This window comes from Mytilus californianus, unplaced genomic scaffold (genome assembly GCF_021869535.1).
Source record: "Mytilus californianus isolate M0D057914Y unplaced genomic scaffold, xbMytCali1.0.p SCAF_6, whole genome shotgun sequence".
Lineage (NCBI taxonomy): Eukaryota > Metazoa > Mollusca > Bivalvia > Mytilida > Mytilidae > Mytilus > Mytilus californianus.
Genome location: NW_026262712.1, coordinates 16183343 through 16327521, shown reverse-complemented (window position 1 = coordinate 16327521; position 144179 = coordinate 16183343). Strand labels below are relative to the sequence as shown.

Genomic DNA, 144179 nt, shown 5'->3' with positions numbered 1-144179 from the left:
TTAACATCTGATGGATACAGATTTTTCTTTAAGCTAAATTGACATAGATAATAGCTCTAACGACAATTTAGCGGGTCTTTTACTGTTAGAAGATAAAATAAAAACAATAAACAATTGCATTGGTCGATATGTCAGTGTCGTCTGAATTCCCCAGGAAGATAAAGGGAAAAGGCAACCTTTTTTCACGGAGTTACACTTTTCATATTTTACGGAGAAGGGGAAGCAAACAGGAATAAAGACCTCTTTAGAAATTAATGTACATTATAGATACATTTTTAGAATTCAGTTCACAACTGCCCGTTAGTGACACAATTGCATGTAATGGTTACCGGCGAGTTATTTAAATCGATTACTTAACATTAGAATGTTGTGTATTTTACGCTTTAGGAAGAAATTGCTGTTTGAATAAGACGAAGGGTGCCATTGGACCACCTTAACTTTAAATCGAAATCAAAGCATAACCTTTCAAAATGTCAAGTTAATACAACAATATTTATAAATGAAATTAAATGTTAAAATCCTTTCATTGTCAACGTATATTTGTTCTGACCAACAGAGGTTCCCTTAGAAACTTCGTTATAAACAATGCCATAATACCTGTTCCTATTGGAACATATATTCTATACCCTATATTCCGTACGGAACACATTCTTATAAATTATTTCTTCCATTTGAACTTATGAAGGAACTTCTATTTAATGACTTCAACATCCATTCATTCACATAATTAATCCATCGACCTACATTTTGACCGTCGACTTTTTCACATCTGATATAGATCGACACTTGCATTTCAGGTAATTTAATTCATTTAAAGCCAAGGATATAATCAATTCATTAATACCAGGACAAAGGTACGTACTATTTTATGTTATACATTTTGTAAACATTGTAGTAAAATCAAACTAGACATGGTCATAGGTGCTTGAGGACAGGACCCTATGTTGAGCCCCCGTAGTCCCCCTTTATTATCATAGACCCCCGATTTTCTAATATATATCATTTTATTTGTACCATATGTATACCTACTTTAAATATGCATGTTTACCAACATTGTAGAGGGACTACGGGGGATCAACATAGGGTCCTGTCCTCAAGCACCTATGGACGAGGTATCGTACATTTGTAGTAAGAAATACTTACTTTATACATACACCACAGAAAGTTCAACAGCTAATTCCAGATCACAGATAAATATATTACACTTTTCACAAGTCGTTCCCATGATAAAAATATTTAAGATTTTGCTTCCTGTTGTTTCAGAAAGAAATGAAATGCGAAGCATTCTAGGAAATCTATAATTAATCAGGAACGGGCTAGGCCATTTTTTATTTTAAAGAATAATTTTCAATCAGATATATAATGTTTTTGAGAAGGTAAATTCATTTTCTTAGTGTGACTTTCGCAGATGTCGAACTTGAAAAGTTCAATAGTTAATGGACCAGTTTTAACTGTTCTTTTTCATTCCTATTGCCACATAAAGCATTGATTTTCAAGGATTGTTAGAAAACCTACAATTAATCAGAAATGAACAAACAATAATTGTGGAGAAATTACACATCAATGTTTTATACTCGTGGATCTTTTAATCGGAAGACAAATTTTCAGTCACCATGTAATTAGCTATATAAGGTTTACTTTTCCCTTTTTTTAGAAATCATATAAACACTACTTAAAACATATCTTTTCTCCTGGATACATGATAAATTGAATAAACAAACATGTATTTGATTATTCCAAAATGTATTTACAAAGGCGCAATTACCAGTTAACGGTTAGTCGTCCTCCAAAACCGTAACACTACCAGTGTGACTGTCAAACATTTTCGAGAGTCGGAAAACATCAGACCTTCTTAGCTACAATTGAAGCAAGAATGAGATCAAAGATCAAAGTTAAATATATAATTTTCACTGGCGAGACATATAAAAGTTCATGATGTATATTGAATTCAATTCGGGTTTGAACATGTATGAAAATACTCGAAAAAGAAAAACATCAAATATGTGAAACATTTCCGTTTAAAATTAAAGCCCATCCAATGAAATAAAATGGAATTCTCTAAGCGGGTCTGTTTGTAATTTAATTTGTTATATTCCAATCGTAATTTTGTGATGTAAATAGAGGTGCGAATAAGCGAAAGTTAATGTTTTTGGGTTTTTTTTTCTTCTGAAAAGAGAAGCTGAAACGGAGCGAAAGATAAAATCAATAAGAGTATTTATTTTTATAAGACATTTTTTTTTATTCAATAGAATTAATAAGAGCTGGTGACACCTTTCATTTTCTTTCAGATGTAAAAAAAAAAACCCGCAAAATTAAGACATTCTGTTGGATACCGTGAAAATATCTTATTTAAGACCACATCTTCGGAGGAATAAAGATCAATTGGCGATTGTGTAGTTAATTCATTGAGTTCAGAAGGGTCAATGACCCATGCATGGTTTAAATGGTAGTTTACCATACGGAAAGACCATAGTAATTAACACATACAATAAGACAAATTAACATTCGATCTGACAATCATTTGTAGATCAATGCAAATGTATTGAAAAATTATTCATTTAAGTTTACAAATATTAATTTCTGGCGTGAACGGAAAATACTACATAAAATTATTCGACCATACATCCATCATATCGATGATATTTTATTTTATAAATTAACTGCTTACAAAGCTTTGAATTTTTGAAATAATAAGGCTTTTCTACCTCAGGAATAGATTACCTTAGCTGTATTTGGCAAAACTTTTAGGAATTTTTGGTCCTCAATGCTCTTCAACTTCGTACTTTATTTGGCCTTTTTAACTTTTTTTTTATTCGAGCGTCACTGATGAGTCTTTTGTAGACGAAACGCGCGTCTAGCGCAAATACAAAATTTCAATCCTGGTATCTATGATGAGTTTATTATAAATTACATTTAAATGAAAGTCAGACGACGAATAAAGTTAAAATGAATACACTTTATTTCTTTAAATCAAACATGTTTTTCATTATTTTTATAGTATATTAACGTTCAGCTAGATTCAAAACAAACAATAAAGAGCAATTAAAAAGACCGAAACAGCCGTACACACGTCCCATTATCTATGACATAATCTGTATTGACAAAATTTCATTCGTTACGATATACAAACATAAGGAGATGTGGTATGATTGCTAATAAGAGAAATTTCCACGGCACTGAAGTCCATGTTGCGCTGTACGAAAGTTTTGTTTTTGTATTGTATGAAATTAAAGACAAAATTCATCTAAAAATTTAACAACAGCTTGAAAAATAACTCAATGATTTTATATATAAATTGAAACATTTCTAACATTTATCTAAAATGTATTGTACATGTGTACTTCCAAGGTATAAATTGAACCTGCTCGTTCAAACAATGCATATCCTTGTTTCTTGAAATACCATGTAGTGCTTTCCGACATTTATAGTTTAGTAACAATTCCATATAACTTGTTATGAGTAGGTCTATTCTGGGATATGATATTTACAGGTTTATTGTAAGCACATTTCGATACATTTCAAACATATAACGCTTTCTGAGGTCTTCGGTCTGAGTACAGATAGGGAATAACAAAATTAATAAACTTCCAAAAATAAAATCTCAATATATAAACCGCCGATAAACATAAACTCAAACCCTTTGAATGAATTACTGTATAAGTAAAAATCGATATAGAGTTCTGTATAGTAATGTCTTATATTATCTTTATTTTAGTTGTTGCAGAAATGATAGTGACGGCAAAAGAGAAGACAGCACTTTGTGCATGTGGGACAGTCTTAATTATCCTATGCACCATACATGTGATTCCTTCATTACGAAATAATAACGAATCACAATTAAACGAAAAATGCCACACAGCAGACTTACGAAAGAGAGATGATGTTTCACAGATACCACGCCATATTCATCAAATTTATTTTGACATTAACCCAAAGGGTCATGCACATCTACAGAAATACCAATTTGCTCAACAGACCTGGTTTAAATTATGTCCTGACTTCAAATATACTCTCTGGAACCAATCTATGGTTGATGATTTAATCAAAGAACATTACCCAGGTCTTTTCAAATTATACTCTAATCTTCCCGCATGGATTAGTAAAATCAACGTTGGGAAATTCACGATTATTCATCATTTTGGTGGAATTTATGCTGACAATGATATTGAATGTCTTCAAAATGTAAACTCGCTTCTTCTCAACGTCTACGATCAAAATCACCAAGCTATTTTCAAAAGTGGCGATAATTTCGATTTATTTGCAATTGACTTCTTTGCCGCAACCGCCAATCACCCGCTTCTAGCACATGTCATAGCTGGTTTGCCTCATGCAAAAAGAAAGTACTTGCTTCCATATTTGAATAATATGCTCACTACTGGGACAGCTTATTTCAATATACGTTTCAAAAGTTTCGAAAACAAATGTGGGATATCAGCCTTACCTTATAATAATGAATATATTGTACATCACCGAGCGTCATCATGGCACAGCTGGGACGGTAAAATTATATATATTGTATGGTTTAAGCGCGGAGTCCTTATGAAAACAATGTCTTTACTCATTTTTGCTATTATTGTGTACATACTTTATAGGAACAGGAATTCAAGTAAAAGAATCTTGATAAGACAGCAATAATATAGGAAATTAATAAAAAAAATAAACCAATTATATTGACAGTTTTTCTACCAGAAAGGAATATTGATTTAATGAACACTAGAAAGAAATATTGATTAAGTGAATACTGAACACAAGAAAGCTGCACTCGTATCGTTGTTCTTAATCCTGATAGTTGTAGGTGGTTTTCAAAGACTTAAACTTTTAAGGAAAAACCAAGAAAGTCCTTGGCGTCGACAAAACAGTATATACCAGCTGATGTTTTGCCAATAACTGTTAACCAAATTTCGAGAGAGTAATCTTGTGGATTACATAATCCATGGCAGCCCATGTATACAAACAATTACAAATGTAGCTATTCATTGCTTGAAAATGCAAATAACAAAAGCAAACATTTAGAACAATTAAAGAGTATAATTGTTCATTCATTTGAGTAATTATCTGCTTTCTTAATTTTCTTTAGCAACAAATTTATCAACAGAACAGATTCCAAACCCTAAAACCTGACCGAAATATGACCAAACTTCAAACTATTTGCAACAGAATGTACGTCAAGTTTTTCTAGCTGATTTTTTTGTACTGTTGAACATATAAAAAACCGAGAAAGTTAGAAAGAAGGGAATTGTTAATATTGGGTGAAAACCTTAGATTTTGATGAAAAATCGCTGAAACTAGAAAGTCAATAGATCTTATTACGACAACATTAGTGAATCTTTATGGTTATTTAATGAACATTGTCGTTGGGTTCAATGTTCGATGGACACAATGACCAATTTTTTTTTGTCAAAATGCAGTTTTTGTGGAGATAGTGTTCGTAGTGAAAAACATAACATACTGATACGAATTCACATAATGTGAATAGAATGCAATACACATTTTACTGTTCTTTAACAGTCCTATATATCGTAACGTAATAAGCCGTCCCGCGGTGCACTAATTTCACATTCATTTGTACTGGTTAATCACTTTAAACAATATGTAGAACTTACGTTTAAAAATGATTCCTTTGATCATATTGATCTGGTCAAAATGTAGGAAAGTCATATAATAGAACATTGTTTAGTAAAACAAATCATTATGTAAAAATTAATCAAGGTAAAGCGTAAACGTGTATTTTAAATATTTCAATTTTGATGGATTTTTTTGTCAAATTTCTGATTACTTTGGTTTATGTCACCCTAGAAATAAGTATAATTTGAATTACTCTCTATTATTAGTAGCTGTGGTTTTAAATTTTATATATATCGCAAACGAAATATGTTTGAGTTTTGTTTACGGTTACCAGGAACCACAGTGTTTTTTTATAGTAAATATTACCGTAGACCAAATCACGTATAAATAAAGGGATGGACACATATTAATTTATTTATTTGATCAAAACGTTTAAATCACAGTTTCTACAAAGTTGTCACGTAAAGGTAAATTATATTTTCATTTTACTTCATTTAAAAGATTTAGATTTCATTTCAGGAGAATCGCAGGAAAAGCTATAAAATTTTGCTATACATGTGATATTGTTATAGTAATATTTCTCAAAACATACAGCGAAAAATTCCAAATACATTTCAATCCGTTATAATGTTATTCTAAAAATAAAACTGAACATTTTCATACCTTAACTATCATTTTGAATTTTTCAATTTCAACTTTCATCACTTACCACATATGAAAAACAGGTACATTTTAATTTGATATGAAACATCTGATGGATACAGATTTTTCTTCACGCTATATTGACACAGATAATAGCTCTAACGACAATTTCTCGGTCATTTACTGTCAGACAATAAAAAAAACACACATTAATAAACAATTGCATTGGTTGATATGTGTCGTCTTAATTCCTCATTAAGATAAAGGAAATTATCAACTTTTGTCACGGAGTTACACTTTTCATATTTTACGGAAAAGGGAAGCAAACATGGAATAAAGACCTTTTTAGAAATGAATGTACATTTAGATAAATGTTCAGAATACGGTATACAACTGGCCGTTATTGACACAATTGTAATGGTTACCGGCGAGTTATTTAAATCGATTACTTAACATTAGAATGTTGCGTATTTTACGCTTAGGAAGAAATTACTATTTGAATAAGACAAAGAGTGCCATTGGACCAACCTAGCTTTAAATCGAAATCAAAGCATTATCTTTCAAAATGTCAAGTTAATAAAACAATATTTATGTATTTTATGAATGGAATTAAATGTTAAAATCCTTTTATTAGGTCTTTCCACTTTTCAGTGGAAAGACCTCTTGTATTTGTTCTGATTATTATTATTAGGTCTTTCCACTTTTCTGTGGAAAGACCTATTGGTTTTCTTCTGATTATTTTTTTTTTTTTCTTTCGCCAAATTTTGTTCTTGCGATAAATTTTTGTTTCGCAAGATGTCGCTTAGATGTTTGGTATATGATATCGAACAGTTTATGCGCCTTTGAAATTGACCCTGCTTAAGGGAATACTTTTCTTTGTAGGAGTTATCTTCCCGAACACTGTTTTCCTTGTGCATGCATCTCCTCCGTAACCATAAAAGAAAGCGACAAATTTATTTTACCAAATTGCTCGTTATATCCTCAGGATGTTTTGTCCAATTTCGACCGAAGCGATACGTAAACTCCATATGAGAGTTATTTCCCCTTCTGTATTTGACATAAGGGATATATAAATGTATAGCATGAATGGTAAGTGATAGAGACCTTAGGTATATTGATTTGAGTTCCTTGGTTCATTTAAATGAAATTGAGGCTAAGGTCAAAGGTCAAGGTCATATTCTAAATTTTGACTTTTCCTTGTTATTTGATCTCCTCTGTCACTTTTAAAATTACAAATTAAAGAACTAGTGCAAAATGTTTGCTTAATTGTGATTAAGATATGATACGTTTGGTCTGAAACAATCCAATGATATCTTATAGGAGTTATTGTCCCTGAAATGATTCAATTTAAGGTTAATTGATTATTACTCCAACTTGGTACATGATAAAGCCATAGGGTCTTTTGCAAACTGTTGGTTGACATATGACCTTGTAAAAAGTAAACTGGAAGTGACCTTGAGTGAACCGGAAGTAGTATTTTCTGCACTTTTGTCATGGAAAAGTACCTAGAAACCATATATTTTTTGAATGATCATAGGTTAACAAAAAAAGATATCGACAAAAAATTTTTTCTAAATTGTTCGTTACATCCTCAGGAATTTTTGGCTAGTTTTGATCGAAGCGATTCGATGAAATTTTATAGGAGTTATCTACCTTTATGAAATAAATTTGCCGTTATGTTTTTGTTACTCATAAACTGTAGGCTGTATAAACCTATAGTCTTTTTATCTGAGGTCCTTGGATCCTAACTTCTAAAATGAGGTCAAGGTCATGTTCTGAATTTTGTCTTTTGCTTGTTTTTGCATTTTCTCCGATATTTTTAATGTTATATATTAAAGAACAAGTGAAAATTTTTGTTATATTGTGATGAAGATATGATACATTTGGTCTGAGACAATCCAGCGACATCTTATTGGAGTTATTGCCTCTGAAATGTTTTATTTTAAGGTAAATTGATTATTACTTCATATTGGTACATGATAAAGCCATAAGATCTTTTGCAAAATATTGGGTGACATATGACCTTGAAAAATGTCAACCGGAAGTGACCTTGAATGAACCGGAAGTAGTCATTTTTGCACTTATTTCATGTAGAAGTACATAGAAACCATATATTTTTTGACTGGTCATACATTTATCTATCATTTGAGACCTGAAGTGATCTTTTATAACCGGAAGTAGCATATTACCTCTCTTATTACAGGCATAAGTATATATAAACCATATATTTTTGGAATCAGTGTAAATAAAGCTATCATATGAGACCGAAAGTGACATTTTCTAAACCGGAAGTAGCAAATTATCTCCCTTTTTACAAGCAAAAGTATATATAAACCATATTTTTTTGGAATCAGTGTAAATAAAGCTATCATATGAGACCGGAAGTGACATGTTCTAAACCGGAAGTTGACAATTATCTCCCTTATTACAGGCAAAAGTCTATAGAAACCATATGTTTATTGAATCAGTATGAAGAAACCTATGATTGGACACCAATAGTAGCTTTGAGTAAACCAGAATTAGCTTCTCGTCAATTATTTAGAAAATTGATGTGGAAAGACTTTCAATTGTTCTTTGAACAATTGGTTTTTAATTATTATTATTTTTTTCTTCTTCTGCCACTTTTATTTCTTGCGTATAAATTTTGTTTTGCAAGATGTCGCTTAGATGTTTGGTATATGATATCGAACAGTTTATGCGCCTTTGAAATTCACCCTGCGTAACCGAATACTTTTCTTTGTAGGAGTTATCTCCCCAAACACTGTTTTCCTTGTGACTGCATCTCCTCCGTAACCGTATAAGAAAGCAACAAATTTATTTTATAAAATTGCTCGCTATATCCTTCGCATGATTTGTCCAATTTTGACCGAAGCCATACAAACACTCCATATGAGAGTTATTTCCCCTTATGCATTTGATATAAGTGATATGCATTTCTATCTTGTAAACCATAAGTGATAGAGACCTAGGATCTTTTGATTTGAGGTCCTTGGTCAAAAAAAAAAGAAAATAAGGTCAAGGTCAGAGGTCAAGGTCATATTTTAAATTTTGATTTTGGCTTATTTTCAATTCTTTTCAAAAACCGTATAAGATATCAACAACATATTTTTACTAAATTGTAAGTTGCGACATGTCGTAACACATGAATTTCGGTTGAAAGGGTACACTAACATTAAATTGGAGTTTTCTCCCCTCTTATATTAAAAATTAGGCATATAGTGATATAACTCATTAACCATATATAATTAAGACCTATGGTCTTTTGATTTGAAGCCCTTGGTTTATGACCTTGAAATTGAGCTCAAGGTCATAGGTAAATTTGACGTTCTAGATATTGACCTTTGCTTTTACCTCATATGTATACATGATAAAGCCATGGGACTTTTTGCATTACGTTGCAAACCACTTGACCATGGAAAAGCCAACCGGAAGAGACCATGTGTAAACCGGAAGTAGCTATTTTTTGTACTTATTTAATGTAAAGTATATTAAACCATATATTTTTGGAATCAGTATCAAGTAAACTATAAAAAAACCTGAAAGTGACATTTTTCAAACCGGAAGAAACAATTTATCTCCCTTATTTAGAAAAAAAATGTATAGAAACCATATATTTTTGGAATCAGTGTACAATAAGCTATCATTTGACGCTGGATATGATATTTTAAACCGAATTTTAATAGTTCTATATCAAAATAGATCTTTATGGGTGGAAAGACCTTCAATTGTTCTCTGAACAATTGGTTTTTAATTGTCAACGTATATTTGTTCTGACCAACAGAGGTTCCCTTGAAACTTTGTTATAAACAATGCCATAATATCTGTTCCTATTGGAACATATATTCTATACCAAATATTCCGTAAGGAACAAATTCTGTAATATTTGCTCCAGTGAAAATAATATTATAAATCATTCTTTTATTTGGAACTGATGAAGGAACTTCTATTTCATGACTTCAAAATCCATTCTTTCACATACTTAATCCAGCGACCTACATTTTGACCGTCGACTTTTTCACATCTGATATAGATCGCTACTTGTATTTCATGTTATTCAATTCATTTTAAAGCTGAGGATATAATCGATTCATAAATCGATTTCTAAATCGATTCATAAATACCAGGACAAAGGTTAGTACTATGAAATGTTATACATTTTCCAAATATTGTAGTAAAATCGAACTAGACGTAGTCATAGGTGCTTGAGGACAGGACCTTATGTTGAGCCCCCGGAGCCCCTCCCCCTTTATTATCATAAACCCCCGATTTTCTAATATACTTGTATATCATTTATTTGTACCATGTATGTATATCAATATACCATATGTTTACTTTAAATATACATATTTACTGTCAACGTAGAGGAACTACGGGGTCTCAATAAAGGGTCATGTTCTCAAGCACCCAAGTAAAGTGGTAAGACATACTTTCATTATGATAACATTATATAAGTTTTTGCTTCCTGTTGTTTCAGAAAGAAATAATATACGAAGCATTGTAGACAATCTAATTAATCAGGCAATAGATATTGTGGCGAAATTACACTGAATAATGTTATGTGCTTGGCCACTTTTATTTTCAAGAATAATTTTCAATGAGATCTATAATGTTTTTGAGAATGTAAATTCATTTTCCTAGTGTGACTTCCGCAGATGTCGAGCTTGAAGAGTTCCATCGTTAATGGGCCAGTTTTAACTGTTCCTATTGCTACAGTTAATATGTAATTAGCTATATAAGGTTTACTTTTCCTCTTTTGGGAAAGCATATAAACACTACTTTAAATATATCTATTCTTCTGCATACATAATAAATTACATAAACTAAAATGTATTTGATTATTCCAAAAATCCAAAAATGTATTTAAAAGAACGCAATTACCAGTTAACGGCTAGTCGTCCTCCAACTTATATAACCGCAATTGTAACACTACCAGTGTAACTGTCGAACATTCTCGAGAGTCGGAAAATATCAGACCTGCTTAAATATAATCGAAGCAAGAATAAGTTGAAAGATCAAGGTTAAATACATCATATCTCTCACTGGAGAGGCATATAAAAGTTCGTATTGTATATTGAATTTAATTCTGATTTGAACGTGAATGAAATAACTCTGTAAAAAAATAGAATATGTGATAGATTTCTGTTTAAAAATTTAAGTCCAGCCAATGAAATAAAATGGAAATTCTCCAAACAGGTCAGTTTGTAATGCCAATACCCATGTAAAGTAACACTAATTTAATTTGTACTATTCCAATGCTAATTGTGTGATGTTAATAAAAGTGCGAACAAGCGAAAGTTAATGTTTTTTTCTGAAAAAAAGAAGCTTAAACGAAGCGAAAGATAAAATCAATAAGAGCATTTAGTTTTGTAAGATATTTTGTTATTCAACAGATTTAATAAGAGTTGGCGACATATTTCTTTTCCTTTTCAGATGTAAAAACAAAACCGCAAAATTAAGACACTCTGTTGGATGCCGTGAAATTATCTTATTTAAGACCACACCTTCCGAAGAAAAAAAATCAATTGGTGATTTTCTAAATATTTAAATAATTCTAAAAATACATCTGCTGTGTAGTTTATTCATTGAGTTCAGAAGGGTGAATGGCCCATGCATGGTTTAAATGGTTGTCAACCATGTATGAAGGAGCAGTTGATGAACATTAAATCTCTCTATAGTAACACATACATTAAGACGAATAAACATTCGATCTGAAAAACATTTGTAGATCAATCTGAATGTATTTAATAATTATTTATTGAAGTGTACAAATACACATGTCTGGCGTGAAAGGGAAATACTATATACAATTATTCGACCATATATCTATTACATATGATATACTATTTTAAGAATGATATTTAAATGAAAATAAGACGAATAAGGTTAAAATGACTACACTTTATTTCTCTAAATCAAACATGATTTTCATTAGTTCTATAGTATATTACAGTTCAGCTAGGTTCAAAACAATCAATAAAGAACCATTAAGAATTAATCGAAACAGCTCTCTTCATCTATGTCATAATCATCCACAGAATTTCATTCGATATGGTATAAAAAAAAATAAGGAAATGAGGCATGATTGCCAGTAAGACAACTTTCCACGCCGGTACTGGAGTCCATGTTGCAATGTAAGAAAGTTTTTTTAGTATTGCATCAAATCATTATTCTTATGATAAATTACAACTTCACCTAAAAACTTAACAACAGTTTAGAGTATTAAAATAACTCAATGATGTTATAAAGTGCAGCATCTATAACGAATATCTATAATCTGTTTGTATAAATTCAAGCTGCTCATTTAAACAATATATATTCATGCGTCATCCTAGTTTCTTGAGAGACCTTACCGAAATTCATAGTTAATATTCAAAATTTACCAATATTAGTAACATTTTCATGTAACTTGATATGAGTAGGATTATTCTGGGACATAATATTCCCACATATTTCGATACATTTCAAACATATTACGCTTTCCGAGGTCTTCGGTCTGTGTACAAATAGGGAATGACAAAATAAAAAAACTTCTAAAAATAAATATTGATATATAAAACACTGATAAACGAAAACTCAATCCTTTGAATGAATAACTGTATAAGTAAAAATCGATATAGAGTTCTGTATAGAAATGTCTTAAATTATCTTTATTTTAGTTGTTGCAGAAATGATAGTGACGACAAAAGAGAAGACAGCACTTTGTGCATGTGGGACAGTCTTAATTATCCTATGCACCATACATGTGATTCCTTCATTACGAAATAATAACGAATCACAATTAAAAGAAAAATGTCGCGAAACGGACTTACGAATGGGAGATGATGTTTCACAGATTCCACGTCATATTTATTAAATTTATTTTGACATTAACAAAAACGGTCATACACATCTACAGAAATACCAATTTGCTCAACAGACCTGGTTTAAATTATGTCCTGACTTTAAATATACTCTCTGGAACCAGTCTATGGTTGATGATTTAATCAAAGACCACCAAGCTATATTAAAAAGTGGCGATAATTTCGATTTGTTCGCAATTAACTTCTTTGCCGCAACCACCAATCACCCGCTTCTAGCACATGTCATAGCTGGTTTGCCTCATGCAAAATGAAAGTACTTGCTTCCATATTTGAATAATATGCATACTACTGGGACAGCTTATTTCAATATACGTTTCAAAAGTTTCGAAAACAAATGTGGAATATCAGCCTTACCTTATAATAATGAATATATTGTACATCACCGAGCGTCATCATGGCACAGCTGGGACGGTAAAATTATATATATTGTATGGTTCAAGCGCGGAGTCCTAATGAAAACAATGTCTTTACTCATTTTTGCTATTATTGTGTACATACTTTATAGGAACAGGAATTCAAGTAAAATAATCTTGATTAGACAGCAATAATACAGGAAAAAAAATAAAGAATAAACCAAATTTATTGACAGATAGGGATATTGATTGAGTGAATACTATGAACATAAGATAACTGCACTCTTATCGTTGTTCTTAATCTTGATAGTTGTGGGTGGTTTTCAACGACTTAAACTTTTAAGGAAAAACGTAGAGGGTCGTTGGCGTCGACAAAACAGTACATACATGTACCAGCTGATGTTTTGCCAATAACTTTTAACGAAATTTCGAGAGAGTAATTATGTGAATTACATGCATCAATGGCAGCCCATGTATACAAACAATGACAAATGTGGCTATTTATTGCTTAAAAATGCAAATAACGAAAGCAAACATTTTGAACAATTAAAGAGTACCATTGTTCATTAATTTGAACAATTATCTGCTTTTGGAATTTTCTTTAGCAACAACATTATCACTTTTAACAGAAAAGATTTCAAACCCCTAAATCTTAAGCAATCAAATAACAAATACTGCCATATAATACAGTCATTCTATAGCCAAATTATGACCAAACCTCAAACTATTTGCAACAGAATGTACTTCAAGTTTTTCCAGCTGATTTTTGTGTTTTGTTGAACATAAAAAAAATCGAGAAAGTTTGGAAGAAGGGAAATTGTTAATATTGGGTGAAAACCTTGGATTTTGAGGAGAATTGAAATTTCCCATGACTAAAAAACGAAAATAGCAACGTCCTTAATTTTTAATCAAGTCAATAGATCTTATTACAACAATAAATTTATAAAAATATGATGAACTTCAAAGTGCGGGAAATTGGAATATATTTTGATATTGAGGGAGATCAAATAATGATAAATTCGTCAAAATAATTGGTGAGAGATTTTTTTTTACGAAAATTCACTGAAAATAGTAAATTCCTGGTAATTTTCTATATTAACTTAAAATGTAATTTTATCATCAAGTTCAACATATATAACAAAAACGATGATACGACAGAAATGAAGAGTGTCTATTGTTTGTCGGTGTGTGCCTTTCTTGCCCCGGATAGGTCTTTGTCCATGGGTTTCACTTCCTCTTGTCTATCGCTTCGGTTATCTGCCCTTCTTATATGACTACTTAAATATCATTCCTCGTTTATACCAGAGAAATATGAATACATTGTATTATATGTCTCTGTTTATAGGTGTAATAAAACCATTGTTTTTCGCCTATTAGTCTTTGTTAAATTTTCACTTTTTAAAAAACTGTGCAGAATTTATCTTTGATTCAAATAAAGAAATACTTTAACGTTTTATCCTGTCCAGTACTACAGTAAAAGTTTCACGTAACATTTCATTGCATATAAGATAATAACCATCACTGGAAGTTAACCAATCAAATCTTCACCTCTTTTTTTTTCCTGTGTACAAGCATTAGTAACCATGTAACCTCAAGTTTTCAAATTATTCTATAGAAACACCAAATAAAAAAAACAATGGTGCTTTGAAACACCCAAGATATATGTTTATGACTCAGAAATTTGTTACTGCAATGAAATGTAGGATTAATTTCCTGCAACTATCAAATTCAAGGGAATATTTTTTTCCGACCCTTTTTCGTATGCAACCGGATGTGACGTACAATGATTTGGTGGTAATACACCTATACCGATGAAAGATATTTTAATACACCACATAAAAAGTCCAAATAGTCAACCAACTTGCAATAATGATCGAATAACCTTTAAAATGTTCATTAATTTTGTTTTCTTAGGTCTTTTTTATCCCTTACTTTGACTTATTTCTAGGTTTTACCATAAATAGATCTCGAAGTAGTAGAACCAGACAATTATATTTCCTTGACTTCTTATAAAGTTATTAAAAGTGTATTTGTGCCTTACGGTGACCTATAGTCGTTAACTTCTACGTCATTTTGTCTCTGATGGAGAGTTATCTCATTGGCAATCATACCACATCTTTTTATTTTCATATTGACCTTATCTGACGAATGTTTTACTCTTTGTCTAATTTGATGACGAGATTTCAATCATTTAAAAAAAGAGTTTGTTGCAGTCTTGATTTACATTATATACATGTACAAGATATATTCATTATTCCAAAGGCAATACAGCTGATATGTATCAAGTACAATAAATATAATAGCATGTATTACGTAGTACAATTTAGTAATTCATACAATTTAAAGTAATATAGGAGCATAATATTAATAAATACAATTTAAAATCTTGAAGCATGATATACACATCCTTTTTGGTTTATAAGCTCTTCGTCTTTTTAATAAGTTTTGGATTTTCCAATATTTTAGCCTCGAGCACCCCTGACCAGACGTTTATTGTCGAAGTGCGTGAACCTGAAAAATGTCATCTTGGAAATAATAGAAATTTCACTTTGAAATGACACGATTTCAACAAGAGAAATTCCATACCGGCCTTGATATCTTCTTCATTATTTTAGCTGCTAAGCTATCAAATGAACTTTTCGAGATATAACAAAATCTCAGTCGTCTAGCCAATCTCCGGGTGCCTCAATCATCAAAAGGCTGCACTTATAGGTCATAGACTTATTCTATGTAGTCTAAGATCTAAAGGCTACGGACAGCTAGAGGTCACATACTTATTTTGGTTAGTCTAACATAGAAATGCTACCGGCACTTATAGCTACAAGTAACAGACTTATTACATGTAGTTTGACATCTAAATGCTACAGGCTTATTCTATTTAGTCTACATTCATATAACTTATTGAACTTTTTTGTTCGAGCGTCACTGATGAGTCTTTTGTAGACGAAACGCTCGTCTGATGTACAAAATTTTACTCCTGGTATCCATGATGAGTTTATTCATATCCATTTATTGATTTATACATTTCTGCCATAAAATGTACATTTCAATGATTTCTCTCAATCATATTAGACATTTGCGGAAACTAGGTCTATACCTAGGATTACACTTAGACATACGATTACAGTTGACGAAAAACAAAGAATCCTCTCAAAAAAAATTAAGACAACCCAGTTGACATACATATTAAAATGAAATGATTTTTATTTATCATGTAAATAAGTCTTTTCGACGACACACAAATGCAGAAATCAATGGTCACAACAGATGTGAACCGCCACAAAGTCCCCATAACTGTGTTTTTTTAATTCTCCGATGGCATGTTCAACCTCTACGCTATAGTGTGTAATATGCCTATTTAATTTTCTACACTTTCTCTGCACATTCGAGGTTTGTCTTATGTAAGGTGTCAATACTGGATATCTGTTCGGATATATTTTGTCGCCTAGCAAAAACAGCTCAAGGTAATTCTTGTCCTACATTTCTCATCAACATATATTGCTGATGCCTAAGAAATCCGCACTCAATATAACATATCCTGTCGACGTCGTTCAATATAACAACTTGAGTGTGAATGCAGTGACAATGTTTTTGGCCACCCACCTTGTAAGTTCTGCTAATCATCCAAAGAAGGCCAATAAATAAGACGGTTATATGTTTCTTGTAATAGGTATACATGTATGTGTTTCATATTTGGTTGTCGAAACACTAACGTCAAATATTTCAGAAATCATATGATAAGACGGGTACGATTGTAACCATAAAATAAATGAAGAATTCTGTTTCCCGGGGAAAGCTTATGATCCCGACCAGTTCTCTGTCTGAAGAGACCATTAACATCGGCTACAATTTGAAGTAACCTGATTCAGTGATTGTAAAAGATTGGTTTGTTTGGTGGTCAAGCTAGGACTACCAGGGTTAGAATCAGATGACGAATGAAATGTGTGCCATAACATCTGGTAGAGTCTGCATCAGGGCAGGTAATGTTGGCATGGTTAATCTTTGTTCTTCATCCATAACAGGGAAAAATAAAATAAATGCACGAAATACACTTATCATTTATTCATTTTTGCCGTGCGTATTAATAGTTCTATCCACTTTACAAAAGGGGGCGATATATAGTAACCGACTTAAATAGTGTGTGATTATTTTTAACAATAACGTTTAAATCTTGCAAAATAATGTAAACGGTATGTTTTTACTTTTTTTAACGTTAACGATATATGTAGTAAATATCGCGTTGGCGATTTTTTAAAATATCATCTTATAATTTATTCCTAATGAAATATAAAAATGTTTCGTTATAAATGATGTGTCATGTGTTCGATTATGTAATATGTATCTCAAAGATTCGGATCCAATTAATATTCGTGTGCATTCAAATATCTATACAAACAAATAATGTAATATAGTTTTATTTGGTATTATATATCTACTTTATTTCTGAAGAAATATTTAAAAAAAATCATCGTTTTTAAAAAACATTGAAATCCTTGATTTAATTTAAAATGTAATGCATGTATATGTTTGATGCAACTTAAGTTACCTTTATTTTTTTTTTAAAACAAGGAAATGATGCAAAGGGGGTTTTAGAACCCATAAGTCGAAGAAAAAAGACTCCCCCATGGTAAAACAAAAACGACGAAAATACAAACAAAAGTCCATAAAAAACATAGAGTTCATTTATATGATAAATGTTATCGCTTACATTAGTGCCAGGCTGAAGCTAGCGAACAATAACTAGCGAACAATAAGCCAGCGAACAATAAGGCGATATATCTGTATACATTAGTATATAAAATAACCTCTTTCAAGTTTAAAAAATAGTCCTTTCATCATAACTGACGAATAATTCAAAAGGGTATCGGACAATACTGTTGTTCAGTTTATTTTTATTTATTTTTTCGTTATGGGGCTATTTGTTTCCAATATGTATATAGTCCTGAAGAATATGTTAAACATTTTCAATTGAATGATTGCTAATTGTATCAAACCTTTTTGGGTTAGGAATATTACTTTTTTTACCTGCGAGTGAATTGTAATGCATTCTCCTGTTAGCATTGAGTTTGATGTGAATAAAAGAATAGAGATTCGATGTCCTCCGCGTTGCACATATTTTATCTGTCCAAGGGCAACACCGAATTTTATAAATACCTGCTAAAGAATCTATATTTCCAAGAGACATTTCTCTTTTAAAAATAGTTGATCAACACTGATTTTCGAAGTGTCCGAGACATTCCTAATATAAAGATTTGATATAAATTTCATAAAAATCTGACAAGAATTATTCATACAGGCAAAGAAAATGTTATTTTATTTTTGGCAGACATTAAGTTTTCTGTATGATTGTTGGACGGGTGCCACATGTGAAGCAGGATCTGCTTTCCTTTCCGGAGAACACGAGATCATACCCGTTTTTTTATGGGGTTCGTGTTGCTCAGTCTTTAGTTTTCTATGCTGTGTTTTGCATACCGTTGTTTGTCTTTTGGTCTTTTTCGTTTTTTGCAATGGCGTTGTCAGTTTATTTTCGACTTATGAGTATGAATGTCCATTTAGTATCTTTTGCCTCTATTTGGCTTTTCTCAATTTGTTTTTCCAGAAAACAAGACCCACTTAACACAGATACACGATGTACAATACAAAACTCATGGTGTAAAGGAGCAAAGCGATTCGGTTAAATGTTTATGGTTTATATGTTATATGTTAAGTTATTTCTTTGTTTGTCCTTTTTGGTAAATAAAATAAATAAATAAGACTTGTTGTTTTCATAATTTTGAATCAAAATAGTCTAATTAATGACCTTCAGAATAATATAAATGAACTCGAAGAGCTTTTAAACAATTTTGGAACCTGTTTTGCAATAAAAGTTTCATATCTTTCATAATAACTGCGAACCAATTGCATTCAAGATTCTTTGTTTCTTTTTGTTCGGGGTTTTTCTTTTCTTGTAGCTTCAAGATTTATAAGAGCATCACAAATAGTATCGGCATGTTCTGACTTTAGCATTATCATCCGTGGTTATTTCTTCAGCTTTTGCTGTAGCATCACGCCTGCATTTATGCCTCCATTGTCAGGCCCATTATCCATTGTTTGAAGTTCAGGTTCGTCTACTGTTCATACAGGAGTGGGTTGCTTACGATCCTCGTCAAGAGAAAGAGGTTTAATTATTTCATCAGCCATACACAACATACACCAGACAGCAGGTAACCAGAAAGCCGGAACACAAACAGAGAAAGTCTAGGAGGCTCAACAGACTCATTGCAGAATGCCGAGTCTCCGTTGTACTGTTATTGGCGAATTGAGAAGCTATAAAGTCATTGGAACTTTTTCCCCGTCACACACCTAACGCCATAGTAAAAGTTTGTGGTAGTAATTGTTTTTTCAATCGCCGAAAACAACTTTTCAATTAGTACTATAATGATTTAAGTAAAATGTTTACCATAATTTTATTATTTTGACATCGTCCCCATCATTTAAACTATCTTACTCTGACTCGTGTTCGGACTCGAGTCAGAGTCATACACTTATTGTAAATCTCTAGTCGTAGGTGCATGACAATCTCCGCAAATGTCTATTTGTCTTTCATTAAACACCATTAAAAAAAGAATCAAAGGAGCTAAGCTTAGACTGCGTTATCTTTTCAATGTCAAATTAAGCCGTTTCCCTATAAATGGCTCCACAGTCAAATATTTATCTTATCTGAATTGCTAACTTTACGTCAAGTGGCACTTGTTTTAAACATATTCAGGACGAAAACAAACAATTAGATGTGTTATAAAAAACGAGCCAACTTGAATAAAAGCTGATAATTGTTGGACTACATGCATGACTAGAAAGAAGGGTAATTATGTGTGATAAGGACAGAAGTTACTTGTACTAAGCTACTTTAAGAACCCTCCTACAGTTGTTGCAAGGTCAGAAAGACACTTAAATAAAATTTATTTGAGCATCGAAAATAAATAAGTCTTATAAAGAAAAGCCTGAAATCAACTTTACTTTGTCATGTGTAAGTTAGTTTTAGTACAAGTTCGTTATTCAAAAGATGAAAATGTATAGTAAAAATGTATAAAATAAACCCTATCTCATGGACGGATCGTACCCTTTGAAGAGTCCATCAGAGGTTGTACAACTTTAGTAATGTAAAAATATGACAAAGATTTCGGAATGCACCACGATGTTATGGAAATTTTCCACTGGGTACACTTTAGTTCGTGAAAGTTAAAAGATGATGCGTGTTTGAGCATACAATCCGAAAGGATATAAACAGAAATAAAGTGTTTCGCGTTAACTTTGGCTGAGGGAAAAGAAAATCTATTTTAATGCAAAGATTCTATTTATGAGCTGACAATTTGAAGAAAAAATGTTTCTTTTTAAATTATAATCATGCCAATTATGAAGCACTGGGGATGGTGCTTACCTAGTAGTACTTGACAACTAGCCTCGTCCTCAATCATGCTTAACTCTCTAATGCCTCTTCCAATGGATTTAGTTGTTTCTTGTTGCTTTTACTTACATATAACTTTGTATTCTGTGGTACTATATATATTAAATTTCGTTTTTATTTTTGTCGGTAGCGATCTCCTCTACAATTTATAATGCAAAAATTTATGTGTTTCCATTTTAAAGTTCCCTGTTCAGTAATGTATTAGGATTAGAATTGAGAATGGAAACTGGGAATGTGTCAAAGAGACAACAACCCGACCAAAGAGCAGAAAACAGCCCAAGGCCACCAATGGGTTTTCAACGCAATGAGAAAATCACGCATCCGGATAAATGCTTCAGCTGGCCCCTAAACAAAAATGTATACTAGTTCAGCGAAATGGACGCCACACTAAACTCCAAAACATATAAATGAACGAAAATTATAAAAACACATAAGACTAACAAAGGCTTAGGCAGCTAGATGTTCCTGACTTGGAACAGGCGCATAAATGCGACGGGGTTAAACATGTATTGTTAGATTACAACCCTCCCCCTATACCTCTTGTCAATGTGAAATAAATAAATACGCAGTTATACGCACAATAAAACTCAAGTTTAAAAGAAGTCCGAGTCCGATGTTAGAATTGGTAACAGAAGAAACTAAGCAAAATGTCCCACCGTGATCAACATAAATTAACAAAGGACTACCAGCAGTTACTGACATGCCAGCTCCAGACCTCAATTAAACTGATTCAATCAAAGATTATGTCGGCTTCATCATATGAAAATCAAGCACAATCCCTCCCGTTAGGGGTTAAGTATCATGCCACATAAAATATATGAGAAGAACATAACCCGTACCATGCCAACAACTGGTTTTAGAACAAATGTGTTTACTAAGTATTTCCTATGCAAAGATACTATGAGTGAATCAATATTAGTTCCAAAAAATACAATCTTTGATGACTTGACAACAGTATTGTAACTATATATATACCTTCTGGATAAGTCTGTTTAACTATTTGGTGATATCGATTGAGTTATTGATTGATTGGTGTTTAACGCCATATTCAGTACTATTGTGCTATTTCGTGGCGGTCAGTTTTTATTGGTGGAGGAATCCGGAGTGCCCGGAGAGAGTTACCGACCTTCGGTAGGAAAACTGACAATCCTAGTCTATTAAGATTGTAGTCGAGCGCATCTGCCCCGTGCGGGATTCAAACTCACAACCTCAGTTTGAGGTTCCACTACATAGACCACTCGGGCACCGAACCCCCCCCCCCCCCCTTTTTTTTTTTGTGATATCGAAAACCCTGGTGTAATAATTTTTCAGTAATACAGAGATTTCTTTCGTTAAAATCAAATACATTGTTACATAAACAAGCGAATCGAACAAGTTGAGATATATAAAATAAGTTTATTTACGATGTCCACAGGCAATTGTCTGTGATTTTTTTTTTATATCTATAATGTTATATTTAAACAAGTCTAAATTGAAAACAACGTTCAAACTTATGATTGCGTTGGATAAAAACCTCAATTTTTATACGTGTGCATGCAAAACAAATTTCTTGTTAGAGGGGTCTAAATACAGCACAAACAACATTTTCCAAAAGACCAAAAAAGTGAAAAAGTATATTTTAACAAAACGCTTTTGACTAACAGGTCGAACAACAAATGTTCTTAAACCCTGCTGACTGCCATTGGCGATTGCCAAATAAACGGATCACCGATGTAAAAAATGGATCTTAATTATAAATTTAATACTAAACAGAAAACAATAAACTTGCGGAAACGATGGTATACCGCAAACAAAAGGTGCAAAGGTTTTTGTACACCATATCCGGATTTCGACAATTAATGTCTCTTCAGTGATGTTAGGAATCGAAACGGTATTTGGAAAGCCATACAATTTACCTCAATTTAGGATAGACTCTTGAATTTTGAGGAGTCAAAATAAGATGAACGGATCATATAAACCCGAAGGCAAATATTATACAAGCCCAAACGAAAAAATATAAACAAGTCTAAATTGAAAACAACGTTCAAACCTATGATTGCGTTGGATAAAAACCTCAATTTTTATACGTGTGCATGCAAAACAAATTTCTTGTTAGAGGGGTTTAAATACAGCACAAACAACATTTTCCAAAAGACCAAAAAAGTGAAAAAGTATATTTTAACAAAACGCTTTTGACTAACAGGTCGAACAACAAATGTTCTTAAACCCTGCTGACTGCCATTGGCGATTGCCAAATAAACGCCAATGGCAGTCAGCAGGGTTTAAGAACATTTGTTGTTCGACCTGTTAGGCAAAAGCGTTTTGTTAAAATATGTTATATTTAAATATATAGATACTTTATTTTCCTGTTTTTTGTGCAGTTTTTGTTTGTCTTTTTAACTATAAATATAACTCATCAAAGATACCAAGCTTATAATTGTGTACGTCAGACGTCTACTAAAGACTCATCAATGACGCTCGAATCAAAAATTACAATGTCAAATAAAGTACGAAGTTGAAGAGCATTGAGAACCCAAAATTCCGAAAGGTTTTGTCTAATACTAGGCTGGTCCTCTCCCTTACAACATACGGGTATCTCAGATACCTTTGTTGTCACTTATATCTGTCAGAGCCTAACATATAAAGGACAGGGAACCCGTCAAGTCTAATACAGATAAGGTAATCTATTCCTGTGGTAGATAATCCGTAGTATTTGTTTGTCTTTTTGACCTTTTGTCTGTTGGTCAACTGATTTTTCATTTATGTCTTCTTAACTTTTAGCTTTTTGATTGTTTATTTTTTTTATTTTTTTTAAATTTCCGATTTATCATTTCATTAACTATTATGATGATTATTATAAAAGACAGGTGAAAGATACCAAAGGAACATTCAAACTCATAAGTCAAAAACAAACTGACAACGCCATGGCTAAAAAAGAAAAAGACATACAACAGTACATGTACATGTACACAAAACACGACACAGAAAACTGAAGACTGAGCAACACGAACCCCACTAAAAACTGAAATTAATTGATTTGTTATGATTAATGAGAAAATAAAATCATTCAGTTCATTGAAATATATTCAAAACCGCAAAATATTTTAAATACATTAATTATAAAAATACCTTTAATCATGAGAATGAATACCTTTTACGTGTATGCTTCCCTAATAAAATTTTAAACTTGACCGGTTTTGAAGGAATATAAGAAATGTTTTGTTCTCAACTAATCTGTTTTGCAAACTATTTTGAACAGGTTTCAACAGAACAGATGGAACTTTTTCAAAAGAGAATGATCAGAATCGGTTTTGGATTGTTTGTGATTTATTGTATAAACACGATTGTGATCTATTGTATACAAGTACATCTACATTATACATACATTTAAAATTACTTATTATATAATTCTTAATCTAAATATTTTTCTGTTTATCAAAAGCATATTTACACATCTTACGTTTAAACAAATATTTGACCATTTCAAAAAGTTCCTTGAAACTGAGGTGTGTTTTTTAAAGATCAATTGTCATGTATGATACGGGTATTTCCCTTCCATTATTACCACTAGTAAGAGGGGACAATAAAAAAGAAATAAGAAGTACGAAAGACAAACAGAAGATTTGAAAAGTTACATGAGAAGCTTCCATTGTATTAAAATAATATAGCTGAGGTCAGTATAGGGCCGACATCCCTTATTTTTGTCAGGAGTGAACAGACATCAGAACTTTAACGAACTTAAAATACACGTTAAATATTGATTTATTTTTCAAAGCCTTCAATCGTTTATTATTTTATTTGATTCTGTCATTGTTTTCCTTTAATTTTTCTCATGTTTCACTTAACAACCGGGGAGGGGGGAAGGGGGGGGGGGGGGCAGAATATTAAGACCAAGGTGGCTATCTACTCACCAAACGGGGTACTCCTGAACATTATTTATTTATTTCTTAAACGTAGGTTTTATATAAAACTTCTGTATTTGATTATAATTCCTTATAACAAAATGTATCTTGACCTAATTTCTGAGATTGTGTTGTATTGTTATGCTGCTCTTCTTGAAAAAATTACAAATACATAAAGTTTGATATTAGATTGTAATTAATCTTATATATGGAAGCAGAATATGTACGTTAGATTTGATGTAAACTGCATTGATTTAGAATGAAAATTATAATCTACGGATGTAAACATTTTTGTTTTAACTTGACCGTCATAAATACTTCGATCGCCTTATGAAACTCTGTTTTGCACACGGAGCATTTCTGTTCAAGCTTTATACAAAGTGCCACATGCCACAGAATTGCAGAATAATATATCCCTTTATTATTGACGTTTACCTTAACAATGATTTAAACTCAATGAAGGATTATAACTTGATATATTTATCACAGTAGAAAAACTTTCCTTAACTTCAACTTCATCTATTTTAATATTCAGGGGTAAATGAAGGGGTTCATCTATATCAATATGCTTCCGAATGGAGTATAAATGGCAATAAGGTCGATTGGGTCTATATACTGTAGGCCTGAAAAACCTTCAACAACATGCCGGGGATAAATTTTATATCCGGTTTTTTTTCTCAGAAATTTTCGTAAAACATCAAAATATAAATAAGGAAATGTGTTATGATTGCCAATATGACAACTATCCACCAAAGTTCAAATGAAGTGGATGTTAGCAATTATAGGCAACCGTGCGGCCTTCAAAATGAGAAAAACTCATACTGTATAGTCGGCTTTAAAAGGCCCCGACATGAAAAATATGAAACAATTCAATTGATAAAACTAACGGCCTCATGTATAATAAAACAATGATAATGAAACATGAAAAAGGAGTATATTAGATTTCCAGAAAATTTGTGCCTGATTACACAAAAAAGGAGCATACGATTCCCACAAAACATGTGGAGAGTTGTCTCATTGGCAATCATACGACATCCTCTTTTTATGTATCTGGTAACCGAAAGTAAAACTAGAATTGCTATTATCACCCCGTACTGGACATTGCCACAGTAGCAGCAACCATTTTGAACTTACCAAAGTCAAATGGCACATCTAAACATGCCAGAACTTCCATGCCTTTGAATCTCCCACCCTTTTTTTATGTTCCCGTAGAAAAAATGCAATTATCTCGTAAAGTTTGAGATCTATCTAGTGGCTGATCCAGGGGGGTCATGGGGCTGGAATCTCCTCTTTTTGACGATCAATGCTTTTGAATGGGGACATATGGTTGTATTTTATCCTGTACAATTTAATTACACGTTTATCGATTGATTTCAGCTAATGTGTACATATCTTAGCAGGTGTTTGAATCCCGGATGTGTACGTTAATGCAAGTGCAAAAATGTCACTAATATGTTCTCTTAGTATTTCTCTCTTTCTAGGTCAGAACATCAAGCGGGACGCACGTGTTAGTAATTGGTACTCGATTCAGTTTTCATCCATTTAAAGTAGATTTGCGACGATTCGCTTTTTAAAAGTACGATTTTTATCACTTTTAATGAATTTTTTTTTCTTCTAGCATATTCTAGAAGGTGTTAGCAGTACAGATTTGTGTTTGATTGTATGCACATACACTTGATTACAGAACATTTACTCAAATTTACTCGGGTTTGATCTTAACATTTGTAAGAAAATGTTACTTTGACGTTTTATACCATATGAGTCAATATTACACTTTTTACCTTATCTCAATGATAACAACAGCAATCTTATAAATTCCAACGGCAATCATTTCTACGGTTCATACTCTCATTTCAGGGGTGTAGGTTTTGAGGTCGTATCTGTAAAAGGTTAATTAACTATGAATTAATTAAAGATTAATTTTCATTTTTTTTTACATTTGGACTATTTCCATGGCAACGGTGGCCATTTTGAAAGTTCTAAAGATAGATGGCACCACTTCGAATGACGAGTTATATTTCCTGAAAATTTCATTCAATTTGGAACACTTCGATTTTTCACATTATAAACCCTAAATGCACATCTGCACATGGGCATGCACGTTATGATGCAGCTTTATCAATGTTTACCCCCCCCCCCCCCCCCCACCCCAATGTTCGCAAGACATCTCCGAGTTTTAGGTTGGACAAAAAAGTGTTGGTTAACGCAAAAAAATGTATTTCATGAAATTTGCTTTTTGATAAAAAAATAAACTACAAAAATGTCTTATTATCATTCAAATGAATGTTTTGTGTATATTATGTAATTTAACGACGAACGCGAAGTGAAAATAAATATTTATAACGTCGAGCTGGTTTGTGTTATCATCGCCGCCATCTTGTTTACATTGGTTACAAAAAGTAATTCCGTCAATGTAGTCTATTGAAAAATAAATCACTTCAAGAGCAAGTACCGGAAGCCCCCACGACCAATCATATATACGTATTCCCTGTTAGGTAAACATTTTCATGTTTGCTTTTAGCAGTATATCACCAGTACTGTGACTTTTAGATAAAGAGCAGCAATAAACGCGATGTTACGTTGTATTGTTTATCAAATTCGGAATTTTGTGCCATGTATTCAACTTCCGAAGCAAGGTTGTCGGCTCTCCGGACTTTCCCGAAGTCCTGCGTTGATTGCCGAGTATATGAGCTTCAGTCCTTGCTTGGAAGTTGCCATTATTGTGTCACGAATTATTACAATTTCATTATCATTGACAACACAGTTGACATATCATTAGTTTTAGAGTTTTGGTCCTAAAATCGCTACTGTGAGAATGAAAAGAAATTTATGGCAACTTAATTGAATTAGCTTGAACAATAATTTCTACTTTTAAGTGTACAGTAATCACGGTTTTCAATGAATTTGAAAAATTGCTCCCTTTCTTGACGTAACATTTAGCGCAAGTACCAGAATAATGGGGTATTAACTCGGGCTTCACAGTTCCTTACGTTGAGTTCCTTGAGACAGACTCCTACATCCGGAACAAGGAGTCCTTTTAGTGGAGCCCGTTTCCATATCAATAGAACCAGCTATATATAGGAGCTTTATCAGTGAAGACTGGAACAAAAAAAACATTGAAACCCCGAGCTCATATTTGTTAAGCCTTGAGCCCAGCGATAAATCTATGACGGAGTCTGGAACCTTAAGACTAACAGGTTACATGCATTTTCAGAAATTTAGATATATTTGATCTAGCAATACTCTCCTAAGTTAAAAAAAAATCAATTTTAATACATTGAAAGCATTCCGAAAGCGTATATGAAGTTGACAGATTTGACAAGAAAATTTTCCATTTTATTTTAAAAGATTTTTAAACTATCGTGGACTAAATGAACTTTACAAAAGTCAAATATCCTAATCATACTCCACTCATCGAAGCTGCAGATGATATAATGCTTTTGACCTATATTCACTCATCGAATCTGCAGATGATATAATGCTTTTGACCTATATCCACTCATCGAAGCTGCAGATGATATAATGCTTTTGACCTATATCCACTCATCGAAGATGCAGATGATATAATGCTTTTGACCTATATGCACTCATCGAAGCTGCAGATGATATAATGCTTTTGACCTATATCCACTCAACTATATACACTTTGTTCAAATTGTAGTTGTCAGAATGTCGCCCAAATTTTAAAAAATTAAATAAAATGTACTAAATTCTTCCATAGATACAAAGATTTGGTTTGCAAATTTGGCTGTATCTGGAAAAAACTTATTTCGGACGGAATAGCACATCATAAATTTTACGGTGATGTTGTTTATCGAGCCCGGAAATTTATATACGATCCGCGTAAACTTATCAATCCGTTAAATAAACTTATTCTAAAAGGTTACCAATTCAACACTGTAATTAGACCTTTGAATATTGTTTTTATTGGTATAAATATTGATTTTGTTATCAGTAAATTAAAATCATACTAATAGTTTTTTATAGACATATGCACTTTTGTCGATCCTTTATTTTGGCATTGTACAAGGTCATGTTTTTCTTTGACTGTTAATGACGTCTTTACACTAAATTCATTGGATATTGCATGTGTACTGATTGATATTTTAGTCTTAGATACACGATTTTTTTTATAAGTTGTTATTGGCTTTGAACTAGCTGTCAGTAACTGCGAGTACTCTCAGTACTTAGTGTCCTTTTGTTGTTATGGATGAGGGATGGACAAATACCCTGCCACGTCCGGTCTGTGTTTATGTTATATGTCTTTCTACTTTGTATTGATCTGATGAGTTAAGCCTTTGTCAACTGATTTTTATAGTTTGTTCTTATGTTGTGCTGTTACACCACTGTCCCAGGTTATGGGGAGGGTTGAGCGCTGACAAACATGTTTAACCCTGCCACATTCTTTATGTGTCTGTCCCAAGTCAGGAGCCTGTAGTTCAGTGGTTGTCGTTGGTTCATGTCTGTCATAATTGGATTTTTGTTGATTGTTTTGTTATAAACTAGGCCGTTAGTTTTCTCAATTGAATTGTTTCATATTTTTCATGTCGGGGTCTTTTATAGCCGACTATACGGTATGGGATTTTTTCATTGTTGAAGGCCGTACGGTTGCCTATAATTACTTACATCCCCTTTATTTGAACTTTGGTGGATAGTTGTCTCATTGGCAATCATACCTCATCTCCTTATTTTTAAATTGAAAAAAAAATGCCACAAATGTCTATTATTTAAGTCTTTTTGGCATTATATCGGCATAAATATATAGAAATAAAATTAATTAAAATAGCCCTAAAACGCTGTTGTACATTCATGAATTAAAAATTACTATTTCAAATGTAAAATATATAACCCATTTTTCAGTGGGCAATATGTAAAACATAAACACTCCAAGTTCTGAAAGTCTTATCTATATATACACACAAACTAAAGTTATTCGTATTACAATTTATTTGTTGCACCAGACGTCAGTTTAGACAACAATATTTCTCCAACTGTTGACATTAAAGTTTAGATATGATCATCATGACCATGTTATAAAAGGGGATCTTAATATCCTTCAAGACAGAGAGGTTATACACTATCTGGAATTAAGGATGAAAATATCGCCACTACCAAAAATAAATTGGAAATGGTGTTGCTAGGTAACTAAAGATGGTGTTTTTTTATCCTATTGTAAAGTGTGGTTTAAGTGGAGAAATTTACTAAAAATCACTTAATTTCAATAAAAAATTAATACAACACGTTATAAATTTCATGCGTCCGAACCGTTTTTTCTGGATTTACCTTCATCAGAAACGCTCAAAGCCGAATATTTGAAAGCCAAGGATGTATAAGAATCGAAATAGTTAAAGAGCTATCAGACCAAAAAGACGTAACACATCTCTAGCTAAGGGGTTTAATTAAAGGTCACATAAATACGGATTCATTGAGATCGAATTATTCACTTGCAAGTGAATAATTCATCAGCGATGTTTCTTAGCTTTGTTTGACCAAATTGAACCAAACTGGCTGCTAAAAGCGAATTATTGTTCCACTAATTCACTTTCACTTTCATTAATGATTGAACAAAAAAAATCATATTTTAATTTTGTTTAGATCTCGTAGCTAAGAGTCATACTTATGCAAGTTACGGTAAAGTGTTCCGAATGCTTTCTAGCAATTCAATTCGCCAATTGTTTTGCTAGTAGGCACTTGGGGCATTGAGCCTTTTTTTTCAATTCATTTTGGTGTTTAAATATAGTAAATTTAATTTTCTTAACTTTTCAAATTATTTTTAATGAAATAATGTGTTTTTGCTCCTATTCATACGATCTTAGTACAATACCAGTAGACGAAACCCGCTTTTCTTTTATTCTTATGTGGAAAATGAGATTTGCGGGACAGCATGTATTTCTTCCTGTTATTGTACGATAGTAAACATAGGAACAACAACACAACAATTAAGTTATAATAAGTTGAAATTAAAAGAATTAGAAATATAAAATAAAACTGCATGCCCCAAAAACCTGTGGATTCATGTACAGACGAAAGGTCGACATAATAAAGGTGCTTTTAAATTGACTCTAGCGAGTCAAGATAACAGATATACAAAAATTCAGACAATAAGTCGAAGATGAAGGATTTTTGTAAGTAACTTGCGTCTATTTCGGTTCGTAGAACGAGCTCCATGGGAAGGAAGTTCGAATTTATTCGAAAAATACCTATATGGTCTAAACACTTATTTGGTCCGGCCCATTAATAACCATCCGAGTATAGACTCGTATGGTCCGCCCATTCGCGTATGGTCGGACCATAAGAGTATACGCATATGATCATGACCATACTCGTATAGTCCAAATACTCATATGGACCGGGACTTTCATTAAGAATTTAATACGAAAACAGAATTCAGATATTTTAGTTAAAAGTCGTTTAACAGGTAAATGGTGACACTTTTATGAACCTTTGTGCTTAATACCTATCTATCGGTCAAGTTACCATGGAAAATGATTTGATAAAGTTAATAAACTAGAATGCACACGCTGAACTGTCTCGCCATTACAGACCATGATTGTTTTTATGTTGAAAGTCTTTAAGGTAAATTCTTACTACAAGTATCACACAAGTTAAACATTATCAATGCTCCAAATATCAAAATCAGGTCAAGGTCAGATAAACCCTTCCAGACAGACACCTTACAATCATTACATTCACCAAAAATAGTTGACCTATTGCTTATAGTATCCAAGAAACCGACCAAACCAGGAAAACGTAACGTTGACCAATGCACCATGAAAATGAGGTCAATGTCATATGATACATGTACACCTTACAATCATTCCTTGCGCCAAATATAGCTAATATTTTGCTTAAAATATCCAAGAAAGAGACTTAACCAGAAAAACTTAACATTTACAAGTGGACCATGAAAATGCGGACGAGGTGAGATAAACCCTGCCAGACAAACACGTACACCTTACAATCGATCAATATACCAAATATAATTGATTAATGGCTTATAGTATCTGAGATTAGGACCAAACTACGGAAACTTAACATTGACGAACGAACAATGAAATAAGGTCAGAAACAGATGATACCTGTTAGACAGACATGTTACACAGGGCGTAGCTTCATATACGCTAACACGCCATGGCGTGCACTTCATCTGATCACAGACATTTTGAGAAGTGAAAAAAAGCAAACAACAATCAATCAATCCAATTTAACAGCAACTCAAGGCAATCATATTAAGAAATGCAAGCTTTATCGTAACGACTGGGGGATATTTTATAAATAACACATGCTAGTAGCTGAGAGGGTGATAGAGCATATTGTTATCCCAAGAAAATAAATTTAAGAAGATGTGGTATGAGTGCCAAGATTGTTAACACCGGCGAAGCCAAGGTTGACAATGTTTCTTTCGAGGGGTAACAATATTAATCTGCACTATCACTTTTCAGCTATGTGTTAAACGATTTTTAAATTTTAAAATTGAAAGTAAATAACTATGGCGTCATGTACATAAAAACGTTACAGTTACCGTTATGAACTGATAGCGAGTAACTGCTGCGCCATTGAAGTGACAAAAAAGTGCTCCTGGTAAAAGAGGTCTATCCACGAGAAAAGACTTTATCAACTTGCATGGGCAGGTCTCTGAATTAGGTTGTGATTGAAATGCAATTAAGGCACCTGTAGCCAACTGGTCAGTTTTTTATGAAGGTACACGTATATTCAAGACCCCAAAAGATGACCATGACACATCAGATATAGAGATAATATGAGCTGACTTTCCATTACTTACTGCTAATTCTCCTATTTTCAAAAGACCATGATAGGCTAACGAGAAGGCAGCCTTAAACAACTTAACTTCATAACTGGAGGAACAAAAAAAGGGCAGAATTTTAACTATTAATAGTAGTAATTCTTTGGTAATAGGCAATCTTGAATCCCTAATTTTTGGCCTTGACCGGTTAATTCCCTCCAGCATTTTTTTAATAATAAATTTTCGAGTAAAATCTTCAAAGTCATTCATTCTACTGAAAAACTTATCCCTGCTAAATAACACTTAATAGAGGAATGGGAGTAACTTGCTTGAAACAAATATGCTATAAAATTGCACAATTCATACAATGGTATGGGTCATACATTTGATAAACCAAACCATTTTCTGAACTCATTAAAGGCCTTAAAAAGACCTCTTTGATATGTTGTTAAGGTACTTGGGGCAACTGAACTTTCTATAAGGGACCCAATTATATGTTTGAAATTAATGTCAAGAAATCTTCTGGTATCCCTGCTGGGGTAGTTCTGGCTGTTGGAACCAGAGCTCTGAAGCGTGACATCTGAAATCGAGAGATGACATCAGCTACCTTGTTTTTTATCCTTCAATATGCACAGCTTTAAATTGAATATTATTCATCATTGTCAGTAACACAAATGGACGAATCAGTTTCATTATTTGCTTATCTTTTGATGACCTTTTGTTAACAATACTAACCAATGCAAGATTGTCAATATTAAAAAGGATCTTTTTGTTTTTTAGGTTTTCTGCCCATAAATACATGGCAAGCACCACTGGAACCAACTCTAAAAATAAATAAATAGATAAATGAATAAATAATCTTTATTTCAAGAGGATAATCCCATTAGTTAAAACTAATCTTCCTGAGAGTCCTCAAAATAATAATAACATATTTATAAGTACATACAATATTATAATGATATATTATACACAATATACAATTGTATCTAGATAATAATGAAAAAGCATATTAATTTGCACAATTGATGAAAAACTTGTAACATTTTGTTTTAAAAGACACAAGTGTATTACTCATTTTTATTTCATTTGGTAAACTGTTCCATATTTGAGAACCTGAATATGTAAATGTTTTCTTTAAAAAGTTTGTTTTTGGTTTCGGAAGATTTAATAGTTTTTCATCAGCCGAACGTAAATTATAATTCTGATTACCAATAAAATGAAAGTTTTCTTGTAAAGAGTTAGGAACCATATCATTTAATGATTTAAATACAAGTATTGCCTTTTGATATTGAATGCGTTTTTCCACATTTAACCAGTTTAAACTATTAAACAACAAACCGGATGATGTCATTATGTCAGCTTCTACTATAACCCTAGCAGATTTCTTTAATAACTTATTAAATTTATTTATTCCACTTTCATAGCAACTTCCCCATATATTGCAACAATAATCAAACAATGGCAGAATATAAGCACTAAAATAAATAATACGTATATGCATAGGTAAATATTTTCTTATCTTTTGTAATAAATTGATTCTATTTGATATTGTACATGACATTTTATCTATTTGCTCATTCCAATTTAGGTTTTTGTCGATATATAAACCGAGAAGTTTTTCACAATCTACATTCTCTATTTGTTCATCTGAAATTTTGATATCTAAACTGTTCCCAGTTGAATAAAGCCTCTGTTTTGAACCAATAATCATTGATTTACACTTTTTGGCATTTAGTTTCATACAATTTTGCGAACACCAGTTTTCAATTACATGAATATCATTTTGAAGGTTAGCAGTTAACCGAAGTACTTTATAACATTTACTATGTAATGAAGAATCATCTGCATATAAATTTATTAATGAATTTCTATGTTCAGTGGTAAATCATTGATATATAAAATAAATAACAGAGGGCCAAGGATAGACCCTTGTGGTACACCCGTTTTTATGCATTTAGTATTAGACGTGACGTTATTGACCTTAACTTGTTGACTTCGTTCAAACAAGTATGTCTTAAACCAGTCTAGTGTACAGTTTGAAACATTATAATATTCAAGCTTTTTTTAATAAAATAATATGATTAACCAGATCAAAAGCTTTCTTTAAATCTAAAAATATAACTCCGTTTATTTCTTCATTATCTATATTTGCTAACCATTCATCTACTAATTTAGTAAGTGCAGTTGTGCACGAATGTTTAGGTCTGAAACCTAACTGTGTAGTATAAAGAAGGTCATTACTATTTAAATATATATACAAACTATCAGCTATATGTCGTTCTATGATTTTGGAGAGACAAGGCAAAACTGCTATTGGTCTATTATTATCAGGATTACAAGCATCGCCACTTTTAAAAATTGGGCAAACTCTTGCAGTTTTAAATATACTTGGAAATTTACCACATTTGATGCTTAGATTAAATAAATATGTTAAAGCTGGTGCAATGACATCCCTGCACATACTCAAAATATTTGGTCCAACATCATCTAAACCAGTTGCTTTAGACTTGTCAAGTTTTTTTAAATACATTTTTACATCTAAAATACTCATATCTGGTATAATGAATTTTTCACTACCCCTTTGTAACTCTGATTTCACAAATTTGTTGAGTACATCGAAACTTGGACCTTCATCATCATTACATAATTTGTTATCAACTATACCTTCAACAATATTTGTGAAATGCACATTAAATGTATTTGCTATATCAACATCATTTTGAATTACACTATTTTTATATTCCAAATGCGTGATATTATTATGTAATTTTTTGGGATTTAGACTTTTGACATACTTCCAGATAGTTTTACTATCTTTACAATTTGAGATAGCATTTTGGAAATAATTTTTCTTTGCCTGTTCTACTAAAAATGTAACCTTATTACGCCAAATTTTATAATTATATATATCCCCAATTCTATGAAAATAATCTCTTTGGTGTCTAGCGCTATTTATATCAGAAGTCCAACACTCTGGTTGTTGAGTATTTTTCACCCTTTTAATTTTCTTAGGAGCATGCTTGTCTAGGGTGCTCAGAAATAGATTATACCAATAATTAGCTGCTTCATCAACATCTCCAATCGATTCAATGAGATGAAAAGGAGTATTTGTTAAATTTTCAATAAATTTATTTTTATCAAATTGTTTGAATGATCTATATTCTATGGACAAATGCTCCATTTTTGATATTTTTGGGTTAAGTTTTCTTGTTACGCAAACAGGATAATGATCACTGACAGCATAACTAGGCACATTTACTTCTGTAATATGGTCTACATCGGTAGTATAAATATGGTCTATAGTAGTTACACATTTATCTGTTACTCTTGTGGGTTTATGTACAATTTGTTGTAAACGATACAAATTAATACAGTCCTTCCATTTTTGATTTCCGACAACTGTATGATCTATATGTGAATAGTTTATATTGAAATCTCCTAAAAGTATAATTTCTTTATTTTCTGCTGACGCTTTTTCTATTTCTTTTTCAACTGAATCAATCCAAGATTGCAATGAACTCGGTGGACGATAAAAAATGCCTATTAAAATAGAGTTTGTGTTTGGAAAAATAATTTCAATCCATGAAGATTCAATACTACCTATTTCTAAATCGATTCTTCTCTGGTGGCATACACTATTTCGTATGTACGCAATCACACCCAGTGGCGGATTTACCGGGGGGCACAGGGGGCACGTGCCCCCCCAGTCGGGGTCACCAAAAAATTTACTAACATAGTTTTATTGCTAATGTATCTGTTTATGTAGATATCTAGATCTAAAATCAAGACACAGCTTGATTTGACTTCCTAAAGTGGTCGTTAATTAACCCCAGCTTCAACATGCGTGATTTATGACAACTTATCGATGGGTGTGTAAATATTGACACCTTTGTGTAATGTCTATATCCAAAATCATTTATGTAAACTACATGTACATCTACATGCTGATTGGAATTAATACGAATATATTTATTGATTTCCAATACAATATTACAGGATCAAGATCGATTAACAAGAGAAATCTTCTGATCAGGAAAGAAATTACCAACTAAAATCGGTCTGAAAAGAATATGTAAAAATAGATGTTTAGTGTCAGAAATGTTAGTATCGATATGAGATATGTCTTTATTACCAAACACTCACATTGTATACGGTTCCTGGGGAATGCGTCTTTCTCAGAACAGTCTTTTTCGGACTTTATTAAACAACAAACGATTTTTTTCAATGCATACATCATTTTTTAAAACTGAATGTCGTGTTTTTTCCCCTTATTTTTTTATGGAAACCAATGATTTGTCTTTAAAAAAAAACCTTCCCCCTCCACAAAACATGAATGGTCTGTGCCTTTATATATATATACAAGGAATTGTTTAAATATACAATTCCTTGATATATATCATTAATAAAATGATATTGTATTTTTAGAAAACCTATACTCATATTTGAGATAAAGAACAGCAATAAAAGCGCTGTTCCTTTGCTTATTGTGTGTTTTTTTGCTGTGCATGTACTGATTTTGTGTCGTGGATGGATACCCCATATCCTTTCTTTTTCTATTATAGTACAGTTATATGTGTATACACATTTTTTTCTTGTTTTAATTACCATGTATGAGGGTATGAATAGATTACCATGAATGAGGGTATGAATGGTTTACCGTGAATGAGGGTATGAATGGGGTTTACAGATTAGAGAATAATGGTCAAAAAGTAAAGACTAGAAAAAAATGTGCCAAAAAAATATAGAAAACAGATTAAAGGTGTGATGAACTATAACGAATAGAGGACAATTGGCAGCAAATAAAAGAGTAGAAAGAAATGGATCCAAAAATAATGAAAAGATATAGAAATGAAGACCTGACCCCCACCCCCATCCCCCCACCCCCTCAACGACCACCATCATCCCCAATACACGACACCACCACTACCCACACTCGCATATATACATGTCTAAACAAATCTTTAATTTTGGTTTCATGGTGCCCCCCAAACTTCGAGGTTCTGGATCCGCCCCTGACACCTCCGCCATCATTAATAGCGTTTCTATCTTTTCTTTCTATTTTGTAACCTTCAATTTGTAATGTTACGGTACCAATTTCATCATTTAAAAATGTTTCTACCATACCAAATATATCAAATAATTGTTCATATTTTAATAGGAATTTTATTTCTTCAATTTTGGGTTGTAAATGTTGAATATTTAAACAACCTAGTTTAAACCCTTTTTTAAGTAACCAACTTGCTTCATTATTTCTACTTCTATTTACAGAACTATGTGTTTTATTTTGACTTCTATTTCTCTTTTGAGATTTTCCCCAATTAATATTATTAATGTTGTTTAAAACATATTACATGTACATTGTATACTACTACATTGATCACATAACAGATTTAAAATATTATATCTGTTTGAAAAATTAGAACAAGCTAAATGCTTCCTCTGAATATAATCTGACTTACGATCAGAATTTGGTAAATGGAAGTCAAAAAATGGTGCTTTATCTACATTTTTTCAATTTTGCGCATTATTGTTTCCCCACGAGTTACGAGAGTTCATAGTGAGATAATTCCTGTCCTTAACGTTTTTAGTGTTGACTCCTGAACGGTTGAAATTTCTTCTGCTTTCTGTTGTGTTCATGTTACTCCGTGATTGATATCTTGGTTTTATGGGGCTCTTTCTGAAGTTGTTTGTGTAATATTGGTGACCGGAACTTTGGAATCTATTTCTGTTTTGTTGGTTCAAATGATACTGTTGTGGTTTTCCCTTGAATACTTTAATTATTTTATTTACATTTGTCAACAGCTTTATTGTTCCATATCTATTTAGATGAATGCCATCTATAGTGTAAAATGATTTAGCTATATGATCATCCTTGTAGACAAAAGATTCATAATTTGATATAAATTTGACATCATTATGATGACACATTTGTTTTAGGATTGTGTCATATTCAGTGACATCACATAGTATCCTTGGCAATATTCCAGACACAATTGCTCGACAGTTTTGACTTCTTACATAGTTAATAATTTCTTGGTAAATGTCCACAAATTGTTGTACATTCATTTTGCTGCTTGCATCATTGCCCCCGACATGAATTATCATTGTATTGTATGAACTCAGATCCATACTTCTTATGTCATCGTACAAATCTATAACATTTGCTCCTCTGTGAACATGAACATCTATATACTCTTTTAATTTAGATGGGTTTATTCCTTTTAGAACTGAACTTCCTGCAATTAAAACTCTACTTCCTGATAAAGGCAGTTTCAGTTGTGTGTCATACACAGGATTTTGTGGTTCTTTAATTAAATCAGCATTTCTTGGCTGTTCTGTTTCAAAGATAAGCCGTTCTTGTTCATGTATAGGTTCTTGTAATAAATGTTCAAATGTTGTTTTTGGAATTGTAACATGTTAACTTTTTTATCCAAATTTTTATTAACATTTTGAATTTCTACTTCAATATCCTGCATTTTATCCATTGACTATTGATCATGTTGCATGCGCACCTTTGCCAAAGCTGTCATGCGATCATTTAAAGTTTGCATACTACTCGCATTTGACAAATTGCTTTCTTGTATAGATATTTCTAATTCGTCAACTTTGTCTTTTAAATGTGTTACAACAGTAGTTAATTTGTTTAGAGTTGTAATGAAGTCTTGCATATTCAACTGTGGTAATTTGTCACCAATTTCATCTGAACATGTGCTTTTATCATTTGAATTAGTCGGTTTTATATCTTTAATTTTTGCTTGTATATCATCTGGAGTATCTGTATTTGTAGCTACTGACGAAGTTGACGGTTCCCGATCTGTATTCGACGATACATCATCTTTTATTGATTTTATTGTGTTGTTATCGGAACTTGATATTTGAATGGTACATTCAAAATAAAAATAAAAAATACCTCTGTGGAAATAAAATAATGTCTACTATTCCAAATGCATGTCCCAAGTCAGGAGCCTGTAATTCAGTGGTTGTCGTTTGTTGATGTTTATCATATTTATTGTTCGTTCGTTGTTTTATATATATATATAGAAGTCTATAAAAAGGACCAACCAGCAAATTTACTATGTACCGGATCGTCTAGAATAGACGATACTATGCAGATAAAGAAAAAAATATATATATATATAAATCAGCTCGTTAGTTTTCTTGTTTTAAGGTAGATCACAAGTATATACTTTTTGAGATAGAATTTTCTTATACTTTGCCAAAAGGAAGATTTTACTATGCTTTTTTAAAAATATAATAAAAAGTATGGGTCACCGTGCTATTTTCCAAGCTGAGTCGTTGAAATTTGCCCAAATTTGGTTAGATTGTACATGAAAAAACACATTTGTGTGCATAAAAAAATTTCTATGAGATAGAATTTTGAAATAAATTGTAAGAAGATAGGTTTTATAATATGTTTTAAGAAAATAAAAAGAAAAAATGGTGTCACAGAACTTGTTTTCTTGCTACAAGTAAAAATAAAAAAATTTCCTATCAGTCCAGTATATATCTTTTACTAAAAGAGTTATCTCCCCTTAAATGGCTTATTTGGGAAAAAAAAAATGATTCTAAAAACACAAAATTTGATATTTGTTTAAATATTTTTAATAATACAATAAATCACCAAGTTTTCTTTATATAAATAAACAATCTAACTATTAAATTGCAAATCTGTCTCCAAATTTGCACATTTGGGCAAATAACTAGACCATTTTTGTACTGAGATTATACAGTCCAAGATGGCGGTATACCATGAATCTACCTTAAATGTTTTGAATTTGACATTTCGGTGACTTTTATAGCTTATTATGCGGTATTGTTTTTGCTCATTGTTAAAGACCGTATAGTGACATACAGTTCTACGCAATTTTGTCTCTGGTGGAGAGTTATCTCATTGGCAATTATACCACATCCTTTTTTTTATTCCTCGACCGGTCTGTGTTTTTGTTTGATCTTTTTCTTTGTATCGATCTGAAGAGTTAAGCCTTTTCAACTGATTTTCACAGTGGATGACCGTGAGGGCATTCCGGTGTTATGTTGCCGCAGTCATTTCTACCCACGCGACTTGCGTTTTTGACTGATAACCGATTGTACTAAGTATAATTACGCAGATATTATTGAGTGCAAAAATAAAATTCCTTGTCGCTTGTTATAAATTAACTTGGATACTGAAGGACGTTAAAATATCCATATCTACGGATATGGACGTAGATAACGAATTTATCCACGGTCTTAGTCCAAATCTGGCGATCATTAGAGAAATTCGACCACTAAGTGTAACGTGAAAGCAACGTTTTTTTTCATTTTTTAAAAATCTTTTTTTGAAATTTGTGAATTTTACATATTGTTTACGGGGTGTAGGACCCTACAGGTAGTCAAATATAAGACGTTTTTAATCCAGAGACAGAGAAACTGAGATGGGTCGAATTTGACGCTCAATGTTGTGAGAGTTACATCATAGACGGTGTGACGTCAACGTGGGTAGATTGCAAAGCTAGGTCAGTAGTCCCATTCATTGACAATGTGGCAGCTAAGTGATGCATTACTTAAATGAGTGCAAATGATAAGTACATGTAATAAGTTAAAATTGTTAGTGGATTAAATGTTTAATTACAGACTTCATTGATAATCTGCAGAATTCTATATTTCACAAGGAACAACCATGGAACTAAGGAAGACGCGCGTGACGTCCTCCCTGAGTAATGGATAGCAACGTCCGATTCTATGAGTTAACACCCAGGGGCTATGGGTTTTGTAACGACGTGCGTTAACCAATCAAAATCCTAGAAATATACTAAGCCGGGGATAAGTTTTTTTCTCGTTGTTGATGGCCGTGCGGTTGCCTATAATTGCTCAAATCCACTTAATTTGAACTTTGTTGGATAGTTGTCTCCTTGGCATTCATACCACTTGTCTTTATTTTTATTTTTTATTTAGTCTTTAAAAACTGTCAAAAACACAAACATATTCATGCAAACTATATAACAGTTGTAAAGTAAAAAACCATGATTGTGAGAGTGGGTTATGCAATCTCCATGAAAATGAGATGCGAATGAAAGTGCTAATACAATTGACTTATCAAAAGCCGACTATACGGTATGTTTTTTTTTTCATTGTTGAAGGACGTATGGTTGCCTATAATTGCTTACATTCACTTTATTTGAACTTTGATGGAAAGTTGTCTAATTGGCAATCATGCCTAATCTCCTTATATTTATATTATCTACAAATTTCATTGAACATTTAAACTATGAAAAACATTCTGGTAAGTTGCAGTGCCAAAACATATGTGTTGGAAAAAACGTCAATGTCAACACAAGTGCATATCAAACACCATTGACGTACCATTAAATCACAAAATTATACTAATTAACTGTTGACGGCGCCACCATCGACGCCGACGAAAACAAAAAGCCCGCAGAGGCAAGGCAATAACACTGAGTTTATTAATAACATGTATGAATTTTACCACGTTCGATCATATCATTAAATAAAAATTATAAAATATGTATATATTTCAAATTTACAAATATTTCGTGACCTTATCAACTTGTGATTACCATCTACATGCCATAAAGCGTTTGGACCAGAAACTTGGTACGATCTTCTTCGTATCGTTCGGCACCATCGTATTGCTACTCCGGCTTCGTCAACTCTGATGAGGGATTCTGCTACTCTTCGTCTTTGCAAAACGATTCCTTCTGTTTTCAAAATTCCTTGGACCATTCGTTGACCTAACGATCTGTTAAACTGGGTTATCCTCCTTACATGATTATCTAAATCGGTGTCACTAATGACTGCATAACGTCTCCTGAGGAGTATTCTGTATAGTCCCTGAAAATAATTATTTTCTATGTTATTTAGAGTATGTTCGGGATAGTTTACTTAGGTTTCACCGAACATATCAATTCTTTTTATAAGTCTATTCAATTATCGAATATATATATCAGAGTATTTTACATGCAATGGGTAACTCTATAGATACCACTTGCACTAGAGTATCAAAAACAGCTAACCCTTCTGATGCAAATGGGATAGAACCGGTTTTTTCGTTCGGTTAGTGTTGTACAATATTTAGTTTTCTTTCAAATGTTTTGTTATTGCTGTTTGCATGTTTGTCCTTATTTACTTTGGAGATGGTGTTGTCTTTTTTCTTAAGATTTGTTTTATTCCCCCCTTATTATTTAGTTATATAGTCTAAGATATAAGATTGCTTGCTGTATCATAAATTGTTAGAATTGAATTTGATATTTACCTCAATCGACGCTTTATGCTAGATACTGATACATGTAGAAGACTTTCCATACATTTTCTAGAAAATCCAATCTCAACCAAAAATTCCAATTGTTCACGAGAGATGTGGTACCTGGGGTGTCCTATACCGCCATATTGAGATAGCCTTAATCCAATATGTTCTGTTTCCGACCTGTAAATGAGCGATGAATAAATCAAGTATCCAGATCCTTCTCCTCGTTTTACTATTGACAGTTTTTTTTGTGAAGTAGAGTCCTGTGGAGAGTCTATAACAAAACTCTGCATTCCCCGCCTACGACAGTAGAGGGGGCACAATGTTTAGGTATGGGTGTCCGCCCGTTCGTCCTTCTGTTCGCCTCGTATCTGGTTAAAGTTTTGGTTAAAAGTTGGGTAATGTTTTGGTCTTAAGTACTTTTGGTTATAACAACTTCACACTTAATACACATGTATATTTTAAAGTGAACTGTTTAATATCTATATATGAATGCATCGATGAGTTAATGCCACAACCTCGTAACTGAAAATGTGTCACTTTTCAGAAAATGATATACAAAGTTTGAATGCCAATATAAATTTCATTTTACTTCAAAAATGTATCAAATTAACTTTGATTGCGCAAATACTCCTAATGGTTATAATTTTATAATTTGATGCTAATTGGATGGCAGATAACCGATACAAATGCTTTTGAAATGTTTAACGGATACTAGTATATAGGCATTCTATAATGATCAAATTTAATGCAGATGTGTTTGCCATAAGGTCATAGCTAGTGATAACACGAAAAAATGGATCAAATTTAGCAGTTAGAAAAAAATTAAGTAGCTATCCATTAGAATTAAAAATAAAGGTCCAAAGTTTACTATATTTAACAAGACTTCTAAATAATTGTTTAAATCCCTTATTGTATGAGGCTTTCACTCTATCAAAGAATCTAGACTCAGCAGGATGTTACACATGGTTTACGTATATAAAAAACATTGCAAAGGAAGCAAATGTAGATTTTAAACATATTGAGGAGTGTAAGAATCTAAACCAAATAAAAACACTTAAAACTGAATTAAAAGTTAAACTACTTAATCATTATGAAAAATTATATAAACATAAATTTGAGAAAATAGATAATAGCAGTAAACTTCTATTATATAAAACATTAAAACAAAGTAATAAAATAGAAACATATCTGAATTCTAATATATTAGAAAATAGACGTAATATCACTAAATTAAGATTAAGTGATCATAATTTATTTATAGAAAAAGGGAGACACCTAAAAATCCCTAGGGAAAACCGGTTGTGTCAGTCCTGCAATACAATTGAGGATGAAAAACATTTTCTTTTGTATTGCAGGAAAAACGCTTCCGTTAGACCAGTTCTTATTGAAAAATTAACAAAGGCTAAAAATATAGAAAATTTTAATAGCCTCAATGAAAATGAAAAAAAATGATAAATATTCTTTGCCCATCAACACAAAAACAGGTAGAAAGCGTAGGTTCCTTTTTTAAAAAGTCATTGGCACTAAGGATAGGGGACTCATAATTGAATTTTGAACTATTTTCATTAGTTTGTTTAATATGATTATACATGCTTTTTTCTTGTCATTATGTTAATGTTGTTTTTGTCACAAATCGTATAAGTTGGTTTTATGGCAATAAAAGTTTGATTTGATTTGATTTGATAACAGGTATCCGCTCTTAGGTATATCATATTTTAAATTTTGTTTGAAAAGCATCATTGCATTTGCAAGCGATCAGAGATTGTGGAATTTAGAATATGAATAAATATAACTGAATGAATTTTATTTACTTTAAACGTTATATAAATTTAACAATGATATACATACACACAATGTTATAAAGCATTGTTAAGGGAAAAAGATGATGTAAAGCAATACAGTAGATGAAGGAATTATGGAAAATGGATTTAAACTGAAAAATATTATTCAATTCGCAATTTCCTCAACCAATAAGAGATGGTTACAAAATTTCTGAAACATATGTCATTGTCTTCATAATACTTGTTTGACCTTTATAACACATAATACTATCTACACAAAGACCTTGGCTTGATGAATTTATTGTGTGAATTAGTATTCATTGAATCTTAAAGACATAGAAAAGCAATAAAATGTATCGAAATTCCAAAAGAAAATCGTGTGTTATAGCTGTGTTTCACAAAAGAATATACAGTAACCCCAAATAAGATTGAAATCATAATCCAACAATGTTTGTTGGTTTTTCGAAATCGTTAATATCATTTAGCTCGTATGAAAGAAAAAAAAATATTGAATTAGAATTTCCTTTCGGTATATTTCTTTTCCACCAAAGCCAAGTTATCTTGATTGTTTTTTGTTTATATTATATGATTTTCTTTTAGAATAGACTTTAAAACTTACATACTACACTATTTATCACACTATAATATACCATAATATACCAGGACAGATTTACCAAAAAGTATGATAAAATACAAAACACAATTATCTAATAAAGTTTATGTAATGCATACCGCATTCGGTATATGCTAGAAAAGGAGCAAGTCTCAATATAACTTAAGGTTTGATTATATCTGATAATCCTCATATGCATGGACATTGTTAGATGTAGTTTTCCAATAACAGATCAGTGTGTAAGTCTGGGGTGGTGTTCTCGAAGCTATCTTAGGATTAGGACGTGACTGTCCTAAGACCATCTAATGACACGTCTTTGTCTTAAGTCGTGATCTCGAAGCTCTCTTAACTTGGGATATATTGCATTTTTCGTCCTGGTGTTTTTTTGTGTCAGATAGTAATCCTATGTAGAAGCTAAGTTATTGTCTTGGAATAACACCTGACCTCGAGTTAACAGTAAATGCTTAAGCTGGTACAGTCTGTTTAACTTTGCATTATCTTGGACTGTCCCTCCATAAAATTGCTGGACGACCATATCTGGGGTGGTGTTCTCGAAAGTATCATAAGATTCAAATTTAGGATGGATCATCTTTGGACACTCTTATGGTAATGATATATGGTTAAAAAATGCACTAAAGTTGCGATTACAAGACCAATACAAACAGTTGTGGAATACTCAATTACAAGAGTCTACAAAAGCAGTAAATAATATAATTTTTAAGTTAGAATTAAATTTTGAAAAATATTTCGATATCTTGGATTTGCACGAAAGTATTATTTTATGTAGATATAGAACCACAAACCACAGACTCCCAATAGAAACAGGGAGGTGGAATAATATTAATAGAGATGAAAGAAAATGTCATTTTTGTAATATTGGTAGCAATTGGAGACGAATTTCATTATCTGCTAGAATGTCCATTTTTTTAACGACAGTAGAAAATTATACCTTGATAAGTACTATTTTACTCTTGTTAATACACTAAAGTTTAGAAAATTGATGAGCAAATTAAACAAAAAGTCAGATCTAAAAAGATTATGTAAGTTTATAAAGTGTATAAATAAATATGTGGGTCCTTCTGGCTAAAATGTATATTATTTTGAAAACCACTGTATTGTATATATGTTTTGTAAATAGATGCATATTCATGTACATATTTTGCACCCTCTCTGTACCTATGTATCTGCAATGGTTATGAGAATAAAGATATTGCTTAAGTTGTGTCTTGAAGCTATCTCAGACGCATCTTATTTAAGGACGGCCTAAACATATCCTAAATGCGAAATTTCAATTTTTTTAAGTATTTTATTTTATACAACATTTATTAATGACGAAACCAATTAATAAAATTGTTTACAAATTTTATAATTACATGTACATGTATACTATTAAATATAAAAAAGAAGATGTGGTATGATTGCCAATGAGACAACTCTCCACAAGAGACCAAATGACTCAGAAATTAACAACTATAGGTCACTGTACGGCCTTCAACAATGAGCAAAGCCCATACCGCATAGTCAGCTATATAAGGCGCCGAAATGACAAATGTAAAACAATTCAAACGAGAAAACTAAAATTGGATGATATTAAGTCACTAAATTATGTGTTCTAAAATGTGATAAATCCTAAGTTAAGGTAGCTTCGAGAACATGACTTAGGACATATACATGTCATAAGATGGTCTTAATTATATAAAAACTGGAAAACAATTTGTTTTGAAATGAGAATTAAATTTTTAGTGTCATCGTATCGTGAAACACGAAGTTCAAAGTTTAAAAGCCAGCACAATCTCTTTATATACGAGTTAATAACCGATGGTGCGTTTTATTTCATGTTTATCTACACGTAAAAATTGAGCAAAAAGTGAAATTCAAACTTTATTAAGTTTTTGAATGAAGAAAGGATGATCTTAAGACACCTAATTAGGTGTTCGAAAGTTAGGACGAAAAATGCAATATATCTTAAGTTAAGAGAGCTTCGAGAACACGACTTAGGACAAAGTCTTGTCATAAGTTGGTCTTAGGACACGTCCTAATCATAAGATAGCTTCGAGAACACCACCTCTTTGGTGTTTTCTGTAACGGTCATCTTTACGAATCGGGTCATAAAATTTTTGTTTAAAGAATATGTGATTCAGGTCTTTTCAAATCTCCACTATTTCAGCAATGTTATTGTCCTCTTTTAATGTTTCGCACGAATATTTTCAACAGATACAATATAATTGCTGATCTTGTCATAAAAACTCGCGCAATTTTGAAATGAATAAAAAATTCTTAGCTTGAAAATTGTATGTCGAAATAAATGAATGTTCTCGTCTTAAGATTTCCCTTATGTGAATGAAATACACAATAAAGATATTTTGTGTATTCGAAGCGCTTTACTTTCGAAATCCGTGAGTATTTAAATAAATATAATGTTATGATTATGACCAAAAAGGACCGTTAAACCGAAAGGACCAAATATTTCTAAATCGTGCATACATTTAAAGTGCTGTTTTTGTAAAAGTAATACATTTCATAGAAATGTCTTTAAGTTTTCGTTTGCTGTTAGTCTATTATGAGGTGATATTTTGTTTTTTTTCCCCTAAGTTTTGAAATCTTTTAATATATTTATATTATCTTTTATACAATAGAATAAAATTGAGAATGGAAATGGGGAATGTGTCAAAGAGACAACAACCCGACCATAGAACAGACAACAGCAGAAGGTCACCAACAGGTCTTCAATGCAGCGAGAAATTCCCGCACCCGGAGGCGTCCTTCAGCTGGCCCCTAAACAAATATATATACTAGTTCAGTGATAATGAACGCCATACTAAACTCCAAATTGTACACAAGAAACTAAAATTAAAAATAATACAAGACTAACAAAGGCTAGAGGCTCCTGACTTGGGACAGGCGCAAAAATGCGGCGGGGTTAAACATGTTTATGAGATCTCAACCCTCCCCCTATACCTCTAGCCAATGTAGAAAAGTAAACGCATAACAATACGCACATTAAAATTCCGTTCAAGAGAAGTCCGAGTCTGATGTCAGAAGATGTAACCAAAGAAAATAAACAAAATGACAATAATACATAAATAACAACAGACTACTAGCAGTTAACTGACATGCCAGCTCCAGACTTCAATTAAACTGATTGAAAGATTATGTCTTCATCATATGAATATCAGGCACAATCCTTCCCGTTAGGGGTTTAGTATCATACCATTATAACATATATGAGAAGAACATAACCCGTGTCATGCCAACAACTGGTTTTTAAATAGATGTGTTTAGTGCCGATGCAAAGACCCTATAAGTGAATCAATATTAACGCCAAAATATGCAATCTTTAATGACCTGACAACAGTATCGTAACTATATCCCTTCTTAATAAGTCTATTTAAAGGTTTTGTTAGCTTCAGAGGTGAATACTGACATTTTTGTGCTTTATAAAGAATATTTCCATAAAAAATTGGATGTGAAATACCTGAACGTATAAGAAGTCTGCATGTTGAGCTATATTTACGAATGATGTCCTTATACCGACGATAAAATTTAGTAAATGTTTTGACTAGTTTGTGATATCGAAAACCCTGGTGTAATATTTTTTCAGTTATACATAAATTTCTCTCGTTAAAATCTAAAACATTGTTACATACACGAGCGAATCGTACAAGTTGAGATATATAAACACCGTAGGATGGTGACAAGGAAACACATTTTGTTTTGAAAAAACCCCAATTATTTGTTTGAAGTTTTGTATGTTTGAAATCTTATTTGAATACTTCATTTGTAAATTTTAGAAATCATAATTACATTTAAAAAAACACATCTATATAACAGCAAGAAACAAAAACAACGAAATCATGATATTAATGCAAATTAGTTGATTGAAATTATACAAAATATATAATGTTTCTAAACTAGATTTTTTTTTATATAAATATTATGTTTCTTGAATGTTTTGTAACATTGCAAACTCATATTACAGGCATGTATAACAATAACATTGTTATTATATCATGTATATAATGCAAAATAAATTCTTTTAATTATAATATTCAAAATATAAACCAAATTATACATACACCTATCTAACTTATCCGAATATGACAAATTCTATATCAAAAACTATTTAAATCATAACAATTTAATTTACACTATACTATGAGGTCATGCCAGATACACTTAATTGACTTTACGTGCTTGATGACCTGCTGATATTCACTTCATCTTTACAGCTGTAACCCATTATTATCTGATGTTGATGGGGATGTGGTTTAAGGTGTCAAGATAAATCAATTAAAATGTCAAATGCAATAAGCAAGTAATTCGAACTTCTGTGTTATTGCATTCGATTTTGCAAACGATATCAGTGGCGGGTATAGAACTTTTTGTAAGGGGGGGGGGACACTGACTGACCTAAAAGGGGGCGCTCCAGTCATGCTTCAGTGATTCCCTATATAATCAACCAAATTTTTCCCACAAAAGGGAGGGCCTGGGCCACCCAGGGCCACCATCCCCCCCCCCACTGGATGCGCCTATGGATATTTGTTATAAGGAATGCAACAAAACTTATCTATCGTAACCGTGTTGTGGTTTTGGGGCAAGCTATTAAATAAAGAGTATATTACCTGCATTAATTTTACAAAGTAATAAGAGATAAGTCTTTCCTGCTGGCAGACTTTCTATATCAAACTGATAATAGATTGATGAACATGTCAATTAAAATTTTACTGTATATCCAGTTGCTCTAAAAAAAATGTGAAAATATTCTTTAATACCATTACGTTATTTAAAAAATAAAAATCTCAAAACTGCAAAATTTTCAGTTAAGTGGTTGTTGCATTAAACCCTCGATATGACCGATATTTCAAGGTTCACATATGGACACACAAACTTATTTAACAAAGTTTCAGATAAAAAAATCATATCATATCTTATTTTCATCAACAAGTTCTATACTTTTTGTCGTAATATATGTTATTGCATACAAAGGGAATATTGTATGGTAAGGCTTTTTAAATATCGCACCCGTATAAACCCGAGACGCCAATATAGGTCCCGAAAGGTGAGCGTTAATATAGAGTGCATTTTTTTCGCACACGTTTAGATCATTTGTTTCTAACATACGTTTGCAAAGACTGCATAAACTTTGACAAACTATACACTCGCTGATAATGCGTCCTGTTTGTAGTTCGTCTTTTGTTAGTGCAAACGCTGCATTTTTTTTCTAACTTAACATTTAATGAATTATCTAAACATATTTTTCCAACTAAAAAGAGGTTTTATAACTCAAAGCAATGTCTAAAATTATTCAAATTTAGGTATTGCCGTCCTTTCTTTCATTGCTGATATTTTCAATAAAAAGGCTTAATCATCACTATCTTCATACATTCATCTGATGAAGACAATGAACTGACAATAAAATTAAATATGCATAGAGGATCGATGTCCTCTGTGTCTATAACATCTTATACAGAAGCTATTTTCCCGCGTAATAAGTTTAAATCTGGTCCTTTCGTGGCTTACTATGCGTGTATATGTTTTGCTCATTATTTCCGTATATAGTTATTCATGGTTTTTAACTTCTATGTTATTTGTTCTTTGGTGGGGAGTTGTCTCATTTTGGTTATCATACCACATCTTCTTATTTTACATGTTCAGGTATATTTATAAATCTCCTGAAACAAGATTATCTACGTTTCTCATGCAGAACATGTGGACTGATTTAAGGTGTGGATCCTCAAACAGAATTGTCTTATACTTTTCCTAAATGTTGATTTGATCATGCTTTGTTCAAGCTACAAGTCATGCAAAATTGGGAAAGGAGTAGGTCTGGTAAGAGCCGATTTAGGCCTCAAATTTCAGGTTCATTGCTCTTCTCTGTATATTTTTGTGTTAAGATTAAGCTAATGCGGTAACAAATACCGCAAATGCTACATTAATTACCGCAAATGCTACATTAATTACCGCAAATGCTACATTAATTACCGCAAATGCACCAAATGAATATATGAGCCTAATGGTATGTTAGCCGATAGGATTTGCTACGAAATATTACAAGAAGCGCAAAAGCTACAATTATATAGCATTTGCAACATTAAATATAGCATTTGCAATAAATTAGTGCTTTTGCATGAAAAAATTACTTTTGACCCATTTGATAATTTGGTTGATTATGTAGGGAATCACTGATGCATGACTGGAGCGGGCCCCCTCTTTAGCAGTCAGTGCCTATTTGTGTCTTAAAAGGGCTCTGTATCGCTCCCATAGAATTTTTGCATAAAATTGATATTTTGCAATAAGAATAATTATGATTGTTTCTGGGCAATTAAGTCCTTAATAATGTTGAATGCTAATTTTGGCCATGTCAATTGATTGGAAAAAAATAATCCTGATTGTATTTTTTGCTGTTTCAATCTACTGTAGTATCAACAAATAAACTGTTAACACAGATATGTCTCGCCTATCTGTTATTTTGATAATGCTAATATTTGTTGAAATTAAAATAGCAATACTTTAACATGTAAGTTATGCAAATATTCAGTCAATGAACCATGACTGAAGGTACAGGGATAAACAATCTCCATGGAAGTGAGATGTGTCAATGCGAATACAACTGCAAACCAAATACCATTGACTTTTCATAAGTCGTTCCCTTTAAACAAACCTAGTAAACACAAACAGTAACTTGTAAACTAAGCAAAAGTTTCAAAGTCAATAAACCATGACTGAGGGGTAAAGACCAAATATTCTCCATGGAAATGAGATGTACTAATGCTTATACAACTGCAAACCAATTATCACTGACCTATCACTAACAGTTCCCCTTAAACTGACCTAATCACAAACTAATACATGAAAACTAAGCAAAAGTTTCAAAGTCAGTAGATCATGAATGAGGGGAAGGGGCCAAATTATCTCTATAGAAATGAGAAATGCCAATGCTTATACAACTGCATACCAAATATCATTGACCTACCACTAGTGGTTCCCCATAAACTGACCTAATCACAAACTAATACATGTAAACTAAGCAAAGTTTCAAAGTCAATAGACCTTGACTGAGGGAGCGGGGCCAAATTATCTCCATGGTAATGAGATGTGCCAATGCTAATACAACTGCATACCAAATATCATTGGCCTACCACTAGTGGTTCCCCATAAACTGACCTAATCACTAACTAATACATGTAAACTGTGAGTACTCTCAGATCTGTACTTAGTGTCTTTTTGTTGTTTGGATGTACAACTACCCGGCCATGTCCATTGTATTTGTATTTTATCCATCTGATGAGTAAAGCCTCTTTCAACTGATTTTTATAGTTTGTTCTTATATTGTACTGTTACACCACTGTCCCAGGTTAGGGGGAGGGCTGGGATCCTGCTAACATGTTTAACACCGCCATATTCTGTATGTATGTGCCTGTCCCAAATCAGGAGCCTGTTATTCAGTGGTTGTCGTTTGTTTATATGTTACATATTTGTTATTAGTTCATTTTTTGTACATAAATTAGGACGTTAGTTTTCTCGTTTGAATTGTTTTACATAAAAACTTTGAGAAAATAACAAGGATTTTACAAGATTTTCAAATATGGCTTTTTAAACTATATGTTATAAAATTATGAAAAGAAAAGTAGGGCTTAGTGGGCAAAATGTTTAAATGGCACTATACATGGATAAAACCAGAGGATTCTGAATATCTGACAAAAATTCAAAAACAAGAGGAGCGAACATCTGAAATGTCTGGCCTGCTTTAAAAATACTATTTATAATTTATTTTATGATGATAGTTTTGGGTCATGTTCAGATAAACCAAGCCAGAAAGACACCTACAATCATTACAAACACCCGGGGGGAGGGAGGGGGTGGGGAGTGTTACTTCCTATATTTTTAGTGGTACGAGTGTGGATCGAGCAAAACAGGGTCGCTTTTTCATGCCCTGTTGGTTAGAACATATGGTCCCTTTTCATGTCCTGCTGGTTAGAACAGGGTCGCTTTTTCATGCCTTTCTGGTGAGAACAGGGTCTTACAGGGCCTTTTTTTTAAACAAAGCATTTGTCTAGACCAGGATCGCTAATTTAACTGTTTAAGATACAGTCTAGAACCCGGGTCTAGAACAGCATCTATTCTACATTTTCTTGAGCGTGTCTAGAACAGGGTATGTTTTTAAATATTTCTGTTTAGAACAGGGTATATTTTTCAATGTTTTCTGGTTAGAACAGGGTATGATTTGGCAAGTGCTGTCGGTACAGTTATACCAGGAAGGATAGTCAGTAACCCCACCATACCATATCTCCTTATTTTCATATTAACCAGGAAAACAACATTCAGACAAAGAAAATGAGGTCAAGGTCAGATAAAACCTGCCAGACTGACATGTATACCTTACAATCATTCCATACACCAAATAAAGTTAACTTCTGCTTACAGTATCTGGGAAGTAGATCAAAACATGTGACTTTCACCTTGATCAATGAGACTGAGGTCAGGTGAACCCTGTCTGAAGAACATATAGACATTGCAATGACCCATATCAAATCCTATTACTCATCATTGAGAAATTCAAATAAAAAAAAATCTTTTTTTAAGCAGTTGCTGAACCATGAATATAAAATCAAGGACAACAGACATGTGACAGACAGAAACTTCCAAACATATGGCATCTGTCTGTATTAATGGTATGATTAAATCCTCCAAGCCTATCAATTTCTGAAATATAAAGCTTAATACAAATAGCTTCTGCCACCGCCAGATCCTAATGTCTTGCATTCTGAAGTTTTTGTGGCATGCGAGACAAAAACATTTAATACAAATATCCTTAATAACAGAGAATAACCAGAAAAATTTGCATCACATATTATTTTAATACTGAATGGAATTCAAATGTTAAAAGTTTAAAGAGTTAACAAAGACATTCAAAATCACAATATTGCAGAATTTAAGACACTGTTATACACAGTATAAATATATACCGAGATGATAGGTTTTATCTCAAAACATCTAAAATTGAAAGAATTCTACTTCCATTTAAACATTCAAACTTTAAGGCCATTTAAGATTTCAAAATATACCCACTTTTTACACCACCCTTATGTTTATTATCTAGAACTCTGCAATTTTGTTTTCATATTATTTTTTTTTTTTTTTTTTTTAGAGCTCTAGATAATAAAAATATTGGATGTCTAAGGTTAGAGGTATAAGCAAAGACATTGCAAATCTAAGACACTGTTAAGGTGAAATATACAGAGAAGATAGGTTTTGTGTCCAATATCTAATAATAAAAAAATTCAATTAAACATATTAGCTTCAAAGCCATTTTCAATACCCAAGAAAAATGTACAGCTTGAAAAAAACATTTTTTAAAATAAACTAATGAAAGGAAAAAACTTATCCAACACAAATCATTTACTAATAAATATCTCTTGTATTTAATTTTGTAAATATATTGGGGAGGGGGAGAATTCAAAATATAAAATATATAACCACTTTTTACACCACCCTTAATGTTTATTATCTAGAACTCTATTTACAATTTTTTTTTTTTTTACAGAGCTCTAGATAATAAAAATATTGGATGTCTGAGGTTAGAGGTATAAGCAAAGACAATTAAATTAAGAATATTGCAAATTAATGACACTTTTAGAGTGTAATAAATGAAGAAGAATAGGTTTTGTCACCAAATATCTAAAATCAAAACAATTGTACGTCCAATTAAACATTCTGACTTTAAAGTTTTAAATTTCATAAATACATTGGTGAAAAAAAGAAAAATTTAAAATATGCCCACTTTTTACACCACCCTTAATGTTTATTATCTAGAACTGTTTAAATTTTGTTTTCATATTATTTTTTACATTTTTTTTAAACAGAGCTCTAGATAATAAAAATATCAGATGTCTAAGGTTCAACACAAGCCATGAGTTTGGTTGAAGACAAATTTACCGGTTGTAATAATTGTTCTATTTTTCTCCCCACTCATAATCATAAGTGTTCTCCCTCTCCCACTCTGACCATTCTACATCTTTCTCTCTCTCCCACTGACCATATACAATTATGAAATTTCAGTCATATATTTTCATTGCCAAGAATATTTTGTCTCTGAAGTGTTCATTGTTCAACTATGCTGATAATCTGTTAAGCTTGTTATAAGTTCATCAGTTGAGTCAATCTTTCTCTTTCCTTATTCTATGTGGTCTGTTTTTCTTGTGTATTCCTTTCAGATGTTTCCAAGTTCATCAGTAGATGGTTCCAAGTTCATCAGTTCAAAGTTCATCAGTTCAACTGTTCCTCCTCACTACAAACAACAATTTAATTAGTTAATTCAATAGGATAACAAAAATTTCAAAAGAATATGGGAACAGCACTTGAATTTTGAACAAAAAGGTTTTACAGCAATAATGGAGAGCAGTTCAGTATTATTCTGAAAACTTAATGTAACTACCATAGAAATATTTTCCCCGATTTAGGTCCCTCAAACAGGCTTAGATTAAAAATTCTCAAAACAGCGTCGTTTTGTTCTAATTTCAGATATGAATACAAAAAAGTGAGGTATACGGACAAAAACTAAAACTAACCAAAATACATTGACAATTATTTCATTCTTTTGACGTCTGATAATCTTTTCATAAAATTTTCCTATTTGGTCTCTTTATTTAATACAGCTGATACCTCCAGTTGGAGTCATGTTACCATTATTGCACATATAATGTTCAAGTTGACCATAGGGGTCATCTTGACATTGTTATTAAGTATAAACATTTCAGTTCATAGGTGAATACTCTACAGCAACTGTTATGATGAAGAACAACAATAAAAGTAGTTACTTTAATCAACTGGTTATTTCCAGTACATCATGTTCATAAGTTGACTCATGGAGTGAAACAGTTTTTAAGCAGCTCTGTCACATTGCCAACCGAGAAAGATATATTTGTAAACTTCCACATCATTTGGTCTCTGGTGGCGAGTTGTCTCATCGGCAATCAAACCACATCTTCCTTTTATTAGAACATTGTGACATCAGATGGACAGATAATTAATTCGCTAAGGAAGTAAGAATACCAACCTTGTATGAGGTGAGATCCTGCTCCTATGTTTTACTCCCATCAAATAATTTTGCTGGTATGATACTTGTAGCACGATTTGTCGTACATCTGAAACACAGAAAATATGTCTTAGTATTTTGGATCATCTGCATGAACAATATTTATTTATACTTTATACCTTTAAGAATTTTACAGTATTCTGAAAACATTGAGAATACCCTTACAATATTAAAACAACTTGAGCTTATTATTTGGTCCAATACATCTCACATTTACCCCAGTAGTACTTTTTTATCAATCCGATCAAATTTGCAAAACAGAATGACAGAATTACAAGAAACTACTAGGTATTTTGAAAATTGACTTTTTTTTGTTTTGAATATTATTATTAATCCGATCAAATTTGTAAAACAGATTGACACAATTTCAAGAAATTACTAGGTATTTTGAAAATATTTTTGTTTTGTTTTGAATATTAAAAGCATATGCTGGCTTCTATTAGCGTGTTGTACAATGGTTCCAATTCCATATTAATTCAGGTGATTGTATGCATCACAATCAACCCACAAGATTCTTTAAGGTAAACACTTACCATTAATTTATCAGAATATTCTTCATAAGTCTAATATCAATATTGTGATGGATCCTTGATATGAGATGTCCAGCATAAATTTTAAGAATTTCTCCTTTCAGGTTGAACATTGAAATCTGGAATAAAAATAATTCATTTTTATGAATTGGCAGTCACATACTTCACATAAAATAATCATTTAAATCAAAACTATTTAATTAAGATTTTTGTATGTTTTTTTTTTTAAATTTTATAATAAGAAGATAATCAAACTAATTGATTTCATTTGGTCACTGCTATATAGATTTATCCATTGTCAATCCTACCACATCATCTTAATGTCATAGCTAATATGACATTACTGTTAAATACATTTGTTTTCCCTTTTCTATCAATATTATCTATGGCTGTTATTACCCTCCATCAGTGTTATTCAATAAATGATTGTAACAAGATTCTCATTTTGGAAAGAATTCCCTCAGTTTTAACTTGCAGTAAGATGTATGCTTGGTACAGTTGCTACTTTTAAGCTTTTTTCAAGTGCTCACTTGTATTTTTCTTTCACAATTTGATAAACTATTTCCCCTTGTTAGCATTCAATTATTATTTTTTTACTTTGTAAAAAAGTTCTGGCTGATTTTACAAATAACCAACAAATCAAAATAACATGCTGCCTTACAATAGATTCTAATGAAATATTAAGCTATTATTTTTATAGGCATTTTCAATGTTTTCAACTGAGGAAATATCAATGTCTTCATCTAAGGAAATGAATTGTCAAAAAGTATTTATTGGCAGTTTTGATACAACTTTTCTTTTCGATACTAAGTATCTTATCAAGTCATACAAATTTCATAATTCTTCATGTTCAACAATCAAAAAGAAAACCAGAAAAAATTACAAAACATTATCAAAAATATATTAGCAACTAAAAATTTACCTTCCATAAATTTAAATATTCAAGAAGCATCATAAATCAGGAACAAGAAAATCATAAAATAAATCCACACTAACAGGTTTGGCCTTATAATTCAAAATTTAAATTCTGTGCAAATAATACACTTTTTACAGACTTAAACTATATCAATACCTTGTGTTTTTCTTGAGAAAACGTCAGAATATGTAATGAACTGGAAATCTAATCAACTATGTGTTCTGGATAATTTCATTGCAAAAGGAAACGCTGTCTGTCTTCTGAACACTTCATTGCAACTTAGGAACATCTGTTTGTGCTATAGAACATCTGTCTTCTCTATAGAACATTATGTAGGAACGTGTCTTCACTATAAGACATTATGTAGGAACATGTCTTCACTATAGAACAATATGTAGGAACATGTCTTCTCTATAGAACATTATGTAGGAACATGTCTTCACTATAGAACATTATGTAGGAACATGTCTTCACTATAGAACATTATGTAGGAACATGTCTTCACTATAGAACAATATGTAGGAACGTGTCTTCACTATAGAACATTATGTAGGAACATGTCTTCACTATAGAACATTATGTAGGAATACTTCTTCACTATACAACATTATGTATGAACATGTCTTCACTATACAACATTATGTAGGAACATGTTTTCACTATAGAACATCTGTCTTCATTAATGTTATTATACAAGTACATAATTTTATTTTAATAGCTATTTAACTTTTAGCATGAGTGTGCCAGTTGTCCGACTGTACATAATCCACCAATCTCATAGGAAACCTTTTAGTATTTCTGTCTTTCGTCTCTTTAGATATCATTGAAAACTTTTGTTGGATCTTTCTCGATATAAAAAAGTCAGTTTCTACACAGAGCTATATTCTATTGTCCTCAATTGCCATGACAATCATTGAAGACTGAATATAGACATCTCAAATAAACACAGTTCTAAAGTTTCACAATTTTCGAAGACTTCACAATAAACATTTTTACAAATTATACAGTGCACTATTCATAATAATAAACAAAATTTTAAATATGCCTGCTTTTTACAACATCCTCAATGTTTATTATCTAGAACTCTGTTTACAAACAATTTTGTTTTCATATTATTTTTTGGTATTTTCTTTTTTTTACAGAGCTCTAAATAATAAAAATATCAGATTTTAAAGGTTAGAGGCAAAGACATTCTAAATCAGAATATTGCAAAATTTAAATGTTAGTTGATTTTCTCAATTTGTTGAAGTCCATACAGTAACCTATTTGACATCAACATCATTTGGTCTCTGCCAACTGAGAGGAGGATATGTGATATCTTTAGAAGACTTTAAGGTGGGGGTCATAAAAAATAATACAATAATCCCACCTTTTACACCACCCTCAATGTTTATTATCTAGAACTCTGTTTACAAACTGTTTTGTTTTCATATCATTTTTTGGTATTTTCATTTTTTATATTTTTTTTTTATATTTTTTTACAGAGCTCTAGATAATAAAAATATCAGATGTTTAAGGTTACAGGTATTAACAAAGTCATTCTAATTCAGAATATTGCAAAATTTTAATGTTGGTTGATTTTCTCATTGTTGAAGTCCATACAGTAACCTATTTTACATCAACATCATTTGGTCTCTGTATGTAGGATAGTAATGTCTCACATCTCTTCTTTTCATAACAAATCAATTTGTAGGTTCTATAAAGTGGGCCGATGATGAAGGTAAGGGAAATTTTGACTGCCAACTGAGAGGAGGATATGTTGGCCAGAAATTAAGCCTTGCAACAGGCCACCTACTGACCCCTCAAAGACTTGTGGCAAGGGTTCTTTAACATGCAGAGTGGCACTGTCCCTACACATAGGAACTATATACTTTTTAAATTGCCATTCCAATTTTTTGTTTGTTTTAAAAATGATAATTTTAGAAGACTTTAAGGCAGGGTCATAAAAAATATTACAATAATCCCACCTTTTACACCACCCTCAATGTTTATTATCTAGAACTCTCTTTACAAACAGTTTTGTTTTCATATCATTTTTTGGTATTTTCATTTTTTATATTTTTTTTTTATATTTTTTTACAGAGCTCTAGATAATAAAAATATCAGATGTTTAAGGTAACAGGTATTAACAAAGTCATTTTAATTCAGAATATTGCAAAATTTTAATGTTAGTTGATTTTCTCAATTTGTTGAAGTCCATACAGTAACCTATTTTACATCAACATCATTTGGTCTCTGTAGGATAGTTGTCTGGCATCTCTTCATTTCATAACAAATCAATTTGTAGGTTCTATAAAGTGGGCCGATGACGAAGGTAAGGGAAATTTTGACTGCCAACTGAGAGGAGGATATGTTGGCCAGAAATTAAGCCTTGCAACAGGCCACCTACTGACCCCTCAAAGACTTGTGGCAAGGGTTCTTTAACATGCAGAGTGGCACTGTCCCTACACATAGGAACTATATACTTTTTAAATTGCCATTCCAATTTTTTGTTTGTTTTAAAAATGATAACTTTAGAAGACTTTAAGGCGGGGGTCATAAAAAATATTACAATAATCCCACCTTTTACACCACCCTCAATGTTTATTATCTAGAACTCTGTTAACAAACAGTTTTGTTTTCATATCATTTTTTGGTATTTTCATTTTTTATATTTTTTTTTTATATTTTTTTACAGAGCTCTAGATAATAAAAATATCAGATGTTTAAGGTTACAGGTATTAACAAAGTCATTCTAATTCAGAATATTGCAAAATTTTAATGTTAGTTGATTTTCTCATTGTTGAAGTCCATACAGTAACCTATTTTACATCAACATCATTTGGTCTCTGTAGGATAGTTGTCTCGCATCTCTTCATTTCATAACAAATCAATTTGTAGGTTCTATCAAGTGGGCCGATGACGAAGGTAAGGGAAATTTTGACTGCCAACTGAGAAGACGATATGTTGGCCAGAAATTAAGCCTTGCAACAGGCCACCTACTGACCCTCAAAGACTTGTGGCAAGGGTTCTTTAACATGCAGAGTGGCACTGTCCCTACACATAGGAACTATATACTTTTTAAATTGCCATTCCAATTTTTTGTTTGTTTTAAAAATGATAACTTTAGAAGACTTTAAGGCGGAGGTCATAAAAAATATTACAATAATCCCACCTTTTACACCACCCTCAATGTTTATTATCTAGAACTCTCTTTACAAACAGTTTTGTTTTCATATCATTTTTTGGTATTTTCATTTTTTATATTTTTTTTTTATATTTTTTTACAGAGTTTTGTTTTCATATCATTTTTTGGTATTTTCATTTTTTATATTTTTTTTTTATATTTTTTTACAGAGCTCTAGATAATAAAAATATCAGATGTTTAAGGTTACAGGTATTAACAAAGTCATTCTAATTCAGAATATTGCAAAATTTTAATGTTAGTTGATTTTCTCAATTTGTTGAAGTCCATACAGTAACCTATTTTACATCAACATCATTTGGTCTCTGTAGGATAGTTGTCTGGCATCTCTTCATTTCATAACAAATCAATTTGTAGGTTCTATAAAGTGGGCCGATGACGAAGGTAAGGGAAATTTTGACTGCCAACTGAGAGGAGGATATGTTGGCCAGAAATTAAGCCTTGCAACAGGCCACCTACTGACCCCTCAAAGACTTGTGGCAAGGGTTCTTTAACATGCAGAGTGGCACTGTCCCTACACATAGGAACTATATACTTTTTAAATTGCCATTCCAATTTTTTGTTTGTTTTAAAAATGATAACTTTAGAAGACTTTAAGGCGGGGGTCATAAAAAATATTACAATAATCCCACCTTTTACACCACCCTCAATGTTTATTATCTAGAACTCTGTTAACAAACAGTTTTGTTTTCATATCATTTTTTGGTATTTTCATTTTTTATATTTTTTTTTTATATTTTTTTACAGAGCTCTAGATAATAAAAATATCAGATGTTTAAGGTTACAGGTATTAACAAAGTCATTCTAATTCAGAATATTGCAAAATTTTAATGTTAGTTGATTTTCTCATTGTTGAAGTCCATACAGTAACCTATTTTACATCAACATCATTTGGTCTCTGTAGGATAGTTGTCTCGCATCTCTTCATTTCATAACAAATCAATTTGTAGGTTCTATAAAGTGGGCCGATGACGAAGGTAAGGGAAATTTTGACTGCCAACTGAGAAGATATGTTGGCCAGAAATTAAGCCTTGCAACAGGCCACCTACTGACCCTCAAAGACTTGTGGCAAGGGTTCTTTAACATGCAGAGTGGCACTGTCCCTACACATAGGAACTATATACTTTTTAAATTGCCATTCCAATTTTTTGTTTGTTTTAAAAATGATAATTTTAGAAGACTTTAAGGCGGGGTCATAAAAAATATTACAATAATCCCACCTTTTACACCACCCTCAATGTTTATTATCTAGAACTCTCTTTACAAACAGTTTTGTTTTCATATCATTTTTTGGTATTTTCATTTTTTATATTTTTTTTTTATATTTTTTTACAGAGCTCTAGATAATAAAAATATCAGATGTTTAAGGTTACAGGTATTAACAAAGTCGTTCTAATTCAGAATATTGCAAAATTTTAATGTTAGTTGATTTTCTCAATTTGTTGAAGTCCATACAGTAACCTATTTTACATCAACATCATTTGGTCTCTGTAGGATAGTTGTCTGGCATCTCTTCATTTCATAACAAATCAATTTGTAGGTTCTATAAAGTGGGCCGATGACGAAGGTAAGGGAAATTTTGACTGCCAACTGAGAAGACGATATGTTGGCCACAAATTAAGCCTTGCAACAGGCCACCTACTGACCCTCAAAGACTTGTGGCAAGGGTTCTTTAACATGCAGAGTGGCACTGTCCCTACACATAGGAACTATATACTTTTTAAATTGCCATTCCAATTTTTTGTTTGTTTTAAAAATGATAACTTTAGAAGACTTTAAGGCGGAGGTCATAAAAAATATTACAATAATCCCACCTTTTACACCACCCTCAATGTTTATTATCTAGAACTCTCTTTACAAACAGTTTTGTTTTCATATCATTTTTTGGTATTTTCATTTTTTATATTTTTTTTTTATATTTTTTTACAGAGTTTTGTTTTCATATCATTTTTTGGTATTTTCATTTTTTATATTTTTTTTTTATATTTTTTTACAGAGCTCTAGATAATAAAAATATCAGATGTTTAAGGTTACAGGTATTAACAAAGTCATTCTAATTCAGAATATTGCAAAATTTTAATGTTAGTTGATTTTCTCAATTTGTTGAAGTCCATACAGTAACCTATTTTACATCAACATCATTTGGTCTCTGTAGGACAGTAATGTCTCACATCTCTTCTTTTCATAACAAATCAATTTGTAGGTTCTATAAAGTGGGCCGATGATGAAGGTAAGGGAAATTTTGACTCCCAACTGAGAGAACGATATGTTGGGCAGAAATTAAGCCTTGCAACAGGCCACCTACTGACCCCTCAAAGACTTGTGGCAAGGGTTCTTTAACATGCAGAGTGGCACTGTCCCTACACATAGGAACTATATACTTTTTAAATTGCCATTCCAATTTTTTGTTTGTTTTAAAAATGATAACTTTAGAAGACTTTAAGGCGGGGGTCATAAAAAATATTACAATAATCCCACCTTTTACACCACCCTCAATGTTTATTATCTAGAACTCTGTTAACAAACAGTTTTGTTTTCATATCATTTTTTGGTATTTTCATTTTTTATATTTTTTTTTTATATTTTTTTACAGAGCTCTAGATAATAAAAATATCAGATGTTTAAGGTTACAGGTATTAACAAAGTCATTCTAATTCAGAATATTGCAAAATTTTAATGTTAGTTGATTTTCTCATTGTTGAAGTCCATACAGTAACCTATTTTACATCAACATCATTTGGTCTCTGTAGGATAGTTGTCTCGCATCTCTTCATTTCATAACAAATCAATTTGTAGGTTCTATAAAGTGGGCCGATGACGAAGGTAAGGGAAATTTTGACTGCCAACTGAGAAGACGATATGTTGGCCAGAAATTAAGCCTTGCAACAGGCCACCTACTGACCCTCAAAGACTTGTGGCAAGGGTTCTTTAACATGCAGAGTGGCACTGTCCCTACACATAGGAACTATATACTTTTTAAATTGCCATTCCAATTTTTTTTTTGTTTTAAAAATGATAATTTTAGAAGACTTTAAGGCGGGGTCATAAAAAATATTACAATAATCCCACCTTTTACACCACCCTCAATGTTTATTATCTAGAACTCTCTTTACAAACAGTTTTGTTTTCATATCATTTTTTGGTATTTTCATTTTTTATATTTTTTTTTTATATTTTTTTACAGAGCTCTAGATAATAAAAATATCAGATGTTTAAGGTTACAGGTATTAACAAAGTCGTTCTAATTCAGAATATTGCAAAATTTTAATGTTAGTTGATTTTCTCAATTTGTTGAAGTCCATACAGTAACCTATTTTACATCAACATCATTTGGTCTCTGTAGGATAGTTGTCTGGCATCTCTTCATTTCATAACAAATCAATTTGTAGGTTCTATAAAGTGGGCCGATGACGAAGGTAAGGGAAATTTTGACTGCCAACTGAGAAGACGATATGTTGGCCAGAAATTAAGCCTTGCAACAGGCCACCTACTGACCCTCAAAGACTTGTGGCAAGAATTCTTTAACATGCAGAGTGGCACTGTCCCTACACATAGGAACTATATACTTTTTAAATTGCCATTCCAATTTTTTGTTTGTTTTAAAAATGATAATTTTAGAAGACTTTAAGGCGGAGGTCATAAAAAATATTACAATAATCCCACCTTTTACACCACCCTCAATGTTTATTATCTAGAACTCTCTTTACAAACAGTTTTGTTTTCATATCATTTTTTGGTATTTTCATTTTTTATATTTTTCTTTTATATTTTTTTACAGAGTTTTGTTTTCATATCATTTTTTGGTATTTTCATTTTTTATATTTTTTTTTTATATTTTTTTACAGAGCTCTAGATAATAAAAATATCAGATGTTTAAGGTTACAGGTATTAACAAAGTCATTCTAATTCAGAATATTGCAAAATTTTAATGTTAGTTGATTTTCTCAATTTGTTGAAGTCCATACAGTAACCTATTTTACATCAACATCATTTGGTCTCTGTAGGACAGTAATGTCTCACATCTCTTCTTTTCATAACAAATCAATTTGTAGGTTCTATAAAGTGGGCCGATGATGAAGGTAAGGGAAATTTTGACTCCCAACTGAGAGAACGATATGTTGGGCAGAAATTAAGCCTTGCAACAGGCCACCTACTGACCCCTCAAAGACTTGTGGCAAGGGTTCTTTAACATGCAGAGTGGCACTGTCCCTACACATAGGAACTATATACTTTTTAAATTGCCATTCCAATTTTTTGTTTGTTTTAAAAATGATAATTTTAGAAGACTTTAAGGCGGGGTCATAAAAAATATTACAATAATCCCACCTTTTACACCACCCTCAATGTTTATTATCTAGAACTCTCTTTACAAACAGTTTTGTTTTCATATCATTTTTTGGTATTTTCATTTTTTATATTTTTTTTTTATATTTTTTTACAGAGCTCTAGATAATAAAAATATCAGATGTTTAAGGTTACAGGTATTAACAAAGTCGTTCTAATTCAGAATATTGCAAAATTTTAATGTTAGTTGATTTTCTCAATTTGTTGAAGTCCATACAGTAACCTATTTTACATCAACATCATTTGGTCTCTGTAGGATAGTTGTCTGGCATCTCTTCATTTCATAACAAATCAATTTGTAGGTTCTATAAAGTGGGCCGATGACGAAGGTAAGGGAAATTTTGACTGCCAACTGAGAGGAGGATATGTTGGCCAGAAATTAAGCCTTGCAACAGGCCACCTACTGACCCCTCAAAGACTTGTGGCAAGGGTTCTTTAACATGCAGAGTGGCACTGTCCCTACACATAGGAACTATATACTTTTTAAATTGCCATTCCAATTTTTTGTTTGTTTTAAAAATGATAACTTTAGAAGACTTTAAGGCGGGGGTCATAAAAAATCTAGAACTCTGTTAACAAACAGTTTTGTTTTCATATCATTTTTTGGTATTTTCATTTTTTATATTTTTTTTTTATATTTTTTTACAGAGCTCTAGATAATAAAAATATCAGATGTTTAAGGTTACAGGTATTAACAAAGTCGTTCTAATTCAGAATATTGCAAAATTTTAATGTTAGTTGATTTTCTCATTGTTGAAGTCCATACAGTAACCTATTTTACATCAACATCATTTGGTCTCTGTATGTAGGATAGTAATGTCTCACATCTCTTTTTTTCATAACAAATCAATTTGTAGGTTCTATAAAGTGGGCCGATGATGAAGGTAAGGGAAATTTTGACTCCCAACTGAGAGGATATGTTGGCCAGAAATTAAGCCTTGCAACAGGCCACCTACTGACCCCTCAAAGACTTGTGGCAAGAATTCTTTAACATGCAGAGTGGCACTGTCCCTACACATAGGAACTATATACTTTTTAAATTGCCATTCCAATTTTTTGTTTGTTTTAAAAATGATAATTTTAGAAGACTTTAAGGCGGGGTCATAAAAAATATTACAATAATCCCACCTTTTACACCACCCTCAATGTTTATTATCTAGAACTCTGTTTACAAACAGTTTTGTTTTCATATCATTTTTTGGTATTTTCATTTTTTATATTTTTTTTTTTTATTTTTTTACAGAGCTCTAGATAATAAAAATATCAGATGTTTAAGGTTACAGGTATTAACAAAGTCGTTCTAATTCAGAATATTGCAAAATTTTAATGTTAGTTGATTTTCTCAATTTGTTGAAGTCCATACAGTAACCTATTTTACATCAACATCATTTGGTCTCTGTAGGATAGTTGTCTGGCATCTCTTCATTTCATAACAAATCAATTTGTAGGTTTTATAAAGTGGGCCGATGACGAAGGTAAGGGAAATTTTGACTGCCAACTGAGAAGACGATATGTTGGCCAGAAATTAAGCCTTGCAACAGGCCACCTACTGACCCCTCAAAGACTTGTGGCAAGGGTTCTTTAACATGCAGAGTGGTACTGTCCCTACACATAGGAACTATATACTTTTTAAATTGCCATTCCAATTTTTTGTTTGTTTTAAAAATGATAACTTTAGAAGACTTTAAGGCGGAGGTCATAAAAAATATTACAATAATCCCACCTTTTACACCACCCTCAATGTTTATTATCTAGAACTCTCTTTACAAACAGTTTTGTTTTCATATCATTTTTTGGTATTTTCATTTTTTATATTTTTTTTTTATATTTTTTTACAGAGTTTTGTTTTCATATCATTTTTTGGTATTTTCATTTTTTATATTTTTTTACAGAGCTCTAGATAATAAAAATATCAGATGTTTAAGGTTACAGGTATTAACAAAGTCATTCTAATTCAGAATATTGCAAAATTTTAATGTTAGTTGATTTTCTCAATTTGTTGAAGTCCATACAGTAACCTATTTTACATCAACATCATTTGGTCTCTGTAGGACAGTAATGTCTCACATCTCTTCTTTTCATAACAAATCAATTTGTAGGTTCTATAAAGTGGGCCGATGATGAAGGTAAGGGAAATTTTGACTCCCAACTGAGAGAACGATATGTTGGGCAGAAATTAAGCCTTGCAACAGGCCACCTACTGACCCCTCAAAGACTTGTGGCAAGGGTTCTTTAACATGCAGAGTGGCACTGTCCCTACACATAGGAACTATATACTTTTTAAATTACCATTCCAATTTTTTGTTTGTTTTAAAAATGATAACTTTAGAAGACTTTAAGGCGGGGGTCATAAAAAATATTACAATAATCCCACCTTTTACACCACCCTCAATGTTTATTATCTAGAACTCTGTTAACAAACAGTTTTGTTTTCATATCATTTTTTGGTATTTTCATTTTTTATATTTTTTTTTTATATTTTTTTACAGAGCTCTAGATAATAAAAATATCAGATGTTTAAGGTTACAGGTATTAACAAAGTCATTCTAATTCAGAATATTGCAAAATTTTAATGTTAGTTGATTTTCTCATTGTTGAAGTCCATACAGTAACCTATTTTACATCAACATCATTTGGTCTCTGTAGGATAGTTGTCTGGCATCTCTTCATTTCATAACAAATCAATTTGTAGGTTCTATAAAGTGGGCCGATGACGAAGGTAAGGGAAATTTTGACTGCCAACTGAGAGGAGGATATGTTGGCCAGAAATTAAGCCTTGCAACAGGCCACCTACTGACCCCTCAAAGACTTGTGGCAAGGGTTCTTTAACATGCAGAGTGGCACTGTCCCTACACATAGGAACTATATACTTTTTAAATTGCCATTCCAATTTTTTGTTTGTTTTAAAAATGATAACTTTAGAAGACTTTAAGGCGGGGGTCATAAAAAATATTACAATAATCCCACCTTTTACACCACCCTCAATGTTTATTATCTAGAACTCTGTTAACAAACAGTTTTGTTTTCATATCATTTTTTGGTATTTTCATTTTTTATATTTTTTTTTTATATTTTTTTACAGAGCTCTAGATAATAAAAATATCAGATGTTTAAGGTTACAGGTATTAACAAAGTCATTCTAATTCAGAATATTGCAAAATTTTAATGTTAGTTGATTTTCTCATTGTTGAAGTCCATACAGTAACCTATTTTACATCAACATCATTTGGTCTCTGTATGTAGGATAGTAATGTCTCACATCTCTTCTTTTCATAACAAATCAATTTGTAGGTTCTATAAAGTGGGCCGATGATGAAGGTAAGGGAAATTTTGACTGCCAACTGAGAGGATATGTTGGCCAGAAATTAAGCCTTGCAACAGGCCACCTACTGACCCCTCAAAGACTTGTGGCAAGAATTCTTTAACATGCAGAGTGGCACTGTCCCTACACATAGGAACTATATACTTTTTAAATTGCCATTCCAATTTTTTGTTTGTTTTAAAAATGATAATTTTAGAAGACTTTAAGGCGGGGTCATAAAAAATATTACAATAATCCCACCTTTTACACCACCCTCAATGTTTATTATCTAGAACTCTGTTTACAAACAGTTTTGTTTTCATATCATTTTTTGGTATTTTCATTTTTTATATATTTTTTTTTAATTTTTTTACAGAGCTCTAGATAATAAAAATATCAGATGTTTAAGGTTACAGGTATTAACAAAGTCGTTCTAATTCAGAATATTGCAAAATTTTAATGTTAGTTGATTTTCTCAATTTGTTGAAGTCCATACAGTAACCTTTTTTACATCAACATCATTTGGTCTCTGTAGGATAGTTGTCTGGCATCTCTTCATTTCATAACAAATCAATTTGTAGGTTTTATAAAGTGGGCCGATGACGAAGGTAAGGGAAATTTTGACTGCCAACTGAGAGGAGGATATGTTGGCCAGAAATTAAGCCTTGCAACAGGCCACCTACTGACCCCTCAAAGACTTGTGGCAAGGGTTCTTTAACATGCAGAGTGGCACTGTCCCTACACATAGGAACTATATACTTTTTAAATTGCCATTCCAATTTTTTGTTTGTTTTAAAAATGATAACTTTAGAAGACTTTAAGGCGGGGGTCATAAAAAATATTACAATAATCCCACCTTTTACACCACCCTCAATGTTTATTATCTAGAACTCTGTTTACAAACAGTTTTGTTTTCATATCATTTTTTGGTATTTTCATTTTTTATATTTTTTTTTTATATTTTTTTACAGAGTTTTGTTTTCATATCATTTTTTGGTATTTTCATTTTTTATATTTTTTTTTTATATTTTTTTACAGAGCTCTAGATAATAAAAATATCAGATGTTTAAGGTTACAGGTATTAACAAAGTCATTCTAATTCAGAATATTGCAAAATTTTAATGTTAGTTGATTTTCTCAATTTGTTGAAGTCCATACAGTAACTTATTTTACATCAACATCATTTGGTCTCTGTAGGACAGTAATGTCTCACATCTCTCCTTTTCATAACAAATCAATTTGTAGGTTCTATAAAGTGGGCCGATGATGAAGGTAAGGGAAATTTTGACTCCCAACTGAGAGGACGATATGTTGGGCAGAAATTAAGCCTTGCAACAGGCCACCTACTGACCCCTCAAAGACTTGTGGCAAGGGTTCTTTAACATGCAGAGTGGCACTGTCCCTACACATAGAAACTATACTTTCTAAATTGCCATTCCAATTTTTGTTTGTTTTAAACATGATAACTTTAGAAGACTTTAATTGATTGTTGTTGATTGTTGGTTGCTTAACATCCAGTGGCAAATATTTCATACATATTCAGGACAAGAACAAGTTAACAATAAGTACAATAGGTAGGTTCTGTAATAGGGGCTTCCTGGATTAAGGTCAGAGAAATTTAGACTGCCACGGGAAATGAAGTTATATTGGATAGGAACAGAAATTTAGATTTGCAACAGGTCACCTACGGACCTCAAAGAGTTGTTGCAAGGGTTCTTAACGTGCAAAGAGTGAGGCACTCTCTTTACATGAGGCATAGGATTTAAAGTCCTCATTCTTACCGGACGTGGCTGTAAATTTGAATATCCCGCACAGCCAAAAGGACGCCCCACTTTAGCAAGGGTTTTACTGCCGGTCGGAGGAAGACCAATGGTGACCATACTTCTATTCCCCAGTCACCCTTGGGGGTTAGAAGACTTTAAGGCGGGGGTCATAAAAAATATTACAATAATCCCACCTTTTACACCACCCTCAATGTTTATTATCTAGAACTCTGTTTACAAACAGTTTTGTTTTCATATCATTTTTTGGTATTTTCATTTTTTATATTTTTTTTTTATATTTTTTTACAGAGTTTTGTTTTCATATCATTTTTTGGTATTTTCATTTTTTATATTTTTTTTTTATATTTTTTTACAGAGCTCTAGATAATATCATTCTAATTCAGAATATTGCAAAATTTTAATGTTAGTTGATTTTCTCAATTTGTTGAAGTCCATACAGTAACCTATTTTACATCAACATCATTTGGTCTCTGTAGGACAGTAATGCCTCACATCTCTTCTTTTCATAACAAATCAATTTGTAGGTTCTATAAAGTGGGCCGATGATGAAGGTAAGGGAAATTTTGACTGCCAACTGAGAGGAGGATATGTTGGACAGAAATTAAGCCTTGCAACAGGCCACCTACTGACCCCTCAAAGACTTGTGGCAAGGGTTCTTTAACATGCAGAGTGGCACTGTCCCTACACATAGGAACTATATACTTTTTAAATTGCCATTCCAATTTTTTGTTTGTTTTAAAAATGATAATTTTAGAAGACTTTAAGGCGGTGTCATAAAAAATATTACAATAATCCCACCTTTTACACCACTCTCAATGTTTATTATCTAGAACTCTCTTTACAAACAGTTTTGTTTTCATATCATTTTTTGGTATTTTCATTTTTTATATTTTTTTTTTATATTTTTTTACAGAGCTCTTGATTATAAAAATATCAAATGTTTAAGGTTACAGGTATTAACAAAGTCATTCTAATTCAGAATATTGCAAAATTTTAATGTTAGTTGATTTTCTCAATTTGTTGAAGTCCATACAGTAACCTATTTTACATCAACATCATTTGGTCTCTGTAGGACAGTAATGTCTCACATCTCTTCTTTTCAGAACAAATCAATTTGTAGGTTCTATAAAGTGGGCCGATGATGAAGGTAAGGGAAATTTTGACTGCCAACTGAGAGGAGGATATGTTGGACAGAAATTAAGCCTTGCAACAGGCCACCTACTGACCCCTCAAAGACTTGTGGCAAGGGTTCTTTAACATGCAGAGTGGCACTGTCCCTACACATAGGAACTATATACTTTTTAAATTGCCATTCCAATTTTTTGTTTGTTTTAAAAATGATAATTTTAGAAGACTTTAAGGCGGGGTCATAAAAAATATTACAATAATCCCACCTTTTACACCACCCTCAATGTTTATTATCTAGAACTCTCTTTACAAACAGTTTTGTTTTCATATCATTTTTTGGTATTTTCATTTTTTATATTTTTTTTTTATATTTTTTTACAGAGTTTTGTTTTCATATCATTTTTTGGTATTTTCATTTTTTATATTTTTTTACAGAGCTCTTGATAATAAAAATATCAGATGTTTAAGGTTACAGGTATTAACAAAGTCATTCTAATTCAGAATATTGCAAAATTTTAATGTTGGTTGATTTTCTCATTGTTGAAGTCCATACAGTAACCTTTTTTACATCAACATCATTTGGTCTCTGTAGGATAGTAATGTCTCACATCTCTTCTTTTCATAACAAATCAATTTGTAGGTTCTATAAAGTGGGCCGATGATGAAGGTAAGGGAAATTTTGACTCCCAACTGAGAAGACGATATGTTGGGCAGAAATTAAGCCTTGCAACAGGCCACCTACTGACCCCTCAAAGACTTGTGGCAAGGGTTCTTTAACATGCAGAGTGGCACTGTCCCTACACAAAGAAACTATACTTTCTAAATTGCCATTCCAATTTTTGTTTGTTTTAAACATGATAACTTTAGAAGACTTTAATTGATTGTTGTTGATTGTTGGTTGCTTAACATCCAGTGGCAAATATTTCATACATATTCAGGACAAGAACAAGTTAACAATAAGTACAATAGGTAGGTTCTATAATAGGGGCTTCCTGGATTAAGGTCAGAGAAATTTAGACTGCCACGGGAAATGAAGTTATATTGGATAGGAACAGAAATTTAGATTTGCAACAGGTCACCTACGGACCCCTCAAAGAGTTGTTGCAAGGGTTCTTAACGTGCAAAGAGCGAGGCACTCTCTTTACATGAGGCATAGGATTTAAAGTCCTCATTCTTACCGGACGTGGCTGTAAATTTGAATATCCCTCACAGCCAAACGGACGCCCCACTTTAGCAAGGGTTTTACTGCCGGTCGGAGGAAGACCAATGGTGACCATACTTCTATTCCCCAGTCACCCTTGGGGGTTAGAAGACTTTAAGGCGGGGGTCATAAAAAATATTACAATAATCCCACCTTTTACACCACCCTCGATGTTTATTATCTAGAACTCTCTTTACAAACAGTTTTGTTTTTGGTATTTTCATTTTTTATATTTTTTTTTTATATTTTTTTACAGAGTTTTGTTTTCATATCATTTTTTGGTATTTTCATTTTTTATATTTTTTTTTTATATTTTTTTACAGAGCTCTTGATTATAAAAATATCAGATGTTTAAGGTTACAGGTATTAACAAAGTCATTCTAATTCAGAATATTGCAAAATTTTAATGTTAGTTGATTTTCTCAATTTGTTGAAGTCCATACAGTAACCTATTTTACATCAACATCATTTGGTCTCTGTAGGACAGTAATGTCTCACATCTCTTCTTTTCATAACAAATCAATTTGTAGGTTCTATAAAGTGGGCCGATGATGAAGGTAAGGGAAATTTTGACTCCCAACTGAGAGGACGATATGTTGGGCAGAAATTAAGCCTTGCAACAGGCCACCTACTGACCCCTCAAAGACTTGTGGCAAGGGTTCTTTAACATGCAGAGTGGCACTGTCCCTACACATAGAAACTATACTTTCTAAATTGCCATTCCAATTTTTGTTTGTTTTAAACATGATAACTTTAGAAGACTTTAATTGATTGTTGTTGATTGTTGGTTGCTTAACATCCAGTGGCAAATATTTCATACATATTCAGGACAAGAACAAGTTAACAATAAGTACAATAGGTAGGTTCTGTAATAGGGGCTTCCTGGATTAAGGTCAGAGAAATTTAGACTGCCACGGGAAATGAAGTTATATTGGATAGGAACAGAAATTTAGATTTGCAACAGGTCACCTACGGACCTCAAAGAGTTGTTGCAAGGGTTCTTAACGTGCAAAGAGTGAGGCACTCTCTTTACATGAGGCATAGGATTTAAAGTCCTCATTCTTACCGGACGTGGCTGTAAATTTGAATATCCCGCACAGCCAAAAGGACGCCCCACTTTAGCAAGGGTTTTACTGCCGGTCGGAGGAAGACCAATGGTGACCATACTTCTATTCCCCAGTCACCCTTGGGGGTTAGAAGACTTTAAGGCGGGGGTCATAAAAAATATTACAATAATCCCACCTTTTACACCACCCTCAATGTTTATTATCTAGAACTCTGTTTACAAACAGTTTTGTTTTCATATCATTTTTTGGTATTTTCATTTTTTATATTTTTTTTTTATATTTTTTTACAGAGTTTTGTTTTCATATCATTTTTTGGTATTTTCATTTTTTATATTTTTTTTTTATATTTTTTTACAGAGCTCTAGATAATATCATTCTAATTCAGAATATTGCAAAATTTTAATGTTAGTTGATTTTCTCAATTTGTTGAAGTCCATACAGTAACCTATTTTACATCAACATCATTTGGTCTCTGTAGGACAGTAATGCCTCACATCTCTTCTTTTCATAACAAATCAATTTGTAGGTTCTATAAAGTGGGCCGATGATGAAGGTAAGGGAAATTTTGACTGCCAACTGAGAGGAGGATATGTTGGACAGAAATTAAGCCTTGCAACAGGCCACCTACTGACCCCTCAAAGACTTGTGGCAAGGGTTCTTTAACATGCAGAGTGGCACTGTCCCTACACATAGGAACTATATACTTTTTAAATTGCCATTCCAATTTTTTGTTTGTTTTAAAAATGATAATTTTAGAAGACTTTAAGGCGGTGTCATAAAAAATATTACAATAATCCCACCTTTTACACCACTCTCAATGTTTATTATCTAGAACTCTCTTTACAAACAGTTTTGTTTTCATATCATTTTTTGGTATTTTCATTTTTTATATTTTTTTTTTATATTTTTTTACAGAGCTCTTGATTATAAAAATATCAAATGTTTAAGGTTACAGGTATTAACAAAGTCATTCTAATTCAGAATATTGCAAAATTTTAATGTTAGTTGATTTTCTCAATTTGTTGAAGTCCATACAGTAACCTATTTTACATCAACATCATTTGGTCTCTGTAGGACAGTAATGTCTCACATCTCTTCTTTTCAGAACAAATCAATTTGTAGGTTCTATAAAGTGGGCCGATGATGAAGGTAAGGGAAATTTTGACTGCCAACTGAGAGGAGGATATGTTGGACAGAAATTAAGCCTTGCAACAGGCCACCTACTGACCCCTCAAAGACTTGTGGCAAGGGTTCTTTAACATGCAGAGTGGCACTGTCCCTACACATAGGAACTATATACTTTTTAAATTGCCATTCCAATTTTTTGTTTGTTTTAAAAATGATAATTTTAGAAGACTTTAAGGCGGGGTCATAAAAAATATTACAATAATCCCACCTTTTACACCACCCTCAATGTTTATTATCTAGAACTCTCTTTACAAACAGTTTTGTTTTCATATCATTTTTTGGTATTTTCATTTTTTATATTTTTTTTTTATATTTTTTTACAGAGTTTTGTTTTCATATCATTTTTTGGTATTTTCATTTTTTATATTTTTTTACAGAGCTCTTGATAATAAAAATATCAGATGTTTAAGGTTACAGGTATTAACAAAGTCATTCTAATTCAGAATATTGCAAAATTTTAATGTTGGTTGATTTTCTCATTGTTGAAGTCCATACAGTAACCTTTTTTACATCAACATCATTTGGTCTCTGTAGGATAGTAATGTCTCACATCTCTTCTTTTCATAACAAATCAATTTGTAGGTTCTATAAAGTGGGCCGATGATGAAGGTAAGGGAAATTTTGACTCCCAACTGAGAAGACGATATGTTGGGCAGAAATTAAGCCTTGCAACAGGCCACCTACTGACCCCTCAAAGACTTGTGGCAAGGGTTCTTTAACATGCAGAGTGGCACTGTCCCTACACAAAGAAACTATACTTTCTAAATTGCCATTCCAATTTTTGTTTGTTTTAAACATGATAACTTTAGAAGACTTTAATTGATTGTTGTTGATTGTTGGTTGCTTAACATCCAGTGGCAAATATTTCATACATATTCAGGACAAGAACAAGTTAACAATAAGTACAATAGGTAGGTTCTATAATAGGGGCTTCCTGGATTAAGGTCAGAGAAATTTAGACTGCCACGGGAAATGAAGTTATATTGGATAGGAACAGAAATTTAGATTTGCAACAGGTCACCTACGGACCCCTCAAAGAGTTGTTGCAAGGGTTCTTAACGTGCAAAGAGCGAGGCACTCTCTTTACATGAGGCATAGGATTTAAAGTCCTCATTCTTACCGGACGTGGCTGTAAATTTGAATATCCCTCACAGCCAAACGGACGCCCCACTTTAGCAAGGGTTTTACTGCCGGTCGGAGGAAGACCAATGGTGACCATACTTCTATTCCCCAGTCACCCTTGGGGGTTAGAAGACTTTAAGGCGGGGGTCATAAAAAATATTACAATAATCCCACCTTTTACACCACCCTCGATGTTTATTATCTAGAACTCTCTTTACAAACAGTTTTGTTTTTGGTATTTTCATTTTTTATATTTTTTTTTTATATTTTTTTACAGAGTTTTGTTTTCATATCATTTTTTGGTATTTTCATTTTTTATATTTTTTTTTTATATTTTTTTACAGAGCTCTTGATTATAAAAATATCAGATGTTTAAGGTTACAGGTATTAACAAAGTCATTCTAATTCAGAATATTGCAAAATTTTAATGTTAGTTGATTTTCTCAATTTGTTGAAGTCCATACAGTAACCTATTTTACATCAACATCATTTGGTCTCTGTAGGACAGTAATGTCTCACATCTCTTCTTTTCATAACAAATCAATTTGTAGGTTCTATAAAGTGGGCCGATGATGAAGGTAAGGGAAATTTTGACTGCCAACTGAGAGAAGGATATGTTGGACAGAAATTAAGCCTTGCAACAGGCCACCTACTGACCCCTCAAAGACTTGTGGCAAGGGTTCTTTAACATGCAGAGTGGCACTGTCCCTACACATAGAAACTATTCTTTCTAAATTGCCATTCCAATTTTTGTTTGTTTTAAACATGATAACTTTAGAAGACTTTAATTGATTGTTGTTGATAGTTGGTTGCTTAACATCCAGTGGCAAATATTTCATACATATTCAGGACAAGAACAAGTTAACAATAAGTACAATAGGTAGGTTCTGTAATAGGGGCTTCCTGGATTAAGGTCAGAGAAATTTAGACTGCCACGGGAAATGAAGTTATATTGGATAGGAACAGAAATTTAGATTTGCAACAGGTCACCTACGGACCCCTCAAAGAGTTGTTGCAAGGGTTCTTAACGTGCAAAGAGCGAGGCACTCTCTTTACATGAGGCATAGGATTTAAAGTCCTCATTCTTACCGGACGTGGCTGTAAATTTGAATATCCCGCACAGCCAAACGGACGCCCCACTTTAGCAAGGGTTTTACTGCCGGTCGGAGGAAGACCAATGGTGACCATACTTCTATTCCCCAGTCACCCTTGGGGGTTAGAAGACTTTAAGGCGGGGGTCATAAAAAATATTACAATAATCCCACCTTTTACACCACCCTCAATGTTTATTATCTAGAACTCTCTTTACAAACAGTTTTGTTTTCATATCATTTCTTGGTATTTTCATTTTTTATATTTTTTTTTTATATTTTTTTACAGAGTTTTGTTTTCATATCATTTTTTGGTATTTTCATTTTTTATATTTTTTTTTTATATTTTTTTACAGAGCTCTAGATAATATCATTCTAATTCAGAATATTGCAAAATTTTAATGTTAGTTGATTTTCTCAATTTGTTGAAGTCCATACAGTAACCTATTTTACATCAACATCATTTGGTCTCTGTAGGACAGTAATGTCTCACATCTCTTCTTTTCATAACAAATCAATTTGTAGGTTCTATAAAGTGGGCCGATGATGAAGGTAAGGGAAATTTTGACTGCCAACTGAGAGGAGGATATGTTGGACAGAAATTAAGCCTTGCAACAGGCCACCTACTGACCCCTCAAAGACTTGTGGCAAGGGTTCTTTAACATGCAGAGTGGCACTGTCCCTACACATAGGAACTATATACTTTTTAAATTGCCATTCCAATTTTTTGTTTGTTTTAAAAATGATAATTTTAGAAGACTTTAAGGCGGGGTCATAACAAATATTACAATAATCCCACCTTTTACACCACCCTCAATGTTTATTATCTAGAACTCTCTTTACAAACAGTTTTGTTTTCATATCATTTTTTGGTATTTTCATTTTTTATATTTTTTTTTTATATTTTTTTACAGAGTTTTGTTTTCATATCATTTTTTGGTATTTTCATTTTTTATATTTTTTTTTTATATTTTTTTACAGAGCTCTTGATTATAAAAATATCAGATGTTTAAGGTGACAGGTATTAACAAAGTCATTCTAATTCAGAATATTGCAAAATTTTAATTTTAGTTGATTTTCTCAATTTGTTGAAGTCCATACAGTAACCTATTTTACATCAACATCATTTGGTCTCTGTAGGACAGTAATGTCTCACATCTCTTCTTTTCATAACAAATCAATTTGTAGGTTCTATAAAGTGGGCCGATGATGAAGGTAAGGGAAATTTTGACTGCCAACTGAGAGGAGGATATGTTGGACAGAAATTAAGCCTTGCAACAGGCCACCTACTGACCCCTCAAAGACTTCACTACAAACCAGTAAAAGTCTGAAATGGCCTATATCTGTACTCGACTGTACTGATTTTTACTCGACCAGTCTGAATTGGTCTGAATTTTACTTAATATTACTCGACCCAGTCTTAACCATACTCGACTGTACTGATTTGTACTTGACCCTTATCTTTGCTATTGAAAATAGTCTAAACTATTACTCGACCAGTCTGAAACAGTCTTAACCCAGTCTGGACCAGTACTCGACCAGCTCTCGACCTATTTTTTCAGTCTGAACCATACTCGACCAAAGGTCTGAACAATACTCGACCAGTCTGAACCATACTTGACCAAATAACCTCTTCTTTATAATTTTGATTGTTTAAATAACTTTCTCTTTAACTTACATGACAACAGCCACAATTAAATAAAGATATATATAAAAACATTTTTTACATTCTTTAATAATACATGATTCTCTTAGATTTGGCAAATCAAGATAGTTAAATTATCTAATTTTAAAGTCTGAGTCTTGTTAAATAAAAGACTTTTTTTTACCTGAAAACCACACCTATACTGAGGGTAATAAAAATAAGGTGCTTTTTGTTTGGCATGTGTTTTTTTTTTTAAACAAAACTTGATTTTCCTAAATTCCTAAATAAAAACGAATGTAGGACAGAAAGTCACAGGACAAAAAGTCACAATTCAGTTTTGAGGTTATTTTTCTTTGAACAATAGAACACTTATTTTAAAAAAAAAACATTTTTGTATTTTTCTTGAAACAATATCAATAATGATCAAATAATTGTTAAGAAAACAAAATGTTACAATGTCTTGGTACTTAAATGGCTTCATGGTGCCAAGAAATATATCCTTTGCATGATTAAAATTTTATAAATCTTTATTTATCAAATTAGGTCTTATGAACAATTTCCTAAACTGTAAAATGAATATGTGTCATAAAAAGTAACCATTTCATGATCTTTCTCATAAATATTCAATCAATTGTATACAAATTATTTGTGACTTTTTGTCCTATCAAATTTGTGACTTTCTGTCCTGTGACTTTTTGTCCTGTGACTTTCTGTACTTAGGTTTCATGGTTATATACAATAGTTATATAACTATCTTTTTAATGAGGTAACAACAGCCAACAAAATCACTGACATTGTTTAACCTTATATCAGAAATATATCTATTCCTATTTATAATTTGGGATATATATATATTTTAAAAGGGATAAAAATTCAAGAAATGAATAAAATTTTTCTTCTGATTAGGGGTAAACTATAAAGTTATACATCCTGCTTGACGCACACTGATTAAAAAGATCACACCTGGTCAGAGAGTAATAAATTTTAAATAACATCCATTGAAAATTACAACATCCTGTAAAACTTAAATAACAAGGCCTTTGAATTCACTAGATAAGTAATACACGAGTTTAAGAAAAATATGGTTTTCTTTTTACCTGTAAAACACCTGTACTGAGGTAATTAAACCATTAAACCTTATTAAACTGCTTCTTGTATGCCATGTCTTTAATTTTGACAAAACGTATTTAAATTTAATTAAAATAAATTTCTACTGCAACTTTGGAATACATTTCCTTTTTTAAAAGGTTATCAAGGATAAAAAGATGAAAGTTTTATTATTATTATTATATTAAATTTTTGATTTTACAAAACAAAGGTGTCAATTCTAACATTTATTAAGTTGCTTTATATACTATTTTATATATATTTTGATAAAAAAAAAATTGAATAACATTTAAGATATTTGAATAATGGTTGAAAGTTATAGTATTTTTGATGCATAAATCAATGTGAACATGATATCATGTATATGAAAATTCATTTAACGAACTTAATTTATTACATGATATTTTTTTAATCCAACCAGAAATTGATCACCTTGTTTTATTTTAATTTTAAATGTGATATACATTTTATATATATATATATATGAATAACAGTTCCTAAATAATGAAAAAATAATATAGATAGATACAAAAAATAGGTCTAGGTTGGTTAAGACTTGGTCAAGTATGGTTCAGACTAGGTCGAGTATGATTCAGACTAGGTCGAGCATGGTTCAGACTTGGTCGAGAATGGTTAAGACTATGTCGAGTATGGTTCAGACTCGTATAAAATGGTTAAGTACTGGTCGAGTACAAGTTCAGACTGTTTAGTATGGTTCAGACTACAGTCGAGTAATATCAAGTAAATTTCAGACCAATTCAGACTGGTCGAGTAAAAATCAGTTCAGTCGAGTACAAATATAGGCCATTTCAGACTTTTACTGGTTTGTAGTGCTTGTGGCAAGGGTTCTTTAACATGCAGAGTGGCACTGTCCCTACACATAGGAACTATATACTTTTTAAATTGCCATTCCAATTTTTTGTTTGTTTTAAAAATGATAATTTTAGAAGACTTTAAGGCGGGGTCATAAAAAATATTACAATAATCCCACCTTTTACACCACCCTCAATGTTTATTATCTAGAACTCTCTTTACAAACAGTTTTGTTTTCATATCATTTTTTGGTATTTTCATTTTTTATATTTTTTTTTATATTTTTTTACAGAGTTTTGTTTTCATATCATTTTTTGGTATTTTCATTTTTTATATTTTTTTTTTATATTTTTTTACAGAGCTCTAGATAATATCATTCTAATTCAGAATATTGCAAAATTTTAATGTTAGTTGATTTTCTCAATTTGTTGAAGTCCATACAGTAACCTATTTTACATCAACATCATTTGGTCTCTGTAGGACAGTAATGTCTCACATCTCTTCTTTTCATAACAAATCAATTTGTAGGTTCTATAAAGTGGGCCGATGATGAAGGTAAGGGAAATTTTGACTGCCAACTGAGAGGAGGATATGTTGGACAGAAATTAAGCCTTGCAACAGGCCACCTACTGACCCCTCAAAGACTTGTGGCAAGGGTTCTTTAACATGCAGAGTGGCACTGTCCCTACACATAGGAACTATATACTTTTTAAATTGCCATTCCAATTTTTTGTTTGTTTTAAAAATGATAATTTTAGAAGACTTTAAGGCGGGGTCATAAAAAATATTACAATAATCCCACCTTTTACACCACCCTCAATGTTTATTATCTAGAACTCTCTTTACAAACAGTTTTGTTTTCATATCATTTTTTGGTATTTTCATTTTTTATATTTTTTTTTTATATTTTTTTACAGAGTTTTGTTTTCATATCATTTTTTGGTATTTTCATTTTTTATATTTTTTTTTTATATTTTTTTACAGAGTTTTGTTTTCATATCATTTTTTGGTATTTTCATTTTTTATATTTTTTTTTTATATTTTTTTACAGAGCTCTTGATTATAAAAATATCAGATGTTTAAGGTTACAGGTATTAACAAAGTCATTCTAATTCAGAATATTGCAAAATTTTAATGTTAGTTGATTTTCTCAATTTGTTGAAGTCCATACAGTAACCTATTTTACATCAACATCATTTGGTCTCTGTAGGACAGTAATGTCTCACATCTCTTCTTTTCATAACAAATCAATTTGTAGGTTCTATAAAGTGGGCCGATGATGAAGGTAAGGGAAATTTTGACTGCCAACTGAGAGGAGGATATGTTGGACAGAAATTAAGCCTTGCAACAGGCCACCTACTGACCCCTCAAAGACTTGTGGCAAGGGTTCTTTAACATGCAGAGTGGCACTGTCCCTACACATAGAAACTATTCTTTCTAAATTGCCATTCCAATTTTTGTTTGTTTTAAACATGATAACTTTAGAAGACTTTAATTGATTGTTGTTGATTGTTGGTTGCTTAACATCCAGTGGCAAATATTTCATACATATTCAGGACAAGAACAAGTTAACAATAAGTACAATAGGTAGGTTCTGTAATAGGGGCTTCCTGGATTAAGGTCAGAGAAATTTAGACTGCCACGGGAAATGAAGTTATATTGGATAGGAACAGAAATTTAGATTTGCAACAGGTCACCTACGGACCCCTCAAAGAGTTGTTGCAAGGGTTCTTAACGTGCAAAGAGCGAGGCACTCTCTTTACATGAGGCATAGGATTTAAAGTCCTCATTCTTACCGGACGTGGCTGTAAATTTGAATATCCCGCACAGCCAAACGGACGCCCCACTTTAGCAAGGGTTTTACTGCCGGTCGGAGGAAGACCAATGGTGACCATACTTCTATTCCCCAGTCACCCTTGGGGGTTAGAAGACTTTAAGGCGGGGGTCATAAAAAATATTACAATAATCCCACCTTTTACACCACCCTCAATGTTTATTATCTAGAACTCTCTTTACAAACAGTTTTGTTTTCATATCATTTCTTGGTATTTTCATTTTTTATATTTTTTTTTTATATTTTTTTACAGAGTTTTGTTTTCATATCATTTTTTGGTATTTTCATTTTTTATATTTTTTTTTTATATTTTTTTACAGAGCTCTAGATAATATCATTCTAATTCAGAATATTGCAAAATTTTAATGTTAGTTGATTTTCTCAATTTGTTGAAGTCAATACAGTAACCTATTTTACATCAACATCATTTGGTCTCTGTAGGACAGTAATGTCTCACATCTCTTCTTTTCATAACAAATCAATTTGTAGGTTCTATAAAGTGGGCCGATGATGAAGGTAAGGGAAATTTTGACTGCCAACTGAGAGGAGGATATGTTGGACAGAAATTAAGCCTTGCAACAGGCCACCTACTGACCCCTCAAAGACTTGTGGCAAGGGTTCTTTAACATGCAGAGTGGCACTGTCCCTACACATAGGAACTATATACTTTTTAAATTGCCATTCCAATTTTTTGTTTGTTTTAAAAATGATAATTTTAGAAGACTTTAAGGCGGGGTCATAAAAAATATTACAATAATCCCACCTTTTACACCACCCTCAATGTTTATTATCTAGAACTCTCTTTACAAACAGTTTTGTTTTCATATCATTTTTTGGTATTTTCATTTTTTATATTTTTTTTTTATATTTTTTTACAGAGTTTTGTTTTCATATCATTTTTTGGTATTTTCATTTTTTATATTTTTTTTTTATATTTTTTTACAGAGCTCTTGATTATAAAAATATCAGATGTTTAAGGTTACAGGTATTAACAAAGTCATTCTAATTCAGAATATTGCAAAATTTTAATGTTAGTTGATTTTCTCAATTTGTTGAAGTCCATACAGTAACCTATTTTACATCAACATCATTTGGTCTCTGTAGGACAGTAATGTCTCACATCTCTTCTTTTCATAACAAATCAATTTGTAGGTTCTATAAAGTGGGCCGATGATGAAGGTAAGGGAAATTTTGACTGCCAACTGAGAGGAGGATATGTTGGACAGAAATTAAGCCTTGCAACAGGCCACCTACTGACCCCTCAAAGACTTGTGGCAAGGGTTCTTTAACATGCAGAGTGGCACTGTCCCTACACATAGGAACTATATACTTTTTAAATTGCCATTCCAATTTTTTGTTTGTTTTAAAAATGATAATTTTAGAAGACTTTAAGGCGGGGTCATAAAAAATATTACAATAATCCCACCTTTTACACCACCCTCAATGTTTATTATCTAGAACTCTCTTTACAAACAGTTTTGTTTTCATATCATTTTTTGGTATTTTCATTTTTTATATTTTTTTTTTATATTTTTTTACAGAGTTTTGTTTTCATATCATTTTTTGGTATTTTCATTTTTTATATTTTTTTTTTATATTTTTTTACAGAGCTCTTGATTATAAAAATATCAGATGTTTAAGGTGACAGGTATTAACAAAGTCATTCTAATTCAGAATATTGCAAAATTTTAATGTTAGTTGATTTTCTCAATTTGTTGAAGTCCATACAGTAACCTATTTTACATCAACATCATTTGGTCTCTGTAGGACAGTAATGTCTCACATCTCTTCTTTTCATAACAAATCAATTTGTAGGTTCTATAAAGTGGGCCGATGATGAAGGTAAGGGAAATTTTGACTGCCAACTGAGAGGAGGATATGTTGGACAGAAATTAAGCCTTGCAACAGGCCACCTACTGACCCCTCAAAGACTTGTGGCAAGGGTTCTTTAACATGCAGAGTGGCACTGTCCCTACACATAGGAACTATATACTTTTTAAATTGCCATTCCAATTTTTTGTTTGTTTTAAAAATGATAATTTTAGAAGACTTTAAGGCGGGGTCATAAAAAATATTACAATAATCCCACCTTTTACACCACCCTCAATGTTTATTATCTAGAACTCTCTTTACAAACAGTTTTGTTTTCATATCATTTTTTGGTATTTTCATTTTTTATATTTTTTTTTTATATTTTTTTACAGAGTTTTGTTTTCATATCATTTTTTGGTATTTTCATTTTTTATATTTTTTTTTTATATTTTTTTACAGAGCTCTTGATAATAAAAATATCAGATGTTTAAGGTTACAGGTATTAACAAAGTCATTCTAATTCAGAATATTGCAAAATTTTAATGTTGGTTGATTTTCTCATTGTTGAAGTCCATACAGTAACCTTTTTTACATCAACATCATTTGGTCTCTGTAGGATAGTAATGTCTCACATCTCTTCTTTTCATAACAAATCAATTTGTAGGTTCTATAAAGTGGGCCGATGATGAAGGTAAGGGAAATTTTGACTCCCAACTGAGAAGACGATATGTTGGGCAGAAATTAAGCCTTGCAACAGGCCACCTACTGACCCCTCAAAGACTTGTGGCAAGGGTTCTTTAACATGCAGAGTGGCACTGTCCCTACACATAGAAACTATACTTTCTAAATTGCCATTCCAATTTTTGTTTGTTTTAAACATGATAACTTTAGAAGACTTTAATTGATTGTTGTTGATTGTTGGTTGCTTAACATCCAGTGGCAAATATTTCATACATATTCAGGACAAGAACAAGTTAACAATAAGTACAATAGGTAGGTTCTGTAATAGGGGCTTCCTGGATTAAGGTCAGAGAAATTTAGACTGCCACGGGAAATGAAGTTATATTGGATAGGAACAGAAATTTAGATTTGCAACAGGTCACCTACGGACCCCTCAAAGAGTTGTTGCAAGGGTTCTTAACGTGCAAAGAGCGAGGCACTCTCTTTACATGAGGCATAGGATTTAAAGTCTTCATTCTTACCGGACGTGGCTGTAAATTTGAATATCCCGCACAGCCAAACGGACGCCCCACTTTAGCAAGGGTTTTACTGCCGGTCGGAGGAAGACCAATGGTGACCATACTTCTATTCCCCAGTCACCCTTGGGGGTTAGAAGACTTTAAGGCGGGGGTCATAAAAAATATTACAATAATCCCACCTTTTACACCACCCTCAATGTTTATTATCTAGAACTCTGTTTACAAACAGTTTTGTTTTCATATCATTTTTTGGTATTTTCATTTTTTATATTTTTTTTTTATATTTTTTTACAGAGCTCTAGATAATAAAAATATCAGATGTTTAAGGTTACAGGTATTAACAAAGTCATTCTAATTCAGAATATTGCAAAATTTTAATGTTGTTTAATTTTCTCATTGTTGAAGTCCATACAGTAACATGCAACATCATTTGGTCTCTGTAGAATAGTAATGTCTCGCATCTCTTCATTTCATAACAAATCAATTTGTAGGTTCTATAAAGTGGGCCGATGATGAAGGTAAGGGAAATTTTGACTGCCAACTGAGAGGAGGATATGTTGGACAGAAATTAAGCCTTGCAACAGGCCACCTACTGACCCCTCAAAGACTTGTGGCAAGGGTTCTTTAACGTGCAGAGTGGCACTGTCCCTACACATAGGAACTATACTATTTAAATTGCCATTCCAATTTTTGTTTATTTTAAACACGATTACTTTAGAAGACTTTAAAGCGGGGGTCATAAAAAATATTACAATAATCCCACCTTTTACACCACCCTCAATGTTTATTATCTAGAACTCTCTTTACAAACAGTTTTGTTTTCATATCATTTTTTGGTATTTTCATTTTTTATATTTTTTTTTTATATTTTTTTACAGAGCTCTAGATAATAAAAATATCAGATGTTTAAGGTTACAGGTATTAACAAAGTCATTCTAATTCAGAATATTGCAAAATTTTAATGTTAGTTGATTTTCTCAATTTGTTGAAGTCCATACAGTAACCTATTTTACATCAACATCATTTGGTCTCTGTAGGATAGTAATGTCTCACATCTGTTCATTTCATAACAAATCAATTTGTAGGTTCTATAAAGTGGGCCGATGACAAAGGTAAGGGAAATTTTGACTGCCAACTGAGAGGAGGATATGTTGGCCAGAAATTAAGCCTTGCAACAGGCCACCTACTGACCCATCAAAGACTTGTGGCATTGGGTTCTTTAACGTGCAGAGTGGCACTGTCCCTACACATAGGAACTATTCCGTAGTGCATAGTTCTGAATCTCGGTCAAGGTTTTTTCTATATTTTTGGTTTAAAGTTCTTAAATGATCGTATTGGGTTCTTGACTTTCCAATACTTTAGCCTCAAAAATCACTGTCTGGAGAGATTTTGTTGAAATAATTTCAAAATGAATTTCTCAAATGTTTTCTGATCATTTTTGGTTAAAAAATATTCATATTTCCTTAAATAACAGTTTTGTTGACTGAGTGCTCACGTCAATAGATATAAACAATTCACCAAAGTTTCATGCAAATTGGTGAAAGTGTTTTTGAATTAATGTCGAAGACGGAGGTACAGACAGACAGACAGACAGATGGACGGACGGACGGACAGACTGTCAACGGTATACTATAATACGTCCCTTAAACGGACGGACGTATAAAAAGTCAAAAAGAAACAATGAACAATGCCTTGATTCCCAAAAAAAGTAAAACATTTGTATAAATTTTAGACTAGATACCATCAAATTAAATCTTGAGAATATGGCCTCAGAAGTCTGCAGATGTTTATATCAAATGATGTACACATAAATATAAAAAAAAAGTCTGCAGATGATCATATCACATGATGTACTCATAAATACAGACAAAAACATGCAATGGTATAGTACCATTTGAATTAGTCGGTTTGATTTCATGTCAAAGATTAAAAATTTCACAAGGAGTTGTGTGGAACCTAATGTATTGCCTGCTATAGCTGCTGTCAGTGTAATATAGAATTTAAAAATAGAGAGTCTATTTATCAGTAAAATACAGAAATTAAAAAAAGATCAAACTTTTGTCTTAGATGCTTATAAATAATTTACAAACTTATATTTGTATCTATCATACACCATTATAAGGATTTAATATTTGAATAATTTTTTTATTTCTAGAATTTTGGTTAATCATGTATAAATCATACAAAGAAATGAACATGCACAACAAGGTCATGGTTTTCTCCAACTGTTAATGATGTCTTTACACTAAATCCATTGGTGTGGATGTGTACTGATTGATATTTTAGTCTTAGATGCATAATTTTTTTATTAGTTGTTATTGTCTTTGAACTAACTGTCAGCAACTACTTAAAGCTTGTACTCTTATCAGATCTGTACACGGTAGTGTTTTTTTGTTGTTGCGAGAATGTACAAGTACCCTTCTCCTTCCGGTCAGTTTTGTGTATTAATAATGTTAGATGTATTTCTGCTTTGTATCAATCTGATGAGTTATTAGCCATCTTGAACTGATTTTAATAGTTTGTTATGTTGTACTGTTTCACAACTGTCTCAGGTAAGGGGAGGGAGGGTACTGGAACCTTAAAACTAGTTTAACCCCTAACCCCTTGTTCTGTATATGGCTGTCCCACGTCAGGAGCCAGAAATTCAGCAATTGTCATTTGTCCATGCTATATATCATGTTTGTTTTTTGTTCATTATTTTGCTTTCTCGTTTTAATTGTTTTATAGCTGTAATTTCAGGGCCTTTCATAGCCGACTATGCTCATTGTTGAAAAATTTCACATTTACAAAGGTAAAAGTGACGACAACCAAATTTAAACGTGATCTACATTTTGTAGTAAATTAATCGTTGTGTACACATTTTATAACATAAGGTCCAGTCAAGCTAAAGTTAGAATGGAGACCAATTTTGGAATGAATGTACAGCGGGTGAATAAATAATATCTAAAATAATCCCACTTTTTTCACCACCCTCCATGTTTATTAGCTAAAAATCTGTTAACAATTTTGTTTTCATTTAATTTTTGGTATTTATTTTTAAAAAATTTTTTTCATATTTTTTTTTAACAGAGCTCTAGATAATAAAAAGATCAAATGTCAAAAGTAAAGGGAGGGTTGGTGCTTTTGCTCATTATTGAAGGTCGTACGGTAACTTATAGTTGTTAATTGCTATGTCATTTTTGTCTTTTCTATGCATGTTCCATTAGTGTTTATTTTTGTTGCACTTCAGTGTTTCTGTTGTTTTCCTCTTGTAGTTGATATGTTTCCCTCAGTATTAGTTTTGTTACCCAGATTTGTTAATTTTTCTCTCAATCGATTTATGACTTCTGAACAGCAGTATACTGTTGTTATCTTTATTCATTTTGGTCTCTTGTGGAGAGTTGTCTCATTGGCAATCATACCACATGTTCTTGTAATTATGTTTACAACTTTTATCATTAACAACCCTTGGTTCAGTGATATCCTTTAAAAACAGCAAACATTTTATTAAGGAAAAATGTCCTACAGCACATGCAAAGAGTGGAATAATCAACATGGTGATACAAAATCCATATATACAAGTATACCTGGATTCATGCTACATAGTAATAGACGGTTCACAATCAGAAAAAAGAAGTCTCCTTTGTTGTAATTTTTTATAGTTCCCAACTGACCTCACCAACAACCCCCAGGCTAAGGTCAAGCTATGAGCCAGTTCCTGTATCGGATGCTCCTTATAACTAGCTATGTAGGAATTACAGAAGGATCGAATCAATAATGTCAACAAACTTTGAAAAAAGAAATGCCTAAATTGGGAAATAAAAGTGAAGTAAAAGTACAATGCAAGTTCCTCTGTCTTCCCCAAGAAGCCCCTGAATCAAGTCTACTTCATATGTAAAAATGAACGATAGGGTGGATATCTAAAACCAGCAGCATACTTGTCCCAATGGCAATCATACCACATCTGATGTTTATATGTAAATGTGATTTGAATATGAAATATTAGGTCATTGCTCCATTGTTAAAGACCCTGTATCAATCTCTGTCATTTGGTCTTGATGAAGAGTTTGTCTATTGGCAATCATATCACATCTCCATATTTGTATTCTAGAACAGCATTTTATTGTTGAAGACAGTATGTTAACCTAATTATTATGTGTCTTGGCCATATTTTGTTGTTGGTAAGTAAATGCTGTCTCATTGACGTTAATTATCCCACAAATCCTTTTATACATATGCTGAGTCATTTTTAGAACAATTCACTAGATAAGATAAAGACTCCTTAAGAAAAAGATCTAGTTTTTCTTCAAAGCCAACTTGTCTTTGCTCTTTCTCTTTAGGTTTTTTTGGGTAGTGAAGGAATATAGCAATACCAGTTTTGAAGTCTCTACCTTTGACTCAGCTGGGGCGGGGAATAAAGGATTATTGAGACTGCTACAGGGGGATGACCAAGACTAGAAGAGGAGCATACTGTGAACCAACTCATTTTTTGGACAATTTATTTAATAGACTTGAAAGAAAAGAAGCCGAATATAAATCACGAGAATTTCAAAATAGAATTGTCTGTTGTATGAAATAACCCGAAGAGGTAGATAATCACGAAACATATCCATGTGAAATATGCTAAAAATGGCTATATGGTTGTTAAGTCTTTTCGTTTGAATTGTTTTACATTTGTGATTTCTGGGCCTTTTATAGCTGACTATGTGGTTTGGGCTTAGCTCATCGTTGAGGGCCGTACAGTTATCTATAGCTGTTAATTTCTGTGTCATTTAGTCTCTTGTGGAGAGTTGTCTCATTGGCAATCATACCACATCTTCTTTTTTTATATATACATGTAAGCAGAAAAAATCCTATGTGAAATATGAGAGAAATGGCGATACGCGAAAAAAATTATCAGCTGCAAATTATGAAAGAAATGTCTATATGGTCGTTAAGTTTTTTTTTTTGAATTGTTTTACATATGTGATTTCTTGGCATTTTAAAACTGACTATACGGTTGGGGCTTTGCTCATCGTTGAGGGCCGTACAGTTACCTACAATGTATAGCTGTTAATTTCTGTGTCATTTAGTCTCTTGTGGAGAGTTGTCTCATTGGCAATCATACCAAATCTTCTTTTTTATATATACGTGGAAAAACTCCTATGTGAAATATGATAGAAATGGTGATACGCGAAAAAAAATATCAGCTGCGAAATATGAAAGAAATGTTGCTACGCCAAAAAAAAATATCAGCTGTGAAATATAAGAGGAATGGCGCAACACAAATTGTCTCATGGGCAATCATACCAAATCTTCTTTTTTATATATACGTGGAAAAATTCCTATGTGAAATATGATAGAAATGGCGATACGCGAAAAAAAATATCAGCTGCGAAATATGAAATGTTGCTACGCCAAAAAAAATATCAGCTGTGAAATATAAGAGGAATGGCGCAACACAAATAAAATGTCCATAAAATAAGTTGGTTTACAGTAGTTGGTTCCTATAGAAATGTCAACTGTGTTACAAAAATAGGACATTAAATTGGTGATAAACTGAGTTTAAAAGGAAGGTGGGCATTAACTGTTCCCCATTAAATTGAAATTTGAATATTATAATAATGGTCAATCGAAATGCAAAGAACAAATTTAAAAAAAAAATTCTAAACGTGAAATTCGGTCTGAGTTTTACATTTCATCACCCCAAAGAGATTCCTTATTTAACTGTCCCATTCTGAATTTTAGGTATTAGGTACATATTTATCTGAAGTTATAATCATGTTAGACTAAATTTATGGCACTTTCTTTTTTTTTGAAAGTTATTTACTAACGACAGTAAGTCTCAGCCCAATAAATTTTATTGTGCACACGTACTTAATAAATACAAAGCAACCATATCCCTCCATCTGATTAGTACCCCAAACCCTTATTAGAATGTCATACATCAATCTCTCTCTCCCTTGCGCCATCTATCACGCCACTAATACCTAACAACCTATTTAGGAAGTATCATGTTAGTAAACCCCCCAGGTTAGTGTTGATACTTCAAAAAATAAAAAGATTTTTAAATGAAGTACTAGACATGGAGGGACAAGTATAATTTTTTAAAGAAATTAAAATATTTCATAAACTTAAATGAATGGATGTTACAATTTTCAGTGTAGCCAACTGGTTAGTGGAATAACCTTCATTAAGATTGCCAGAGACCAAAACTTTGTGGAGCCAAAAACAAAGTTTTTCACGATCATTAAAAAGCCAACCAAAAGAGATAATATTTCATTATCTCATAATTAATAAACTGGAAATTTAGAGGAATAAAAATAATATTTTAAATTTCTAAAAGCATTACTGCAGACCTTAATACTGATTCAGAATGAGAAAAAGGTTATAATTAATTAAATAATGAAATAATATCGAAGGAGAAATTTTTTTCATCTGAAAAAAGGAAAAAATGGCATAAGAAAACAATTAAAAAATTAAAAAAAAGAACTAAAACAAACTAGAGGCTCTCAAGAGCCTGTGTCGCTCACCTGATTCTACTTTGGTTTTGGAAATCATAATGGATACCCTTATGATGATTGAGGCCAAATTTGGTTTAATATTGGCCCCGTAATTAAATAAAAAATCTTGGGGTATGACTATTTCCCATAGGGTCTTATGTTAAACTAAGTCCCCTGCTGGCAGCCATCTTGAAGGATGGTTCGGCTACAAAGTAACAACACTTAGTCAGCACCTCATTTAAGGAACATTCATGCCATGTTTGGTTTCATTCTATTCAGTGGTTCTCTAGAAGAAAACATTTGTATGTATTTCCCATAGGGTCCTATGTTAAACTTACTCCCCCTGCTGGCAGCCATCTTGGATGACAAATCAGCTACAAAGTAACAACACTTGGTGAGCACCTCTAAAGAAACATTCATACCATGTTTGGTTTCAATCCATTAAGAGGTTTTCTAGAAGAAGACATTTGTATATATTTCCCATAGGGTCCTTTGTTAAACTAAGTCCCCCTGCTGGCATCCATCTTGGTTGATGGATTTGCTACAAAGTAACAACACTTGGTCAGTACCTCATAAGGAACATTCATGCCATGTTTGGTTTAATTCCATTCAGTGGTTCTTAATTCAAAAGAAGACTTTTGTATGTATTTCACATAGCTAGGGTCCTTTGTTAAACTAAGTTCCCCTCTGGTAGCCATCTTGGATGATTGCATGGCTACAAAGTAACAACACTTGGTCAGCACCTCATAAGGAAAATTTATGCCATGTTTGGTTTCATTCCATTCAGTGGTTCTCTGAAAGAAGACATTTTATGTATTGTCCATAGGGTCCTATGTTAAACTAAGTCCCTCTCTGGTGGTCATCTCGGATGATGGATCGGCTTCAAAGTATCAACACTTGGTCAGCAGATCATAAGGAACATTTATCCTATGTTTGGTTTCATTCCATTCAGTGGTTCTTTAAAAGAAGACATTTGCATGTATTTCCCATAGGGTCCTATGTTAAACTAAGTCCCTCTCTGGCGGCCATCTTGGATGACTAATCGGCTTCAAAGTAACAACACTTGGTCAACACCTCATAAGGAACATTCATGCCATGGTTTGGTTTAATTCCATTTAGTGGTTCTCTAAAAGAAGACATTTGTATATATTGTCCATTATGGTCCAATGTTAAACGAAGTCCCCCACGGGCGGCCATCTTGGATGATTGATCACCTACAAAGTAACAACACTTAGTCAGCACCTCATAAGGAACATTCATGCCATGTTTAGTTTCATTCCATTCAGTGGTTCTCTAAAAGAAGACATTTGTATGTATTGTCCATAGGGTACTATGTTAAACTAAGTCCCAAGCTGCTGGCCATCTTGGATGATGGATCGACTTCAAGGTAACAACACTTGGTCAGCACCTCATAAGGAAAGTTCATGCTATGTTTAGTTTCATTCCATTCAGTGGTTCTCTAAAAAAAGACATTTGCATGTATTGTCCATAGGGTCCTATGTTAAACTAAGTCCCACGCTGGCGGCCATAAGGAACAATCATGCCATGTTTGGTTTCATTCCATTCACTAGTTCTTTAGAAAAAGTTCAAAATTTAAAAAGTTAACGACAACGGACGCCAAGTGATGAGAAAATCTCACTTGGCCCTTTGGGCCAGGTCAGCTAAAAATGTTGACATTGCTATGGGAACCCTGCCCCTTTTAAGACAGACTTCATACAGGCACTTATCAAGGATAAAAAGAATCAAGCATCCCTTAATTTCACATTCCACATTATGAAGGCGATCTCTTTTAATATAGATGACTCAAAAGTTGATCACACCTAACCCACTGAACCAGAAGAAGGATACAACAGATACGGATACTGTGCTTCAAAACTTGCCGTCGCCCAGAAACTATCAGCAAGGACCAGCTGAGAGCTAATAATTTGACAAAAGAGACTTCAATTTCCTGATTGTGAACTTTTCTTATGTAGCAGCAATCCAATTATACCTGAAAATGAATTTCATGTCTCCTTGCTGATTATTCCACTCTTTGCATCTCATGCATGTAGGTAATTTCCTTAAAAAAAAACAGTTGCTGCTTATGCTTAAAAAAGAAACTTCTAAAACAATGGTTGTTAATGATCAAGTTGATTGAAATTCACTCTTTACATGATTTATTGATTACAAAAATTCTAGATGTGAAAAAAATAATCATATACAGTCAAACCTGCCTTAAGGTCACCCACCACCTCATTTAAGAGGTCAACTATCTCTAACGGTCTCTTGGTGACCCTCTCAAGCATTTTCTCTATATATTTAACTCATTTCAGTGGTCACCTGTCCCATGCGGTCACCTTATTTTATGCACGAAATCATCATTTTACTGTTTTTAATTACAATTATAATCATGATGAAAAATATATGTGTTCAGTATCAAAATCAAAATGAGAATCGGAACCTGTTTCACGGTTTGCAACATAGATCTTGCAATAGGAAGTAAATTTGTGAATCCTTGTATTCCACTCCCTTCAATTAATACCATTGAAAAGCATTTCACAGACTTGTTTATCCAATTATATCAGCACCTTTAAATCAATAAATGTCTTCTTCAAATTGACAGTGCAAGAGTCCACCCTTTAATATTTGTCTGCTCAAATGAACGAACGATAAATCTTCCAACTAAAACACTAAACCAAGTTGCATTCCCAGCCACAGAAACTCTTTTTAAAGGTCACTTTTCTCGAGCTGTCCCTTTTGATACTTCCCATGAGTGACATGCTTAAAACAGGTTTGACTGTACAAGATCCTTAATACTTATATTTTTATATTCAAATTTTATAAAAACTCAAATCCCACAAATTTTCAGCAGTATCATATTTTTTTCTCCATCTTTTTTTTTTCTTTCATTTTTCTTAAATATACTGCTGTCCCAACAAAAGATGTGTAATATAAAGTCTAGATTCATGGGAAATTCTAAAATTTCATATTTTATCAAAATTTTTACCTTAATTGCAATGGGCCTGTTTAAAAAGAATCTACTGAATAAATAAAATTATAATTAGGGTTTAAAAGATAAAGTTGAAAGTCAATTCTTCCCATGATTCTAAACTAAAATTCTGAATGTGGTTAAACTGCAATGAGTCATCTGCAGACTTCCTTTCTGGGAGCATGTGTATTAAAAAATAAAGGAAATAGATCTTCAGCCTTATAAAACATATTATAAAGGTCTTACTTATTTAACAAATCTCATAACCAAATTCTTTTAACTCAAATTTAGAGAAACTCAAACCTCTATATCACACAGGTTTTCAGCAGTATCATAATTTATCTTCAGTTCTCCACATTTTTTTTTTTTATTACTTTTTTCATTTTTCTTAAATATACTGCCGTGCCAACAAAAGATGTGTAATATAAAGGTTAGAGTTTTTTGGGGAAATTCTAATATTTTGATATTTCAGCATAATTTTTTTTTTTACTTTTTTCATTTTTCTTAAATATACTGCCGCGCCAACAAAAGCATGTGTATTAAAAAAATAAAGGAAATAGATCTTCACCCTTATAAAACATACTTTAAAAAATAAAGGTCTAATATAACAAATCTTATAACCAATTTCTTTGAACTCAAATTTAGAGAAATTCAAACCTCTATATCACACAGGTTTTCAGCAGTATCATATTTTTTTCTTCAGTTCTCCACATTTTTTTTTTTACTTTTTTCATTTTTCTTAAATATACTGCCGCGCCAACAAAAGATGTGTGATATAAAGGCTAGAGTTTTTTGTGGAAATTCTAATATTTTGATATTTCAGCATAATTTTTTTTTAACTTTTTTCATTTTTCTTAAATATACTGCCGCGCCAACAAAAGCATGGGTATTAAAAAAATAAAGGAAATAGATCTTCACCCTTATAAAGCATACTTTAAAAAATAAAGGTCTAATATAACAAATCTTATAACCAATTTCTTTGAACTCAAATTTAGAGAAATTCAAACCTCTATATCACACAGGTTTTCAGCAGTATCATATTTTTTTCTTCAGTTCTCCACATTTTTTTTTTTTACTTTTTTCATTTTTCTTAAATATACTGCCGCGCCAACAAAAGATGTGTAATATAAAGGCTAGAGTTTTTTGGGGAAATTCTAATATTTTGATATTTCAGCATAATTTCACCTAAATTTGGGTGGCTACTTAAAAAGAATCTACTGAATAATTAGGGTTTTTAAAGATAAAGTTGAAAGTCAATTTTTCCCATGATTCATAAACTAAAATTCAGCATACAATAGTTAAACTGCAATAAGTCATCTGCAGACTTCATTTCTGGGAGCATGTGTATTAAAAAATAAAAGAAATAGATCTTCACCCTTATAAAATATACTTTAAAAAATAAAGGTCTAATATAACAAATCTTATAACCAATTTCTTTGAACTCAAATTTAGAGAAACTCAAACCTCTATATCACACAGGTTTTCAGCAGTATCATATTTTTTTCTTCAGTTCTCCACATTTTTTTTTTTACTTTTTTCATTTTTCTTAAATATACTGCTGCGCCAACAAAAGATGTGTGATATAAAGGCTAGAGTTTTTTGGGGAAATTCTAATATTTTGATATTTCAGCATAATTTCACCTTAATTTTGGTGGCTACTTAAAAAGAATCTACTGAATAATTAGGGTTTTTAAAGATAAAGTTGAAAGTCAATTTTTCCCATGATTCATAAACTAAAATTCAGCATACAATAGTTAAACTGCAATAAGTCATCTGCAGACTTCATTTCTGGGAGCATGTGTATTAAAAAATAAAAGAAATAGATCTTCACCCTTATAAAATATACTTTAAAAAATAAAGGTCTAATATAACAAATCTTATAACCAATTTCTTTGAACTCAAATTTAGAGAAACTCAAACCTCTATATCACACAGGTTTTCAGCAGTATCATATTTTTTTCTTCAGTTCTCCACATTTTTTTTTTTACTTTTTTCATTTTTCTTAAATATACTGCTGCGCCAACAAAAGATGTGTGATATAAAGGCTAGAGTTTTTTGGGGAAATTCTAATATTTTGATATTTCAGCATAATTTCACCTTAATTTTGGTGGCCACTTAAAAAGAAAAATAACTCAATAATTAGTGACTTTTTAAAGGTAAAGTAGAAAGTTGATTCTTCACAGGATTCTGGATGTAGTTAAACTGCAATAAGTCATCTGCAGACTTCATTTCTGGGAACATGTATATTTAGAAAATAAAGGAAATGAATCATCGGCCCTTAAAAACATCCTTTTTTTTAAAATGTCTAATTTAACCAATCTCATTACCAATATCTTAAGTCAAATTAAGAGAATCTCAAACCTTGCTACATCACAAAACTCTCAGCAGAACTGTCTTCTCAGTACAACATTAGATCTTCTATCTCAAAAGTTTCATCTACGGCTGTCCCCTCCATTATAGTTCCGCTCTTTACCAAAAACATCATCTGCAATATAAAAATAATTCAATTATTGAAAACTTTAGATTTGTAAACTACTGATATAATTGTAATAGGTGCCATATCCAACTTAGGATAAGCATCCGATTATCATATAAAGTAAACAATATGTTTAAGCCTATCCATGTTAATAATGACTACACATTTTATAAAAACTTAATTGATCAATTTAAAGAGAGTTAAAAGTATATGTCAAGTTTGAAATGATCTCAACACCAGTGATCTCCCCAGGCCGTTTTAGCGTCGCAGCGCCGCGATGCTATAATTTTTTACCATGACGCTATAATAATTTCCGCGACGCTATAATTATTTTGAGGACGCTATTTTTTTTCTTGTCTGCTCTATACATTGCCGCAATATCGATGTCCTAAATTTCGAACTTTCATCGAATTGCCGCTTGTGATCATAAAAATTATATCACCTTTAATTGTAATCCCTTCAAATCGGACATAAGAGGCAATTAAGATTGATTAAATAGGTGTTAATTGCCCTTTGGGTGATAACTGTTTGGATACGAATACCCCAAGCTGACACTTATGACATGACTGATAACACGTGGCCCAATTGCAAAATTTTGACATCGAGAAAATCATAAACAATTCGAAATCTACGTTTGAATCAAGGCAAATTCGTCTCCTAAGAGAAGAAAAAAAAAAACCCAAAAAAGGGGCGAACTTAACACGCTGGTCGTTTGTTATTTCAAACTAACAACTTGTAAAGAAGTGTTTTCTTTCCATTCCGGTACTCGAGAGCGTACATAAAACATTTCGATTCTGGGCAAAATAAGTTCTATACTTCATTAGAACGTGATGAAAATTGCCTTTAGGTAATGTTCCATCTATTTATTACAGTAAAATCATGATATATTCATCCAATTCGCTTCTCAAACATTGTTTATTTTCGTAAATTTTTCTTCGAACGCCATTGATATATTTGTACTAATTACGGATCGGAAGCGGACCAGCTATGATCAAAATCCGCATTTTTACGGTAATAACTACAGACGCAGAAACGGCACAGCTGACAGAATAATAATGATCCCAATAGGGAAAGCTACTCATTCCACATGAATTTACAGACTATTTGTTAGATCTCCTTGCAAAATTTATTTCTTTCTATGTAAACGCATTGTTTCAATTAATTTACTGATTAAAGTAGTTTAACAATGTTAAAAACATATATCTGTTTGAATCAGCTGGGACTGATACATTGAGTCTCAGGAAATAATGAATTTCATAAACATGATAAACAGAATAGTTTTTAATTGAAATGGTATTACTATATGATACTTTCTTTTCCTTTTTGATATAAAAGAAGTTCTCTTTTGTACTAGATTTTTAGTTGGTAGTTTCTAACAAGAAAAATATAATTCTGTAACTATAAATGAATATTAAAGAAATAAACTAAAAGAACAGTTATACTTTAATTGTATTCTCAGTTATGAATTGAAAAAAATCAACATAACTTAAAAGAAAGAGCATCGCCGCGCGTAACAAATGACATTGAAAAATAAATATAATTTTTTTTACGCCAAATGTGATGCTATCCAAAATTCCTGGGGAGAACACTGCAACACTACAGATATTTAAACAGTGCTATATGATATGAAGAGCCTTCGATATACCAAAGTCAATAAGGGAAATAACACAGGTATTTTTTTTATTTCTAAGTTTCTGCAGTTGGGCCAAGTTTTGCTAAAAAATTTGAGAAACTCATGTGCAATGCTCAGAACCAAAACTCATAAAAAGTGTTCAAATTTGAGCTGTGAGTCACTTATTGTTCTAGAATTATGTCCCTTTATAACTTGGAAAATTGCACACTAATAGTGACATCAAATGCTCTCAAAAAGTATATTTGCTTAATCATAAACACGAAATATGTGAAAGTTTTGATTGATAAATAGTCTTCATTAGCCACAGACAAGAATAAGTCAGTTTTAGACAAGCGTAATAAGAATAAATATGAAAATCAGAAGAAGTTATATATTGCCAATGAGACCATTCTCCACTAGAGACCAAAAGACGTAGAAGTTAACAATAATAGCTATTGGTCACCAAATAGCCTTCAACATTATGACAAATGTAAAACAAAAAAATTCAGATGAGAAAACTTACAGCCTGATTTATATGTTATCTTCGTTGTTGCATATTAAAATAGATAGACCAACCCCCAAAATGGGCTTGAAATTTACAGTCTAAGTATTGACCAATGAAAGTTAATATTTTTGGAATACTTTTCTAATAATTTAACATTTATAATAGCTATAAAACTTATTTCTTCGCAAACCTCAATAACGAGATACAAATGCACAAATCTAAACTTAGTCTTGGCAAAAGGAAAATGAATAATAATTCTGAATCGGATACGGACATTGTGGACGCAATTAGTGGAGGCATTAAAGATGATATATCGTGTGGACAAATACCTAGTAACGTTAAAATCGTACCAATTAACTTTGACTTTGATAACCTAGTTAATGAGAGCTGCAGTAGTGGTAATATAACGGATGATATCAATATTGACAATACTTTAGCTAAAAGGCACCCAATAGTGACTCTATTAAGTGACATTAGAAGATTGGATAGGGACACTCTACCGGTTTACGCTAATATAGCAAATGCTACATTCTCACCACGATTTGGATCGGATGAAGCAAGCACATTCTTTAAATTAAAGCTGCAAGAATTCAACAGCACTGTGAAACTTAATTTCCGGGAATTTTTAACCATAGCTGTGAAAGAGTATGCAGACAAGCTAACAAATGAAGTAGAACAGTACTGGCACAAAACATCAGCTTCGATCAACAACGGGGCAAGCATTGTCCGTCTGAATGACAGAGTAAGGAACGTACTAAAAGAAAAATGGGCCGACAAATATAGACAGTGTGCTATATATATATATACCAGGGATACCAAAGAACTATCAGAACTAGATAGAATCAAACAAGAATTAGAGGTGTTGAGACAACAGACCGATAAAGGAAAACCGATAAGTGAAATGGACATAATGAAAAAGGAAATAGATGACCTTAAAAATGTTCTGGGAAACAGATACGGTCGTGGTATCAGTGTATTTTTGTGGTCAATGTTTTCAATAGTAAAACAAGTGTAGCTATTATTAAAGATGGACATTAATGATTATTCAATTATACACGTATGTCTATTATTTGATTATTAAAACAGGGCTATTTACTTTGAATATTGTAGTTTTATTTTATTGATTAGAATTAATTATTACATATATATTCATTAGTTATTAAATCAAAGAAACTTTTAATTATGTTAGTTTAAGTAGTTGGCTTTAATTGCTCCTCAACAATTGACAGCAATTAATAAACATCAGGCTAAAGATCGCTTGAAAAATTATACTTAGAATTGCAACCATTAATGTAGTATGGTTTTAACAATGAGCATTATGATCGTACTATCTATGTACATATATTCTATAAATTATAGGTCGTTTCCATATAGTGATAATCTACAGCAGGTTTTAAAAAAAAATTCAGGCAATACAAATACGAAAGTACAAATACTTTACAAATATCACACACACGTAGCACAATTATTATCAATAGATTATACACATCACTACGCAAGGGCAAACATTGCAATGTCATCAACAACCCTTATCTTTGCATAAATATATTATATCCGTCTCACAATTACCTCTATTTATTTTTAGAACGATAAATAATATTGTCTAAATCATTACGTATGTATATAAAGGTACTTAATTAGCATTAGAATTTATCTCACTAGTTTACCAACACTTAAGAGTTAACTACACTACACTAATTACGGAATATCCAATCAGATTAAGAATACAAGTGTCACTTGTCAGACGAACTTTGTTATTGTTGCGAGTGACCTGGTGGAATTGGCATATCCAATCAGATTCTAAGTCTTAAATTGAGGTATATATACACATGGTTTTTCTTTGTGTATATTGGAAGTACACACTGATTGTGGCAGAAGTGGATTAACACTTCAATAGAGTTTACATATACAATTTAAGTTTAAAATAAAAATTAAACTAAATTCAAATCAATTCATCTCTCAATTAGAGTAGAATTAGTACAATACATTTCATCTCTCAAATAGAGTGGAATTTTAGCTATAGACATTTCATCTCCCAATTAGAGTTGAAATAATTATACAAACAATCAAAATAGTTTTGTTACAAAAAAATTTAAAACAAATATATTACTATGAGTAATAGAAAAAGATCTCTAAGAAAAAGGGATAGGAAAAAAAGATTAATAAAATACAAAAGTAAACTCCGTATACATAATAATAACAAAGGCCATCTTAAACGCACAAAAAACTTTCATGAAAATGTAAAAAAAGCTTTACACTACATTGAAGTCTTTTCACAGGAAAATCTCACTAACTATGAAATACTAGTTCTTGCAAAGGGATTAAAATTTATTCCCAGTCCTGATGTAAAATACATTAAACAAAAACTCTTACTAGACTTTGACGAACTTGGTAGAAAAATGCGATGCAAATATCACTTTAGTGATAAATCAAATGCGGACAGCAATCATCTGTTTAGAGTTAAATCGGGATTCAAACCCGCTTTAGCAAACAACACAATAGAGAATTATCTCTTTGCAACAAAGATGGAAATATGCAGACTTAAAATAAACAAAGTTAGATATAATCTTTCTAAACATGAAAGATCGATATAATAATAGCTAGAGCGGCACTCAAAACCTTACGTTCTAATAATAATATAATTATTAAGAAAGCTGACAAAAATTCATCTACCGTTGTTCTTGATAAAAGTCGTTATATCAAACAAACACTGAACTTCCTGAACAACAGTATATCATGCTATGAACAAATCCGTGAATTTAATACGAACAAAATATCCGATACTATACAAAAAATTCGTAAGGGTTCCGCGGAACCCAGTGTCTCGCCTACTTTTGCTGTTAATCGCAGGCTGAAAAAAAATGAGGAAAAAAATCAATAAAAATATTCCTTTAGATACTATCTTTTGATTGTAAGAAGCTTCTGTCAAAGTTTTGAATACTCTCTTATGATCACAAACAAGCTTCTGTCCAAGTGTGCTACAAATCCAGGATAGTTTAAGAAAGTTGTTAAAATTTTAAAAACTTTCACCACGGAGTGAATGTAATGTTTCCTGGCAGAAAAACTAAGTCCATTTATAAGTAAAATACGGAAAAAATGAAAAAAATTTTGTAACAAATTTACTTCTGGATACTATCTTATGATCATAAACAAGCTTCTGTCCAAGTTTGGTAGAAATCCAGGATAGTTTAAGAAAGTTATTAAAATTTTAAAAACTTTAACGACAGAGTGAATGTTACATAATAATAAATGTTTCCCGGCAGAAAAACTAAGTCCACTTACAAGTAAAATACGGAAAAACAGGAATTTTATTTTTACAAAATTTACTTCTGAATACTATCTTATGATCATAAACATTAGCTTCTGTCCAAGTTTGGTAGAAATCCAGGATAGTTAACCAGAATGAATATTTGTGGACGCCGCCAACGGAATGTAGGATTGCTATGTCTCGCTAAAGTCGAAGGCTCGACAAAAATGATTAAACAACTACACAAGAAAGAGTGTATCGACGATATAACATAAGTACCTAGCCAAGAATACCGATGTACGAGTCGGACGACTCTACATGTTGCCAAAAATTCACAAAATTAATCATGATGATAGAGAAAAAATCAAAACAAACAAAGAGTTCCTAAGACATATAGATATTCCTGGGAGACCTATTGTATCATTATGCAATAGTCCAATAGAAAAAATTGGTCAATTTATGGACTACTTCCTAAAACTAGTAGTAAGCCAATTATGGACTTATACACAGGACACAACCTCATTTATTAACAAAATAGAACAAATAAGGGCACCTGATGACATAATTATGTGCACTTTTGATATAACTAGTATGTACAATTCCTTAACACACGATGAAAAATATACTACAAGCAGTTGACAGAGCCTGGTGCAAAATATGTCGAATTACACATGAAATACCTCTACCACCATTTACAAGATATTAGAACTTTCTCAAATGGCAGGGGGTCGGGATGACCCCTGGGGACTAACCCTGTATATCATTCAAACCATCTTAGCATGATAAACCAGAATATATATGGTTTAGGGGTGGGGATCTCGACCATTTACAAGTGATTAGAACTTTCTTAAATGGCAGGGGGTGGGGGTGACCCCTGGGGACTAACCCTGTATTTCATTTAATGTGCTTTATTATTTAGAACATTTTCAATTAAAAAGATTGTGTCTTTCACAAATGGTTTTGAATTTATAATCAATTAAAAAAAATAAAATCCCATAGGGTTCTATAGTAAAACCCTCCTTTCTTTTTGCCCCTCAAAGTACCCCTTTGTAAACCCCATTGCACAAACAAAACCCTGATTGCACCACTAGACATGTTAGTCTAACATATTGTGAAACCCTAAGTTAATTACTCGTGTAGGTAATAAAAATAAAACAAATCAGCTGAGTGATTACGCAACATCCTCAGATGAAAATCATCGTAAAACGATAACTTAAACAGACGGTCAGTTTTCCGTTTGAACAGTTTTGAAAGTTATATCCGAGGATGTTCAAAGTCGCCGTTGTATTTATTTAATTTGATCGTTTACAGTATTAGTCCTGGGTCGTTTCGAAAATCTCGATTTTTCTTGTCAGCCGCCATTTTTTTTACCTGTGAGACTTGTCAATCACAAGTTGTCTCCCTTTTACAGATTTTGATAGCAATTTGACTTCGCTATGAAGTCAGTCGGCCGGTGCGATTTAGCGATTTTCAAAATTCTTTGGCGACTTGAATCGTCATTTCGCCGGCAAGATTATGGCCTGCCCTAAGGAACATTTATTTAAAGTTTGAAGGTATTTGGCCAAGTAGTTTAAGAGGAGAAGATTTTTGAAATAGTTTACGACGACAGACGACGGACACCAAGTGATGGCATAAGCTCACATGGGGCCCAAAGCCGGTGAGCTAAAAAGGCATTGCATATTAAGGAAAAAAAAGATTGTCTCAGATACAAGCTTAAAAACAAAAGAGCAATGCCTTCATTAGTGTTAGCCACGAAATTTAATCCTTCTTTTAATGGACTAAATGAAAGCAATATAAAAACATTGGCACCTAATTAATTGAACAAAACGAAACAACAAAATCTATGTTTCCAAAACCTCCAATTATAGCATATAAAAGACACAAAAACTTAAAGGACCTACTTACGTCCTCCAAATTATAGAAAAAGTAACAACTTAAAAGACAGTTATTATATCAAAACATTGATTAATTGACTTAAAAATCAATACATCAATACAAATTTCATAACCAGGTGTCCTATCCCAATATCCAGGAAATTAAATTCTATGCGCATAGATGCTGTGAACTTTCCTTCTAAACTAAATATTTTTATATTGAAGAGGCTCAGGATACCTGATGAGGAAAAGCCTTGGTAGTTAGACCTTAATTAAACCGAAACACCCAAAAAAATCCAAAAGATATCTATATAGAAGAAAACATCAAATTGAACAAAATAGAATAAGAAAAGAAATAAAATAAAATAAAATAGAAAGAGTATGTATTGGTATATATAGGATTGGTTATGGACTCTTCATTTTTCATTCAAATTTAACAATAGATGATAAAACAAATATGATATACAGCAAAATACAGTGAACCACCCCTATATTAGAGGCTCCCGACTTGGGACAAGCACATTAAAATGTAGTGGGGTTAAACATGTTTGCTGGCATCCAATCCTCCCACTTACTTAACTGGGACAGTGGTTTAACAGCATAACATTATTATATTAAGAACAACGAAGCTATAAGTGATTTAACAGCATAATTAACAAGAACAAACTATAACTAGAGGCTCTTTGTCGCTCACCTTGGGTCTATATGCATATTCAACAAAGGATACTCTCCAACATATTGTAGATGAGAATAGAATTAATGACAAAAATCTTGGTTTTTTTTTTATCTTATATTACTGATCATTGAAGTCTGTTTCAATTTCTCTCTATCTAATTTAGCTTTTGCTCCAAACAAATAAGAGGGTAAAAAAAAATTTCCAAATTTAAGGGCAACAACTCCTGTAAAGATTTAAAGTCTACTAATTATATCAGCAAAATTTGACTTGTTAGTAGGTCTTGTCTTGCTAATCATTTTTCATTATTTAAGTTTCTATCTATCTATTATAATTTTTATCATATAATGCAAAATGCCAAACAAGAGTGCACATGCTGAAATGTCTAGCCTTCTTTACTAATCATTGATATTATGTTGATAGTCCTAAATATAAAGCTTTATTACAACTGTCACATAAACTTAACATTAACCAAGTAAACTAAACATTGACCAATGAACCATGAAAATGAGGTCAAGGTCAGATGAACCATGCTAGGCAGGCATGTACATCTAACGATTCTTCCATACAACAAATATAGTTGACCTATTGCTTATAGTTTAAGAAAAAAGACCAAAACACAAAAACTTAACACTGAGCAATGAACCTTGAAAATGAGGTCAAGGTAAAAAAAAAACCTGCGTGACTGACAAATAGATCATAAAATATTTCCATACACCAAATATAGTTGAACTATTGCATATAGTATTAGAAAAAAAGACCAAAACTCAAAAACTTAACTTTGACCACTGAACCATGAAAATGAGGTCAAGGTCAGATGACACCTGCCAGCTAGACACCTTACAATCATTCCATACACCGAATATACTAGACCTATTGCTTATAGTATCTGAGATATGGACTTGGCCACCAAAACTTAACCTTGTTCACTGATCCATGAAATGAGGTCGAGGTCAAGTGAAAACTGTCTGACGGGCATGAGGACCTTGCAAGGTACGCACATACCAAATATCGTTATCCTATTACTTATAATAAGAAAGAATTTAACATTACAAAAAATCTTCAACTTTTTTTTCAAGTAGTCACTGAACTATGAAAATGAGGTCAAGGACATTGGACATGTGACTGACGGAAACTTCGTAACATGAGGCATCCATATGTATACAAAGTATGAAGCATCAAGACCTTCCACCTTCTAAAATATGAAGCTTTCAAGAAGTTAGCTAACGCCGCCGCCGGATCACTATCCCTATGTCGAGCTTTCTGCGACAAAAGTCGAGGCTCGACAAAAAAATGGTAAAATTCGTCATCAAAGGGCAATCACTCCAATAAGGAGTATTTGGACAACTTAATTGTAGATCTTGTCTTGCTGATCATTTTTTGTTTATATAAGTTTCTTTTTATCTATTATAAGTTATAAGATATATAACAAAAACGCAAAAAAAATTGTACAAATCGTCATGAAAGGGCATTAACTCTAATCAGAAGTCAAATGACTATTTCATACTACCCTTCTGATCATTTTTGCAGTTTAAAGTTTCTCTCTGTCTATATAGTTTTCAATATAATAGGCAAATATGAAAAAATTTAAAACAAGATTCTCTCAAGAGCCTGAATCGCTCATCTGTAATTTTTTGCTTAAATCTTTCATCAATGATTATTTTTGCTTTTAATATATATTAATGAATGGCTTAAAACTTCCATTGAAATGTTCTAAGTATCTGTCATATTTTCTTCAAAATCAAAGAAGTACATTTTACACAGAAGTTTCATTTTAGCCACAGTGGCAATGTTTCTTGACGTAAAAGAAAAGAAAATACAAAATTTATACTAGATACTCTGAAACTCATTCATCCCAAGTTTGGTTTCAAAGGAGATTTCTTAATGTAAGCAAACATTATCACTGAACTAGTATACATATTTGTTTAGGGGCCAGCTGAAGGACGCCTCCGGGTGCGGGAGTTTCTCGCTGCATTGAAGACCTATTGGTGGCCTTCAGCTGTTGTCTGCTCTATGGTCGGGTTGTTGTCTCTGACACATTTCCCATTTCCATTCTCAATTTTAAACTAAATAAATAAATTGTGAAAAATTGATTTTAAAGGGCAATAACTCCTTAAGGGGACAATTGACAATTTTGGTCATATGAACTTATTTATAGATCTTACTTTGTTGAATATTTTTGCTGTTTACAGTTTATCTTTATCATTAATAATATTCAAGAAAATAACCAAAATCTGCAAAATTTCCTTAAAATTACCAATTAAATGGCAGCAACCCAACAATGGGTTGTCAAATTTGTCTGAAAATTACAGGGCAAATAGATATTGACCTTTTGAACAATTTTACCCTGTCAGATTTGCTCTAAATGCTTTGGTTCAGAGAATTAAGCCAAAATCTTCATTTTACCCTGATGTTCTAGTTTTAGCCATGGCGGCCATCTTGGTTGGCGGGCTGGGTCGTTGGACACATTTTTAATGATGATTGTGGCCAAGTTTAGGTAACTTTGGCCCAGTAGTTTCAGAGGAGAAGATTTTTGTAAAAGTAAATGACGGATGACAGACAACCAACGCATGTTGATTAAAGGGCTGAACTCATCAGATGGATACAAAGCATGAAAACACTATAGACATAAACTACAGATCTGAGATTTATCCTAATTACTGAAAGCTAGTTCATAGCCAATAACTTAATAAATAAACTGCATGTTGACACAGATATGTCACCCTTTTTGTAATTTTAACAGTTAAATGCAAATGTTGAAATTAAAATGGTTACCGTTAAAAGGCTTATAATGTATAGTCCGCCGTTTTATTCTCCAAAATTGAACCTGCCAGACAGGGGTGCGTACTCTAGAGTACAATAAGCAAGAAATAAAAAAAAAAATTGATTTCGCGAGGTGGTTTATGTTCTGCCATGTTTGTTTTTGATATATATTGTAGAGGGCACTAATACTTATCATTTTTAAAACTAATAATTTTACCTTATCTATATTAATAAGTTATTTTTATTCAATATCAAATTAATACTGATAAATTTAAAAATTAAATGCTTCATTACGAATTTCTCGTTTCTTTTCACTGCATTGCTTAATATTAACTGGAATCTGCTTGAATGAAAGGGAACGAAAAGAGTAAAAAAGGTCAACCGTCAACCAGCTTACAATGAGTAAACTACAAAACCAGCCCTCAAAGTAGCTTCAGAAATGAAGTGGCCAACTGGCCACCAGACATGAAAATTTAGTGGCCAACTCAAAATTTCAGTGGCCAGGAAATAATTTCAGGTCGCCTACATTTTTTTTCTAGCTAAACAACCCTTGTGAAATAAAAATATTTAATTTTCTGTTCTGTGTTTTTATGCTGTCGACTGTAGAAAATAGTTTGTATAAATCAACTGTAAAATAACCACATGATTTATTTAATCTTATTTCATTGTACATGTTTTATAACAATCTGCATCGTTCAGCAGTAGTCCGATTCCCCAGTCTAGGAAAAAATCTCATCGGACTTTTGCAGAATCACTGGTGATTGCCCCATCGGTCAAGTGAACATCTGAAATCGTTTGCGAAATTGTAGCCGGTATTTTATTAAATCTATCTATGAAAACAAGTTACAAAATTGCCGCCGACCTTGTTTCATCTGTTTACTGCCAAAATCAAGAACGAGGCTCATTCATGTGCTTTCAATAAACACAATCTACAAATGCGAATGGGTTTTTTTTCCTAACGGCACGTAATAGTCAAAGTTGTGACTGAGTGCAAAATACGAAGACAGATAGATCTGTGCCATTTTCAGTCAATGCTTACAAATGACCTACAATTGTCTGATGCAATAAAGGGCTGATAAGATCAAATAAGATAAATCTAAAAGGCGCTTGAAATACAGTATAAATTTGTGTTACTGTCAAGCGCTCAGACGATTTTTTAAAACTCGACTCTGATCAGGGCAAATTTCCGAAAATTTACGGTCGCCAAATCTTCAATATTCTAATAGCCCAAATGGCGACCAGTTATGAATTGTTGGTCGCCAATCAGCTTTTAAAGTCGCCGAGGCGACCATTTCAGTGGACTAAATTGAGGGCTGAAAACATAATCGGTTATTATAATCCGTTTAACTTCTATAAATCTTCAGAAAATAATTCTTAAAATTCATTTTTACAAATAAACATTTTTTTTCTTGATGTATGTTAATGTATGATATATACGATCCGAACTCATAATTTTAGGCCAACAATCAAAAAAGTTACCCATTAGGGCTCTATGTTACTCCTATTTTCTTTCTATAAAATACTTGATGGAGTAAGTATGAATAGTGTAACAGCTTTCCATTCAAAACAAAAACATAAGACATGTGCTTTAAACCTGTTTCATAATATACCATGTGACTTTTCTCATTTAAATAACGCTGACCAGCAAACAAACTTGGACTTCATTGAAGTTTTATGTCATGTGATTACTGAACTTATTGTATACATGATTTTGTATTTTTCATTGTTCAATTTCTATGAGTAACCTTAGTAATATTTTCCACTAGACATTACTAGTATAACATTTTTAAAAACTACTAAGTAGGACGCCTCTGGGTGCGGGAATTTCTCGCTACATTGAAGACCTGTTGGTGACCTTCTGCTGTTGTCTGTTCTATGGTCGGGTTGTTGTCTCTTTGACACATTCCCCATTTCCAGTCTCAATTTTATTATGCAAAATTCAGTTTAGAAATTTTATTGAAAAGTTCCCCTTTTAATCAGTAAAGGTCTTTATGGTTATATTTTATCTAATTCTATTTTCATATTTTGAAAGTCATAAGCTGACTGTTTTTTCAAAAGTAAATATTAAATGTATTCTGTAAATACTTATTGGTGAAACTTTTTAGAGGCTCTTCATTTTGTTAATACTGTCATCATCGCTTTAAGCATGAAAAGCTTGATTATAGTATTCTTCTATAAGATAAATATATAAATATATAATCAAATTAAGGTAACAAAAATTAAAGATTTAGCTAATGCTTAAATTAACTGTTGACACAGAGACATGTCTTGCCTTTCAGCATAAAATTCAGAAAAAGACAATTTGATGGACAGCAAGATTGCTTATTAAATCAGTCACTAGACCAAGATCAAGTGGGCAGGGCCTGGAAATGGTCGACAAACAGAGAGATGGACAGACCGTTATGTAACTTTATAGAAAATATCGTTGTTTATTGTAACTTTGAATTATTTAGCAATTTTCAATGTTACACATATATATATATATTGATAGGAACTGATAGAAATGCAACTTCATACAAAATATCATTGATCTATCACAAATAGATCTTATATCAAACTGACTTAAGCAGAACAACTTAACATTGAAAATTGCTAATTAATTCAAAGCCCCTAGGACCTAGGCGCAGGGCCTCAAAATAGTCGTCAAACTGATATATGTACTGATAGTAAAGCGACTTCATACAAAATATCATTAAACTAGCACAGTTAGTTCCTTTCAGACTAACTTGAGCAGAAAACTTAACAATTGTTGATGCCAGAGCCGAAACTGTCATTGTCGCCAGAAAAACAATCCCTATGTTTTACTTTCCATGACTTTCGTCACAACAGAGGCTTTAATGCACATTTTCAGATAAGACAAATCAACTGTGCAAAATTTTGTTTGATTTGGTTTGTACGTTCACAGAAAATTGTGGACAAAAAACACAGATGGACAAATTGAAAAAATAAAGGGATCCCTCGTCCTATTGAAAGGCCCTAATAATAGTTTACACTTCTCTGTATTGCATGCTCAATTGAAGCTTGATGCTGTCTAAATTTCAGAATTAAATTTGGTATTCCAAGACGTGGAAATAAATTCATATTTAACACTTTAATAATATACCATAATTGAGTAAATAGAGAGATTGTTACTCATTTAAAGTATTATATACCCTATTTGGCAGGGTTGTACCTGCTGCTATTACTGACCAACCTGGAAGACTTTGCATTTAAAGTTAGGAGACAATGAGAGAATTAATTACAAAAGATGCTTACCATGAAACAACCTGCCATTTCCATCATCTTGTCTAGTGTTGCCTGCCAGTGTTTAGTCTAGTGTGGCTCATTACAAATACTGAACTGGAAGCCTGAAAACAATGATTCAAACAGTCAGTAAATATTGACACAAATAATGAAATTATTCTATTATTATACAATTGGAGACAATTCTTTAATTTCCAACACTCTGTAAAAGGTTGGGACCAAACCCCATATAATGGTGACAATATTTGTATAGTGATTTCCTTAACCTCCTACAGCTGATTAAAATTATCCCTCTGTAATGAGATTTATTTGTTGAGCCTGTCTTTAAGCAGAAAATGGCAAAACAAGAGCATTTTTTACTTATTATGGCAATAACCTGCAACATTGGATGCACCAATTGATGTATACCTACTTTATTTAATATGGTCTATTTTACTGCTAAAGTGACTGTAAATACAATTTATTTTTCACCACATATCTGTTATGATCAGGTAAATTCTACTCAGTTATGCCTCAATGAACAAATTTCTATTGTTAGATTTAACATAAAATTCAATGGTCAACTTTATATTTCCCTATTGTTGTTGGTCAGGTGTTCAGGTACAATTAATATTGCAAGTTAATGTTTTCACTTTAGCTGAAAACTTAAAAGTGGTCCAAAATTGTAGTAACCTGCAATAATTGATACCTTTTCATAGACTAACTGATACAGACAGAGATTGTAGCTAGAAAAGCACTTTAGCCATTTTCCTGCTTTAAATCAACTTTAAACAAATATAGGTGTAATACCACCATTGAATTTCCCCTATTAGTCTTTGTTAAATTTGCACTTTTCAAAAAATTGTGCAGAATTTTAATATCTTTATTTCAAATAAAAAAATACTTGGCATGAGTAAAGTTTTATCCTGTCCAGTACTATAGAAAAAATTTCAAATAACATTTCAATGTGTATAAGAAAATAACCATCACTGGAAGTTAAACAATCAAATTTTCACCTCTTTTTTTCCTGTGTACAAGCTTTAGTAACCATGTAACTAAGAAGTGTGTAAAATTTTAAGGAATAATGATAAATCGCTTTTGAGATATGGCGCAACATGTGAAAAACCCCTCCCCCTTGTTTTACAAATACTCATTAACTCAAAAATAAAATTTTGAATCATCACCAAAAAGTATACAGATCTTAAGATTAATATAACTAAGAAGTGTGTAAAGTTTTAAGCAATAATCATAAATTGTTTTTGAGATACGGCGCGACATGTGAAAAAAAAACACACACCTGTTTTAGTTATTAAGTCCTGTAACTCAAAAAGTTTTAATCTTATTTTCACCAAAAAGTATACAGATCGTTTGACCATCATAAGAAATAACTATGTTAAGTTTCATGAAATTTAGATAAGTCGTTCTCAATTGAGTTACGGTGCGACATGTTTACGCTGGACAGACGGAATTTGTATACCATAATACGTCCCGTCAAAATTTTGACATGGGGGCGTATACAAAAGAATCAAATGATCGCTCTGCCATAAAAATCTAATTTTCCAAATTGAGAGAGAAACATTAAGATAGGACATAGGACCAAAGAGGCTCCCGTCTTGGGACAGGCACATTAAAATAATATAAGAGTTACCACACTATTATCATAGCACACTGTGGACAGTAAGCTAGCAAATGCCCTTAAAGTGCTATGAGATGCACCAACATTGTACTTGAAGAATGAAAATATGAGTACTGTTCACAAAACAAAAAGTACATGAAAGGAGAAGGCCGGGGCATTAAGACCCGGTTTTGCCCAAAAAAAAACTATTCAAATTTGCACATGTTTGGGAATGCATAAAATCAAGAAATATAAATGAATTATATACACAAGATTTTTGATGTTATGACATCACATTTTATGAAAACAAAGAAAACTGCTAACTTTGTGCAGTTTTCCGTCAATATTTCCTTTAAAGAAACATCATGCACAGGCAAGAAACAACAAAATAATTTGAGAGAAGCTCTATCATAACCATTGACATATATTCTAACCAAATATAAAGTTGTTTCTTGGATAGATATAAGATATGTGGTACGAGTTCAAATGAGATGCACACAATTATCATGCATGTACTTTCCCTATCTTATATTTACTTAAAAGTTGATGTAAAACAAGGAAAATCAAGAAATTGTACAAAATATATACATTTAGTCTGAGTCTACTATAACACATGTGTTACGGTAGGTCTTTTCACCACTGAACACCACCGCACACCGCCAAACACATTAAAATACCATCTAAAACACATGAATACATTGTTTTCATCTTTATTTATATATTTGACGAATTCTGAACGAGAATGAATATGTTTATACATATTATACACAAATTAATAAGAAATGATAACAAGAGAAGCAACAAGAACAGTCGTGCAGGGCTGTTGTCAGAACAGTTCACTTTCAAGTCTTAACAGTTTTTTTAAATATAATTATTGTGATAATTTCACATTAAATAAAATGTTTTAACTTATTTGAACAATTTATTTCTAATTATTGAAAAGTAAAGACCATAAAATAATAAATTACAAGGAAATACGGACAATGTAAATCCGGAAAAAAATATTACTGGATCCGGAAGCGTTTTTTTTTTTTATTTGTTTTGATTCTCATCTTAAAATATCACTAATGCACATAAAAATGTGAAAAACATGACCGTAGGTTTAAATTTTACGCAATTTAATTGATTTTATTGTGTAACATTACTATTTTTCTTAAGGGTGAGTGGTCTTTTTGGGTGTTCGGTGGTGAAAACACCGACCCCATGTGTTATAGTATTCTCAGATGTAGTATGTTGGCATGGTAACTGGTTAAATGTTGAATTTGTTAATATTATTTTCACTTTTAAATTTGTACACCTTAACAAATGATTAAGGTTCCTGCATTTTGAGTTGCAGAATAGCTGAAATTTTTATCTCGTCTTGTGCAAGATTATTTACTTTCAGCTTTAACCAGGCCAGGATTTTCATTTTCAAAATCCTTCTGCCCCTGCTGGACCCCCCCTTCTCACCCCAATTTATCTGGGCCATGCAATCAAACTTTTCCAGATGCAAACGTTTGTCTGTAATCAAAGAATAAAACTCAGCCATTTCAGCCTTTAGGGAGCTACCATTTGATTTTTATGAGGGGGGGGGGGGGGGGGGGGGGGGGGGTGAAATTTGAAAAAAATAGGCAGGACAGGAGTTTTGAGTTAAAAAAAAGGCAGGATGACACTTTGCAAAAAAATAAAAGGCAGGATGACAATTTTTTTAAAAAAAAGTCAGGATAAACTAAAAAAAAAAAGTCAAGACCGAATAGAGTGAAAAGTAAAAAGGCAGGACAGAGATTACAACTAAAAAAAAAATGCAGGACAAAATTTTTCATCCTAGCCTCCCATAAAAATCAAATGGCAGCTCCCTTAGAACTTTTAGCTGATCTATAAACTTTTCAGATGAACATTAAAAATAAACAAAGTCAGGCGCGTAGCAACCCGTACGCAAAAATGCAGTTGCGTACACATCGAAAATTTTACAAAAATAAAATTATGGTAAATCTAGTAAGAATAAAACTAAAGTAATAGATTAAATTAAAAACTATCTTACAAACATGTTAATAATCACTTTGTAGCTATATTCCGTTCCTGAAATTACGTTTTATTTACTCATGATTATGTTGCTGATGCAAACAATATAAATGGTCCTTGAGGTGTCAGAAAACAATTCTATGCTTCCTGACTTAAGTTTAACGGGGTTGATAAAGGGTATTTTTTCGTGCATAGTGCTTGCCGTTTTTTTTGGTTTTTTTTATTTTTATTTAAATTGACGATCATCAAGTTTTGACCATTTTTTATTTTTTACGTTCGGTTGTGCAAGATGGGTGCCTCGTTCAAAGTGTTTCCCCAACTTAATTATACGTGCTTCCAGATTAAAAGTGCTTATTTTCCATGCTTCGAGATTTAAAGTGCTTATATTCCATGCTTGGTAAAATTAAAAGACTATCGTTTAGGAAGTTAATAAAAAGAAATCGGAAATAATTTGATGATTTTCCTTATAGATTTGATTCATATGTCGGGACTTTAAATGTATATATTATATACTTGCCAGGTAGAGGTTTCCAACCTATGATATGCGTTCATTATAGTACTTTTTTGTCAACGTTCATGGAAGAAATTGTTATTCCTTCTTTGTATTTAACATTTTTTCCGTGCAAGTACCACCCTTTACACCTAAACTAACTAGCAACGAATATTCTTTTAATTTAATTTAATTAAGCTCAACCCACTACACATTAGAAAATCCAAATTCATAAGCCAACAGTACTTGTTTGTTTTTCTCTAATTAATATTTTGTTTTTTTTTCAATTTTTTTTTTCAAAAGTTGACTTGTTACTCATGAAAATAAGATTTCGGTGAGGTCATTTTAAGTCCCAGGATTTTGCACCTTTTACCTAGAACTTGCCCCAAACCCCCTGCCGTTTGACTTCCTCCTTCGGCATTGAGTACACATCATATTGGCCTAGCTACGCCCCTGAAAGTTGTCAAAACATTGCCGGATGTTCCCTTTCATTTAATAAACTCACTGTAACTATGTATTTGTCACTGAATCTTCGTCATAAGCCTTTTTATCTAGGAGCAAAAGGTATAACATCTTTCTCGTATGTCATGAAATACAATATGGACGACGTTTAAAGCGCGCGAAACAGGACAGCCCGGGGCTAGATTTGAACAAAAAATTTATTAATTATCATTCATTGATTTTAACCAATAATAAAAAATACAAAATCAATCATTTTTGCTCACACATATTTTTTTTATATTTTTTAAATCGTTTCTTTCTTCTTTTTTTCATCGTAAAAAAATATAATTTAGATTTGACCTTGAACTGTGCACACAGCTCACCTGTGCTATGTTGTCGTTGTTAAGAAATCGCAATTTATATTCTGCAAACATTTTGATTTTAATTATTCATTAAGTTTTGAATATTTAATAATAAAAAACTATATATAATATTAAATTTACATTTTATGTTTATTATATAATTTGAAAGCAGTGTTTTGTAAATGTCGGCATTTGCATTTCCGTCTGTCATCAAATTTCGGTTGTGATTTAGTTAAGAGAAGAACCATGAACACAAGGCCAAATCATTATAATAAATATGCATAGAAATAATTAAAGGAATACTTGAAGTGCAATTATACACAAATTAATAAATGGTTTATGCATCAGAAGATTATATAAATTTAACAAGTAAATAGATATGGTCAGAGACATATAATAATATACACATGTATATATGTCTCTGATATGGTATAGGCAAATTTTGAATAACGGAAAGTGGTAAACTAGATAAGAGCAAAAATAATGTCATACAATTGTGAAACTATAAGTCAAAAAGACAAAATGATCTTTCTGCTTTAAAATTTATTATTCAGAAAAAAACATTCTTTTTAAATTTTGTTGTAAGAAATCGTTTGTTGAAAACTCAGAATATGATAAAGATTCTTTAAAAAAAGTCATTGAATTTTAATTTCAATCTAGTGAGGTAGCTATTTAAGATGCTTGGGTAGCAATTTGAATGTAGAGAACATAATTATAATAAAATAACATCTTCATCTTATAAATTTATGGAAAAAGGGTAGCTTGTTTGAATCTTACCAATCTTACACAATGCTCAAACGAGCGCTTACTTTGGAAGTATACTTAAATTCGGCTAAACTAGCGGGGTTGATTTTTTATTTTCTTCGGTATAACTTCAATTTACTCAATTTTCTTTGTAATATATATATATATACATGTATTATCCTGCTCATTATTATCTCATGATGTGTGCTAAACACTCAAGCATTTTACATTGCAATGAGTACAAAGGGTGATAAATTTTAATATATGCAGCCTCCTCCATTTATAACAGCTGCTTCCTTTGAAACTTAAATAAGAAATAAAATAAAACAAATGTTTGCGTTATTTCGCAAAGGTTTGCGTTATATCGCAAAGGTTTGCGTTATTTCGCAAAGGTTTGCGTTATATCGCAAAGATTTGCGTTATAACGCAAAGGTTTGCGTTATTTCGCAAAGGTTTGCGTTATAACGCAAAAGGATTGCGTTATAACGAAAACAAAGGAAGAAATATATAAAAAAAAAAACGTGTGGCGCTAATACGCTTCCGTAATATCCTTTAAAGATTCTCAACAAAAAAGATTAAACTGCATTTGTTTAATTAATTCTAAGAAACAATAAATTTGAGTTTAATAAAAATTATACAAACAAGTTATAGGAGCGCCCCCTCCATAGGTGGTATATTTTCACCATCCTGCACATATCTGCATCTGTCTGTCCTATTAATAAATATCTCAGATAAGTTCTAATGGAAAGAAAACATCAAATAACACTGTCAATATAGAGATCACGGTTTTATGGTCTTCACATGCACATTAGAGCAAGTAGAAGATTTCTTTAACATCACGAACAAAATTTCCCCTATACTTAAGTTCACATATGAGGTAGTAGTTGGGAGACTTTTGAAAAGGGACCCATGCTTAAAAAGTTAACTTTAAGCAAAAAATCCCAAAACACTGTTAAATTTCTGAATTATAGGCAACAAACATACTAGTTAGCAAAAACAGTGTAAAGTTTTGAGATTTATTACGTATGTTGATTTAAGGAACCGCATTTCATAATAATCGATTATCCTGCGACTGATACGGATTATATAATATTTGGTAAACTATGCTTGCCAATGAGAGAACTTTTTAATAAACATGGCGTTGAATGTTGAGTCTTAGCAAAGCGAGCTAAATGACATCAAATTGACCAGTGTTGTACAAGATATAAATCAATGGCAATATTTTTCTACAAAAAAAAAACGAAAAACAGACACGATAATAAGCAAACAAAAAAACAGGCTCCGGATTTGGACAGGTATATTAAGTATACATGTATAAGCAGCAAATTGAATGTATTGGTGTCTTCCCGATTGTCCCACTTTTTAAAATTACAGGTAAAAAAGTAATGAAATTTTGTGGGACAATCGGGAATATGTTTGGTTCATTCCTCCTATTCCCACTTTTTATAAATCTGGTAAGAAAAGTTAAAATTTCATGTGGGAATAGGGGGAAAACTTGTACAAACAAAGGAGTATACTGTATAAACATTGTTTAATCAACTTTAGTTGACAAGTGTTTTTTTTTATAGGTAATAGGTATCTTTTGTAAGTGTATGAATTCTGTGTTTTTTATTAAAATAGATATGAATGGAAAAAAATATAAGTAAATTATTTCATTTCTTTTATAACACAAATTCAACAGTAGATTCAAGCAAGCATTATAATATGAAACAAACCATACAAGTTAACAGCACTCAAACAAATCACACATTGTAGCACACACATTAGAAATTCACTTGTGTATAATCAAGATATTTGAAATGATTACTTTATAGAGGAGGCATGTTGTCAAAAAAAGTATTGTAATAAATATTAACATTTTTTTCAATGCTACATGTTAGTATTATTTTCTGTCTTTCGTTTTGTTATTTATGTTTTTCTTTAGTAACAATAATATTGTTTGGATTTTAAACTAATAAAATTCTTATTCTTATTCTGTATATAAGTCTATTAAAGTTTATTAATCTATTCAACCCGAAGAAGGTGGGCGGCTGCATCACAAAACTGTACTGTTGTGACTTCCTGGTTGCGGTGTTCAACCTTAAGCTCTTCTAATCTGTTGTTGATTTCTACATACTTTCGTTTTTTGGCCACTCTCTTCGCACCGGCTGCATACTGGATCATGGTCAGGGGGTTGAAAGCTTCCTCATGTTTCAGTAGTTTTATTAGTTTAAAGATGTTTGGATATGGGGGCTGGACATGTTACTTCAGCTTGCTGTGCCATCCCTCTAGATGATGAGTAGTCCTCGGTCCCTGTGTTGTGTAATGGTACCAAAGGTGACTGTTCTGTTCGACCCAGTATGTTGTTACATAAACTGTAAAGGGCGTGTAGTTGATATTAGTATCAATCTGATCAATGTCAAATAGGGCATTAAACCACACATCTTCGACTTCAGCAGTAGGCACAGCGTACTAGTTGATGAATTTTGTCTTCCTTGTATGGAACCTGAATCCCTGTTTCTTGTGCTTTTTTCCAGATACATTGTGTGTAGTGGAAAAAAAACAGCCTTTTGAGTTGATTCCAGGAAATACAGAATATGCTGCATTTCGGATGGTGACTTCATAGTGCAGAAAGATAGTGGTAGGCTGAAGTTGTAGTTGGTGTTGGTGGCATACATCTTTGAGTAAAGTCATGAACCTTGTGTATACTAGTTCGCTCTTGGCTGGAAGTAAACTGTGTACAAGTGGATACATTGCGCCGTCAACCATTGCGTGAAATGTGTGAAGTTGGAAGAATAGGCTCGAACAGGAGTAAAATGTACAATTACCATATATGATATCTGCAGTTGCTAAGTGTTTGATTCTTTTGAGAACTGAAGATTAACAAACGCCAAACTGTGTTGTCGTCTGTTAGCAGGAATGGGTCACCTTTGGAAGTACGTGCCCAAATACCATCTATGTTGATTTCAGCAACAGTTTTTTTTGGTAAAACTGGTAGGTTCTTCTTGCGTTTGTTGTACATGAAAATCGTGCAAGATAGGAAAGTTTGTTTTAATATTATCTATCATCAATTTATTTGTTCGGATGACAATATTTTAAGTCTATAAATTCAATGATTTTTTAATCTTACTTCTATTTATCTCTGACTTATTTTTCATTTTTAAGTAATTCTTTGAAGAAGAAAAAACATATTACAAATAAACTGTGTATTAAATTATTTTTTTTTAAATAATATTATACTTACACAGTGTAAAAAATATGTTTTCATTTAAAAAATACAGGTAAATCTTAGGTGAATTTTTAATTAACCTTGATTGTTATAAAAATAAATTATTTATCAAAACATCTATTGTTATTTGCATGTGGGAATAGAAGGAATAATGATTTTTAAAAAGTGGGAATAGGAGGAAGACACCATATGTTTGTGGGACAATTGGGAAGCTTAAATGTGGGACAATCGGGAATTGTTTTGATAGTGATTAATTTGTTTGTATAGGGTGTAGAAGGAATAGTTACATGTAAACAATCAGTGTACAATTGAAGTATCATCAATCATAGAATATAATATTAAGTCAAAAACATCACATATCAATTTTTCATCCTGTCTTGTGCAAAGTCATTTATTTTCAGTTAATACCAGGCCAAGTTATTCATTTTCAAAATCCTCCTCCCCTCCCCCTTTCGAAATCAAATGGTCGTCCCCTTATTGAAAGCTAATGTAAGGACGTCATCAATAGTCTTAGAAAAGTATGATCATAAACATCGTTACCGTAAAAACTAGGATTCTACTATTACAGCATGTTTTACTAACTTACTGTATTTTGTAGAAAGTCTTTGAAAAAAGGATTATACATTCTGTATATGCCTGTCCCAAGTCAGTATCGTGCCGGTATTTGAGTGGTTGTCGTTGGTTCATGTTTGTCTTAATTTTTTTGGTAAATTGTTTAGTTATTTTGGCTGTTAGTTTTCTCAAATGAATTATATAAAATTTTCCATATCGGGGCATTTTATAGCCGACCATACTGTATGGGCGTTCTCATTGTTGAAGGCCATACGGTTGCCTATAAATGCTTACTTCCACATCTCCTTATTTTTATATTATACAACTAGTAGTACATAAAATTAACATTATCAATGTTCCATGTAAATGAGGTAAGGTCAGATTAACTCTGTCACAAAGACATGTACACCCTGCTACCATTCCATACACCAAAAGTATTTGACCCACTACTTATAGCATCTGAGATATGGCCTTGGCCATGGCCATTGAAACTTAACCTTGTCCATGTATTAGCTGGATCCAAACCCATTTCTTAGGTGGAACGGGATTTTACGGCACAAAATAAAATGGTAAGCAAGTAGATTTTGGTCTTATTTGGTAGGAATAAAACTTTCACATTTTATGAAACAAAAGATATATATATCGTACTTGCTCTGAAATATGTATTTTAAAAAGAAAAATATATAAAATTACTGAGGGATTCTAGTTTAAATATTACCTCTACCAATAAACACCCTAGAAGTGTCATCCATTGGTAGTAGTTTGACCTTTCACACTGGTAAAAATGAAAGCTAACACCATCCAGAAATGAACTATTGAAATTAAAACATTCCTTATCTCCCTACTTGATATTTAACACCACTCTCAACATGCCATAATTGTCCTGATTTACAATAAAAAGAAAATATTATCCTCCACACACATGATAATGAAAATACTGAGATATAATTTACAATTCAGTTGAAATAATAATTACAAATGTAGCATAAAAGTTTTAAGGTTCACGTATTGACTTTTTTTTTAAAAAGCAACTTGTTTTACCTTGTAGTAATAAATTTACAACCGATAGTAAAAAAGTGCACTGAACCGTACAAAAGAATGTGACCTCCTATGATGAACAATCAAGTTTAAAAACGAGGACATTACTGATGAATGGGAATTGAGCAAAAACACTGTCTTTGTCTGAACCAGATAAAAAGAAATGTTTTGGACGATCAAATTCAACAAAATCTGTAATAAAATCGTGAAATTTATTTTCCGTGTTGTTCCAAACCATAGGCCAAAACAGAGCAGACGTCCATTTAGGAACTATACACCTTTTGCTCGACAAGTTAACATATGATTTAGTATTCGGTAAACTAACCCAACCGGGGACACAATCCAGTTGTTTTCTCCTGACCAGTCGAAAGCGAAAGCGTCGACTCCTAGAGTTCCAGGAACCCAAAACTTTGAATTAAATCGAGCAATCTTATGATTTTTATCGTCAGCAAATCTGTCAAAAGTAAATTTTCCCCATCTGTTATTAAACAAACTAAAAACGCTGTCGGACACAGCCCAGTCATCAACATAAAAAATTCTACTATAGTAATCTGCTTGTACGTTTTCCGATCTTGGGATCCACTCAACTTCAATCGTTATACTATTAACTATGCAAGTTGTATAACTATTCATAGCAAGTTCATGTAAATCAGGCTTCATGCTACCCACTTGGCATATATGCACAACATTTTGATTGTCAGTATAAATTTTTACAAGTTTTCCTGCTAACTGTGCCAACATACTTTCTAAAAGAAACTCAACAGATTTCAACTCTCTCCAAGTGGAGCTCTTAAGTCTTTCTTGTTCACTAAACATATTATGAGCAATTTGTAAAACATTGCCATCGATAAAACCTGCTCCAGCATACATACTGGCATCGGAAAAAATAGTCGTTCTGGAATCTTGTGTACTAATAAATTTGGTATATATTCACAATTACTTTTCCAAAATTCCAGTTCGATTTTGACTTGGGTGGGAATTTCAAAATACGAGTCCCAAGTATTTCTCTGGCAAACAGACATGCATAAATTACGTGTCATCAATTGGCAAATGTTACCAAAAGCTGGAATCAAAGATATAATCTTCCCGAGAACACATGCCAAATTTCTAGCAGTTGAACGATTATCTGAAAGAATTTTTTCGATTTTGAACTTTATTTTTTCAATTTTGTTGTAGGGAACTTCAATAACACCAGATATTAGATCCCATGAAAAACCTAACCAGTCTAATTTTTGCACTGGTGAAAAAATAGATTTTTCAAAATTTGGTAAAAACCCAGATTTCAATAAAGTATGTAAAACAGATTTGGACATACGTAAACACCTTTCCTTGTTATCACAAGCCCATCCGTCGTCCAAATACACAATGATCGGGAAACTTTGTAATCTCCAAAAATTAACTAATGTACGAACAACTTTAGTAAAAATATGTCCAGCAGAAGATAGTCTAAAAGGTAAAACTGAGAAAATAAAATATCTTTCTTGTCCATCAATTACCCAGGAAAAACATAGAAATTTCTGATGTTCTGGATGTATATTAATGTGATGATAACCAGAACGTAAATCGAATTTAAACATGAAAAAACCCTTTTTTGCGTATTGCTTGGCCTCTTTAACGCCTTCAAATTTTATTTTCTGATTTGTACATATTTGTTAACGTGTCTCAGATCTAAAACTAATCTCTCTTTCGTCGAATCACTAATAGCTACAGTCAGAGGATTTATTACATAAGGTTTATTTGAAACTTCAGTAATACAGCCATTCATTTTTAAATCTGTAATAGCTTTCAAAACAAATGAAGAATTATTAAATGCTGATCTGTTATTATTCAAATAAACTGATGGAGGTTCTTGAATAAAAGGAATAACGTAACCAAATTTTACAGTGCTTAAAACTAATTCAGAAGGCTTTAACTATCTTCCCAAAACTGAACATGATCTTTTAATCGATTTTTTACAGTCTTATTTCCATCAGTGTATTCATAACTATTAAATTCTATATCATACTCAACTTGTTCATTAAGACAGGGGTGGGGCACTTGTAATCGTGGCTGGTGCTGACTTGGTACTGCTGAATGTACGTCGTTTGTAGGGACAGAATCGGGCAGTGTGACCTGGCCTTTTACAGTAAAAGCACAGTCCGTCGTTGTACTGCTGCTGGAAGTTGTTTTGCTGACTGTAGTTGTCATTTCTGGGTCTAGATTCTTTGATGAAGCCACGAAAAAAGTCTAGCATTAAAGCCTCCTCTGCCACCACCTCCGCTGTAAGGTTTGTTAACTGTACGCTTACGGGTAGCTCTGAAAACGGTAGTTCGTAGTTTTGAAGCATCTTCAACAGTCAGCAAGAGGATCGTCCAGATATTCATGAACGGTATCCCACCCATGGCGATCTGCAATTTTCAAAATCTTATTGCGCTGGTTTAAAGTGTCAAGTTCAGTTTTAACAATAGACTTTAGATCAAGTCTTTGGTCGAGTGACTCGGAATTTAGCAAATGTTCAATTCTTCTCAAATACGGTCAGTGTTGAAATTGAACTGAAACTTAATCCCTTCTTGTCTAAAATCAAAAGCCGGAGGCTGGGAAGCAATTGTAGAGGATTGACCGCTGGTGATAGTGCGTGTATTTGAATTTACAGAGCTTACTTGTGTCTTCTTGAACTCCGACAAAATTTCACTTTTCTGTCTTTGTAGAGCTTTATTCAAAGAACTATTAAATAAGGAAACTGCATCAGCTGTTGAAAGATCACTGTCGTCTTCTTTTAAAAGTTGACTTTCGTCCATTTGTTCAACGACCGAAATTTCTTCTTCAGACATAATACACGTGTCTCTTCTTTAGGCTATAGCGAGAGGCGATGGTCAGAAAGATGACCGCACGGGTTTTAAGTGCAAACAAATGGTGACATGTCATGAATATTCATGAACGGACAACGAACTAAATTTTATTTATCCAGGGACAACCTTCTTTGGTCTATGGACATTGGTTAATTGTTCCTTCAGCCATGAGGGACAAGCTAGGCGAGCGTAAAATTACGAAGGATTATAATAAGATATAATGGATTGGTCCTGGACCTGATTGATTTTAATATAGGTTCAAGTTAATTTACGCTTCGGTGTACAGAAATGGTTGTATTTTTTTTTGTTTGAGCTGGACATGCTGTACAGGTACAGATGATGAAAAATGCACCATTTCATAAAACGGTGAGTCAAAACGATTCATAAATGATTAACAAAGGTGTCTTTTTGGGGAGGGACACATTGCTGACATGACTCGATCCATGAGCGTCGGAAAAAGTCAGAGGGTATTTACGATCTTTAAAAGAGATTTTATAACAAGTACATATACAAGTATGTATGTTAAATAAAAGTGTTGTAAATGGAGATATGGGAGATTCAATAAGACTGCAACTGGCCAATTAACGACACACAAAAACCAGACATCTAGATAACACAGGACAAATGCAGGATGGACGAGAATTTTTATACTGCTAATTTGTAGATTTAGAAAAGATAATTTGGTCCCTTGAATTTGAAAGTTAATAAGTATATTTACTATAGCAAGTATAAAATCTATCAAATGATAACATCACACGTTCACAACATTAGTTATATTAATTATAATACAAACATATGTCAATCTCGTAAGGTATACAAATTTGTTAGTCTTTAAACAACTCGTATTTCAGAAGAAAACTCAAACCATTATGAAATAAGGAGATGTAGTGCCTATGAGACATCTTTCTATCAAAGACAATATTATGTTTTGTCACAAAATACCTTATAAAATAGACCATCACCAGATACGCTTAATATATATTTTGGTCCCGGAAGCATACTGTTTTACCCGTGTCCGTATGACCGCCCGTCCCTGACTTGGTATATATAACTGAGGGTTTATTCAGTTTATTTCTAATTGCTAAGTTTTTAAGATTCAACTTTAAATTATGTACCAGGTGTTAGTATATATACCAAAAGTGCGCATATTGTCAGGATTTTTGTTTGTTTTTTGTTTTAAATGTCAGGTTGCTTAATTTGGCATTTTGATAATATATAAATGCACGCAGAATACATACACCTGCTTACACCTTCTACGACTACATGTTACAATTTCAGGCTTGAACTTTTATATTGCGCCAAGTGTTTTACTTATATAGAGAGTGCATATATATTCTCAGGATTTCATATTGTATAATTTTTTACGAATGACAGAATGTTGAACTTTGTCTTTTCAAGTAAAATTTAGAATACAATTTGTAAGGTGCCTTTATTATCAAAATGTTAAAATGAGCAAACTCATTAAAAAAAAATCACACGTTTACACCATACAGTATACTTGATTCAGAATATGTATTTCATCAAGATATTGTTTGTATCTATCATTTTTACAACTAACAAAATGTTTAACCTTTTTTGATGGTTGCATCAAATGTGTCTTTTAAACACTACTATTTTTAACTGTATTGAATCGTCCTAAACATGCTTGAAATATTTGACACACGGAAGTTGCGGTGGCATCACCCTTGTCTAATTTGGCTAGTAGGGTTAAGTTGAAGATTTGAATTTCTTTATAAGCTAATTATGCAACCGGTTAGGACGAAATGTAAGTAACCGGACAGGGGAAATGAAAACAAAATAACAAACACCATTCAGATCCCGTTGCATATTTTCATACCTCTCCGTAAAAATAACGTTATTTGATAAAGCAGAAGCGTCATCCCTTTTCTGTCAAATTCTTTGCATATCGGTCAACTTTGACGTAATTTATCTAAAAAAAAAACAGGGATGGTAACATGTTTGTTTCTATAAATGCACGGATTCAGAATACAATCATTGATGTTCTGTTAGTTTTTAGTCTGTCTCCGTATATAAGAGATCGTAATGATTATTAAGTGACGACGCTTGGCGTATTTATGAGGTCGTTTTCATTAAGCCTACTATGACATGTATTAGCACTTTCTTCAAGCTTTGTATTATCTAATTTCATAAAATAATCAATTTCCGACTCACTTTTATTATTTTTTTTATAAACATTTTTGTCTCCCTTATCTACCCCTTCTCTCCTTTCTCCCGCCCCTTCTCTCCTTTCTCCCGCCCTCTCTCTCCTTTCTCCCACCCCTTCTTTCCCTGTCTCCCTTTACCCTGTCCGCCCCTCGTATATTATCCATGTAGTATTAAGTTCAGTCAGGTCAAGACGCATAATACGTTTTCAAGAAAGTCTTACTTTAACCTAAGAAAAAATACCTTTAAAATATTTGTCGCATGGCAGACTATTAAAAACATTACAGCTTTTCGCGGTTATAAAAGAGTGCAGTCCACTGGCACATTTATACGGTATCTTATACATGTAATATAAAGGTCAAGCAGGTCATGTCAGGTCTAGGCATAATTACGTTAAATAATTTAGAATGTATTATGACCGTCTATTTTATGAAATGTTTAATTGTGTGATATCAGTGGTGTAGCTTCTATTAAGACATTGAGACAACCTTGAGGAGACAACTTATGAGTGGCCGTTCATGTCATTTGCGGGATATTCTATCGCGTTAGTGAAAATAACGCGTTATTTTATTAAACTATCGCGTTACTTTTAAAGACTAACGCGCTTATTTTCTCCATTTTATCGCGTTAGTTTCCAAAACTAACGCGTCATTATACAAAACTATCGCAATATTTAATTTTTGCCATATTCGAAAAATTATCAAACTAACGCGTTAGTTTTCATAATTAACGCGATATTATTTATTCAAGTAATAACGCGTTATTTTGTAAAACTATTGCGTTACTTTCTTAAACTAACGCGTTATTTCTTCATTTTATGAAAACTATCGCAACTATACGCGAATAATAAAATTGAGAATGGAAATGGGGAATGTGTCAAAGTGACAACAACCCGACCATAGAGCAGACAACAGTCGAAGGCCACCAATGGGTCTTCAATGCAACGAGAAACTCCCGCACCCGGAGGCGTCCTTCAGCTGGCCCCTAAACAAATATGTATACTAGTTCAGTGATAATGGACGTCATACTAAACGCCAAATTATACACAAGAAACTAAAATTAAAAATGATACAAGACTAACAAAGGCCAGAGGCTCCTGACTTGGGACAGGCGCAAAAATGCGGCGGGGTTAAACATGTTTTTTGAGATCTCAACCCTCCCCCCTATACCTCTAGCCAATGTAGAAAAACAAACGCACAACAGTACGCACAGTAAAACTCAGTTTAAGAGAAGTCCGAGTCCGACGTCAGAATAGGAAACAAAAGAAAATAAACAAAATGACAATAATACACAAATAACAGCAGACTACTAGAAGTTACTGACATGCCAGCTCCAGACCTCAATTAAACTGATTGAAAAATTATGTCTTCATCATATGAATATCAGGCACAATCCCTCCTGTTAGGGGTTTAGTATTATACCGTCATAAAATATATGAGAAGAACATAATCCGTGTCATGCCAACAACTGGTTTTAGAATAAATATGTTTAATTCCGATGCAAAGACCCTATAAGTGAATCAATATTAAAGCCAAAATATGCAATCTTTAATGACCTGACAACAGTATCGTAACTATATCCCTTCTTAATAAGTCTGTTTAAAGATTTTGTTAGCTTTTGAGGTGAATAATGACATTTTTGTGCTTTGTAAAGAATATTACCATAAAAGATTGGATGTGAAATACCAGAACGTATAAGATGTCTGCATGTTGAGTTATATTTACGAATGATGTCCTTATACCGATGATAAAATTTAGTAAATGTTTTGACTAGTTTATGATATCGAAAAGTATGATCCAATAAGAGCCTGTCTTATTTCCATGTATTGGCATTAGAAGCAGAATGGCTGCAATCCACGGAGACCGAGATAGATTTTTGCAAAGAATGAAAGAGACAGTAGATTATTGCTTCAGATTGGGAACATCAGATACTTTAGAGGCGGAAAATCTAACAAACATTAACATCAGGTAAACATTGAATAATTCGTATTGATTTCAACTACAATACAATACTAGTTTAAGGTGTATCCCTTCGTGTGTATGGGGGAGGAGGGGGAAAGGGGGAGGTTGGGTAATGTGTATTTAAAAACATTTGGGTAAAACTTTCAACAAATGCATAGATTCCCACCACAAACATACATACTTAAACTTCAATACTCGACACCGTTTTTATAGAGTCGTAATGACTAATTGCCTTTTTACTAGAAATATATATATATATATAATTAATTAATTAACGGTGTTTCGGGATTTTTTAGCTAAGTTCTTTCTTAGCAAGGGTCCCTTCTCAAAAGTCTCCCTATTTAAAAGTCTCGTTTTTGCTAGGTGCTCCTTTAAATTTTTACTGCGTTTATACGCAATGATAGGCATATGTTCGAATATTGTTTTGCAATATTCATCTCTTTGCAAAATTTGCCAATGTTTCTTAATAGCTCTGTTAAGATTTATAACTGTAGGGTTATATTTAGTTACCAGTGTAAATGGAATTTCCCATTTTCTAAAATTATCTGATAGAGTACTGCATCGTTTAATCTTGTATTTCACATCTTTTATGTTTTTTGCAGTTTCCAACTTATCACAGCCTCTATTTATAAGTTTATTCTCCAAGGTCATAAGAAGTCAACTACAATACAATACTAGTTTGAGGTGCATCCCTTCGTGTGTGTGTGTGTGGGGGGGGGGGGGGAGGGGGAGGGGGGGTAATGTGTATGCAAACATAAAATTTATAAGATGATAAGAGCAATTAATAAGCGTGAAAGGGGGCGAACGGACCCGGATTCTTGAATGGGTAGGTCTCGGCGTCCAATGACTATGTCCGCATCCTCATCCTCGTGAGCGTGCGCTTCCATACTCAGTTCTAGAAACTATTGCACCTAGAATCATGAAACTTGGTATGCAGGTGGAGCGCCTTCACTCGGGCAAACAATTGATGTCATGGTTGAATGAATAAATCGTTAAGTTTTATGTCCAAAAAAAATTTAAGTTTACGTCCAAGTTGTATCTCATATTAAGATTTCGTCAACCTTGTATACATGGTATATGCATTTCTTATTTTTAGTACATGTCAAATTATACCGTTCACATCCTACCCATAACCAATAAATATTTTTGCTCCATGTCAAGATTCAGAATACAATAAGATAGGTAGGGTTATTGTTATGATTTCATTTATACTAAAAGGGTTAAGAAAAGAATTCTTTCAAACTGTCAAACATGCAAAGTGCCTGTAAGTCTCAGTAATTTTAAAACCCAATTGTCACTTCTTTGTAGATTGGAGCAATTAACAAGGGATATTGATAGGAGTGTTGACACGCTATTAACTCGGGATGAAGGAGACGAATTTAAGTCCAGCTTTCTAGATATGAAGGAGGAAATACTTACTAGGAATGAGAATAAACAAGCTATATAACTGTCCCGTGTATACTCTTAAATATTGGTTTCCATTAAATAATAACTAATTCCGTCCTCTGTTTGAAATATCTACCGCAAAGTCGCCTGCACTGTTTCCAGTGTCTGGACCACTCTATTCACCAAGGCTTGATAAAAATGAAGCTTTCGGTAGCCGGATAATACCTTTAAGTTTTAGTGGGTTTAATCTAAGGTTGAAACACAATACACGATATATGGAAGCTAGGACAGTTTTGCATCGGTTGAAGGATAGAGGATGCAATGTTTCACAACAAAGAATAGAGCCACACAAAGTTATTAATTTTTATTAGCCGTCTAGAGAAAATGATAAGTTCATGCCTATACTTTTCTAACTCGGGTAGGGGAGGTGTCACTTCTTTTTTTCTGGTAGATGGTGAGCTGCTGGGCCATCCGCCAACAACCCACTCTTATCATACATTTTAAATAAATAGCCATTTAAAATAACCTATACCATATTTTCATCTGAATTTCATTATCTTATTATATCAAGAAGCTTCAAAAGTCGACCAATTCAAGCGGCACATCCCTATTACATATTATAAAGGAAAAGAACAGACGATGTAAGAAATCATTTTGTCATTTCACACTGGCGCGGAAATAATTGTGATTAATGTAGTATACAAGGTTTGGCAGTTATGTGTAAGTAAAGTCAATCATCTTGATTTAACTTTCTTTTTCACATTCTTATATAGGACTTTGAAAATCTAGAAAACACAAATCCAACTACATGTACTCCACAATTGACTGGTTATTTTTTTATGTATTATCACCTGTACGCTACGATAACTTTTCTGTTCTTGTTTTAAGATGAAGCTGTTTGTTATAAAACTGATAGAATCCAAGTTGATGAAAAAGGACATTACAAGTATGATATATCTAAAGAACAGCTTCAGTTTTTAACCAAGAACGGTTTAACAGCTCCAATGATCAGTGATATTCTTGGTGTATCAGAATCTACAATACGACGAAGGCTCAGGTAACCGACCACTCACGTTCTTCAATAGTTAAATATATATATTTATCATATACTTATAGAAAATAATGGTATAATTGTACCCCATGATAAAACTAATTTGTACATATATTCATTCATTAAATTTGAAGAATTGCTTTTGCCGTGTAATATTACTTTTGTTATCAACTGCTTCAGGTTTATATCAACTGCTTCCGTTTTATATCAACTGCTTCCGGTTATTTGCGCATGCTTTTCTGTAACGTTATCGCATGACAATTCGACGTCATTCGGCAAATTCCGGAAAATACACCTCAATGGTACGTATTTTGTGTAAAACATAACAAAGTTGGATGAAAACAATATTAGGAATCAAGAAAATATATTATTAAACAATGCAAAACAAATATTACTACAAATGCATTTTTTCAAAGTTTTAGAAATAGTTTTTGTCTGTATGCTGAAGTATATGATAAAAAGAACATAACATGTCATTTTTCATATCAGACCCCTTATCAGCCCATGGTCAAAATCATTCCTCGAGCCTGTCGGCTTTCGGGCTGATATCATGACCTAGGGCTGATAAGGGGTCTGATATGAAAAATGCCATGTTATAATCTATATATAATATATAACAAGTCTTAATTGAAAACGATGTTCAAACCTATGATTGCGTTGGATATATATACATGGTATATGGGTGGATAATAAAAAAAGTAGTTAATCTTATGACACGCAATGAAAATGAGTAACTCTATACTAATACCAGGTAACCTTTGATACACAAAGAGCAAAGGGAATATAAAATACTTAATATATCTGTCAAATTTCAGTATGATGGAGTTTTCAAAATGTGAGCAACAGAAATGACTAAGCTGAATCAAAAGATTGTGTTCGAGGACACAAATGCCCTTCGTGGGATCTGGCTGAAATTAAACCTGACCTCTCTCACTCTACTCAAATACACTGCTGTCCATCTCATGTGCCATCCAAAAAGTTTGAAAGATTTAAAATTCAATGTTTAACTTATTAACTAAATCAAACAAAGAAAAAAATGGCATAATATTTAATGTGTTCACTTACCTTTTAATTCAGGGAATTTGATATTCAACTAAGACAGCATACTGTGTTAGAAGACCAACAACTTGATCAGTTAGTAGAGGAGATAACTAGAACTAACAGACTCATTGGGCCAAATTCTATAAGAGCTAGACCGACAACAAAACATATTTATTACAAGACAAACGGTGCGACAGTCATGCACCCGAGTAGATCCTGCTGGATGTGCATTAAGATCTGTTGAAAGACGTAACATTGAAAGAAGAACATACAAAGTGGCTGGACCCAATTCCCTATGGCACATTGATGGCAATCATAAATTGGTAAGATGTGTATCTTTAGGAAAAAAACAAATGAAAAAAAAAAATCAATCAGTCATTTTAGCAAATTCTTATACAGTCAAATTTTATATTGACTTTGTGCAGACTCAGAGTGAGTAGTTTTCGTTTCTTAAACCAACAAGAATTAAGTTGCAATATCATGCATCTTCATAAGTTTAAAACTAAAAACAAAAAGCATTCCAACTTCCAAATTACTTTGCCTATTTCTGTTGCAACAAGTTTTGACACGTTAATATGATGCCATGGAATATTTTTATGACAGCCTTTTGAATTATGTTGACTCATTTTACCATGAATTTAGTTTCTATCATTATATGGCCAAGTTTGTGGGACACGATTTATATAACATAAGCCAGGTTAAAACAATATTGAGGTCAATTTCGCAGGAAAATATTGCCTAAAACTAGTAAAACATAGACATGATAGAATATACCATCATTCTGTTGAAATAAATCAAATAGCAGTTTTTAATTATTCGACTTTACTTTTGTTTTCTTTGAAGGGAAATAACGTGTAAAGGATTATTAGGGCCCCGCCGAATGGCGGACGCCCTATAGTGATCAGTCTGTCCATCCGTAACAAATTGTGTCCGCTCTATATCTAGAGAACCGTTATGATTTCAAAGTTTATACTTGACATGTATATTAACCAACACCAGAGGGTGTGTCATAATGTATGTACAACTTCCTAGGTCAAAGGCCAAGGTAAAAAACTTTGGTTTTAGTTGACAACCCCATGTCCTATGGTAAAGATCGTGTCCGATTTATATCTTGAGAACCGTTATGATTTCAAAATTTATACTTGACATGTATATTAACCAACACCAGAGGGTGTGTCATAATGTATGTACAACTTCCTAGGTCAAAGGCCAAGGTAAAAAACTTTGGTTTTAGTTGACAACCCTATGTCCTATGGTAAAGATCGTGTCCGATTTATATCTTGAGAACCATTATGATTTCAAAATTTATACTTGACATATATATTAACCAACACCAGAGGGTGTGTCATAATTTGTGTACAACTTTCTAGGTCAAAGGTCAAGGTCAAAAACTTTGGTTTCAGTTGACAACCCCATGTCCAATGATATACAATTTTTTTTCCACACATTATTCACAACGGGGCCCACAGAGATGGCTCCCATCTCAATGATATCTAGTTATGTCAATAACCCCTTCCAACTATTGAAGAGCTGGTCATATTGACTATATTTACAAATAAAAGTTTTATTTATCTCACAAGGTTATAAAGTTACAAGAAAAAACAAGGAAAAATTTGTAATGGTTCCGCGTAACCTAGTGTCTCGCCTACTTTTGCTGTTAGTCACAGGCTCAACAAAAATGGGGAAAAAATTAAATTATTAAAAATTTTCCTCTAGATACTATCTTTTGATGGAAGAAGTTCTGCTCAAGTTCGGTAAAAATCCAAGAAGGTATATGATTCTAATAAATGTTTTAAAAACTTTAACTGCAGACTGTACGTAAAATTAACTGGAATAAAATGAAACTAAGTCCATTCATAAGTAATATATGGAAAAACAGGAAATAAATTTTTACAATATTTCCTTCTATATACTAGCTTTTGATCATAAACAAGCTAGTAAGTTATTAAAATTTGGAAAGCATTAACCACAGAGTGAATGTAAAACAAAATTTACTTTTGAATACTCTCTTATGATCACAAACAAGCTTCTGTCCAAGTGTGGTACAAATCCAGGATAGTTTAAGAAAGTTATTAAAATTTGAATAACTTTAACCACAGAGTGAATGTTATGTTAACTGGCAGAAAAACTAAGTCCATATATGAGTAAAATACTAATAAACAGGATTTTTCTTTTACAAAATTTACTTCTGGATACTATCTTATGATCATAAACAAGCTTCTGCCCAAGTTTGGTACAAATCTAGGATAGTTTAAGAAAGTTATTTAAATTTGAAAAACTTTATCCACAGAGTGAATGTAATGTTAACTGGCAGAAAAAACTAAGTCCATTTATGAGTAAAATACGGATAAACAGGATTTTATTTTTACAAAGTTTACTTCGGGATACTATCTTATGATCATAAACAAGCTTCTGTCAAAGTTTGGTCGAAGTACAGGATAGTTTAAGAAAGTTGTTAAAATTTCAAAAACTTTAACCACAGTGAATATTTGTGGCCGCCGACGCCAACGGAATGTAGGATCGCGGTCTCGCTTGTGCGACAAAAGTCGCAGGCTCGACAAAAATGCGCTTCATGGGCTATAACTCTTAAGAGTATCATGGAATGTTTATCCCACAACAACTGTTGAAGGGCTAATAACGGTTAAAATTTAAACAATTGAGAGTTTCGCCCTAGGTTATATATTTTTTAAGATATGGAGACCAAACTTCCTGGCAGCCATATGATTTTTTTATATTTTACAATGTTTGTCCCAGAAAGAATTCCAATGTCTTTGGAAGGAGCTGCTTTCACCCACAAAGACTAACACAAAGAGTGAGTGCAATACCTCACATTGACCTGTGGTTCAGGTCAAATTAGCTGATATTTTCTTTCTAGTATATAGGAATAAAGGTTTAAATTCAAATAACCAGTTATTTCGTTTTCTTTCAGATGGGGTCTAGTCATCCATGGAGGAATAGATGGATTTAGTCAAATGGTGACATTCCTAAGTTCGAGCACAAACAACAAAGCTTTGACAGTGTTTGATAAATTTATAGATGGCACCAATGAATATGGTTTACCATCTAGGATTAGATGTGATCATGGTGTGGAGAATGGTGATGTTTGCTTATATATGGAGCACATTCGAGGTTCTGGTAGAGGATGATATAAAGGGGAAAAGTCCCCATAATCAAAGGATTGAACGATTATGGGTGGATGTTTGGGATAATTCGATAAAGCGAGTTTTATGATTTATTTATGTATATGGAAAATGAAAACGTTCTTGATTTATTAAATACTAATCACATCTTTGCACTTCATTATGTGTTCCAACCAAGGATAAATGAAAGTCTAAAGACATTTCAGTTTCAATATAATAATCATCCACTTTCAACAGAACACAATAAAACACCAAGCCAATTATTCACCTTAGGAATTATGGCAAATGCCAACAGTGAAAATATTTCAATTAAAGAAATAATTTCAAATGCCGGAGAACCTTCCCTACACCCACAAGAAGTTGATTTGGAGATGTATGGTGTAGGCCCTGAATTTCAAGATTCAGGAGACGAGGATGACAGAAATAGTGTATTAATTGGTGCATCTTTCAGCGAACCCATATATAATGATGTGCTGGTACAATTGAAGGAAAATGTGAACCCGGGGTTACCCCATTGAAAATATTTCTTGCAAGGAGTATGGTGTCGAATTATTTAAGAAAACTCTTACTTATTTAAGAGATTAACTTTAGTTATTATGGGAGTATGTGCACTAAGGGCCCTATTGTGCCTCCATTTAAAATGGAAATTGAAAATATCTTTATACAATATACACTGGCTGAGACATTGTTAATATATCGAAAATAAATTATATTTTCAAAAAACTATGTAATCTCATAAGAATATGACATCACAAAATAGATGCTTTTTGTGATTTCACAAATAAATAGGAAAAAAGAAAACAAATTCGTGGTAGTTTTAAGGGACTGGAAACATTGAGCCCAAGGATGCAATTTTTTTTGGGTACCGGTTGCACTCTATGTTCCTAAAAACAAAACAGCGAAAATTGGTAGAATTTTTTGTAATTTTTTTTAAAAATGGCACTTTCATGAAAGAATTCTTAATTTTTCAGAAATGATGTAGCGTTTAGACGTTTATCTAGTTGGTTCAACATATTAATTGATAAAAATGCAACAAGTCTCATTACAAAAATTGATACTTGATGTTTGGGGGCCAAATCAGGCCTTAACTGTACATCATACTTCAGAATTCCAGATAAGAATTGACAAATTGCACTTTTTATTACCCTACATTTTCTTTTTGCAATTTAGTGAAATATTTTTTTTTCTATTGCATAACAATTCATATTCACCCTAAAGCAAATTTCATATTTGGTTTCACCATCAAGCTCCTGAATACAATGTATTATTTTCATCATCAAGATATTAAATTGAGGCATGTTATAATAAGATGTTCGACAATTGTTATCCTAAATATGTTTCTTTCAAGTCATGCAAGTATATATGTGATAGCTGTTTTATTTAGTTTATACACTGGCAAGCAATTTTTTGTTTATTTTTTGTCTGGTTTGTTTCAACCTTGGACTAATACATTGAATATATATAAAAAAAAGATGTGGTATGATTGCCAATGAGACAACTCTCCACAAGAGAACAAATGACACAGAAATTAACAACTATAGGTCACTACAGTCTTCAACAACGAGCAAAGCCCATACCGCATAGTCAGCTATAAAAGGCCCCTAAATGACTGTCACAAATGTAAAACAATTTAAAAGAGAAAACTAACGGCCTAATTTATGTACAAAAATGAACTAAAAACAAATATGTAACACATCAACAAACAACAACCACTGAATTACAGGCTCCTGACTTGGGACATGCACATACATACAGAATGTGGCAGGGTTAGCGGGATCCCAACCCTCCCCTAACCTGGGACAGTGGTGTAACAGTACAACATAAGAACGAACTATAAAAATCAATTGAAAAAGGCTTATAAAAAAGAAGTGGTATGATTGCCAATGAGACAACTCTACACAACAGACCAAATGACACAGAAATTAACAACTATATGTCACAGTACGGCCTTCAACAATGCACGAAGTCCATACCGCATAGTCAGCTATAAAAGGCCCCGAAATGACAAATGTAAAACAATTCAAAAGAGAAAACTAACGACCTAATTTATGTACAAAAAATGAACGAAAAACAAATATGTAACATATAAACAAATGACAACCACTGAATTACAGGCTCCTGACTTGTAACTCATCAGATAGATACAAATAGAAATAATCGATTACTCCCAGTTTCAACCATTTTGTCTTTTTAATATTTTCTGCCAACTTATATAAACTGGTGTCAGTAGTAGGACAGTAACTGATTAACTTTCTAGAGCACATAGTTAGTGTTAGTGTGGATATTTTTATGCCCCGACTACGATAGTAGAGGGGCATTATGTTTTCTAGTCTGTGGGTCTGTTGTTCTTCCGTCCCTTCGTCCGTCTGTCCCGCTTCAGGTTAAAGTTTTTGTCAAGGTAGTTTTTGATGAAGTTGAAGTCCAATCAACTTGAAACTTAGTACACATGTTGCCTATGATATGATCTTTCTAATTCAAATGCAAAATTAGATTTTTGACCCCGATTTCACATAGAAATTGATAGTGCAAGTGGGGCATCCATGTACTATGGACACATTCTTGTTTTTTATATTTTTATGCAGTATTAATGGACTTTTCTTTTCATTGCCACGGTGTTGTCAGTATAGTTTTAACAAGTATTTCCATCAGAGTAAAAAATGACACTGTCAATGATTTTGTCTAAATATCAAATATACAGTAAAAGGAGTTGTCGCCTTCTCCATAAAGAAATGATTATGTGACTTGACTTCTTCTCTGCTTCTGCATGCAGTCTGTTGTCATATAGTTCAACAGGCTATACAACGTACTATACTATACTAGCTGTGGGTTTTTTTCTGACTCTCAGACTCTTGAAACTTGATACTTTTATTTCTTATTTCTCAAGACCCCCAGCAGGGGTATGTGAAATCAAAACAGTAATAACAACAATAACAAGAAATAATTGTAACAAGTCTCACAAACAAAGCTCCCATAATTCGTCATTTCCGTGGTCGCCTGACATTGGGTAAGTCCAGTACAAATTGGTTTGGTCTAGTAAAGTGATATGCATAAGTGACGCGGATCAACTGAACTTGGCGACCACAATACTTGTATACTAGTATTGTCAACAATACTCGTATATAATTAATGTACAAGTATTGTATACGAGTATTGTCATAGTATTGTTTATATAAAATATAAATACATTGAAAGAGAGTATAATTATTACTGCCTTTATTCAAAAGTAATGTTATCACTGGTAATGATTTGAAAAATATGTGTAATTTATTGTGTATTAATTCTGGGACTATTATACTGTTAGTATAGTTTTTGTTATCATGAATAAATAAAAGTATAAAGCAACATAGTCTCAATTTTTATATCTGCCTAAATGCATTAGAACAAAAAAAAAACACCAACAAGTTGTTAATAAACCACCTCAATGAATAATAACAAACCCTAAATAGTATTGTCATAGTATTGTTTATTAAATTTTTGATTTTTAAAATTTTTTGTACAATACTTGTTCATTAATTATATACGAGTATTGTTGACAATACTAGTATACAAGTATTGTGGTCGCCAAGTTCAGTTGATCCGGGCGATTGGAGCTCTACCGTTTACAAGTTCTCAAAAGGGGTGGGGGTTGTGATCCCAAGGGGACTCGCCCTTTATTTCGTTTGATTTGTTTTTTTTTGTCCCATACAAGAATATACATATGGTTTAGGGGTGGAGATCTCGACTGTTTACAAGTTTTCAAAAAAAGGGGGTGGGGTGACCCCGTGGACTTCCCCTATATTTCATTTGATTTGTTTTATTGTTCCATACAAGAATATATATAGGTTGGGGTGGGGACCTCAACTGTTTACAAGTTTTTAAAAAGAAAGGGGTGGGGTGACCCATAGGGACTCCCTCTATATTTCATTGGATTTGTTTTATTGTCCCATACATGAATATATATGGTTTATGGATCACGACCATTTACAAGATAAAAGCACATTCTCAAATTGAAGTGGGGTGGGGTGACCGCAAGGGACTCACCCTATAATTTATTTTATTTGTTTGATTGTCCTGTGATCATTACTGGAGACCGTGTGTGTCTATCACTTACTGTTTTCAAGTTATAGTCATTTGAAAATTTAAAAAAAAATCCCATAGGGTTCTATAGTTAACCCCTTCCTTCTTTAGGCCCCTCAAAATACCCCTAAATAGACCCCAATGCACACACGAAAGATTGATGGCTCCCCTACACATGTTAGTCTAATATTTTATGAAACTCTAAGTAAATCTGATAAGCGTTTTTGGAGAACCGCTGCGGACAAGTTCATCTTAAAGCAGCGAAAGAAAAAGAAAAAGAAGAAGAATAAAAATAATAAGAACTGAGCAAAAACAATAAGTCTCCAAACTTTGTTTGGGAGACTTAATAATATATACAAAACAATGAGATGAATGGAATGACATGGTTACATAAACAGTTGTATAAAGTACATACTTTATGGAATTTGCAGTGGAAGGCAAATTTATTTCATAACATACAGAATTTATCTAATCAGAACAATTTAACAAAATGCAAGTTTGGCAATTAAACTGTAGTCATCAGAACAAAAAAATAATATCAGGCTTTTTTTTTAACACATTACAAGTCAAAACCCTTTTTCTTTCACTTGAGAAAAAAATCCATTTAAACAAATAGCGGAATTTGTCACCAATTTCACATAAATTGTATAAATCACGGATGGGATCATCATGTTCAACATCCCAAAAGATTCAAACATCTAAAATTACAATATGCCTTCCGAAGATCATATGGTAGATCAACAAAAAGGCTTTCAAAACTATGAATGTTTTGAAAATTTATAGTTTAAACACTTGGCTGAATTATATACAGTATGCATGGTTGTAACCCATGTTTGCTTAAACTGATCACAGAGACTTTGTTTGACTAGATTTGATACAGTTACATTATTTTGGTACACTTTGTGACATCCAGTACTCTGAAAGACCACAATTAATCAGGTTTTTTTCAATACAAACATTCAACTTAGAATGATCCTTTTTTTTATATGCATGATATATAATAACTTATACCAAGTAGCAGCAATTTTATCTTGCTTATTGGAAATAATTCTTTCCAGAATTCCACCATTCTGCTTTTGATAAAAACATCAATAGGGAATCTTCCTAGTTCACCATACATAATTCAATTTAGTGTACATTTCTTCAACATGTACAAACTAAGTATATATTTATAAAATGGCATAAAGAAAGACTATTATACTGTTATTGGTTAAACCCTTAATATCACAACCATACATTATAATAGGTAAAACCATTGCATCAAACATCTCAAGCTGAATATCATTAAATAAAATTCAGTAAACTCAGTTTTCTGTTTTTTTTTTATAATCAGATGATACTAAGCATAACCTTTCTAGCTTGAAAAACTTATCTTTCTTTATTTTTACAGAATGAAACATTTGAAGCAAGTATTATTCCAAGATAATAATTGTAAAATCATTAACAATATCTATAATTAGACTGTCAAAAGTAAATAAAAGGTTATCATTCAGTTTCAAAGTATGTTTTTTTGAAATTACAGTCTTTAGTCTTATCTATATTAACTTCCAATTTACAACATTTGCAATACAAATTAAATACATGGCATTCAGTGTCAGATTCTGCTAGAATTACACTGCCATCAACATATATTAACAGGTACAATTTGAAATATACAGCAATTTCATAATAATAAATGAAAATATGAGCATCATTGTAAACAATTGACAAACCATCATAAGAATGTGACAAAAGTTCAACTAGATCATTTGAAAGTAATGAAATCAAAATATAGTACAGGTGACAAGTTTACTCCTTGTCGTACGCCAACATTGCTACAAAGAAACTTGAGGTTTTACAACCTAAACATACACAAGATTTATCATTTTTATACATACTGTGAATTACATTTTACCATTAGTACATTATTGTAGTATCTTGTGCCATAAAGCACATCTATCCACTGAGTCAAAAGCTTTTCGATATTAAACAAAAGCACACAATAAAGGTTTATTACATCTCAACTTGACAAGTAAAGATCAATCAAACAGTTCCTATATGATCTGTAGTAGCATGATAATTTCTAAAACCTGCTTGCTCTTGGCAGAGAACATTTAAATTATCTTAATAGTAATTATTTGCACCTGTCCTAAGTCAGGAATCTGATGTTCAGTAGTTGTCGTTTGTTGATGTGGTTCATAAGTGTTTATCTTTTCTCGTTTTTTATATAGATTAGACCGTTCAGGTTTTCCCGTTTGAATGGTTTTACACTAGTAATTTTTTGGGGCCCTTTATAGCTTGCTGTTAGGTGTGAGCCAAGGCTCCGTGTGGAAGACCGTACTTTGACCTATAATGGTTTACTTTTATAAATTTTGACTTGGATGGAGAGTTGTCTCATTGGCACTCATACCACATCTTCTTATATCTATTAAGTCTATTATTCAGCACACATATGAATAATTTACCAAAAACAGCTAAGAGCTGTTACGCCCTGATAATTATTAGTTGTTGTCTAAAAACTTGAAAATCCCCTTTTTTTAATGAATAAACCCCATAACTCGGAAATGTAAAATCTAAACCTCACATAAATTGAAAGGCAGCTCACGTCAATAGATATACATGATATAAATAATTCTTCAAAGTTTCATGAAAACTGCTTAAAACATTTCTTAGTTATTGTCCAAAAACTGGAAAATTTCCCTTTTTTATGAAGTAAAACCCCGTATTTCAGAACATGAAATCTAAAATTTATCAAAATCAAAATCAAAAGGGAGCTCACGCCAATACATATAAACAATCCACCAAAGTTTCATGTAAACGTCTTAAAGCTTTTTTGAGTTATTTTCTGAAAACCGGAATATCCCCCTTTTTAAAATAAACTGTTAACACAGAGATATGTCTCGCCTATTTGTTATTTTGATAATGCAAATGTTGAAATTAAAAAAGCAATACTTTAACATGTAAGTTATGCAAATATTCAAAGTCAATGAACCATGACTGAAGGTACAGGGCTAAACAATCTCCATGGAAATGAGATGTGCCAATGCTAATACAACTGCAAACCAAATACCATTGACTTTTCATAAGTCGTTCCCTTTAACAAACCTAAACACAAACATTAACTTGTTAACTAAGAAAAAGTTTCAGAGTCAATGAACAATAATTAGGGGGTTGGGTTATATAATCTCCATGGAAATGAAACTTGCAAATGCCAATACATTTGCATACCGAATATCATTGACTTAACATTAGTGGTTCATCTTGAACTGACCTAATCACAAACCAATACATGTAAACTAAGCAAAAGTTTCAAAGTCAATCAATCTAATTAAAATATAGAACTCGGATTTCGTTATACTGCATACGAGATCTAACAATGACCCTAATCTCTTTCACTTTTGTGACCTTTTTTTACGTAATATTTGACCCCAGAATGAATTTATATCGACCAATCAGAATGCTCCTTATGAACGCGACCTAGGAATATGTTGAAGATGGCGACGCAGAAATGGAAAAACAACTTAGAAAATGCATTAACTGAAATTTTGCCTTAGTACAAAGTGAAAGAATTGAAATTTGAGAAGAGACAAATTTTGGAAACCATTTTTTATTTTTTATTCATAAAAGTGAACTCTATAATTATGCAGATGACAACACCCTTTCATACGCAGATAAAGATTTAGATAAATTAATTAATACTCTAGAAGATGAAAGCAAAATTTTGATAAATTGGTTCTCAATAAATAAAATGAAAGCAAATCCAGAAAAATTTCAAGCAATAGCTGTAGGTAAAAAAACTAAAGACAAAAACCTAAAATTTAAATTAGAAGGTAATGAAATAGAATGTGAAGATAACGTTAAACTTCTAGGCGTAACAATAGATTTTAAACTAAATTTCAATGAACATGTCTCTATAATATGTCAAAAAGCATCCAAACAGTTAAATGTATTAAAAAGAAAAGGAAAACACCTGACTAAACTCGGAAAATTAACAATATATTATTCTTTCATAATGTCCAACTTTAATTACTGCCCACTAGTTTGGCACTTTTGTGGGGAGGTTAATACTAAAAAGATAGAGAAAATTCAAGAGAGAGCACTAAGGTTCATCTATGAAGACTATTCAGCAAGTTATGAAGATCTACTCTGCAAATCAAAATTACCATCTTTAAAAATAAGAAGAATGCGATCATTGGCTATTGAAGTTTTCAAAATTATTAATAAAGATTGTCCTGTTTATCTCCACGATTTAATACACTTAAAGGAAAACACTTACTCTTTCAGATACCAGAATACAGCCGACCTACCAAATGTAAGAACAACTGCATACGGCCTACAATCTTTAAGGTATGCAGGTGCTAAGCTTTGGAATGAGCTGCCAGATGTGCTACGTAAGCAATCATCTTTAAATCAATTCAAGAACTTGATAAATTCTTGGTCTGGCAGCTCATGCCAATGTTTTGCCTGCAAAACCATTTAATTTCTGTTCATTATTTTTGGTTAAATGCTTTATTTTCAGCATGGCAATTTTATTTTATTATCTTTACTATAGTGCTTCTGCTGCTTTGTGCTAGTTTTAGTAACTAACTAATCTATATGTGCTTTTAATGTGCAAACCATTTTATTTTTGCTTTTGTGCTTTATCTCACAAGTGCATGTTTCAGTGTGTGTTTAACTTGTAAGATGCTTTTAAGAACTTTTGTGCTGCATGTTTATATACTGATACGAACTCTTGCTTTATATGTTTAATTTATGTGTGTATGACTTTATATGTATGTTTTAGTTTATTTGTTGCTCTGTCGGTTTTAAAAGCTCTTCAGAGCTTATGTTTT

The 144179-nt window shown here is 32.3% G+C and overlaps 1 protein-coding gene and 4 long non-coding RNA genes across 10 annotated transcripts in view; 3 read left to right on the top strand and 2 right to left on the bottom strand.

Moving 5' to 3' along the window:
* Positions 1-15543, top strand: part of LOC127704665 (uncharacterized) — a 16134-nt gene extending 591 nt beyond the window's left edge. Inside the window, exons 2-3 of one of the 3 annotated variants that reach the window (XR_007983451.1) lie at positions 798-854; positions 12864-15543. Coding sequence is in view for 2 of the 3 variants with exons in the window: in XM_052208801.1 (XP_052064761.1) it covers positions 3727-4635 (909 nt within the window). In the remaining variant the exon portion in view is untranslated. Of the gene's footprint in view, positions 1-797; positions 855-3715; positions 5972-12863 lie in introns of those variants that run through there. The other 2 variants (XM_052208801.1, XM_052208802.1) reach the window with 2 other exon arrangements.
* A 38424-nt stretch (positions 15544-53967) lies between these two features.
* LOC127706311 (uncharacterized) lies at positions 53968-86247 on the bottom strand. The gene is made up of 17 exons (XR_007984408.1): positions 85054-86247; positions 83243-83729; positions 82343-82617; positions 81448-82001; positions 76460-77254; positions 75076-75368; positions 72499-72765; positions 69851-70191; positions 63757-64350; positions 62501-63165; positions 61133-61908; positions 59279-60471; positions 58104-58932; positions 57827-57979; positions 56758-56873; positions 56186-56273; positions 53968-55417 (listed from the first exon to the last, which is right to left on the bottom strand). It is a non-coding gene; the product is annotated as an uncharacterized LOC127706311 (long non-coding RNA).
* Positions 61713-69905, top strand: LOC127706312 (uncharacterized). Of its 4 annotated transcripts, XR_007984409.1 has the most exons (5): positions 64821-64933; positions 65528-65747; positions 66894-67324; positions 67918-68516; positions 69772-69905. It is a non-coding gene; the product is annotated as an uncharacterized LOC127706312 (long non-coding RNA). The 4 variants fall into 4 exon arrangements; XR_007984410.1 differs by lacking the exons at positions 64821-64933; positions 69772-69905 and adding an exon at positions 61713-61831 and having other exon boundaries at positions 67918-68732; XR_007984412.1 differs by lacking the exons at positions 64821-64933; positions 69772-69905 and adding an exon at positions 63017-63084 and having other exon boundaries at positions 67918-68732.
* Positions 86248-93560: 7313 nt separating the features above from the next.
* Positions 93561-96629, top strand: LOC127704593 (uncharacterized). The gene is made up of 2 exons (XR_007983404.1): positions 93561-95866; positions 96324-96629. It is a non-coding gene; the product is annotated as an uncharacterized LOC127704593 (long non-coding RNA).
* Positions 96630-97279: 650 nt separating this feature from the next.
* LOC127704594 (uncharacterized) lies at positions 97280-116006 on the bottom strand. Its single transcript, XR_007983405.1, has 3 exons — positions 115903-116006; positions 111325-111416; positions 97280-97404 (listed from the first exon to the last, which is right to left on the bottom strand). It is a non-coding gene; the product is annotated as an uncharacterized LOC127704594 (long non-coding RNA).
* Positions 116007-144179: the final 28173 nt, after the last annotated feature.